Here is a 144179-nt window from a genome sequence, read left to right on the forward strand (position 1 = left end):
ACACCATTTTCTGTTACAAACATGTGTTGACTGAGGGATTTTTTTCTTTTCCATGGGTCATCAGAATAGCCTTGGGTGCGAAACTAGACAAGGAGGATAATTCTTGCTTTATTTTCGAGGAGTGTGTGCCCAAAGGCACGAAGCCCTACAGGCTCCACGCAAGCTAGGGCTGGTTCCGCCTCCTGCTCAGCCTCCTCAATCGTCCCCCCAAACACTGGAGCAAAGCGGGCTCCCTCTCTGCCCCCAGCAAATGACCCCAAACCTTCACAAGAACTGCAGAGAAAGCAGGCTAGTCTGACTTCTGGAGGGTCGAGTGGGGAATGAACACCGAGAATTTAGTCTGCTAAATACTAGTTAGTTCAGTATGTCGTAGGAACCTGTGTTTAAAATCAGCTGGGGTGGAGGGAGTCATGGAATTCTTCTAGTAAAGGATCTAATCCTCTTCTATTTTTATTTTCATGTGAAGCCAAAACAACTGCCCTTAGAACATCCTCCAATTCAACACCGCTTATAATTTTTTTTTTTTTGCCACACCCGGTGGCTTGTGGGATCTTAGTTCCCCAACCAGGGATCGAACTCCAACTGTGGCAGCGAAAGCACCGAGCCCTAACCCCTGGACTGCCGGGGAATTCCCCTGTTTAAACAACTTTTTATAACATGATGCAGAACTGTATTTTACGTTACAGTCCAGTGTACAAAACACACAACTCAGCAAAAGCTGCGTGAAACAAAGTCACCTTTGCCACAGGACACATTCCTGTATTTCCTATGGTCTCCCTTTAAACACTAGTCATCACCCACTGTTTGAAGTCACTAATTCAAACTGCTGACCAAATGTCTCCAGAGAAGCCCTACCAGGCCTGTTTCAGCAAACAGGTAAGTTACACCTGGATTTATTATAACATTTGTTTATACAGAGACTACCCAGGTATCAAGCAAAAGCAAAACCCTTACAAACTTGGCTCAAGTGAATCCTGAGATTGCCTTGATTAAGCACTGAGTGCATATCCCCTCGCCCTGCCTGCCACTCACTCTTTGGGTGACATAACCAGGAAGCCAGGAAAGAGCATCTAAGGCCACAGGGAGCCCCTACATCTCCAAGGACAAGAGAAGGTCTGGGGCCCCGCCCTCCGGAGCCACAGCTCAAGGACCAGTGGTGGGAAAAAAGGCACAGCTCCTTTTGGCACCAGGTAGAAAGGAACTCCTGGTTCCCAGAGATGAACCCCCCCCCAGCAGTGGAACCCGAACTCTTCTCAGGGAGGGGGCTGCTTCTGTCTTCCAGCTGTGTGTGGTCCTGGGGGGCCTGCTCCACCCAGCTGACCACCATGGACCAGAGGGGAACTGCACTGGAGGACTGGTGGATCCCAGGTGGCCAGTGAACATCTGAGGATGCCTCGGGTGGACAGCGGTGAAGGAATACTGTTTGCCAGACCCTTGTTTTGCCAAAGGCCCAGGAGAGCAGAAAGGGCTGTGTCTTCCACCACAATAGCCTGACCCCTAGGGGGACCAAGGGGGAAAAAATATGAGCAAGTAAAGAAAAATCACACTTGCTTAAAAGGACTAAGTAACAAAGGGGGAAAGCCCTAGGTGAACATGTAAATTAGAACTAGCAAGACAGACAGAAAAGGACTTCAAAGAAAGAAAAAAGGGTCATGGAAAGATGTAGTTGGAGCACACACAAAAAGATTCCTGCAAACTAAAAAGTATGACTTTCAAATATAACAATCCAATAGAGAGTTCATGCTGCAAATTGAGTCAGTGGTCTGAAAGACAGAGAGAAGTATCTCAGAATTCAGAGGAAAAACACAAAGAGGTGGATTAGAAGAAAAAGATAAGAGATGTGAAAAAAAAAAAAGATAAGAGATGTGGAGGCCAGGTCCAGGACAAAATGTGGTAGATGCTGCTGCTGACTAACTCAACCCTGTTCCCAACCTCCTCCCTACTCTGACTTCACTGTGGAGGATGGACATGTAAAATATACTTATTACCAGCTTCCCTTGCTTGAGACTGTTTTGGTTCATGGGCCATAGACATCCAGAAAGATTCTTTGTCTTTTCTGATACAATTAGTGTCGCTTTTTTTTCTCCTTTCTTCCTACATTGAATGCAAACATGATGCCTGGAGCTGCAACAGCCATCCTGTAATCATAAGAAAGAGGCCAAGAGAATTGAGGAGATACCAGTCGAAACCCTGATGCTGTCGAACAACAGAACCCAAGTCAACAGCTGCCCACCCAGAGCCCTGTGAAAATAAGGAAATAAGCCCTGAGGGAAATAAGCACCTATTATTCAAGTCATTCTTTACTCAATTATTCTGCTACATTCTTACATAATATGAGAAGAAATAAAGAAAATTTCCCTGTGAAGAAAAACTTGTTTTCAAATTGAAAGGGCTCAGTGAGTACCATATTTAAAAACCAATACCCTTATACACCTGATATAAATTTGTCAATTTATACCTGAATTCCACAGAAAAAAAAGAGAAAAAGCTACAGTCTTACAGCAGAGAGAGCAGCTTCCTTAAAAGAGGAAAAACATCAAACAAACATTAGAGTTTTCATTTTTAGCTCTTGAATCTGGACACCAGAGAAGCAATGTCAACAGATAATCAACAGGAAATAACAAATCAGTTTTAAATACAAGGTATTTTCTCCAGTCTCAAGTTCCCTGGGTAATTATTAGCCACAACTTGGGAATTTCAAATAGAAAACAGATAAAAAACTGGCTTGAAGAGTTCAAAGAACAGACATCTTTATATCTATGTGCTCAGTCACTCAGTCACGTCCCATTCTTTGCGACCCCATGGACTGTAGCCCACCAGGCTTTTCTGTCCATGGACTTTTTCGGGCAAGAATACTAGAGTGGGTTGCCATTTCCTACTCCAGGATATCTTCCCGACCCAGGGATCAAACCTGTGTGTCTCTTACATCTCCTGCATCAGCAGGTGGATTCTTTACCGCTGAGCCACCTAGGAAGCCCCCTTTATATCTATATCCACATTTAAAGAGAAAATGCTTTTCTTCATGCTTCAAACACTGTAAACAGATAAACGGCAAAAATAAAAATCTGGGCAACATTCAAAATCATAAGGTTAATAAAACTTGCCTCTCTTTGTGAGGATTAGTTGCATGCATGTATCCACTCAGTGGGGAAGGAGGTGGTGGTAAGTGGGGGAAGGTGGGGGAAAGACAGACATTTGAAAAAGCAATAACAACACAGTGTGGTAAGTGTCAACATCAGGAAGGAGCAGTTGCTTCGATCTGTGTGTTCAGGAAGGCAGGCAATGTTAAAGAGAGGCCTGCCAGATTAAGCAGACATTGTCCCAGTGAAAGGATGTGTAAGAGGGTCTCAGAACAAGGGGAGAGTGGTTCCCAAACTTGACTGCAAACTGGAACCACCTAGGGATCTCTAAAAAGTACTGATGCCTGGCTCCCACCCCCATGCCCTCCGTGCTGTGCTAAGTCGCTCAGTCGTGTCCGACTCTTTGCAACCCCATGGACTGCAGCCCACCAGGCTCCTCCGTCCATGGGGATTCTCAGGCAAGAATACTGGAGTACTCTGGGTTGCCATGCCCTCCTCCAGGGGATCTTCCCAACCCAGGAATTGAACCCAGGTCTCCCGCATTGTGGGCAGATTCTTTACTGTCTGAACCATCAGGGAAACCCAGGAATACTGGAGTGGGTAGCCCAGCCCTTCTCCAGGGGATCTTCCCGACCCAGGAGTTGAACTGGGGTCTCCTGCATTGTAGGCAGATTCTTTACCAGCTGAGCTACCAGGAAGGCACCCATGCCCTCTGCCTCCTGCCTTAACTCGTCTGAGCTGTGATGTGGCAGCTGCTGCTGCTGCTAAGTAGCCTCAGTCGTCTCCGACTCTGTGCAACCCCATAGACGGCAGCCCACCAGGCTCCGCAGTCCCTGGGATTCTCCAGGCAAGAACACTGGAGTGGGTTGCCACTGGAGTGGGTTGCCATTTCCTTCTCCAATGCATGAAAGTGAAAAGTGAAAGTGATGTCGCTCAGTCGTGTCCGACTCTTAGCGACCGATGTGGCAGCAAGCATTTTCAAAGCTCCCCATGTGTTTCTAATGAGCAGCAAAGTCTGGGAACCACGGGCCTACACCAAGCTTGAGGCCAGAGCCTGTGGCTCTCTGTAGATGGAACAAGGAATTGGAGGCAGAGGACAAACAGTGGGAATGGAGAGAAGTGGATGGGTTAAGATTTAGGATGTAGAGTGGACAGGAGTGAGTGATACTGGGGAGGGAGCAAGTGAAGAAGCTGCTGTCCATGATGCCTAGGCTTCAGGCTTGGGTGACTGGGGGCATGTGGTCCGTTTTCTGAGATGCAGAACACAGCAGGAGAAAGGGGGTGCACACAGGAAGATCTCCTGATTAGAGGTGATGCATGCTTATTACAAAGGGGTTTGGCTTAAAAAATCTTAGCCCTGGCCGTGGTTATCATCACCATCTTCCTCATCACCATGAGTCTGAGAGGCTGCTTGAAGCCCTGTGCTCACAAGGATTAAAGTAATGATGTCGCCCTCTGGTGTCACTATCTGTGTATTACAGGCACTCAGGCGTCGGTTGACACACACACAGATGGACCCAGGACCCAGGCCCAGGTAGGAACAGGGGCTGGAGGTGAGCGATCAGAGATGATCTCTTTTAGTGCTCAGGCTACAGTCTCCCAGGGCGCCCCATGCTTGCCCCAGCTTGAATAAGGTCTCCTTGGGATAAGCCGCTGTCCCTGCAAAGTTCCCTTACCTCATGGAAGGAGCCTTGAGCAGAGGAAAGACTACTGAATGGGGAGTTTGCTGGTGGGAGCTGCAGGCACAGCTCTGCCACTACTGGCTGTCCGACCTGCAGTGAGCACCTTACCTGGGCATCAGTGTCCTTATCATAACGAGGTGCTCCTGGAGGACTAACAGTGTATCTGTGTTGATGATCACAACAGTGGACAAGACTGACCTTCTCTGCCTCCAAGGAAGAGACAAGTGGCAGTTCTCATGTTCTCCAGAAAGGCTGCCAGTGAGGAGTAGAGAGCAAGTCTCCAGGCAGGCTTCTGGAAGGAGGTAGCATTCCATCTGGGCCCTAAAGTGTCTGTGGCCAGACACCCCACCCTTGAGACATTCAGGATAAACTTGTCATCTTAGAGAAGGCCTGTGGTCGGAGAAGAAAGGGTATGGGCTCTGGAGTCAGACAGACCAGGCTTGACTGATGGTTCCCCCAGCTGCATGACCTTGGGCAAGTTCTTTAACCTTTCTGAGCATATAACTTCATGTATAAAACTGGGCTATAATGAAATGACAACAGCAAACTCTCATTTAGCCCTGTGCACCAGGTACCATTCTAAGCACTTTGCATGTATTAACTAATTTAATCCTCACAACAATCCTACGAGATATCTAGCCCCATTTGACAAACGAGGAGGAGGCACAAAGAGGTTATTTCGCTGGTTCAGTCCCCAGGCACATGGGCACATGGTTGGTGGACAGTTACTGCTGTGACCACAGAGATGATAGTCAGTGGATTTTACTGGAACAGGTAAGCTTGTTGGCAGAGCTCAGTCTTCTGGGAAGGTCAGTGTCTAGGAAAGAATTTCAAGAGACAGAAAGTGACATTCTCCAGCAAGCATTAAGCACAGTGCATGATCCTTTTATTTGTGAACACATCATGATACCCTGTAGTCCATGGGACTTCCTGAATGGAAGGACCATTTGGCTAAGGAAAGGGATGAGCTCTTAGAACTGGCTTCTTCCTACCAGCCTCAGTGAGCCCCACAGTACCAAAACCCAGCTGGGTCTTAAAAAAGGAAAACATTTCCTCTCCCATGTAGCTAAGGGTGGTCATGTGACCTTGTTCTGGTCCCATGATATAAAGGACATCTGCTGGGAGGGTCCTGAAAAAAGATTTCCCTCCCTAACAAAGGAAAAATACCTGGAAGGGGAATTCTTTTCCTTCCTGCTCCCTTCCTGGAATAGGAATGCCGTATGTAAGAACTGCTACTTGGAGCTGTTGCAGCCATCTAACAGCCAAGAGGCAAGGGTCAAGAAAAAAAAAATTCCTAAAGAACTTTGAAACCGTTGCACTGTTTAGCATGGAATCACTGACCTCCAGACTTCTGGTTATGTGAGAAAATAAGCCCCCGTTTGTTTAAGTCACTATTGCTTATAGCAAAAAGTTTTCTACTATTACACCCAAGCTGTTTCAATATATTCATTCGTTTGCCCAGTCATTCATTCATTTAACCAACAAATAGCATCTGGCATACAATGTGTCAATCATAATGGAGGGAAAGGAAGATATGACTATAATCCAGACAGGATTCCTGGCCTCATGAATTTCTGAGCATGGGTCAGGGTATTAACAAGAAGGAAAGCACAGAAATCTACTGGAGTATAGAACAAAGATAGTCAACCTGTGCAATCATCAAGGAAATGCTTCAAGGATAGGGTATCATGAAGGGTTCAGTGCTGTAACAGAGCCTAACATGCAAGGCCTGAAATAAGAGAGAAGCTTGTTTTGCTTTGTTTTTCTTTTTCATGCAACAACCCTGGGTTTTGCCAGCCATAACACAGGGCTGCCCTCTCTGGATTCAAAATGTCAGCTCCTGTTGTTACCATTTCCCACCCAGTAGGAAGAGGGGAGTGGAAGTGGAAAGCAGCCAGCTCCTTCTCTAAAGATGAGACCTTCAGAATGGCCATCATCAAAAAGTCTACAGATAACAAATACTGGAGAGAGTATGGAGAAAAGGGAACCCTCCTTAACTGCTGGTGGGAATGTAAATGAGTGCAGTCACTATGGACGATAGTACAGAGATTCTGCTTAGAAAACTAAAAATTGAACTACCATATTATCCAGCAATCCTAGTCCTGGGCACATATCCAGACAAAACTATAATTCAAAAAGATACGTGCACTCCTATGTTCATAGCAGCACAATTCACAACAGCCAAGACATGAGAACAGCCTAAATGTCCATCAACAAATGAATGGATAAAGACGTTGTACAATATACAATAGAATACTACTCAGCCATAAAAAAGAATGAAATAATGCCATTTGCAGCGATACGGATGGACCTAGAGACGCTCATACTAAGTGAAGTAAGGAAGACAGACAAATGCCATATGACATCACTTATAAGTAGAACCTAAAATACGACACAAATGAACATATATATGAAACAGAAATAGAATCAGGGACATAGAGAATAGACCAGTGGTTGCCAAGGCAGACGGGTGGGAGAGGGTTGGATTGGGAGTTTGGGATTAGCAGATGCACACTAGTATATATAGAATGGATAAATGACAGAAGTCTTATTGTACAGCACAGGGAATTAAATTCAATATCCTGTGATAAGCCGTAATATAAAAATATGAAAAAGAACGTTCATATATGTATAATGAATCACTTTGCAGTACAGCGGTAATTAGCACAACATTGTAATTCAACTATATCTCAATAAAAAATAAATTAAAAAAAAAAGATGAGGACTTACCTGGTAGTGCTGTGGATAGGAATCTGCCTGCCACTGCAGGGGACACAGGTTCAATCACTGGTCCGGAAGATTCCACATGGAGTAACTAAGCCCACGAGTCACAACCACTGAGCCTGTAGGCCGCAACTGTTGAAGCCCACCTGCCTAGAGCCTGTGCTCTGCAACAAAAGAAGCCACGGCAGCGAGAAGCCCACATACCACAACTAGAGTGGCCTCCACTCGCCATAACTAGAGAAAGCCTGTACACAGCAATGAAGGCCCAGGACAACCAAAAATTAATTAATTAAATTTTTTAAAAACCGAGCTGTTTGTTTAAAAAAAAAACAGATGAGACTTTGAAGTTGTCTGTATACACATATAAATCGCTTCTGCCACGTCCTATTGGCCAGACCTTAATCATGTGACCACATCTGGCTTGGAAGGGAGGCCTGGAAATACAGTCCATTAGCTGGGAAGCCAGGTGACAATAGGTAACAACAGAGGAGGTTTTATTGCTAAAAGAAGCAAGGGGAAAGTGGTCCTGAGAAAGAAGCAGCAGTAAAGGAATGAGGCTATTTTTCTCAACCCAGAGAGCAATGGGGATTAAGCAGGAAGTACACGGTCAGATTTGTATTTTTAAGAGATCACTGTGGCAGAGGATGGAGTGGAGGGGACCGATAATACAGGGGGTGGTAAGTTCTCTCTGCTCTTTCAGGATTTGGCTCTCCATCTTGGCTGGAAGCTTCATGAAGGAAGAGACATGACGCTTTCTTCTAACTCCGGGATGATTGCAGGGAGTCTCTCAACTCCCAGTCCAGTTGAGAGACCCCCTGCAGGGCCCAGGACTCAGGCCTTTCAGCAGAAACCCTGACCCTCTGTCCCCTCCCTTTCCTCACGCATTCCCCTCTTCCTCACCACAGAACAATTGCCAGCACCAGGGCAGACACCAAGCCCCCTCTGTCTGCAACACCCAGGCTGCCTCTGCGATGACCCCAGTCATCTAACTAGCAACCCCCTCCTAGGCAAGCCTCGCCCACTTCCTCCTCGGCCTGCCATAGATGGGCAGATTTTGCAAAAGCCTGATGTTGGGAAATGAACCCGTTTGGTGTTAAGAGCTTCTGAGCTCTGTGTACACCAGCACCACAGCAGATGTAAACACTCACGGCCTCTCTTCTCTGGCTAGATAAACTTCAGGCTTTTAGGGGGAGGCACCGCCCCATCACACTCACAGTGTTTAAAAAAGGTGTCAGCTGTAGCGTGTGCTCTTGGCAGACTGCAACTCTCCCTCTCCCAGCTGAAGTCCCAGATTCTGGGCCACTGATGCTCAGGCCAGGAGGGTGGGGGGCCCAGAGTTCATCTTCTAAAGGGGCCAGCTTGGGACCCTCTGGTTTGTGGACAAGGCAAGGCAAACTGTGAGGAATAAATCCTGAGATGCTGTGGAAACACTCAGCATCCTCCAAACGCTCTGCCTGACCTACACAGACATGTTTTTTAGTTTAACCAAACGCTCTGCCTGACCTACACAGACATGTTTTTTAGTTTAAGCTTTAGATTCTGTGAAAATAAGAATGCTACTCCCAACACCCCTGACCGGGTGATGTCCTAAACTTTATTCATTATTTGTTATTCATGTACTCATCTGAGATTTATCGAGCACCTACTGTGTGCCAATGTGCCAGGTTTTACACTGCCCTGCCCACTCAAAGTTCCGTAAAATCCCATCACTGCCAATCCCATTAGTTTAAGGTTTTCACATCTATCTATCTGTAAAGTATCTATCTCTCTATTAGATATGTATCTACGTATTATAGATAGATGCTTCCAAGGTGGCTCAGATGGTAAAGAATCTGCCTGCGATGTGGGAGATTCCGGTTTGATCCCTGAGTTGGGAAAATCCCCTGGAGAAGGAATGGGAACTCACTCCAGTATTCTTACCTGGAAAATTCCATGGATAGAGGAGCCTGGTGGGCTACAGTCCACGGGGTCGCAGAGTCAGACACAACTGAGCCACTAGGCCACAGCATTATAGATAGATAGATGGATAAATAGATGATATATGCAATATATACAATTTACCATCCCTCACCTCTGAGTCATTTTAAATTTGATTCATCATTTTCATTCAGTCTGCGTTTAGAGGGTACCTGTGATATGCTCGCTGCTCTCCTGGAGAAAAGACATAAACTAGACACAGCCCAGGCCCTGAGGAGCTCCCCACCTGTGTGACAAGGAGGTGACCAAGAAGTGGCTTCCTGAGAGCGGAGGCAGGCAAGCCAGTGCAGATTGTGCAGGACGGGGGAAGCCATCAGGAAGCGGCCCCCTTCACAGGCCAGAGGACCCGGGGCTCCCCCTCTCTTCTCCAAAAGAGGAACTAGATCAGGGCTCCTGTGTCTTTGAATTTCATGGACCAATAAAATTTCAAAACACCTAGTTGAGGGAACCGTACAGCTCACCAGCGTGGTATTCCATTGAGTAAGAGACATACAAGGAAAAGAAGAACCAGGAGGCAACTACCATCTGCCATCACCGTTATTTCATGCGAGAGAGGATACATTAACCCCCACAGCAAGAAGGGCATAGTTTCGGAATGAAGGCTGATTTTTCAAATGGGATTCATTCACCCAAATAAACGGCTCACTGTGCTGTCCTCGTCCTCGTTCTGCACAGCCCAGGTGACCAGATGACCTGCCGCCGCATGTGACCCACTGAAGCCGTGACCAGGTGGTCCAAGCCCAGCCAGAGACATGGTTAGGCGACTGCCAAAGGCGTCTCTGGGACACTGTGTAGGGGCATCTGGGCCACAGCGCTTCCTGGAACCCTTTTCTTTCTCCCATCCCTTACCCCTGCAGCAGCTCCCACTCTCCTCCAAACTCCCTGAAATACAATTCCTCTCCCATTCTAGTCTTCAGGACTCCAGCTTCAAAACCACAATAGCACAAACCATGAGGGTAACTCTAAGGGGTCCTTCTAGCTCAGAGTGATCCGACCTGGGGCTGTCCAAGGCCACTGTCTCACCATCACTGCTCAGCCACCCCCTTTGCCCTCACCGGCTTCTCTCCCCTCCCTTCCCCAGGGGTTGATCCCATGTGCTCCTTAATAAACATCCTGCACTCTAAAGTCAGAACCAGAGTAGCCTGCCAGGGGTACCCAACCTGTACTGCTGCTCAGCCCATCCAAACAGACTGATGGGCAGCATTCTCCTCCACTTCCTGGTGGCGGGAACTTCCTATACAAATCCTCGAAGACCAAACTGGAGTCTGGACGTGTGTGCAGAGGAGCTAAAGGAATTCGGAGTGTTTTCCTGTCTTGAGAAAGACCGGCTTTCACGGCCATTGTTTAGTGATGGACTCCACAGGCCAGCTCTGTGTGCCCCTCTGTCCAGGGCGGCCCCCACCCTCTCCTTCTACGAGGCCACCAGTACATAGTTGGAAAGCTACAAGAGCACATGATTTAAGGGGGAAATAAAACTCTTAGATTTAACAGCTCCAAAACATAATCCTCACGTAAACACTGGAGGTGGTGGGATGCTGGCAGGGAGGAGAAACGGGTACTGTTTGGGGCTTCTCTGATGGGTGACACATGCTTTGGTGTCTTATCCTTGCGCTCTGCTTGTACCTGAAACTCATTCTGACAGCCTGGAGGAGGAGGCAGAACCACCAACAGAGTAGGTTGCCCCAGCTGACATCCTTATTTCTACACATTCTGCCTTCAAAACCCTGGTCAGCGGTGCATAAGACAAACAAGCCCCAAACTGGAGTGTCTGCGGCTCTCCCGCCAAAAGACATCAGAGGCAGAGGTCGTTCAGCAAAAGGCAGTTTTCCAAACAGAGGCTGATGGCCCAATCCAGACAGGGAACAGGCCTCCCTCTGCCCCGTGGCCTGGCCAGGGTGGGAGCCATTGTGTCCTAAGCTGACTCTGGGAGGGCAGGAGGCCCAGGGTCCTACAGTATACACACCCACAAGAAGAGTAGGGGTCCCCGGAAGCTGGCTGGAGTCCAAGGAGACAGCACACCCTTAGCACAGCAGGGCTGCCAGTGCTGGTGACTGAGAACCCTCCAAGCGTTAAGGAGGGACATGCCCTGCCCTTCTGAGGCTGCTGGGTCTTGATGGTCTACACCCCCACAGGTGTGCACAGGTGCACAAATGTGCATGCGCTTACACATGCCAGTCACATACACATACAGTCACTCAGACACAGCAGCCTCAGGCAGTGCCCGACACATCACACAGTCAGTGCCCAAGAGTGGAGTCTGCGGGCCGCCCCTCGGGGTTTTCTGGAGCTCACAGGTGAGGCGGTGACCCCTGTCCTTGTCCTAAGACAGTGGTTCTCAAAGTGAGGTCCCTGGGCCAGCAGCATTAACATCACCGGAGAACGTGTTGGACATGCTTTGGGTTCCGTCTTGGTCACAGAGCCCTGAGCAGGCCCGGGGGCCTCCCACAGGGCTGCGACTCCTTGTCACGCCTTTTATGTGTCAGCTCCTGTGCTAATCAGACTTAACACACACTATCTCATCTAAAACTCACCAAAACACTGTGAGATGCATGCTGTATGGTTCCTATTTTTTTCAGATGGGAACTGAAGTTCGGAAAGGTTTAGGAGTCCTTGCCTGGAGTCCCCGAGGCTCCCAAGCCCATGCCCCTAGTCACATTCTAGATGTAGCTCCGGCCCCACTGAATGTAAACACCCTACTGAGGACTGTGCCCTCCATGCCAGGCCCCACCCCTGCCACCCCCTCAACTTTCCCTGGGTCTCTCCCTGCCTCAGCAGCCAGTCCTAAATCTTTCCTCAAGAGATGAAGCCTGGCCATCCACGCAGGAGGTGGGACGAAGGGCGGAGGCAAAGCCCCAGCTCGTGAGAAGACAGCACCTCTGCCAAGGCCCTCGTCGCCCTGCACCACACGGCCCCGCCCGGAGAGCAGCGGGAAGGCCTCCCCGCCTGCACCCCAGCGCCTGGAGAGACAGCCTGCTGCACAACTGACCTGCGGGATCCAGACAGCTGCTTTGCGCACGTCTGAGCCCTAATGTCTCCTGAACCACATTAGGAGGGACCTGGGTTCGAGTTTATCACCAACTTACTACATGACCTGGGCTGGTCCCCACTTGGAATCTCTTTTTCCATTTCTGCAGTGAAGACACAGGCTGATGATTTAGAAGGATGCCTCTTACTCTGAGACCACGTCTTGGATTCTAGATATCCACGTGATGTTGGAGAAGGCTGGCCAGGACATGGGAATCTGAAGTGCCTAGGGCTCTGGACCCGGCTGTCTGCTCAGCCTAACTCATCTCTGTTTGAGACTTGGGAGTGACCCCCCCGCTCCCTGGACGCGCCTGGCTCAGCACCCACTCCTCCTGCTTCCCGCACTCAGAGAGGATTTGTGTGCTCCCACAGGGCACCAGGGCCTGGAGGGAGCCAAGGAGCCTTACCCCTTGTGCCAGACTCAGAGGCGGCCATGGGGGCCTGTGTCGTGATGACCGATATCAACATCTCGTCTGGCCTTGACAGCAATGCCACGGGCATCACAGCCTTCTCCATGCCCGGTTGGCAGCTGGCACTGTGGACCGCAGCCTACCTGGCCCTGGTGCTGGTGGCTGTGATAGGCAATGCCACAGTCATCTGGATCATTCTGGCCCATCAGAGGATGCGCACGGTGACCAACTACTTCATCGTCAACCTGGCCCTGGCCGACCTCTGCATGGCTGCCTTCAACGCTGCCTTCAACTTCGTCTACGCCAGCCACAACATCTGGTACTTTGGCCGTGCCTTCTGCTACTTCCAGAACCTCTTCCCCATCACAGCCATGTTCGTCAGTATCTACTCCATGACTGCCATTGCTGCTGACAGGCAAGTAGGGGCAGCGGGGTAGCGGGGCAGTTATGGGGAGCCGGTTCACTGTGTTGGCTTCAGACAGGGCTGATAACACACCCATAGTCACACAGCAAGTTAAATGTGGAACCCAGGGAATTAATTGCCTCCTAACCTGTTCATGATCCTAAACTATGCATCTGGAATAGTTTCACAGAGGACTGTGGAACTGAGACGAGAAAGGATAAGGTTAGACACGAGAAAGAACTTTGCCCTAGATGGGTGTTCAAGGCTATAGGGGAAGAACAACAGTGTTTTAGGGACCTTCTGGAGTGTTCTTCTCTGGAGTTGATTTTTGTTTTGGTTTCTTTATTTTACAAGGAAATTGCTTATATTGTTTCCTCTTCCTAGATAGATAATTTGAGGGGAAAATTAAACACTGCATGCAGTTACCACATAATTACGATGGGGCCAATTACCTCCCAGGTGCTGTATCTCTGGGGCTGCAGACTGAGCCTCTGCAGGCGATAGGGGACAGGAGGGTAAAAGAGTGATCAGTCAGCAGATCTGAAAGTCACCTAAGACTTTCATTCACTCAGTAAGTGTCTGAGGCACTGTTCCAGGCACTGGGAAATATACAGCAGTGGGAAAAGTGTGGTCTCATGGAACTTCCCCCTTAAAGCTCAGGTGGGGGGTGGGTAGTGTGGACTGTAGAGGGCAGAGTGGAGCCAGGAGTCCAGACAGGCAGGAGGCAGTTGACTAGGTAACTCAGGGGAGGGAAGACGGTGGCTCAGGTCAGGATGGTAATAATGGAGACGTGTCCATTCATTTCTTCATTCATTCTTAGTCATAGGAAGAAATTCCCCCCGTGCCCACTATGTACAGACACTGTTCTGCACATTCAGGTAAAAACAGATAAAGATGCCTGCCCTGGTGAAAACTTAAATAGAAATACAAGATTAAATAAATTATACATTGTATTTTGAGGTCATGAGGGCTATGGGAAAATATTAGGAAGGGGATAGGGGATTCGATGGAGAAGGCAATGGCACCCCACTCCAGTACTCTTGCCTGGAAAATCCCATGGACAGAGGAGCCTGGTAGGCTGCAGTCCATGGGGTTGCTAGGAGTTGGACACAACTGAGCGACTTTACTTTCACTTTTCACTTTCATGCATTGGAGAAGGAAATAGCAACCCACTCCAGTGTTCTTGCCTGTAGAATCACAGGGATGGGGGAGCCTGGTGGGCTGCCATCTATGGGGTCGCACAGAGTTGGATAGGACTGAAGCGACTTAGCAGCAGCAGCAGCAGGGGATTCGAAGCGCTAGGGTTTGTGTTTTGGGGTGGGGCAGGTAGTATATCAGATATCATGTCAGGATCAGCGAAAGGGTGGGCTTTGAGCTTTGTCTTATTGTCCTGGCCATGTCTCAAGGTTCAGATTAATCCCAGGGAGGAAGGCTGGGGGGGTCATCTAGGACCAAGGTCATTTCTGCATATGTAGAGCACTTCCTTCACTGCAGATTGCTGGTAGGCAGCTGCTTTGGGCTTTGTGCAGAAGAACTTCGGGATCTGTTAAAGTTTCTGAACAGAAGAGAGGCTGAGCTGCTGAGGAACTCGGCAGGGCGGAGCTGCAGGACAATGCCCCAGATGGACTTCTGGTGTGGCCACACTGCCCTCTTGTGGCCTTCTGAGAGCATGTCCAGGCTCAGAAGGAGGCGATGAGGTGGACAGAGGTTTAGGGCACTAGTGTGCCACGTGTCTACAAGACAGTCACCAGCTCGGCAGCTCTCTGCAGGTCACCAGCAGGGTGTGGGGAATAGGACGGGAGAGTGTGGGCCTGGAGTGGGAAGAGGAGGTGCAGACTGGTCTGAAGGGCGTGCACCCACCGTTCACACCGCCCTCTGCTCACAGGTACATGGCCATCGTCCACCCCTTCCAGCCCCGGCTCTCAGCTCCTGGCACCAGAGCGGTCATTGCTGGCATCTGGCTGGTGGCCCTGGCCCTCGCCTTCCCCCAGTGCTTCTACTCCACCATCACCACGGATGAGGGCGCCACCAAGTGCGTGGTGGCCTGGCCTGAAGACAGCGGTGGCAAGATGCTCCTTTTGTAAGGCCTGGGGGTGGGGTAACACGGTGTGTGCACATGTGCCTGTGTGTGCGTGCATGCACATTCATGGTGTACATGTGTGCAGTGTGTAAGTGTGAGTGCATAGGTGAACTGGGGATAATGTGAGCACAGGATCAACTAAAACTGACACTTAGCACTCAGTAAATGTCAGGTCTGGTCTAAGCACTTTACATACATGAACTCATTTAATTCTCATAACAGTATGAGTATGTATTATTATTATTTCCATTTCTCAGATGAGGAAACCAAAGCACTAAAAAAACTAAGGGCCTAGGACCACACAGCTATTAGGTGGTAAATCAAGGATTTAAATTCAGGCAGTCCTGCTTCAGAGTCCAATCTCGTCAACACTCTTGCTTAAATAAAGGGGGTAGCAGGGTACTGAGGCAGAAAGAAAGGGCAGATGATGGAGTCTGGGATGTTTTCAGGAGAAGCCTGGAGATAGCCTTGAGATGAGGCAGGCACCATGGGCTAGGGGATGGGGGCAGAAAGCAGAACTCAGACACGGTGCAGCTTCTGTGTGACCCTGGATAAGTCCTTTTCTTTTCTGGGCCTCAGTTTGCCTAGTTCTCATGTGGCTCTGTCATCCCCAAGAACCTTGGAAATTCAAAATTGAGGATAAAGAATCGGTTGAGGTTCTGGGGACAGTATTCGGGTTGGAATCCTGCTCTGTCCCCTGCTGGCTCAAGGATCCTTTGAGTCATTTAACCTCTCTGAGCCTTTGGCTCTTTCTCTCTCAAAGGAGATTCGCAAGAGAACCTTGCTCAGGGGTTGTTGTGAGGCACTGCAGCAGAACCTGTGCCCAGTATGTGGTCGTTTAAACCGGAGCAAACGAAAACAAACCCGTCAGACTTAGTCCAAGAAAAGCCTGGCTGCCGCAAGTATAAAAGGCTGTACACGCTCTGAGCCCAGAGCCGCCAGATCTCGGCAACAATTCAGGCCCCTCCTCGCCCCCTGTCTCCCAACGCCGGCCTCTACCTCTCCTCCAGTCCCGAGCACTGGCCAGAAGGCGCCGTTCCTCTGAGAAGCCTGTTTCTGGGGACTGCTGTATTTCGAGGTCAGGCCCTGCCATGGGTCTTTGCCCTCACCCTGTACCCTCACGTTCTCAGGATTCAATGCTTCGTCGGCGGTGTCCATGTAGGGACTCGCCCCTCTTCCTGGCTCAGGGAAGGGATGGGAGCAGAACATTTCTAGACTGGCCACTGGGGGGCGATGTTTTTCCACCTTCAGTTCAGTTCAATTCAGTCGCTGGGTCGTGTCCGACTCTGCGACCCCATGAATCGGAGCAGGCCCGGCCTCCCTGTCCATCACCAACTCCCCAGAGTTCACTCAAACTCACGTCCCATCGAGTCCGTGATGCCATCCAGCCATCTCATCCTCTGTCGTCCCCTTCTCCTCCTGCCCCCAATCCCTCCCAGCATCAGGGTCTTTTCCAGTGAGTCAATTCTTCACATGAGGTGGCCAAAGTATTGGAGTTTCAGCTTTAGCATCAGTCCTTCCAATGAACACGCAGGCTGATTTCCTTTAGGATGGACTGGTTGGACCTCCTTGCAGTCCAAGGGACTCTCAAGAGTCTTCTCCAACACCACAGTTCAAAAGCATCAATTCTTCAGTGCTCAGCTTTCTTCACAGTCCAACTCTCACATCCATACATGACCACTGGAAAAACCACAGCCTTGACTAGACAGACCTTTTTCCACCTTAACATGGAGTTTTTCTCCTGGAGGCACGGAATGGTGAGAATTCAAGGTACCAACCACCAGTTTTCTGGGGTCGGTGATTTGTGACCCTGATTCAGACGACGGCAGAAAGCAAGAGGGCAGAGGTGGGCTAGGAGGGTATACTTTGATGATACTTCGAATTCTGAGAGGATTTGGGCGAAAGCTTGGTTTCTTGTGTGTGAGAATTTATTATTCATTCTTGGGTTAGGGAGCTTCTGAGATTTAGACTGGGGGCTCCATCCTTACAGGCTCACATTCTGTGTGTATGGATCTGATAAAATGACAGATGCCCTCTCCAGGAAAATGCACATACACTTTCAAAATCAAAATGCAAAAAAAAAAAAAAAGGCAGTCTCAGGTGTGAGAGAAGCCATTCCTGATAATGGCAGGCCCTAGAAGATGGTCCCCAAAGCTCCTTGGCTCTCCCTTCTGGTGGGAACTTAGCCCAGAGTGAATCCCCATCCTGCACCGACCCAAAAAAGAATGAGGCACCAAAGGGGCATCACTCATATTCGGGAAGCATGGTGGAGATGATCTCCATGTTTTACAAACGGGGAAACTGAGACTGAAGGAGAGATCTGATTGCCCAAGGTCATGCTTTAAATTAGAGGCTGGACAAGAACCCAGGTCTTCTGACTCCTCAGGGCTCATTCTCAGTGAAAGGGAAATTATTTAGGTGTTAAGTCTGTAGAGCTGTTTCACATGACACAGACTTCCTGTGCCTCTCCGAGCCTCGGTTCCTCGATCTGGACACTGAGGCAGATGGCTCAGCTGATCTTCAAGGTCCATCTGTGACCTCACAATCAAAGGTGACAGGGCCTGGCACTCACTGCTCCTCCTCTCCTTACCTGCTCCACAGGAGGACAGATGGGGATCAGGGTGTCTAGGAGGCGCCAGACATGTTGTAATTAGAAAGTCAAATTCTAAACTCAGGTTTTAGGGAAGGTATTTAGGGAAGAACCCGTCTACTCTCCTCCCTCCAGGTGGCAGCACCTCTTGAAAGGGGCCCAGAAAGGCTGGCACATGCGGAGGAAAGTGGCTTGGGAACACCTCAGTTTTCCTAGAAGAAGGTCACATGACAGGGCCAGGGGGCTCGGGTCCATTCACCAAATGCTGCTGCCTGGGTCTTGTTGGAGCGTGACTGCAGCATCACTCAGAAACCAGAAGGGGCAGCAGGCATGTCCTTTACCCCACAGGAAAAAAAAGGGCCTCAACACAGCCCCGGGTGTCCTCCACGGGGACTGGATGAGCACCATCAGTGGTGTTCCAGGCCACTTGCTCACAGCAGAAATTGTGTCTGCTGATGTGAGCCGTGTTTCCAACAATGCTCACAGTCAGGAAGAGGTGATCCGATAGCTTGAACCGTGTGGCCCGTCTTCACTGCCCCATTCCCTGGTAGGGATGCTGGTGCAGGATAGAAACGTATCAACTCCAGGAAATCTATTTAGACAGACAAATGCAGATATAGACGATATACATAATCTAATACCTGTGTATATACACACATATAATGCATGATTCTGGAAGAAAATATTCCAAATCGTTAATAGTGGTGGGGGTGGGATATGTAATTTTACTTCCTCTTTTATGCTTAATGGGGCTTCCCTGATAGCTCAGCTGGTGAAGAATCTGCCTGCAGTGCAGGAGACCCCAGTTCGATTCCTGAGTTGGGAAGATCCCCTAGAGAAGGGAAAGGCTACCCACTCCAGTATTCTGGCCTAGAGAATTCCATGGACTGTATAGTCCATGAGGTCGCAAAGAGTCGGACACGACTGAGCCACTTTCATTTGTGCTTAATGTCATTATAAATTTTAAAAAAATGTATTGGTTAACTTTTTCATTCCTATTTATTTCCTCGTTTGATAACTTGTCTGCCACTTGGAAGGACTCCAAGCTTACACTGGTGTCCCTTTTGCGGCAGGGAAAGCCCTCACTGGGCACATATGCTAGTTGATTTGCCTTAAAAAAAAAAAAATTAAACCAAGGTCTTGGGAGGCGGCCCCAGGGTGGCCTGCCAGGAAAACTCAGGGGCACCGCAAGGCCTGGGGACTGAGCTCTGGCAGTCTCCAGGTGCCCAGGCCCTTGACTCTCCCTCCAGGTACCACCTCGTAGTGATCGCCCTCATTTACTTCCTGCCTCTCGTGGTGATGTTCGTCGCCTACAGTGTCATCGGACTCACGCTCTGGAGACGCTCTGTCCCGGGGCACCAGGCTCATGGTGCCAACTTGCGCCACCTGCAGGCCAAGAAGAAGGTGAGCTCCGGGGGCGGAGGGGACGGGGTCAGGGCGGGGCCGGAAGTTTGGCCCCGCCTCGGCATCGGTCATTCCGGGCCCACCCCCGAAAGGGCGCCGCGGAGTATAGACTCCGCATGTACCTTGCGTTTGTCCCAAGTCTCTGGCCAGAGCCTTCATTCCTGCTTCCCCAGGCCGGCCGACTTGCCTTTGGTCTTTGGGTTGTGACAGACACAGATTGCAGCGAGTGGGGGTCTTGCGGACCCATAGCTGGCAGGGTGTCTTCTAAGGATGGGGTTAGGAGCGAGAGCTCATCCACTCTCCAGAGGGGAGCTGCTTTGCTCAAAGAAGGATCCAAGACGCTTTTTAGAGAAGGTGGCATTGAACTGGGCTTTGAGGAGTGAGGACTAAGAAGGAAAAACAGCAGTGTGAGCCTAGAGACCAGCCTGAGCAAAAGCTGGGTAGAGGGCCCAGGAGTGCATGGGTAGTAGGTGTTCTGGGGGACTGAGGTTCCGGACGCAGAGGGGACCTGATTATTGAGGGCTTCTCAGGCTGGCATGAGGGGTGCCCCACCCTCACCCTCAGGAAGACTGGTGGGTCTTGGGGCATCCGGGCTGAGGAGTGACCGGAGTGTCTCCTGGACCAGTTCGTGAAGACCATGGTGCTGGTGGTGGTGACGTTTGCCATCTGCTGGCTGCCCTACCACCTCTACTTCATCCTGGGCACCTTCCAGGAGGACATCTACTGCCACAAGTTCATCCAGCAGGTCTACCTGGCGCTCTTCTGGCTGGCCATGAGCTCCACCATGTACAATCCCATCATTTACTGCTGTCTCAACCACAGGTGAGCCCTCATCCCAGCCCCTCTCCTCAGCCTGGTTCCATCTGGACCCCCCTGCACAGCTTCACTACCCCCATGGGATTGCCATCCTCACAGGCATCCCCGAGCATAATCCTCGCTGTCGTCTGGGCCTCCCTTGAGCCCCACCCCCTCCCCAAAGCTCTGCCCAATGCCAAGCCTACAGCTTTCATGACCGCCTGCTCCTGCTCTTTCTTCTGGGGGCTGCACCTGGACAAGGAGAAGAGAGAAGGGAGGGACAGAGAGATGGAGGGAGGGGCAGAGAGGCAGAAGGACAGCCGAGAGGGAGGAAGGAAGGAGCCAGGTAAAGGAGGGAGGGACTTGGCTACTTCCCTCGTGGTCCAGTGGTTAGGACTTTGCCTGCCAATGCAGGGGGTGTGGGTTTGATCCCTGGATGGGGAGCTAAGATCACACGTGCCTGTTGGCCAAAAAAACCAAACATAAAGAAGCAATATTGTAAGAAATTCAATAAAGACAAAAAAAAACAAGGAGGGAGGTACTGATGTTTTTAAGAGCCTTCTACATTGAGGAGGCGCTGAGGACTGTCTGTGGGGGAGGACAGTGCCAGCTGCAGCGAATGAAGCACTCAGCCTGAGGCCTGGGGCTGAGGCTGGAGGGGAAACGGGTTGCTCCCTGGAAGATCACAGGAGGGGCTTTCAGGGCCGCTAGGAAATGACCTTGGCAGAGACTGCCAGGGAGGAAGGAGCCCAATTCTCACTCCCTGCTGCTCTCATACTTCTAGAGAAGTGGAGTCTCACTGAGGGGCTGGCATTTGCTCTGGAGCACGTGCACAGGTGGGAGATGCTGGGCCAGGCAGGAGCCCCAGTGCCCAGGAGTCCTTCTTGTAGAGCAGGCCACTCAGCCTCAGAACGGTGGGGCCAGGGAAGAGTCGGTGAGAGGTGAACATTGAGTCCTGGCCTTAACAAGGCAGTGATGTGGGTGACATTGACCCTGGGCCTCTTGTATCACCTTTCTGCACTGATATCCAGGCCATTCATAAGGCCAGTAGAGCCTTTGTTGCTCAGACATCCTACCTACCTGGGGCAGGCCAGAAGGAAGTGAGAGACTGACTTTTATCTTTTGAATGTTTAATAGGCGTCAGAACCCTCCATTTTCTCCTTACAGGCAAGTATACCCCATGGACTGTAGCCCACCAAGCTCCTCTGTCCATGGAATTCTCCAGGCAAGAATACTAGAGTGGGTTGCCATTCCCTTCTCCAGGGAGAAACCTGCCTCTCCTGCATTGCAGGTGGATTCTTTACCATCTGAGCCACCAGGGCTACCCATGTAATGGGATGGAGGTGTTATCCCCATTTTACAGATAAAGAAACTGAGTCTCAGAAAGGAAGACTCTCCTAAACTCATACAACAAGAATTCCATGTGTTTCCAAGGTCTGTAATCTCATCCCCACATCACACATTTTTCTCTCATGCAGTTGTAGAAGTGAGAACTTAGAGACAGGGACTGTCACATCAGGGAGGGCCCCCAGCCTTCTGTGTCTGTGCCCTGCTACCCAGTGACAGTCCGTGGGAGTCAGCACCCCACGGCTCTATGAGTTCCTGAAACAACCTCTGATCGTTCAGTATTTGAAGACACCAGCTCTGCAGTAGGACTGTTCCTCCTGGTGCCATCTTCTTTTCTCCAGAAAATAATCCCCAGTGGCTTTGTGTGCCAGCACTGTTCCAGGCCCTTTGGGATACGCTGGTGAACAAAAACAGTGATCCCTTTCCTCAGGGAGCTGACCTTCTTGGGCAGCAGGTGGAGATAGACAATAAGCAAACCTATGAGTGAACTCTGGGAGTTGGTGATGGACAGGGAGGCCTGACGTGCTGCGATTCATGGGGTCGCAAAGAGTCGGACACGACTGAGCGACTGAACTGAACTGAATGAGTCAATGAGCCACAGTGTGTATTAGGTGATAAATCCTATAGAAAAAAAGAAGAACTGGGAGGACAGGAAGTAATGGGGGAAGTAATGGGCATAAAGGTTGCAATTTTACAGGATGGTCAGGGTAGGCCTTACTGAGGGACCTTTTGAGCACATTTGAGGACTGAGTGGGCCCTGGTAGCTGTCTGGATAGAGTTCCAGGCAGAGGGAACACCCAAGGCAAGGGGGAGAAGCAGGGAGAGGATTAGGCAATTGCAATAATCCCGGCAGGCAAGAGATGGTGGGTTTAGATGCATGAGAAGTGGTCAGAATCTGGAGATTGCTAAGGTAGAGTCAACAGAATTTGATGGAGAGGAAGTCAAGGATGACTCCAGGTTCTTGGGTGGTCAGTTATCAGGAATTGAGATGAGGACGACTGTCAGGGACATGGGGGGAAGAGGATAGGGAGCTCAGGTTGGGACATGCTGAATGTAGGTATAAGGGACAGTGGCCATGAAGCTCCCATAATAAAGGCATTTATTGGGCTGCACCATGGAATCTCTAGAGCTACAGGGGGAGGAACCAACGTCAGGTCCGCGCTTCTGCAACACAGAAGCTTGCCTCTCCTGGGAACAGATCACTCAGTTGTCTGCCTCTCTGCACCACACAGGGCCTCATTTATTTCTGCTGCTGACAGGACAGTGTCTACCTTCTGCCAGCTCTGTCTCACTTTTTCTACTCACTCTCTCCTTCCTCTGATCTCTCGTTTACATGGGGACCCTCTGTGCTGCCATGGGGAAAGCTCACTTATTTTTTAAGCAAATGTCCCCAAACTTAGTAGGTCCATGTGCATATTTCCTTTCAAAGCAGTCCTCTTGGAGAGCATCCTTATTCCAGCCAACATTGCCAAAGCCCCAATTTCTTAAGATTCCTCTTTGCATACTCCTTTAGAAGCCAATTAACAAATCAAACAAGAAAATCTGTTGTGTTATAATTGTACTTGGTTTGTTTTTGTTTGTTTGTAACAAATGGTCTTGTCCAGCTTAATCACCCACTTCAAACTTGGACTTGGCTCCAGATTACTTCTGGCTGTTTCCAAAACTCCAACCCACTAAAGAATGTGTCTCTGAGCTCTTTTTTTTAAATTCTTTATTTTTGGCTGCCCTGGGTCTTTCGCTGCGCACCGGCTTTTCTCTAGGTGCGGTGCGCAGGCGTCTCATTTCAGTGGCTTCTCTTGTGGAGCACAGGCTCTAGGGCGCTCGGGATTCAGTAGTTGTGGTCACGGGCTTAGCTGCACGGGCGTGTGAGGTCTTAGTTCCTGGACCAGGGATCGAATCCTCGTCCCCTGCATCAGCAGGAGGATTCTCAACCACTGGACCACCAGGGAAGTCCTCCAGAGACCCTGAGCTCTTATGAGTGAATTTCCGAAGCAACTTTACTCTGGAGGGGAGATCGGCTCCTGGAGGTGGGGCAGCCACAGGGCAGTTCCCATAACTGTTGGCCTCACTCCATTTCTCAAGATGACCCCTCCACCCCTCAGGTTTCGCTCTGGATTCCGGCTTGCTTTCCGTTGCTGTCCATGGGTCACGCCAACCGAGGAGGACAAGATGGAGCTGACCTACACTCCATCCCTCTCCACGAGGGTCAACAGGTGTCACACTAAAGAGATTTTTTTCATGTCTGGGGATGTGGCCCCCTCTGAGGCTGTCAACGGGCAGGCTGAAAGCCCCCAAGCTGGAGTGTCTACTGAACCCTAAAGCCTAGTGCCTGGCTGCAGGGAGAGGCTCCGCACCCTTGAGAAGTAGCCAGTCGAAAGGACCACCTCTGAAAGTTTGGCCCGTGCCTCACCCTTCAGTACATCAATGGAAAGACGAGATGGGGCCAGGAACTCTGCAGTGGGTCCTGCCTCTCCCAGCCAGCCCCTCAGACAGTGCTTCAGGGGATCCAATAATTCAAAGAAGACAGGGTGAGCTAACACTTATCTAATCCAGGAGTTGCAAGGTCGAATGCCTTCCTGGGGCATACAACATAGAGTAAATTGAACCCAGTATGAAAGAAAAATTGTAGATATATTGATAAAAGATAACTGACTTCCAGTGTCGGGCCAATAGGGAATGGTGGGGACTGGCAAACTGGAGGGCATGGGAATCCAAAGGGGAGAGTAGCTGATCAGCTCTGGGCAAATGCTGCCACGTGACTGATCCTCTACATCTTTCAAGAGAAGCCAGAAATCCAAATTTGTGAAACTTCCAGAATTGTTAAATTTGGCTCGCATTTTTATAAATGTTGTGCGAACCAAACAAAACACACCCGTGGGTAGTACTCAACCATGACACTGATTTATTATCAGGATAAAGACACAAGGAAAGAAGCTGCTTAATTCTGCAAAGCCCCTAACCTGTGAGCCAATCCAGGGCTTCTCTGCTTTAGCATCTAAGAACCCAGGTCCACCCCAGGGGAGATGGTGGTTAAGGGTCAAAAGAAGCCTCAGCTGGGTGGTCTCAAGACAATGACCTTCACATTGCCTTCCTCTTTCAGTTGCAAAACTACTTTGCAGGGAGGCTGAGGATGATGGGAGAGATGCCTATAAATTAGCAAGTCCAATACATGTTAAGTGCTTCATAAACAGCGTGTGTGCTCAGTCACTATGTCATGTCCAACTCTTTGTGACCCCATGGACTCTAGCCCACCAGGCTCCTGTCCATGGGATTCTCCAGGCAAGAATACTGGAGTGGGTTGCCATGTCTTCCTCCAGGGGATCTTCCCGACCCAGGGATCAAACCTGTGTCTCCTGCATTGACACGCAGATTCTTTACCACTGAGTCACCTGGGAAGCCCTCATAAACAGCAGCCGTGACTTTCATTACTGCCATGGCAGCCGTCTGACATGAATGCCTCTTCGAGTCAGCAACACAGCCGTCACCCTAACTTCCACTCAAGAGGCTGGCAGGCAGAGAACACCAACGGTTCCATCCCCTAGAAAGCTCCAGGCCCAGCCGGGTCCACACCTCACCCTGCTTGCTGACTCACCTTTCCTGCCTCGGGCCCTTCCAGAAGAACCACATAATGCTGTAAATGCACACCTAGAGTTTAATGTTACCTGTGTTCTCCACAAAATCACTGTGCTGTAGGCGCTGGCAGTGCCAATAAAGGGACCCTGGTCTCACAAAACAAAGTGAACACGCAGTCAGTCCTGGGGAAGACCTTGCAGAGGTGTGGCATGGCACTGCAATCACAGGGCACCAGAATGTGGACTGATGTGGGGTCCACTGACCAGCTTGGGGGAGGAATCCAAAATGGCAGCCACAGAGTGGAACAGTACCCTCGAGGCTGAGGTGGGGCAGGGATGGAAGGGTTGGGCAAGGGCCAGTTTCCCATAGAAGGGGTTAATTTTCAATGGGGGTGTGTGTGGGGTGGGGGTGGGGAGAGCACCACAACCCTGCTACCCAGGGCTGCTGCAAGGCTTCATCTACTTGGGCAGGGGGTCTCTTCATCTGTTGGCCTGGAGTTGGCGGACAGGATGATGAAGGCAGGACCTGCTCGGGAACAGCGGGAGCAGCGGGGGCCAGTGTTGCCCCGTCCTCTCGGGAAACCCAAACAGCCCCTGCAAGCCAAGCTTCTACTTTGTTCCAACTACAGGTGAGGAAGACAGGCTATTGGAAGACAGAAGCCTTTACCTTCTGAAAGGGGTCAAGGTGGGAGTGCAGGAATCCCTCCCCAAGGCAGGCCCCTGGGGCTGCAGCAGGGAGCCTGGAGGGCAGGTGCTAGAAGACACGGGGAGAGCATCCTTGAGCCAAAAGAAGGCTGAAGGCTGAAGAACACAGCCTTCATTTCAAACTGCCCCCGACCCAGAAGGCCACAAAACCCCCCAGGGTTTGGTTTTTGCCACATTCCCCAATATCCTCCCTACTCCCCAGTCATTAAGCATCACTCGGGTTTTTGAATTGGTACAAAGTTTACTAGGTCATACAACATGGCTCACAAAAGCGATGGGTAATTCCAATGAGCTTACTGTTTCTTGATTGGTTCCTTTTACCCGAATGGAGACAAGACACTTGCCCGCAGGACTGCCCACCTCCCCTCCCCAAGACAGACAGAAGGCAAGACTGTCACACTGTGGCTATGACCAGTTCCATGGACACATAATTCAGTGGCATTGCCATGCCCAGCTGGGACACCAGCCAGCAGCGGGTGCGGGGCCGGGAGGAAGTGGCGGCCACTGCACCCATGGGAGGAGAAGTCCCGGCAGTGTCTGCTGGTGATAATACATTGCACATGGGGGACGGGTCCCCAGGGACGGGCAGCGGAGGCCCTTAAGGCCTGTCAGATAGTGTGACTTTTCATCTTGGGCCAATAAATAACTGTTGGACGAATGCATAAATTAGAAACGGACGCCACTAAACTTCACACGTGGGGAACGTACGACCGGGTTGAAATCAAATCATGCAGAGTGGTAGGGCAGGTGAGGAGGGACCTGGAGGGCAGGGAGATTATCAACAGCACACACTCTATTTTGTACCCTATGTTACGCGCCGTTAGTGGGCTTCTGGTTTCCTCCCTGTGGTGGTGCAGGCGGGCTCTGGTGCCGGCGTCTCCCAGCACAGCTCGCTGGGCAAAATAAGGGGTCACTGCTTGAAGAGAGAAGTGCTGGAAGGGCAGCAGGCTGGGGGTCAGGACTCTTAGCTGCTCATTTCTTGCCGGAGCCGAACGCCCACTGCTGTGATGAGGGCGGCTCCTTTGCCGCTGCCGTCTTCAGATAAGAGGAAGGACACATTACACTTTGGTGACAGTTCCTTCACGGTTTGGTGCATGATTCTGGAGAAGCTGAAAAGGACGAAAAATAGAGATGGGTTGGTAGAGGAATAGGAGAGATGCCGGACCCACCTGAAGATGCTGAAGCAGCCAAAGGGAAGGAGGGAAGCGAGGAAGGAGGGGGGTGGGGCTGCTCTGAAGCAGCAGAGACTTATTGAGAATCGCCGGGAGGCAAGCAGGTTTACTGCCAACCTAATTACAATTTGCAGCAGGGAGACACGACGGAGAATCCCAAACGAGCTCCTCTGGACAGCTCCTGAGGGCAACGGCATGAGTAACACACCCAGACAGCTCCCATCCTCAGAGCCTGAGGATCTTAGAGGACCGAAATCCAAGAAGGGGATGTCGAGACCTGGGCGTGGACCACTGAGGCGCGCCAGGCCGGGTCAGGTGTTAGCTCAGCAGGCTTCATGGAAACAAACATCACCCATCCCTAGCTTGCAGCCCTCTGAGACCCCAGCCCATCAGCACCTGAAGCTGAGAGGGAGCCTTCCTTTCCACCCCCAAGTGAAGCATAATCTCTAAATGAGAAGCGACTCTGGATTCTTGCATTTTGTGCTGCAAATGAGATAGGGCCAGGCCGAGAATGCTCAGGGCAGCGGGGCTCCTAGAGGTAATACTGCTTGCCCTCTGCTGAGTATCTCCTAGGTGTCCCACACTTGATATACATAATGTCCAGTCTGCCAATGGTTATTATCCCGCAAAGAAGAGGAGACTTGACAGAGATGAAGGAATTGAGCACAGCTTCTAAAGGGTGCTGTCAGGATTAAATCCAAGCCTGTCCACGTTGGGCTCCAGAGACTAGCTCTAAACACAGTGACAAGGAGGACAGTGACAAAGGTGAAGAAATGGAGCCAGCCTGTCCCATCCCAAGCCACGGCGTGAGGTAGGCGGGCACTGTCCACGCTGAGTTGGGTATGCCTGCTTTAAAGTAGGGTGACATTATGGCTCGTTTACTGGGGAATGGTCCCATTGTAATTATTAGTAGCCCTCTCTCAACTGGCCAAAGTACCTCTGTTTCGACAATAATAAGGTCACTCCATTCGTAAGAGCCCAGCTTTGAGACATGCGGCGGGTCAAAGAGCAGATGGGCCCACCCATTCTCCTCCAGCATGGGATGTGGGACACCGGGGCCAAAGGAGGTTGATCCCGCCCGCCTCCGTGCTCCAAAGCCCAGGGCCACGATTGCTCCTGCCTTCCAAGGCTCTTGACAGACTGATGTAGCAGAACAAGACAGTGGGTCCTCTCCCTTTCCTTCACTCCCTCTCCTGGCTTCTAAGAAACAGCTTCTCCCCCAGGCTGATGGGTAAGCCCGCGCCCACCTGTTCCTGCTTTCCTGCTCCCCGCCCAGGATACAAGGGGCCCGGGAGGAGCAGCAAGCAGGAAATGTCAGGACCACGGGGTGAACTGGCCAAGTGAAGCCACTTCTCCGCCCTGCGCCCGCCTCCTCATGCCAAACAAGCCCCGCTCCGACCGCACAGCCTGCAGGCCGGCTGTGTTCCTGGTGAGGAATTTTACTGGAGGGCAGGAAATCACATCCTGGTGTCCCGGAACCAAAAGGGGCCTCGCCCACGCGCCCGCCACCAAAGGAAGCTCCACTCACTGCGGATGAAGCTTGTAGAGCGTCCCGTCCACGCCCACAGTCACGTTGAGGCGGTCCAGCCCCCTGTTTTCGCGGATCTTATCCACCACAGCAGCCATGCCTGCGCCACACAGCTGCGCCGCCCTCTTGGACACCACCCCACACACGGTCTTCACGAGGATACTGTCGTCGCACGTGCTGTTCAGGCCCAGCTGCTGGAGGATGGCCCGGACCTGCAGCAGCGCTAATCGGTCGCTGTGGGGGACGAAAGTCAGGAGGCCGGATGAAAAGGAACCCGCTGGAGAGCAGCAGGGGCCAGCCCCCCAAAACTGAGCTTATCCACGAAAAGGGTTATGGGGCTTTCTCTTCCCTTCAAAATAATTTTTTTTTTAAATGACCCTCCAAGTATTACAAGTTAAGTTGTAGAAAAACTGGCAACTCTAGAAAAATTAAAATTGGAAAATTAAAACTCTACAGCCCCAACACTGGGGGAAAATACTATTAAGGTTTAAATATATTTCCTTCCAATCTGTTTTTTCTGGAATATCATTAAACTGCATTTGTTCTGTATATAAATAGGCTTGTCATTTATTTATGTTTAAATTTTTATTTTTACTGGAGTATAGTTGATAAATGGGCTTCCCTTGTGGCTCAGCTGGTAAAGAATCCACCCACAATGCAGGAAACCTGGGTTCAATCCCTGGATTGGGAAGATCCCCTGGTGAAGGGAAAGGCTACCCACTCCAGCATTCTGGCCTGGAGAATTCCATGGACTGGACGGTCCATGGGGTCACAAAAAGTCAGACATGATGAGTGACTTTCACTTTCACATAGTTGATTAATAATATTGTGGGCTTGCCCTTTATATATGGTTTTCTTTCTTGCTTTTTTCTTACTTCATATATCTGAGGGAGTTCCTACCTCCTTATCCAAGACCAGGATTGAAAAAGGCTGCCATAGTAGTTCATTCTGGGAATGACCATAATTTATTTAGAGAAATTTAACTTGAAATTTTTTGCTACACTCTGATGACATTCCTGTTTATAAGTCTTTGTGTGCAACTCAGATTTTTCCTTTAGGATACATTTCTGGGTCAAAGGGCTTTTGACCCAGAAGGCAAGTGCCTTTCTGAAAGTTGATTCTTGGTCTCCTGGGATATTTGTCTCTTCATGAAATTGAAAGAGTTGACAATGAAACAGTGACGATGACGACAACAGTGACAACAGCAGTGAGCCTTTTTTGAGGACTCACTATGTGACAGGTGTTTACATACATCACTTCATTCCTCTTCCTAACAGCCAACTGATCCACATGTGACTGTTCCCATTTTAAAGATGTGGCAATTGAGGCTGGAGGAGATTGAGTAACTCACCCAGAGCTCACAGCCAGTGACGTAGAGCAGGTCTCAGGACCAGAACTACCAAAGCTCTCACCCACCATGCCATATCTTGTCATATAGAATGCAGATGTTTTCTTTCTTTGGTTTGCTGTTTTGTCTTTTAAGCTTAATGATTGATATTGTTTTTAACTTACAGAAACCATGCGGCTAAAATTTGCAATTTTCTCTTTATTATTTCTCCCTTTGATATGACACTTGAAAAGACCTTCCCCAGCACTTCACACCCATCAGGATGGCTCTTATTAAAAGAAAAATAAAAACAGAAAATAAATAGTGTTGGCGAGGATATAAAGTTGGAGCCCTTGTATATACTGTTGGTGGGATGTAAAATGGTACAGCCTCTGTGGAAGAGTATAGCAGTTCCTCCAAGTAAGTAAAATAATTATGTGATCCATCAATTCCACTTCTGAGTATATACCCAAAAGAATCGAAAGCCGGGATGTGATCATGTATTTGCACACTCATGTTCATAGCAGCATTATGCACAACAGCCAAAAAGTGGAAGCAACCCAAGTGTCCATGGATGGATGAATGGATAAGCAAAACGTGGTGTATACCATACAAGGAATTACTCATATTCAGCCTTAAAAAAGGAAATTCTGCTACAAATGGATGAACCTTAATGATACTATGCTAAGTGCGGTAAGCCAGATGTGAAAGGACAGAGGCTGTATGATTCCACTTACATGAAGTCACTAGAGAAGTCAAAGTCATAGACACAGAAGGTAGAACAGTGGTTGCCAGGGGCTGGGGGAGGGGGGATATGGAGAGTTAGTATTTAATGGGTATGGAATTTCAGTTTGGGAAGATAAAAAAGTTCTGGAGATGGATGGTGCAGATGGTCGAACAACAAAGTGAATGTATTTAATGCCGCTGAACTGTCTACTTCCAAAATGGTCACAATGATAAAGTTAACACTATGTGTATCTACCACAGTAAAAAGGGCTTCCCTTGTGGCTCAGCTGGTAAAGAATCCGCCTGCAATGCAGGAGACCTGGGTTTGATCCCTGGGTTGGGAAGATCCCCCTGGAGAAGGGAACAGCTACCCACTCCACTATTCTGGCCTGGAGAATGCCATGGACAGATGGAAGTCGTAAAGAAGTCCACGGGGTCACAAAGAGTCAGACTCGACAGTGAAAAGTCAGACTTTTTCACTTGACCATGATAAAAAAATATTAACAAGAAATATTCACTGATACTTTCTCCTTCTTTTCTGGCTGCTATTTTCCACACCCTGGCTCATGGGTGAACTGAGAACGAAGAGAGAAGGAAGTGGGAAACTTGGTTCCCTATCATGGCCCCTCCCTCCCCTGAGACTGTGAAATGCCACCACTCTGGATGCTCAAGACTTCCAAGGTCGGGGCCTCGGGGCTGCTGTCTACAGCAGCGAGCACTTTACTGCATGGGTTCTGGGGGGCAATGAGTTTCACCTGCAGGTTACAGACCCAGGCTTGGGGGACAGTGAGGAGCAGGCCCTGGCCCAGTGCCGCTATCATGACCATCCTAAAATGTAGGAGGCTTCTGCACAAGCGCTTTTGCTGAGCACTTTCCTACTTTCTCCCACAGTTCACTGTGCAAGATGTCGATGGTAGAGATGAAATGTTCACTCCATCTGAGAAAAACAGGAGGAAGACAGAAGCAGCTCGCTGGGACACTGTGGGTGGTGAGCCCTGCGTCCGCAGCTGCCTTTCGGAGAAGAGGGTGAGGTCAGACCAGTGGCGCTTGGCTCTTTTGGACTCGATGCTCCTTCAATTCAAATATCTGCGATGCACCTTTCCTATCCTGAAATGTAACCTATTACACACAGGACGATTTCAAACAAATCAATATAACGCCCTAACATATAGAATGAATAAAAGGGAATGATTTACAGTAAAATTATGGAACTTCAACATGCAACTGCTCAGGGTATACTACTCCAGAGAAGAAGAAAACCCTCACAAACGGCCAGAATGTCCCCTAGATTGCCTACCACCCCCATCACGGCCCCCTGGCCAGGCCCACCTGTGACTTGAAGGCCCTGCCCGCTCACCTCTCGATCTGAGAGAGATACTTGGTCTGAAAGAGGCCCCGGGTCTTCAGCGGCTCAGAGATCTGCCCCCGGAAGAGGAAGCCCCTCTTGGCGAAGTCGATCAAGATGTTGCGGACAATCTCACCCAGGTACATACCGCTGATCATCTTCTCATACCTGGAACGAGAGGAGGGAGGCTGGGCATCTCTAGGAGGCCTCTGGTCTCGAGTAACCATGGGCGCCTTCCTGTGGCTCACGGGCATCACCACCCCGTGTACCCAGCCCTGTGCTCCCTGGCAGAGGCAAAGTGCAAGACCAGGAAGGACTGAGGAATCCCCAACCCTCCCAGGATCAGATGCGGTATCTACCACCGGCGCTGTTTCATCGCTGGATCATCCTCTTCCTCACCCGACTCCCTGCCTCTGCCTGGTGAAATCCCACTCAAGCTCCTAGCTCTCAGTTCAACCATCACTGCTCCAAGGGGTCTGTCCTCCCCACCTGCCTGCTCAGCTTCCAGGCACCCTCCGTTCTTCCCAACACACATGGGTCCTCGCCCTCTCAGCATCCCTGCAGTGAAAGCCTCGAGGGGACAGAGTGTGAGTACCTTGCTCAGTTTTGTGTCCCAGGGCCTAGCACAACATAGGGCTGCTCTCGGTCAAGCGCTCAATACCTAACTGCAGAACTAGCAAGCAGCTTAAAGGGATAAGAACACGGGGAATGTTTCCACTAGATTTTCGGAAGGTTTTGCCACAACCCAGGGTGCTTGTCAAGCACCCACAGAGTGACAAAGCCACACGGGCTGGAGGACCCAGGCAGCCACCACACCCCTGGGGGCCACCTGTTCTTGGGGCTTTTAATTCCTGCCCTCTCCATGCTCAAGGGCCTCAAGAAATGACAAGAGATTTAACTGCTTCCATGCACACACCCCATGTCTCAGTGTCCCTAAGCTGGGAAGACTCCCCTGGAATCTGTATACACCAGAAGATCTGGGGTGCTCCACAGGAAAAAAAAACAACAAGAAATAGCACAACTATCCTCAATTCTCACCTAGTCTTTCTCATTTCACCAAGGAGACATCTCCTTGGTGTGGAACAGTTTGGTGCTGATATGGCTCTAACCCCTTCCAACCCCTACACATCTCCCTCTTAACAAAGAGGGTCTTCCTGTAGAGCGCTGGTGGGCACAGTAGGTAGGACTGAAATAATGCTCTTCTTCACTATATCCATTTTATGGTAATAATACTGGTTTTTCCTCCCTCATTAAACTCAAGAACACAAGCTGATTTAAAGAAAAACATGCAGCATAGGTGGTATTTGGAAAAGACATAAATCTTGAGGTTAGCTGGAGAATCACTTATGTTTGAGAGGTACTACCCTAGCTCTTCGTTCTGCTTCTGGGGACGTGACTTGACCACCCCATCTTGGCTGTGGCAGAGGATGGCCTGATCCCTGGGAGCCTGAGACAAGAGATCATTTGTCTCTTTGCTGGGAAGGGGGACACTGGCATCTTGGGGAGGGTCCCTGAAACCCAAGCTGCAAAGCTCCAAATAGCCACTAGGCGCTAGAGGTCTGCTATGGGAAGGCTAAAGGGAGGCGGGCCTCAGCCTCAGCCCTGACCCGGAGCCCCCCACTCCCATCCCCACCCGCCCTGGCAACATCCTAACTTCCCTTGCCCATTAACAACTGCAAGTCAAGGGTGTTCTGCTTCCACTAAACAAGGGAGCAGCCTGCTGACCAAGAGGTTTCTATTAGTCTATGGGGAGGAAACATAGAGCAACAGCAAGACCAGAATGTTCCAGAATAAACATGGTCACTGAGAGGACTGGTGTGACCACTGCCACCCTGTACCCAGAGGAGGCACCTGGACAGAACATCAACCTGGGCCATCTTGTACCACGTGCTACTGCTACCCCTAAGTTCTCTGTTCTCCTTGGGCCAAAAGAAAAGGTTAGGAGTTAACCTGAGGGACCACAGTCTCCAGGCTCTGTGCAAAGCCCTCCCACTAGAAACTTCTTTCACTGTAACAGGCAGGGGACTTCCCTGGCAGTCCAGTGGTTAGGTAGGACTCCATGCTTTCAATGCAGGGGGCCCAGGTTCAATCCCTAGTCAGAGAACTAAGATCCCACACGCTACATGACTCGGCCAAAAAATAAACAAACACAGGCAGAAACACAGCCACGTACCCTGCACCCCCGCCCCCCACCCGCCCACCACCGTCCTGTCTCCTCTACCAGGTGGAATTACCTTTGCTTCCCAGAGTTTAGAGAAAACTCATCCACCAGTTTGTCATAGATTGTTCTGATATCATCCAGACACCCGTTGTCCCCAAAGGCACCCCACTCCATGTTGATACACATTTGTCCCTGGTTTCCTTCTAGCGTCTCGACGTTTTTCATTTCCTCCATGTAGCAGGCATTGCTGCCAGTCCCTGAAATACATAAAGTGGGGAATGAATGGCCCTTAGTGGGGAGGGGGATTGCAACCAGGCTTGGCGCTCCACTGGGGCACACTTCTGAGATGAACATTCACTTTCCCAATGTCTTCCAGGAAAATCTCAAACTATAATGGGAAAGTTAGAGTGAAAACTGCCCAGAGCATTTGATTAACTCACTTTATACCAAGGCACCAATACTAAGAGCCTCATATGTTCACCTGTCCAAGCAGGGCTGCTGCTGCTGCTGCTAAGTCGCTTCAGTCGTGTCCTACCCTGTCCGACCCCAAAGACGGCACCCCACCAGGCTCCTCTGTCCATGGGATTTTCCAGGCAAGAGTACTGGAGTGGGGTGCCACTGCCTTCTCCACCAAGCAGGGCTATGCTTACTTGAATACAAGATGGTGTTAGAGCAAAGGGATGCATCTTAAAAGTGGCGGAGGTTTATGCAGCATTCAGATTGAAAGGGTATTTCTCCGTCTCTCTTCCCCCACCCCCCCCAACACACTGGCCACAGATACACACACACACACACACGTGTGTGTGTGTGTGTGTGTGTGTGTGTGTGTGGTGTGTGTGTATATATATAAATGGGCTTCCCAGTGGGTAAAAAGCCTGCGTGCCAAAGCAGGAGATCAGTCAGGAAGATCCCCTGGAGGAGGGCATGGCAATCCACTCCAACATTCTTGCCCAGAGAATTCCTTGGGCAGAGAAGCCTGGCAGGCAACAGTCCATGGGGTCGCAAAGAGTAGGACACAACTGAAGCGACTTAGCATGCATGCATATATAAAATACTATTAATACATGGAGGTGTTGTCTACTATCCAGCCACTTATGTCCATATATCTTATCAAACTTGGTCATGGACTCTGCCTGAATAAACTCTCCTGCGTGTTCTACAATGAGGCCTGTGGTTAGTTCACCGAAGGACAGCGTCCTGAGCATGTCCAGGGTACATTTCTAAAGCAATGGTTCCTCACCATTTTGGTATCACAGATCTCTTTGAAATTCTGATGATTCTCCTGAGAAAGGAACTCCCCTGGTGGTCCAGGGGCTAAGACTGTGTGCTCCCAATGCGGGGGGCCGGGGTTCGATCCCTGGCCTGGGAACTGGTAGCACTAGTGGTAAAGAACCCTCCTGTCAGTGCAGGAGACGTCAAAGATATGGGTTTGATCTCTGGGTCAGGAAGATCTCCTGGAGGAGGAAATGGCAACCCATTCCAGTATTCTTGCCTGGAGAATCCAACAGAGGAGCCTGGCAAAGAGTCGGACACAACTGAATCAACTTAGCATACACACACTCCTGAGAAAAGGGCCATTTCCCCAGGTGCACCCACACACTGTATACACATAGTCTGACAAATGGCTTCCAGGGGATCAGGAGCCTCTGATTTCCATCCGTGATCTCCCAGGACAGGGCTACTCGGAGTGTGGCCCCTTAAGGACTAGGGTTGGAACCCAAACTGTTTGCTGTTCTCATCCAGGAGGATTTAGGTACAGATGTTGGGAGGAAGTGTTCTAAAACTTTCATAACAGTTTTAATTGCCAGATATCAAACTTGTGGTTGTTGGCTTTGTCTCGGTGAATGGACGGGAAATTTAAAAACCAATCAACCAAACAAGGAGTCCCTCACACAGATATTTTTCTATATACCTGAATCCCCTGAGGAGTTGTTAAGATGGATTTCCTGATTCAGGAGGTGAAGGGTGAGTCCCAAGACCCTGCATTTCTAATACGCTCTCAGATGATGCTGATGTTGCTGGTCCATGGACCACACGTGAGATTCACAAGGCCCTAGAGCACCATGGACCCACCCTGGGTGGGATGCACAGTAGATGGATTTTCAACATCATTAAGGGACACAAAGACACCCCTACCAAGTAGACAAGTGGGCTCAGGTTGTTTTATGCCCTTTAAAGAAACTTAAGTAGAATTTGCAGATGCTTCTGACTGTATAACTATAAGCAGATAGGGTAGGGGGTCCCTGGAGAAAGATAAACAGGCATGACTTTCTTGACATTAGTGAAGCCATTTTGGCCTAATGCATTTTGTGATCTAAGTTTGGCCACAATTCTTGCTCTTCAACAAATCTCAATAATAATGATCTTAAGGGACAAAAGAATAAACTGTTATCAGGCAAGAGAAGTAATAATAGCAAAAATAATAAATCAGTTGTAAAGATTCCTAGTTCTGTTTCATGTTAAAGATTAGCCTGAAGCACTTTCCTGAGCTGTTTTGCAGACTTTAAACCCTGCTCAGGCACTCAACTGCCAGATCGTCATGTATGGATGTGAGAATTGGATCATAAAGAAAGCTGAGCGCCAAAGAATTAATGCGTTTGAACTGTGGTGTTGCAGAAGACTTTTGAGAGTCCCTGGGACTGCAGGAAGATCAAACCAGTCAATCCTAAAGGAAATCAGTCCTGAGTATTCATTGGAGGGACTGATGCTGAAGCTGAAGCTCCAGTACTTTGGCCACTTGATGCAAAGAACTGACTCATGCAAAGAACTGATCCTGATGCTGAGAAAGATTGAAGGCAGGAGGAGAAGGGGACAGCAAAGCGTGAGATGGCTGGATGGCATCCCTGACTCGATAGACATGAGTTTGAGCAATCTCCGAGAGAGATAATGAAGGACAGGGAAGCCTGGTGTGCTGCAGTCCAAGGGGTCGCAAAGAGTCGGACACGACTAAGCAACTGAACTGACTGAAGGGATGATGATGTTGACCTTTCTGACCCTTGTGACTTAAATCAAATTAAACCTGGACTGTCAACTTTTGCCCCAACTCTATACTGAATTCTCCTCCGACCAAGCCCAAGGTATTTCATGCATATGCAAGTACCCTTAGCTTAAAACTTCCCCAACACTGCTTTGGGAAAGATCCCCAATGTTCTCCTTCTGATCTTTGGTTTGGCTGTGTCTTTTGGCTCAATGCCCACCAAGAAGCCAGCCCAGTTTTGGATTAACATCACTGGATTACTTTTGCTTTCTCAGTTCTCTTTCACCTAGAGTGTAAAATTGAGAGAAGAGGCCCAGAAATGGAAGGGGTACAAAAAAAAACGAAATATGCAAACTTGCTGGGCGAGTTCTGCGCTGAGATCAACTGATGGCAAAGAGTGACTTTGAAGGCAGCAGAACCCCTCCTATACCTCCCCCACACCCCTGTCCCTACATCTGTGGGTCTTACTCAGTCAGGCCGGAAGCAGAGAAAGTGCTGAGTCACTCTAGCTTTGCATTTCACACCTAAGGCCATTCATAAGCAGAAAGGGGAGGGGACCAGGAGGAGAAAGCAAGCTTTGCAAAAGAAAGAAAGAAACAAAGCGCCCCAAAGTCAGGCCTCAACCAACCTTCCCCTGGAGCTGCTCCTCAGTCTTTTAAATCTCCACTGAAGCCAAAAGTGGATTAATAAAGGAAAAGGTCTTCCTGGCACCAGGAAGGCAGCCTGCTGGGGCCTTCTCCCAATCGCCCAGGTCTATGCAGCAGGGTGCTAACCCTCTCTGCCCAGGGAGGTCTGCAGGTGTTGACTAAGAAACCAGGCATTTTCTCAGCATTCCTGAGACTAGGAGCAGGATCAATTAAACAAATGGTTTTCTTGCAACCTAAATCAAGATGCTTCTGGAATTTTGTGCTCTCAAGGCCCAGACCCCTACTTGGATTATAAAGGAAAAGCCTGAAAAGCCAAAAGATAATCCTTCTGCCTATAACCAAGCAGGAACCTATGGGGCCTTCCCTGGACAGACCCTTCTCCCACAGTCTGCTTTAGCTCCTCTCTGAAGTGCCTAGATAATATGTCCGAAGAACATTTCCTGAGTTGTTTTACAGATGCCAAAACCCCCACCAAATGGAAATACTAGCTTCTTGCTGACCTTGGGCACACAGCCCACAGGCCTGGTGGAGCCTAAGGACTGATAATGTTAACCCCTGTGACACCACCCTGCTGTCTCACCATCAACCAGTCAGAGAATTGTGCATGAGATGATCACATTCTGGGACTCCCTCCCTCACCTGGCCTTCTTTGGGACCCCATGAACTGTAGCCCACCAGGCTCCTCTGTCCATGGGATTCTCCAGGCAAGAATCCTGGAGTGGGTTGCCATGCCCTCCTTCAGAGGATCTTCCCAACCCAGAGATCAAACCCCAGTCTCCTGAAATGCAGGTGGGTTCTTTACCATCTGAGCTACCAGGGAAGCCCTTTAAAATGACTTTGCTGAAACCAACTGGGGAGTTCAGACTTTTTGAGCACTGACTGTCCTGGATTCCTTGTATGGTGCCTTACAATAAATGCTGTACTTTTATCCTATGCTAATGAACTACCTCTTTTTCTATCCAAAAAAAAAAAAAAAGTGGTTTTCCCTTCACCATATCCCAGTGTCAGTAGATTGGCTTTACTGGGCGAGTGGACCCAGGTTGGCTCAGTAACATGCCTCTCTCTTCAGCAGCTGGTGGGCCACTGCTGCTGAAGGCCAAATGGCATCCAGACTGCCCTCTGGCCCTTCTCTACAGTCAGCAAAAGAGCAGGCTCTGCTTCCTTCCCAGCCACAGACCTGGCCCTGCAACACCTGCCCAAGTCCCTCCATACAAGCCCTCTTGAGTAGGTCAGCTCCAGGCCCTCCCACCCTGTCCACTGGGCCCATGAGAGCTACCAGGAGCCTCACTCCCGGAAAGTTCAGTTTCTGACAATCTGCTCATGGTCAGTGCACAGCCTCCTGGGGTGGGTGTTAGGAGGGGAAACCTCTGGACAGCCCTGCAGCCTCAGTCCACAACGCAACTCTGGCGGTGTAAGGGGACAGTGCTGACAGATGTACGATGTCTCCCATCGAGCACTGAGATGCTGACTCAGGGCCCCACAAAACAGGAAAACCCAGCCTTCCCTGCCACGGAAAAAGACCTTCTAGGACACCCACCTACGATGAGTCCAACCTCGCAGGTGGGCTCCTCATAAGCACAGGTCATCATGGTGCCCACCGTGTCGTTGACCACAGCCACCACATCCAGGTCAAATTCCTTTGGAAAGAAAGAGACAAGTTTAGCTTTAGGGGAAGGACACGCACTGCCCGGCTTGAGGTCTGCAGGTTCATTCCGCTGCATGCCAGTCAGAAAGCCACTGGTGAGTCATCTGAAACTGTTTCCTTACCAGCCTGTGAAAGGTAACGAGATGCTCCTTCACTAATCATCTGCTATTAAAGGTGCATCTGAAGCCTGAATTCAGAAGGATGCATTCTACCCATTTCCAAGATGCCACTGAGCACCAGAGAGGCAGCCCAGAGGGCGCTGTGGGACGGAGAAAAGCCGAGGGATCATGGCCACGCAGCTCTCCGTCTCAGCAGGTAAAAACGATAGCCTTCAGAGGGTGTGACAGAAATACCAAATCCACGTCTCAGAATCTGTCCAGGCAAGCAAGTACACAAAGGCACATACAAGCGTATTTTCTCCGTGACTCAGGAGAGCCAGGAGAAACAACTGGAATGCAGATCAAAGGGGGCTATGGAAGGCCTACGCAGGCAAACCCTGGAATCCTGTGCAGCCAAGAAAGCGAGTGAGGTTGGCCTCTATGTAGTAACGTGAAAGACTCCTGGTTTCATATTAAATGGAAAAAAAAAACCAAGCAGCTGTAATATAGTAAATATGGAATGACTCCCATTTTTAAAATGTGTGTGTATTTGTATACACATGGAAAGTACACTGGAATAACACTAAAAGTTTGTGAAATGGGCAAAATGAGTCATCAGGTTACTTTTCAATGAAACATTAACTGTTGTCTAGCATATTCTTCTAGGAACAACCAGCTCCTCTTCGTGCCTATTCATTTCAGCCTTCCTAACTGCCTGTGTATTTATCTGCTCTTCTGAACCAGAGAGACTTGAATGGATTTTTTTCTTTAACTTCTTACTGATTCTCTCATTAACTAAGGAGCTGATTTTTCACTTTACGTTTTGTCAATGTCCTCCAGCCAAAGACCACACCCATAGACACGCACCCACAGTGGATAAAGCTGGGCTTCCTGGCTGGTTGGCTGCAACACAAGCAAACACATCCCATGGGGCGACTCAGAATGTGTTAAAAAGCACAAGAATGGGATTTGAGCCTGTGCTGGTGGTTTTAGGGAGGGTGCCAAGAAGTGGGGTTTGGCTCTGGACTGGGTGCAGTCAGGAGGCAGGGCCATCTCCAAGTGTGAGCCAAGTTCTGCTGTGATGATGGAGTGCTTCTTTCTCACCTGCTTCCATCACTGTCGCAGGGGGGCTGTGATGGTGGCTGTGCCCCGTGACAGTGCCAGGCTGTGCCGCATAGACAGGAGCTGCTTTTCCCTTTTTCAAGCTAGAGGAGAGCCATGATTTTACATTCCTTAAACTATCCCTTAGTAACATGAAACTGTTCTGATATTTTATTGCCATCAGTTGCAGGGAATGTTAGTACTCTTGTCGCATACCTCTATATCGACTGAATTCTATACAAGTACAACCTTTTTTTTTTTTGGTCGTACAGAGTAGCTGGTGGGATCTTAGTTCCACAACCAGGTATCAAACCTGTGCCCCCTACAGTGGAACTGTGGAGTCCTAACCACTGGGTCACCAGAGAATTCCCAATCAAGTACAGTTTTTATAATCTGAAGAAAGGAGCAGTTCAGTGGTTAAGACTGGCAGTTCAGTGGTTAAGACTCCGAGCTTCCAATGCAAGGGCCAAGGGTTCAATTCCTGCTTGGGGAAATAAGATTCCACATGCTATGTGGTACAGCCAAAAGATCAAAACATAACCTGAAAAAAGCAGTAAAGATTTTTAAAAACATCCTTTTAATAGTTACCTCTCTCCTTTTTATCGCCTCCCTCAGTAAGGTTGCTACATCATGCCCCACGCAGTCGGTTGCCTTAAAACCTTTGGTCCAGGTGATTAAGATACCCTGCAACAAGAAGGGCACCGCAGAGTCTTGTGTCATTAATCCTTCCAGGCAGAACACAAAATGCCACTCCCTCCTTCCAGAGTAAACACCTGCTAAGACAGTACAGTGAGATGACGCTGGAACATCTGAGGCACAAACGAGTAGAATATGAAGAGTCCTCCCAGGCCTGCCCCCTCTCACCGTTCTCACAGTGGCCTGGTTTATAAGCGCCACTTCACAAACGGAGAATCTAAAGGAGATCAGCCCTGGGTGTTCTTTGGAAGGAATGATGCTAAAGCTGAAACTCCAGTACTTTGGCCACCTCATGCGAAGAGTTGACTCATTGGAAAAGACTCTGATGCTGGGAGGGATTGGGGGCAGGAGGAGAAGGGGACAACAAAGGATGAGATGGCTGGATGGCATCACTGACTCGATGGACGTGAGTTTGGGTGAACTCCGGGAGATGGTGATGGACAGGGAGGCCTGGCATGCTGCAATTCATGGGGTCACGAAGAGATGGACACGACTGAGCGACTGAACTGAACTGAAGCATAGAGAGTTAATGGTGCTGCCCGTGGTATAACCAACTAGTTCCCCTGAAGAACAGTTTGCCCAAAACAGAAGTGGAGAAATGCAAACTTTCAGTAACTCTGTTACTACCTAAAGTCAACTTTAGGCTTGACTGGAGTTTATATACTTGCTAGCTATGTACTCACTATGATGACGGTACAAGTGAACTGCTTTTAAAAACCACCAGACCTTTAAAAAATCACCCTTAAAAACTGCCCAAAACAAGTTTACGTGGATCCACCTGTTGAGATCTCAAAGCCTTTAAGAGGGAAAAAGCCCCGAGTCAGCACTGTGACTGGATTAACTGGCTTCCAGAGGCAGGTGGCCCTACCCAGCCTCTCAACTGCTGCCAATCATACGCTGCAAACCCTGGCCTAAGACCTATGTCATGTGATGCCAGCACCACAGCTTCCTCCCTGGCCATACCCCTACCTGGGAAAACACAGGCACCCGCAACAACAGGATGGGGCCTGCCTGCATGACTCTCAACAGTCAGCTCCTTCCACACGGATTGTCCCCCTGCCCCACCAGGACCCCTAAGCGTGGCGCTGGAGCTGCTGGTCTAAGGGCTGGGATGCTTCACTGACTGGGGGCTCCCTGAGGGCAGGAACTGCCTGCCCAGTGTTCTCAGTCCTCAGCAGGTGCTCAAGCCCTGACCTTGAACCCTGTGTCCTTCCATTTACTGAACAAACATTTATGAAGCATCTTTTCTGCTGGCACACTGGGCTAGGGCCTGTGGGGAACACAGATCCTTGGCTCAAGAATCAAATGACATTGAAGAAAAGAAAGATACAGAAGAGCACTAAAAACTGGGTAAAAAGTGCTACAACCAGGCAACATGAGAAGAAACAGGAGACACTAGGGAGGGCGAGATTCTTTTTGCCTGGAGGCCCAGAAGGCTCCCAGAAGAGGCACATGCTTTAAATAATAAAAGAAGAGCAGAGAAGAGTCTGAAGATGTTTCGGAGGGTGTGGCCTAAGAGCTGGGTCAACCCTCTGTGACAGCTAAATTGTCCAGAATCGAGGGGTGACACAGAGTCTGGAGGAGGCTTCAAGAGCTGACCCACACTGGCCAACAGTCGGTCAGCACTGCCCGACGTCTGAGGCCTGGAAAAAAAGAGACTCACCGCATCTAAGCTCGTCTGCTTGCAGGGAAACGAAAATGTGAAGCCCAGAGGCATTTTAGGGCCCTTGATGCCCATGTAGTCCAGGAAGTCAGAGATGCAGGAAACGATGTGGTCAAACAGCTTTAGAAGAAAAGAAGGGATTACTCATGCACCTCTGGTTTCACACCCTCAGCATGCGCGCGTGCACACACACACACACACACACACACACACAATGACACAGGCAGAGCAAGGTGCCCTCCCTCGGATCTTCAGAGGGGCCCGAGCATCCGCAGCCCAGACTGGCTGAATGCACCCGACACCTTCGGGCTGCACGGACCCAACTGCCCTGGAGAGCGTATCACATGGAGGCTCTGGGCCCAGTAACGCCAGTGGCCACGTGTGTGACGCACACGTGCCTTGGCGAGGGAAAAGCAACACTATCTTACCTCCTCCCCAGTGCCCTGCATGATTTCAATGGGAATGGCGTAGATCTTATTGTGCATTTCCACCGATCTCTTTTTCCCACTACGGATTTTCACCAGCAGGACACGGAAATTCGTTCCTCCAAGATCCAGGGCCAAGAAGTCACCGTTCTCTGTTGTAGTAAAGAACATTAAGAAGGTCAAGAAGAGTGAATTTCACCTCCTGGCAGCCAGTAAGTCCAAGACTTCAAACTTTCAAGGGAGGAAACCCTTATCAAACACAGGGGAGAAACTGTTTAGTCTTTTCTCAGCATACAGCCCAGACTCAGAGAGGTGGGCACGAACTCATGACCACCACAGTCTCCAAGTCACACGAGAAGACAAAAGGCTCCGTGAATGAACCAACTGGATCAGCAAGGTCACAGCACAGGTTGGATGTTGAGCTCCAATGTGCCTGGATGTAAAACTCCCCAGGCCTCTGCGGGCGTCTCACACTCTTCACCTAGGAAGGAGGTGCTCAGTGTTACCCTTCCTCTGCCTTACTGTGTTTAGCAAAGGACCTACAAGCAATCTCAGTGCTTCAGAATCCGCCCAGCTCTGTTCTTTAAACAATACTTTCTAATTCGGAGTCAGGGATGTGGTTTTAAAGACAGCGCCTGCGTGGGAGTCTGGACCAGGGGAGGTCAGCTGCCTGGAGTCTCACATGCAGCAAGCAAGTCAGTGGTAAAAATGGGAGAGGGACTTGGTGGTCCAGTGGTTAACACTTCACTTTCTAATGCAGGGGATATGAGTTCGATCCCTGGTTAGGGAGCTAAGATTCCACATCCCTCATGGTCAAAAACACAAAACATAAAACAGAAGCAACATTGTAACAAATTCAGTAAAGACTTTAGAAATGGTCTACATAAAAAAAAAAAAAAATCTTTGAGAGGTTTCAGTGAGTTTCTAACTCTTGCCAAAATCATGCCACCCATCCCAGTGTCAATGTGTCCCCTGGAGAAGCCAACCTCCCGGCAGCCCCAGTGACTTGGCCACTGGTATGAGAAGCAGGAGGCACGTGTGAACCCCCAGCTCAGGTCCTCACCAGTCCCATCAGGAGTGCTCCGGACGAAGGAGGGCAACATCTTGACCACAGCCTTGTCATGCGTCTGCTTGCCCAGCCCCAATTCCATCTCAGCCCGCATCCGCTTTTTCACCTCCAGCAGCATTTCCTTGGTGAGGCTGAAGTGGGCCAGGGTCTCCTCTATCTGCCGGTGCTGCTCAGCCAGGCGGTAGGCCACGGCAGTCACCATGGCGGCCCCCTTGCCACTGCCGCTCTCGGAGAGGAGGAAACGCACATCACAGTCGGGTACCAAGCGCCGCAGAGTCTTGTGGAAACGCCGAGAATACCTGGGGGGAGGGGTGCACAGTAGACAGACTGAGCCAGACTGTAGGGACCCCTAGGATCCCCTTCTTTTTCCACACTTTAATTCCATCTTCTACACTCACTTTCCTCGTTATTCAAGTCTACAACACATCCACTGTAGACAAGTTAGCAAACGCAGACAGGTAAAAAAGGAAAACTGAAATTACCCATAGTCACAGACAAAAAGAGGGGGCTCTCATTATTATACGAATATCGAGGGCCTTTTCTGGTGGTCTAATGGTTAGGACTCCATGTTTCCAGTGCAGGGGGGCACAGGTTTGATCCCTGACCAGGGAACTAGGATCCCACATACCGTGCAGCCAAAAAAAAAATTGTATCGAGTACAGAAAATTCAGGGTTCAAAAATCTGTTGTCCACCCTGACAAAGAGATAATACAGTTCACTGGTTAAGAAAGAGCCCAGTGCTTAAAAGTCAGACCGGAAGGGACTTCCTTGGAGGTCCAGTGGTTAAGACTTTGCCTTCCAGTGCAAGGGGTACAGGTTAGATCCATTGTCAGGGAGCTAAGATTCCACATGCCTCAGGGCTAAAAAACCAAAATGTAAAACAGAAGCAGTGTTGGAACAACTTCAATAAAGACTTTAAAAATGGTCCACATAAAAAAATCTTAAAAAAAAAAAAAAGTCCCCACTTCCACACCAGGGGACCTGGGCCTATTACTTAATCCTGGAGTCAATTCAGATGGCAGCATCTGGCTGACAATGATGAGGAAGGAACTCAACTGAGTTCATCAAATGCTTCAATGAATAACTGGCGCTAAGCAGGGGCTCAATAAAGACTTGCTCTTGTTTTTCATTTTCACTTGGCCCTCTCCCTCAGTCCCCAAGAGCTATTTTTTAGTGGTTAGAAGAGGACTTTAGGACAGGACTCAGTAAGACACAGAATTTTCTCCAGGTTTGTGGTCTGTTGTAAGTATGGAAGGCTGCTTGCCAAAGGAAAATGGGAATCTAGAACCCCAAAATGATAAGAATGGTCAGTTCCAGGGGATGGGATCAAAAATGACTTCCCTCTGGCATTTTTGGAACTATTTGAAGTTTCTATACCAAAAATATGTTACTTTGTATTTTAATCTGTATTTAAACAATTGTTTTTTTTAATATGATGTTGTAGATGAAGAGTTCAAGAGATGGCTGGTGGTGATGGCTGCACAACAGTATGAATGAACTTAAATTTACTGACCTGTACACTCAAAAAATGGTTGAGATGGTAAATTTTATATTATGTACATTTTATCACAACTAGAAAATTATTTTAATGTGATGTAAATGCCTAAGCTTTCTTGTCCAAAAATAAGCCAAGGAATTTTTTAATGGCTAATTGCATTATCAAAAATTTTACAAACACTCTAAGAATACAAAGAAATAAAATTGTGAACCTGGCAGATAACAACAGCTAACTAGCTCAAACCCCATCCCCTCAGTAACACTGAATTATCTGTTTAAGTCAATCTTCATTTATCTGTTTCGAGACCTAGTATGAAGGCACAGTATCTGCAAGCCATGTCACAGGCACATTATGTATACAATGGGAGAAATATCTGAGGTCATGTGTTAAAAACAAACAAACAAACAACTTATAGGCAGTCATTTAAAAAACTCAATACAGGGACTTCCCTGGCAGTCCAGGGGTTAAGACTTAACCTTCCAATGCAGGGGTGTGGGTTCAATCCCTGAAAGGGGGGCTAAGATCCTACATGCTTCATGGCCAAAAAAACAGAAGCAACAATGTAATAAATTCAATGAAGACTTTAAAATGACCCACATCAAAAAAAGCTTTAAAAAATTAATTAAAATAAACAAATAAAACTCAGTACATAAAGACTTAGAATTCACCTTTAGCTTTTAAAAAAAATACAAACCGTGTTCTTAGTGGCCAAAGAAGGCTTCTGACACTAAGGAGTCCAACAGACAAGAAGGCAGCGTCTAAGTGAGGACTACTGACAACCTTTCGGTATTTGGTTTAGTCAGGATTATCGGAGAAGGCAATGGCACCCTACTCCAGTACTCTTGCCTGGAGAATCCCACGGATGGAGGAGCCTGGTAGGCTGCAGTCCATGGGGTCACTAAGAGTCAGACAGGACTGAACTACTTCACTTTCACTTTTCATTTTCATGCATTGGAGGAGGAAATGACAACCTACTCCAGTGTTCTTGCCTGGAGAATCCCAGGGACGGGTGAGCTGGATGGGCTGCCGTCTATGGGGTCGCACAGAGCCGGACACGACTAAAGCGACTTAGCAGCAGCAGCAGCAGCAGCACTGACAACCTAATCTCTCATTGGCTTGCAGATGCAAAGCGTCGACAAGCCGCCTGTGTACTATCTGAGTGTTTGGGGAGCTTTAGAAACTCACAGGAGCTTCTAACACAGGCATGTGGGCAGCACATGTATGACCCAAACTACAGTGAGGATGATGGTCCCTGATTAAATGCAGACAAGTAAGAGAATTGAAGATACAGACACATTCCACCCAGTGCTCCCGGCAGCTAGAGACGTCTCTAACGAGACTTCTGAAATGAGGAGAGATGACAGAGCAGTGCAGAAGCAACACCAGTGGGAATCAGCTGAGAGCCAGACATTTCTCCAAGTGGGCAACTCTGACCCTTCTGTCCAAAACTAGATGTTGTCTTATCTGCCAAAAACTTTCACTGGGTGCAAAAGTCTGACCTCTGGAGACGGTCCTTAGCCAGGGCAGGTGCTGAGTGCCAATTAGAGCAAAGGGGACTCACTGTGGGTGCGTCTTGTAAAGGGACCCGTCGACACCAACCGTGGTCCGCAGCCTGGGCGTGCCCTTGTTATCTCGAAGGCGGCTCAAGATGGCACCCAGGGTCGCCGCCACCAGGTTGGCAGAGCGAAATGAGACGATGGTGCACACGTGCTGAACCGCAACACAGTCGTCATCAGACGGCTCCACTCCCAGGCGGGTCAGGATTTCTTTGGCATTGTGGAGGCCTTCCTTATTCCTGTGAAGTCAGAGGCCAAAACTCGTTAGTTAAGGACTACAGCAGGCAGTGCACTGCTGTGAGCACTGGGGCTTGAAGGTCCTGGGGAGGTGAACTGATCATTCATCATGTGTGTGTGGCAAGGGAAAAGTGCCTGAGACGGGGTCTCCTCCGTTAAGAAGTCAGAAAGCAGCAGGAGGAAAAACTGTGATGGTTAAGTTATGTCAGGCACATGGAGGAGAAGAGAGGCAGACCACATGGGCCCGGAACAGGTGGAGAAATAGCTGCTTGCATCCCAGGGCTCAGTGCTTCAGAGATGTGAGGGAATCTCCTAGTCTTTGGGTCTGTAGTATGCCCCTGGATTCTTACACATTCTTCCACGATTTTTCCAGTCAGCGTTTAATTTCCTGCATTTTTGTTATTTAGTCGCTAAGTCATGTCCACCTCTTTTGGTACCCCATGGACTGTGGCCTGCCAGGCTTCTCTGCCCATGGGATTTCCCAGGCAAGAGTACTGGAGTGGGTTGCCATTTCCTTCTCCAGGGGATCTTCCTGACCCAGGGATCGAACCCACTTCTCCTGCTTGGCAGGTGGATTCTTTACCACTGAGCCACCTGGGAAGTCCATAATTTGCTGCATATATGCTTTGTATAGCTTTTGTTGGATTTAAAGTATATCCTGGAGGATGTAGTTTTATTACTATTGTAGATGTTGTCTTAAAAAAAAGTACATATATACACGTATTTTAAATGTACCATATTAAAATGTTAACAACGGGAAACACTGGGTAAGAGATACATACTATCTTTGTAGTTTTTCTGTAATTCTAAAAATAGTCTAAAAGATTTTAAAATATGTACATATTTTAATTACTGTCAATACATAGAAATATAATTAACTTTTGTATCTTATCTCCAGACATCATTCCTAACCTCTTTTTTATTCTAATCACTTGTCTAGATATGTTGGTATTCCATACAAATATATTTGCAATTAACGACAGTTTTACTTCCTCTTTTTTAATTCTTATGCCTTTAATTTCTTTTCCTTTTTTGTTTTGTAAAAAAATATTGGAGCTAAGGCTCCAGGACAATGCTAAATAGAAACAGGTGATACTAACACAGGGCACTTAACTAGGTGCTCTGAAAACCCAGAGGGGTGGGAAGGGGTGGGAGAGAGGTTCAAGAGGGAGGGGACATATGCATACTTATGGCTGATTCATGCTGTTGTATAGCAGAAACCAATACAGCATTGTTAAAGCAATTATCCTCCAATGAAACAAACAAAAAAAAGAATCAGGTGATACTATCTTGGTCCTGAATTTAAAGAGAATGCTTCCAATATATCTTCACTGGTAAGATGTTCTTAATAAATTTTTTTTTTTTGAGATAGGCTTTATTACAACATAGATGCCTTCTTGAGCTAGTTCAAGTGGGTTTTGTTTCTTGGTAACCAAAGAGCCAACACCGTAAACAGGCCCAGAGGAAGGCAGGCATTTCCTGACTTTGTCAATGATTCTGAGATAAGCCACACGTCTCTTGCTCCCTCCCCTCCCAACAGCTGAGCAGGAGACCTGAGAAGGGAGACTGTTGGAAACTCGGGAGTGTGGCTCCCTATTGACTGTAGCACTGCAGGTCCTGAAGGAGAGGTCCTAAGAAAAGGCCAGGACTCAAAAAGAGTAGGTTCAGATAAACCCCTTTCCATTTACATCAGCATCTTCTCCCTGGAGCCAAGCTACGATGCCACCGGCTCTGAATTTCCAGGACCACACCATGGGCAGTGGGCATGAAAGGGCATCTCTAGCATCAGGCTAACCCTATCTTTAAGCAGGTGGCCTCACATGGCTATGTGGAGTCTCCTGAATCCAGAATAGAACCTGGTGGCACACGGAACCAGTCACAGGACAGGTGCCCTTCAGACATTAGGCTACATCAAGGCCTGTTATTTGCAGGCCTTGGGTGGACTTGAGACAGAGAAGTCTGGGGTTCTTATGTTGAGGTCAAAAGATAGAAGCTAGGTTGCTGGCTGGACTCTGTCCTTCTGTGTCTATCTGTCCTATCTCATCTGTTAACCAGTGCTTCTCAAACTTGTGCCAAGGAACATGTGTGGCTGTGAACAAGTGAAAGAATGGGGGTGGAGGGTGGGAGACAGAGAGGGGAGTGGGGTAGGGAGAGTGCAGAGGGTGCTTCAGGTACAAAAGGATTGTGGGAAATGACCAGTTAACCAAAGTGAACTAGGCTTTCTTTTATATGCTAATGAGTACTTATACTTCTCTAAATATTTCCCAGTCCTAGTGACCACAAAACCCATTTCTTCGGGGAACACCTAATGATCTTGAGGTCAGTAGGGTTCCCTGGAACACTGTCTGGTGAAGACCCTGATATCCCAAGGCGGGATTAACCCAGGCCTGAGCTCAATCAGTTCCTGTTCATCTCCAGGATCAGCTGTATGTGGGGTTGGGGGAGAGTGAAGGAGAAGGGGATGCTTTGGTAATCACACCATTCAAGAAGCATTTGCCCCTAGCTCGACGACTTTTTAATGTGCTGCCACCAGGTGCCCGCAGGGAGAGCAGCCCAGGGTGGGTCAGCCAAGTGAGAGGGGAGACCGGCCCAGAAAGCCCTAACACTCCTCAGGAGAAGCCCAGCAAACCAGGACTCAAGCAGGTAATGAGAGACCCGTTGTTCTTCTCTGCCCCATGCCCCCTGTAAAGCCTTGAGAGGAAGCACCTACTTTTCGATGGCCGACACGTCACTGGTGTTAAACTTCCCTCTGGTGAGCAGCTCTGGGGTGATCCGCCCTTCAAATAAGAGGCCCTCCTTGGCCATCTTGACCAGGATCAGTCGGACCAGCTCGCCCAGGTACATGCCACTGACCATCTTCTCAAACCTGCAGGAGCAAAGCACCAGGCACTCGTCAGTCCCTCCTAGGTACTCATCACTGTGGCATCTCATGAGTGGTGGGAGAGACGTGAAAGGAGAGGAAGACACGGCCTCAATTATCACAAGCGCACAGTCTCCCTGGCAGGCAAGAGCACACATGCGTGTGAGTAAACAATGAACAGATGGTGGGGGAGCAGGGTTATCCTGACCCCACACCCATTCCCAAGGAAGGAAACAGGAGGAGAACACCAGGGGCAGGGGCAGTCAGGGAAGGCTGCCTGGAAGTGGAGGGAACATCAGGATTTAGATGGAGAGTAATGAGGAGGGACCCAGACAGGAATGAGTAGGATATGATCATCTCGTGCAAAGCTTTATGCCTTACTTTTTATTTTTATTATTTTGGGGCCATGGCACCTGGCTTACAGGATCTCAGCTTGCCTGGATCTTAGCTCTTCGAACAGGGATCGAACCTATGCCCTAGCAGTATAAGCACTGAGTCCTAACCACTGGAGTGCCAGGGAATTCCAATTACTGTACTTTTTAAAGGGCTTTCATCTTTATCCTCTATCAGGAAGCTCTCCAATTCCTGATTGGTCAGGCAAGGTGGTCAGGAAGTATTCTCTCCATTTCCCAGCTCAGAAAGTGTAGACGTCTTCTCTGAGGGAAGATGACAGGGCTGAAACGCAGCCATTCCCCATGGGACCTCTGTCACTGGTCACCTTCGTGGCACCGATGTTCTCTTCTCCAGCCAAGAGAGACCAAGAAAAAAGGTCTCCAAGAAAGTGCTTTGTGCAACTCACTCCTTCCCCACTGACCTGCCCTTACACTCCAGGAGAGGGCTCCCCGAGTAGCTTAAAACCAACCAGCTCCTCCTACCACTCCAGCCACATTCAGCCACCAATCACAGTGGATCGGCCCTCCTGCCTCCCCTGGGAGGTGTGGTGGGCGGTGTGAGTGCTGTGACTGCAGCAGCCATTTTGAGCTCAACACTGCAGGGCAGAGGCAGCCAGGAACTAGGGCTCGAAGCCATATCTGAGCCAGAGCCAGGTCCTGAGTCCTGGCTGACAAGGGGCCAGGAGGAAGCCCAGGGCAGGACAGATCAGAGGCAGGTCCACATCCAGGCGGCTGGCCTCTGCTCTGAGGGAGCCCAGCTGGCACACCCAGGGCTGGCTGTGACACAGCAAAAGAATCTGCTCCATTCAGAGCCAGGCGTGGGAGCCAGGGATGCTGCTGGGACCTGAGCACGCGCCCTCCCTCCCCCCAAATCAAGGAGTGGAGAAACATGAGCTCTCATTGTTCAGACAGGACCAGACAGGACTGCCCTGGCCACGGTTGTGTTGAGGATCCCTGGCAGGAGGGCACCCTGCTGAGTCCTTGCTGCCCCACCTAGCTCCTGTCCCAGGCACCTGTGGGAACAGCTTTAGTGCCACCCAAACTGGAATCTCAGCAGACAGGAGCCAGACTGCCTGAACGGAACTCCAGCCCTACCACTTTATTATGCTACTTACCTCTTTGGGCCTCAGTTTCTTTACCTGCATAATGGGGATCACACAGGGCCCACCTATAAGGTTGTTGTATGAAAGATAGAGGTGGATATAGGTAAAATGCTCCAGTGCCTGACTAATACTGAGCCATGGTCCTTGCTGTGTCTCCTACCTAATTAAGCACTTTATGTGTATTAACTTATTTCATCCTTATTATAAACCCTATGAGATAGATATTATCATTATCCCCATTCCACAGATGAGAAAACTGAGGCACAGAAAGGTTATATAACTTGCCCACAGTTGTAGGGCTGATGAGTGGCAAATTATTTTCAATCCAGTTAAATCTAGCTCGGATTCCAAGCTCTAAGCACTGTGCTGTTCTGTCTCTCCCATGGACAGTGTCATTAAAAGTCACCTGTATTACTGTCATGCTGGCAGCCACCAGCCCCAGCCCAGCCCAGCCTCTGCTCGTCTACCTCCAGCTCACTCCTCTAGGCAGTCTGCCCCCGCTAACTGGGCAAATTTGACAACAAGAAGGTTCTTCCCCCTTACGGTGGACTAGTCGGCCTTGTACACCTCCCTACCTTGCTGCTGCTGCTTCTTTTTTATTTTTGGCTGCACCAGGTCTCCATTGCCGTGCCCAGGCTTTCTCTAGTTGCGGGGAACAGGGGCTACTCTCTAGTTGCGGAGCATGGGCTCGAATGCTATCGGGGTTCAGCAGTTGTGGGGCACAGGCTTCGATGCCCCACAGAATGTGGGATCTTCCCAGACCAGGGATCAAACCACGCCTCCTGCATTGGCAGGTGGATTCCTAAACCACTGGACCACCAGAGAAGTCCCACCCATTGCTTCTAGTTCTGCCTTCTGGAGACACTCAGAATGATCTGCTCCCTTTTCTACATGATGGTCTCTTAGACACATAGACACTGCCATCCCCCTTTTCAGATAAAGGAAGCCTGAGGCCAAGAATCTGTCCTTTCCCAGTCCCTAGAGTCCCCGCTGGAGCAGCAGAACAAGGAAACAGCACTTATCAGAAGCCTCCAGCAAAAGCCAGCAAGCCGTGATCTGCTGCTCAGCAGTCAGATACCTATGACCATAGGCCAGTGGGTGGCACCATGGTGTTGCAGCCTCGCTGCATGCTGGTGGGCACAGGCAGAGCTGTGGCCCACAGGGCCTGGGGGAGTCTGGGAAAGGTGGGCAGGGGATTGGATGCTGACAAGGAATGCCCTTGGCAGCCAGGGTCTGCTCCAACGGGCAGCTCAGGGTCAGAGAAGGAAGGTGAGGTCTGTGAGCACTTAAAGAGGATTAGAACTGCTGAGAGAGTCTATGGAGCAGGCAGAGCAACAGTAAGGAAGGTGTTTGGGGGATGATTTGAAAAGAGGTGCAATTAGTCTACCACCATCAAGGCCAAAGATTTCTCCAGGCCAGACCTCCCTGCTGTCACAATCACTGCTGCTGCTGCTGCTCTGGGGGGCGGTGTCTCCTTCACTATGAAAGATGTGGGAGGGAATCACAGGGGAATGGGATTCAGAATTCCTAACAAAGCAGAAAATAAAAGAAAATAGAAGAGCAAAAGGCCTAAGAAGACAAGAAGAGAAGAAGGAAAATTAAAAATGAAAGAAGTGGGAGCTACATCTACAGTAGGAGACAGGTGTGGAACCAGGACAGAGGGCAGCAGGGAGGAAGGAAGGCCAAGGCCAATCCCTTTTAGAGGGAGAAACCTTCTAACCTGGGAGCTAGGGGAGGGGTCCTGAAGCAGCTGTCAGCAACGGAGGCAGGAGCCATAGAGCCTCTGTGCTGATACCCTTCCTGTCTGCTGTATATGGTCAGTACTCAGTAAATGTAAACTTCAATCAAAACAAACGAGTGGATGCACAGCGGTCTAGAGCCCACCTGTGCACAGAGCCTTTAGATAGAGCTAGCTAGATACTAGCTAGCTAGCTAGCACACCTCTGTTTCCAGCCCTGGTTAAAAACTAGAATCACTTGCAGGGTCTTGAAGACAGGCCTCAGCCTAGGCCAAGTAGGATTGGGAGGGAATGTGGGTAGGGTGGGAAAATACCTAGGCAATAATATGTTTTTTAAAGGTCTCTACGTAATTCTTCTTTATTTTTTCTGGCCATGCCATGCAGCTTCTGGCATCTTAGTTCCCTGACCAGGGATTGAACCTAGACCCTTGGCAGTGAAAGCGCAGAGTCCTAACCACTGGACAACCAGGGAATTCCCCTTTAAAAAAAAAAAAAATGTTTTAATGTAATTCTAGTGAAAAACATTCCTCTAGGGGATGTCCTGGGGAATTCTTCTAAGGAATTAAGATTCCCCAAGCCGTGTAGCACAGCCAAAAAAAAGAAAAACATTCCTTTAGACCATTCATGATAATGTTTGTTCATAAATGATGAAATGCCTCTTAAGACATTCTGGAAGTTCACTATGAAAAACATGTACTTTCCAGCAGGACAGAAAACCACAAACCTAAGCCAAATTAAACCTCAATTTAAGCCAGCCGCCCTGTCACAGGGTCCTAGTGCCTTAACTTCCCCATCAGTCAAACAGAGCAAACACCTTTCCCTGGTACAAGGAAAATGAAACGCTTTGAAGAACTTGACATTGTACAGAAGACACAGGGAAGACCCCCAAAATCAGGCAGATGCCTAGGAGACCAGCTACATTAACTTTGGCAAAAAACCCTCTGACCAATAGCCTATTTCTAGCAATATATGATACAACTCAAGATCTGTCATCTCTTCGGGATTGTTCTTCCCAAGACCTGACCTATGGTTCAGTCAGCAGGGAAGGTGGAGATGGACCTTATCCCACCTGTCTCACTCTTTTATACACGCACGTATTTCCCACCCATTTCCCAGCCGCACTTCTTATTCACTACTCATCCTCCAACCCCCATCCATCCATCCATCCACCTATCTTCGCGTGTCCATCTTCTATCCATCCCCTATTCCAAATAGGTTTATTGAAAGTCAACTGGGAGGCCAGTTCACATTTCAGCCCGAGGATACAGTTCAACTCTTTAGAGAAATTCAGAACTACATCAAAACAGATGACAGAAAATCCAGGTTTCCAGCCAAGCCACGCAGGATCCCTACATTAAGGCTAAGGAAACAGCCAAGGCCCTGGGCCTTATCTGCTCAGTTATCACAGGCAACTGCCCAACCTGCTCTGCTGAGAGGGATGACTTGAGACTCAGTGATTGACAGTAACTACAGGTACATCGTTTCTTATCTGAAACCCCTGGGGTCACATATGCTTGGGAATGTGGACATTTGAGGATTTGAGAGATGGAATATGGTACACATGCCCCATAGTACAGAATAGCCCCAGGGTGTCTGAAGCAGGACTATAATCAAGCACACATCTCCAGTGACATATATAAACACACAAGTAAATAGCTTCAAGGCAGCTGGGGTCAGGTTTTAGAATTGGGGTTTAGGTCAATGGATTGAGGGGAAAAAACCTTTGGTTATCAGAGCTGGGGCTCTTTATTATCCAGCTGGTGTTTCAGCATGCAGAGCAGATGTTCAGTACTGGGACTAAGAACTCAGGATTCTCCCAGTGAGAGATCTCATTTATTCACCACCACCACTCCCAGTGGAGGGAGGCTGGCCATTTATGCAATTCCATTAACTCAGGTGGAAGGCCCAATCAGCCAGCCTGGGGGACTGAGATCTTTTGGGTGACAGATTTCAAAATGAAAAACTCCCTGACAGTGTCTCTCTGGCAAAGGATAAAGGCAATTAAGCTCACAGGGTCAATGAACATCTCCCAGCGTGCTGACAGCACCCAACTTCAGAATAAGGCTGCTGGGAGGTCAAAGAGGGCAGCATGCTAGCATCACAGAGAAATATGAATATGCAGGAAACAAGGAGCTCACAGGAAGCAATGTCCACGCCAGCCTAAATAATATCACTCATACTTCTGTGGCCAGAGCTCTCCAAGACCAAGACCAACTTGCCAGAGAAGTCTGATGCTATGACATCAGACTGTGTCTGTTATCAGCTGTGACCCATCTGGCTTAAACATGACACGGAAGAAGGTCTCCCCACAGTCTGCATGACTCACATGGCTCCCAACCACTCCCCTGCATGACAGGTATTTGTATATGTGACTTCCCTCCCCAACGGGACTTTAAGTTCTGGAATGGAAGGTGCTACTCTGTATGCCTGGAGCCAAGCACTGAGCTGGCACATCTCAGGTGCTCAAGAAGTGTGTGCAGAATGAATGGACACTTGCTCACTCTCCCTGCTTGCCAGACACCCCACATGCTGAGTGGCCTCTCCCACCCTCAGCAGCAAACCCTACTGAGGACAGCATATGGAAATGTTGTTAAACCTTAGCTTCAGGCTAATGCTTGTGTGCTTTTAATTTTTAAAATGTTTACAAGAATACAATCACAGTGTAATTAAACAGAAATTTGGGGGTGAAGTGGGGGGTGGTAAATTGGGAGATTGGGATTGATGCATACATATTATTACTGTATATAAAACAGATAACTAATAAGAACCTACTGTATAGCACAGGGAACTTTACTCAATACACTGACCTATATGAGAATAGAAATTAAAAAAGAGTGGATAAATGTATCAATATAAGCGATTTGCTTTGTTGTATAGCAGAAACCAACACAACATTGTAAATCAACTATACTTCAATAAAAATTAATAAGGAGAAAATAATTTAAAATACACTTTCAATGTTGCAGACACCACAGCTGTGTGTGTCTCAAAAAAAGTGAGATAATATACACTTGATGGGTGATCCTTTTGTGATCACCTGGCTTCCTGCCCCTCTCGTCATCCACCCCAAATCTCCCCTTAAGCGTCCCGTAGGTCCTCTCTCTGACTAGTAAGAAAGGGTGGGACTCACAGCTGCTTCCCGGGGTTGAGCGACCCCCGGTCTATCTCCCGGTCGAACTCGGTGCGGATGTCCTCCAGGGCCCCGTCGTCCCCAAAGGCCCCCCACTCGGTGTTGACGCACATCCTCCCCTCGTCGCCCTCCACCAGGTCGATGTGTCTCAGCTCCTCCATGTAGCACGCGTTGGTGCCGGTACCTGGACGAGGGAGACGAGATCAGCAGCTGTGACCACACCACGTCACGAGAGAGATGGCAGCGCCAGCTGGAAACACCAGCCTCAGGAAGGGACAAGGACAGGGTGGGCGTTACCAATGATGAGGCCGACTTCACACTGCTGGTCGTCGTAGCCACAGGTCATCATGGTCCCCACCGTGTCGTTCACCACAGCCACAATGTTGGCATCATAGTCCTGGAGGGAGAGAAGAGGGGGTCACTGCCCACTCACATGTGGAGCAGAGATCACCAGCCTTTGAGATAGCCTGGCTGGAGGGCTCCCATTTCATAGTCTCCGCTGCTGCTTTCATCACTGCAGGCACTCAAATTCACCACATTCAAGCCCAGTGATCACGGTATGGAGACAAAAAGGTGCCCTTCGTTATTTGGCTTACAATTCTTTTCAATGTGCAGTTGACTCACAGGGCCACAGACCTGTGTAAACATCCCAATGCATCCGTGTGCCTTCTGCATTTGCTGCAACCCTGGCATGCTGCACTCGATCACACCAGCTCCCTGCACAGCTGCCCTCATGTCAAAAGGAGGCCAACCCCTGCCCAAGAGCTTGGCTCTTTGGTAGCACCTCGGACGGCTCTGCTTTGAACCAGCCCCAATCTTCCAGACTGTGAGCTCTCACTGCTCACCTGCCTCAGTCTTCAAGGACCCACACCCACCACACCGCCCCCAAAAGAACCTTAGTCACACAGCCTTCTCCCCACACTCCCCAGCTCTAGGTGGTCAAGGCAAGTGGCTAGTGAGAAGTTACCCCACGCTTTTTGATGGCTTTGTCAAGCAGCTTCACCACATCAGTTCCCTCCACGCCGCTCGCTTTAAATCTCTTTGTCCAGGTGATCAGGATGGCCTGCATAGGAGAGCACAGAGGGGTTGGAAGAGGGCTAGGAGGCCTCCGCAATCTCCAGGTCCCTGGGGAGTCTGCTCAAAGACAGTGACTCAAGGGAGTCTGCTCAAGGCCCAGGGGGCTGGCGGGGGACACATCACATCGGGTAACAGACCCAGACTCTTATCTCCTGTTTATCCATCCACACAATGGAATTCTCTGGGGGCTGCCACAGGAAAAAAAACCCTGCTGCTCACACTCAAACACAGTCAGTGGCTGGCTAGTGCGGTGGTGTCGCACAGCATGCAGATCTAACTGGTGTCAACTGCACAGCCAGACTTCATTTAGAAAGAGAAATGCTGTTATTACCTGATCACCTTTCTGTATCTTCAAACCAGACCTTGGTTTCCATGGCCCCAAGGAACTTTCTTTCGTCAGAGCCAAATTTCGAAGAGAAACAAAATGCTAAGATAATTCTGGGCTACTGTGCTTCTAAGAGCCAAGTCCTGAGCTTAAAGGATAACACTAACAGTGATTCATGCCTCTTCCACAAGTTTGGAATGTAACTCCCATTTGTAAGCGATGACTCTATGTATACAGTATAATCCATTTCCGTGTGTATATTTCTAGAGAAACACTAAGGACAGATACCCAGTGGTTATTCACTTGAGACTATAGAAGCATAGGAATTTTACGTTGTGCTTTATACCTTTATATTATTTCAATAGTTTTACATGTTGCTTCTGTATCTTTTTCTTTAAATCAAGGATCCAAGAAAAGAATATTGTTCTATGTGACTATTCCCCGAGTGCAGGAAGTCATTATAAATGAGGCTTGTTTGGGAAGAGCTGCTATTTAGGCCCTGTCGTCTCCAGGGTGACACAGGGATGGGGAAATGTCCACATTGAGTCGCCCTGTGCTCCAAAAGCCGGGTAGCCTCCATGAAGGTTGCATCTGGAAGGGCAGGCAGCAGCCTGCAGCTGACCAGGCATTCCAAAAGCCCCCAGACACTGTTATCACCCCTTCAATGCTCAGGCCCCCCAAAGCCTTGGAAAACACAGTGCTGTGGAAAGAACGTGAACTGGAAATCAGGACATCGATCTTATCCCCACCACTTCTGTCCATTTCCTCGTGGGCAGTCTTCCCAACTCCTCTGAGGGTGACTCTGTTCATCTGTCAAAAAAGGCAGCTGGTCTAGACACTCTTGAAGGTCCCAGGCAGCCTTGAGGAGCGGGCACAGGCCTCCAGATGGGTAATAAGACCCTGGGATCCACTGGCTTCCCAGCAGGCAGCATGCCCGGCTGAGCAAGCCCTCCCCAGAGAAGGGTCAAGGCTGGCAGGTGGCGGCCACACTTTGGCTCTTTCTCCGCCAGGCACCATCTGCTCTGCTCTGCCCTGTGGGGCTCTTGTGCCCCCGAGGACGTTCCCTATCCACTTCGGCAATGCCTTCTTTCTTGGAAGACAGCACCTCTGCCAGGCAGGCCACATCTGTGTGCAGCTTTCTCCCAGGGCCTAGCCCAACCCACAACCCACAAGGACCGTACTCGGTCCACGGCCACTGATGAACAAGCAAACAGCCAGCAGCCGCTTCATTCCCGGCCCATCTCCTGCCTCTTCCGGCGGGAGCAGGGAAGTCTCACCCTGTCTTCTGCCCAGGAGCGTGGCTGTCAAGCCTCAGCTCTCAAAAGCCAAGGGAAACCAGTACTGACAATGGTCCTCGTGAAAGGCCACTAACCCTGCTTTGTTTTCCTCCACATGCTTGAGTTTAAGAAATGGTTTTCTCTACCAAATGGCCACGAATACCGTGATTTGTCACGAAAAATACACATATAACTGAAGCAACTGAAAAATAAACATGGTTATCATGACCTTACATTCATTCTACAAATGCTTCTGAAAAAAAAAAAAAAATACAAGACATGCAGACCATCCAGTAAGAGAAAGGAAAAGGGTTCCTTAGCATTTCCCCTCTGGGGTGTCTGGGAAGCCTGATAATCCCAGAACGTCTTACCTCGTCTATTCTGGATTGCCGACAAGGGAAAGAAAATGTGAATCCCACAGGTAATTTCTTGTCCTTGATTTTTTTTTTCTCCATGAAGTCTCCCAGGCACTCAGCGACGTGATCAAAAAGCTGAAGGAAGCACAAGAGAGCAGTTGGGAAGGAAAAAGAGGACTTAGCACTTCAGGAAAAATGTGAGGGATTCTCTGCCCAACACAGAAAGGAGCCTGGCTACCTTGCTGCCCATCCCAAGGCACCTGGCGGCCAGGTGGGGCTTTCCCTGGAGGTTCAGCGTTAAGACTCCCCATGCTTCCACTGCAGGGGATGTGGGTTCGATCCCTTGTTAAGGAACTAAGATCATGTATGATGTGCAGCACAGTCAAAAAAAAAAAGGAAAAGAGAAGCCAAGAAGTGCATGACTGGCAAAGAAGAGTCCCTTGAAAACAGCCTGCCTCGTGGGCCAGCACGGCTTAGGAGGCCTTTTTAAGCCTTCACGTGGCCTCTTGTGTATCACCTGGGTACTAAGATGTATCATCTGGGTATTTAGGAAATGTGAAAATAAGAGAAAAACAGTTCATCCTCCACTACACACAGGCCATGGACCGCCAGCAGCCACCCAGGCAGAGTGGCCATCTGGCCCCTTCTCTCTAACTCCATCTCTCTCTCCCTCACTGTCAGTTACAGAAGCTCTGTGAGTCAATTCCCTAGCCTCCAGGCCACTTGAGTGATCTCACAATCTTTGAGGTATCCAATTTTTACTTTTAACTCAAGTTCAATATGCATGCAAAAAAGTGCACGTATCCTAGGTGAAGGGCTCACTGGATTCTCACAAGGTGCACCCACCTGTGTCAGCACGGACACCCTCCCGTGCAGTCACTGCTACTGCCACCCACGCTCACAAGGCCTCGCAAGCCACTCTGACTTCCAACGCCCTTTGCATGGTTGTCTACCACGGATAAAAGGAACAGCAGTGTGCGCTCCGTGGCGTCTGCCTTCCTTTCCTCTACATTATGTGTGTGGGCCATCCACGTAGTTGTGTACTGCTTCTCACTGCTGCACAGTATTCTATGGTGTGAATCGACTACGATTTATTTAGTGAACTGAAATTTAAGTTCTATGACATGTTGTAGAACTTGCTGGCTCTACAACATGCTGCCAGGATATGCATATGTATCTTAGAATCCACTAGAAAGAAGTCAGAACACTGTTCCCCTAGCCTCTGTGTGAATACTGTCAATGACGGCAAGCTCATCACCTCTAAGGCAACTTCTTGGATTTATCCAATACCTCCCTCTTTCTCTAAAGTATATCCAGAACTGAATATAATATTTCATATGTGCTCTGATCAAAAAAAAAAAAAAAAAGCTTAGTTAAACTAAGAACCTCCCTTTCTCTTAGCTCTCTACCTCCATTAATATAACCAAACCATATATATGCTCTTTTGGCAACCATGCCACAGTCTAGGTAACCCCTCTTTTTTTTTTCACGTGGCTGTCATCTAACACTAGGCCTCCCGTGTACATGGGATTGACACAGCTAATGGAGCTTCTTGAAGCCCAGAGAATGCAGCGTTTGCAGGGCTGAACCACAGTCACAGGAAGAAAGCTCAGCCAAGGCAAGGCCAATTGCCTGAAGGCTTTCTCTGCAGGGTCCTTCCCCTCCCCCCCACCATATTAAACTTATAGTTCTATTCAGGTTTGATTTTAACAAATGTGTCCAGGAGAGAGCCCACGGGAAAGGGTGGAGTCCATGGGGGTAGATCCCCCCCAAATGCCTGAGGAGGGGGCAGGTCCCCTCCCCTCTCCTTCTCTTCCCTCCTCATCTAAAGGGATTTGGGGGGAGACCTATACAGGGGAGGAGGCTGGTCCCCAGGCTGTGGGGGTGGTGCCTGGGATAAAGGGCTATGGAGGAACAAGAACCCAGACCAGAGAGGAGTCGGGGAATGGCACAAGGACCATTTGCCAGAATCCACAGCTTTCTGATTCCAGATTGAATTTGCAGATAAAACACAACTAGACCATAAGCAGCACCCACTTCCTCTCCCCGCTAGGGCTCTGGTTCGAGGGGAGAAGAGACAGTTTCACCAAAACCATGGTCTACTCACTCCAGGCCACTCTGTCGGAGCTCCCTGACAGATTGAGGGGACAGAGGAAACCAAAATTAAACGTCGGATAAATTGTGTAGGAGGAACCCAGGAAGGACCCAGCCAGAGCTGGGCCAGGCACCACGGCTGCCCCTACAGCCACTCTGTAGAGTCTCCTTGAGAGGAGGCCGGAAGTCAATATTCCCATCCCCATCTTTCCCCAGATGTCTCTGACCCAGCTCTGCAGTCTGATCTTCCTGCCAAAGGAAAGGAAACCTTGTCAGTTCTGACTTGGGAGCCTCTGTCCCTGAGTCACTATTACTGAGGCCATGGTGACAGCGGCAACTCTGACCAAGGAGACACATGACCACCTTCCCTGGCAGAACCCAGCTAAGCTTCCTGCGACCTACATTTCTGAGCAACGTAAACCCGTTACTAAGCCCGACAGCTCGCCCCACGTCATCTGCCGGAAGAAGCTCCAGGCTCCCCGTGGCCCTCAGGGGAGCCAGCTGGGCGGAAGGCAGGCAGGCTGCGGGCAGGAAGAGGCAGGGAAGTGAGTTACACAGGGCTGGGGCGCTGGAAGCAGCCTCTGGATTGAAGTCAAACACACCCACCCCTTTGCACTCTGCTAAAAAGGAAATGCCATTTGTGGGATACCCCAACGCAGGGGTGACAAGCCTGCTCAGAATAGACAGGAAGCTTCCCCCAGGCTAACTCGTGTCTGGCCAACCAAAAAGGGAAGTTATCCAGCCTCTCTGCACTCAAAATTTTAGTGACTAAAAAACATTTTTTTTTCTTTCCTGACAGCATGCACATTTATTTAATTTAAATAAATTTAAGTTATTTATTTAGTATTCAAAATTCCCCAAGCTAAATAAGTGATGTTTTAAGAAGGACGCAATTATATTTCTGAAATTATTAACGCTTAAAACTGTGCTGACACTTTCAAGATACTTTATTTCTGTGTGTGTTATGTGTGTGTGTGTAGAGCAAGAGAGAAAAAAGGGTAAAACAAATAGTTAATTGGGAAATCTGGATAAAGGACATAAAAAGCTCTTTGTGCTTATCTTAAAGTTTTTTTGAAAGTTTAAAATTATTTAGAGTAAAAGGTTTTAAAATCTGTTAAAAATTCCTGCCTATGTTTAAACATGAGATCATAGCCCCAAGAATTCAGCACAATTCACAGGCTGTGAGTTTGAACTGCTTCATGGGCAAAATGGGGCCCTTTGTGGACTAGAGTATTCTATAGGTCAACAAGACATATCAGAAAAATGGGCCACCGATATTTATTGCTAACCTCACACCAAACTTCTAGACGAGAGGTTGCCTCTTCATCCCTATTTTTCAACTGCCAACCCTCTCCTCCCTCCATCTCTTGAGCCTTCCTCCTTGCCCACACATTTCTACACTCTCAAAAATTTTTAGTAAAAACACTAATTAATTTATTAATTAATTAAAGAGTGCCCCACATTGCTAAAACTGTCACATCTGGAGCCAGACTGCCCAGGTTCAAATCCCAGCTTTATCGCTTATGTGCTGTGTGACCCAAGGGGCTGATCACTTAACATCTGAACCTCAATCTTCTCATCTGTGAAACAGGAATAATAATAATATCTACCCACAGAGTTGTAATGATGATTAAATGAGTTAATCTGTATAAAGGGCTTATATCAGTGACATACATAACAAGTTCTATGCAAGTATTTGCTCTAATAATATTATCATTATCCTCATCAACATCAACATCTTTTCTCTGCAAACTGCTTGAAAGGGGCAGCTACAGAAACAGCTGCAAACAAAGTAATCTTGGAGCTGGGAAGAAGGGGACAGAGGCTGGGACAGACAAGGTCCTGGGGGCAGCAATTAGAAGAGTCATTAGCTTCGGAACTCTGAAACAATAAATATTCACGATGTGTGAGAAAGCATGATACACAACTGTATGATCTTAATTACATAAAAATGGACACTTAGTTGTGTAAATACACAAACGAGACCTAAAAGGACACATCAAATGGTAAACTGCTCACGAGTTTGGATGACTGTGTCTTCTGCTTCTTGTGTTTTTTGGTTTCCTAGTATGCACATGTTAACTTTTAAGAAATAAATGTTTTTCTAAAAATCTTAAAAAAAAAAAAAAGTCACTGCAGAAGTGATGCAGCATGCATGCACCTGAAGGAGGGCATCCCCTTAATTTACAAACCCTGCTCCTAAAAAGCCAAGACTCACAGGAATGTCCATGGCATGGGGGGCAAGTCCCAGAGGTGAAGGCAGGAGGCAGAGGTGGCTCCTCCCAAGGGCCATGGGAAGAGTGACTAATCAGTATTTGTTGGCAAATAGAAAGAGCAAGATGCCAACCGGAGGCTGCTGGCCACCTGCAGAAAGGAGCAGTGTGGCGAGCACTGGGCAGGGTGAGGAGACCCACTCGCTGGAAGCCTTCATGCACACACCTTCATGCACACACTGAATGAATGAGCCAATCTCTGCAGCCCTGTTATGGAGGGATAGCGGAGAGACCTCTGGGCAGGGGCATCTGATGAACGATGCACCCGTTTCAGTGACTGATAAAAAGTGGCCTAAGGACAGTGTCCCCATCAGTGCTCACAGTCTGAAAAGCTCTGAACACAACCCCCGCCCCTCCTCGGCAGCAGGTGAAAGACCAGGATTAGCCCTTTTTTCTGGTAGAAGGAAAAGGTGGGATTTGCATTAGGTCCCATCCATGGGAATTTAGGAACAAGGAGGAGTCAAGGAAGGCGCTGGGCTTCATCCCAAAGTCCAGCCCAGAGCCATTAGGTTTTCTGCAGAACTTAGTCATGAACCTTGCTGTGAACACACCCTCCCTAAAACAAATATTTGGCAAGCTCTGAATAATACATATCCTGACAACAGCCATGACCTAGGAGGCGAGCTCTAAATGGGAGGGGAGGGGTCAGAACATCTGCAGGAGACGGGGAGGAGCAGAACAGGACCAGAAATGACTGCAAGCCTGTCAAGGGCTGTCCACAACCTGATCACAGGGTCCTCAGTGAGCCTGCGACCTACCACCCACCACAACCAGATGGGGAAGCAGGAGGGTGGACAGGCCCTTCTGAGCACGCGCATGGCCTCGGCCAGCAAAGGAAGGCAGCCCTTCCGCTGGCAGGGGTTACAAGTGTGAGAGGAAGGGATGGTGACTTTCCAGGCAAGGCCCTGCCCTCACTGCTTTCCATGCCAAGGTCTCGAGGAGACTATTCAGTTGGGAAGCCAGGAGCCCTTTAGAATAGTCCTGGGGCTCTGAACTCAGATTCCTGCTGTCCCACAAGGTGACAGCCACAACTGACGAGGCCGAGGTCTTGGGGGACTGGGTGAGGAGGACAATGACTTGGAAGAAGGGTTTTCACCCAAGGGCTCTGCTGTCCCTCTTCTGGGGAACCACCCCAGGATCCTTAGGGAATGAATGCATTTACCCGCTGGGCCTCCTCTTTACACCCCTCACCTGACAGGCCCCGCAGCTGAAAGGACCAGTAGCCCCCTCCCACCCTCCAGCTCATTCACACAGTGGGGATCTCTTCAGGCAGTCACACCCTTCCACCCGGGAGTCCTTCTCTATGTATGCCTATGATGGACTCGCCCCAGGGCTCGGCCCACCACTGCTCTGGGGCTGGTTCCTGGGGGTACCCTGGAGCCTGATGCTTAGGCCACAGGGGCTAGTCAGAAGGGAAGTAGAGACCCACCTGGCTTCCACTGCCATGCATGATGTTCTCCGGGGTGTCGTAAACCTCAGACTCCATATGAACAGCCTGGTTCTGCTCGTGATTCACCTGCACCCGCAGAATTCGAAAGGAAGATCCGCCAAGATCCAGGGCGATGAAATCTCCCTTTTCTGTTAGGGAGACAATAACATCACATCAGATTCAAGTCCCCTGGGAAGGCCGCACGCTTCACCCACTTCTCAACAGGGTCTGGCCCCACTTCACCGTGCTTTCGGCCACAAAATAGGAGTCATGTAGACCCCATCACAGTACAGCCCCACCTGGAAGAGTGGGCAAGAGAAGCCCTCTCCCAGCCAGGCGTCCCTAGGCAGACAGCTTCACACAGTCCCGCTCAGTCCCAACTGCAGGAGAATGGAAGTATGAACTTCATTCAAGTACGAACCATTGTTCTCCAACCCTTTACCCCTTCTCACAAATGGCTATGTTATCCATAAGGTAAAAATAAAAACAGCACTTCAACTCAGAGAAAACCCTACATCCGAGGTCTATTCCATGCCTTGAGTTCCTTTCCCATCAGCTGAGACACCAATTCCAGCTAGTTCATAGCTCCACTGATTCCCCAGGGGATTTTTTTTAGATTGTAGTAAAATATACATAACATAAAATTTTCCACTGCGACCATTTCTCAGTGTACAACCCCTTGACATTAAATATGTCCACAGTGTTACACAACTACCACCACCATTCTCAAAAATTTTCATCATCCCAAACAGAACCTCTTAACCATTAGGCAGTAATCCCCCATTTCCCCTGTCCCCAGCCCCAGGCAAACACTATTCTACTTTTTATTTCTATGAATTTGCCTGTTCTAGATATTTCACATTGTATCAAGTCTCCAGGGTTGATCCCTGTTTTAGCTTTTATCAGTAGTTTACTCCTTTTTTCAGGCTGGGTGATATTTCATTGTATGTGTATCCATTCATCAGATACTGGACATGCATGCTGTTTCTGCCCAGGGGATGTTTTTAACAGAAGTCCCTCCTGGTCAAGAGTAAACCGGTTTACAAGAGTCAACCGGCTTGAACCGGCGTTATTCCTCACGACCAGTGTGAGCAGTGATTGGGGTGGACCTCAGTGGGTTAGAGAAAGACAACAGGCCTGTGTGCCAAGACTGCCACAGAGCACCAGTGGAGGTGGCGCGATGAGAAACCAAGCCACTAAGCCTCCACCCAGCATTCTTTATCCCAGGTCCCCTCCAAAATCAACGAAAATCTGTTAATTTTACTTCTGATGCTACATTATCACTGTCTCACCATCATCTTACTTTCTTGATGATGACTTTTGAAGCATAAGAGTTTATAATTTTGATGAAGTGCGACTTATCTTTTTTCTTCTGTGGCTGATGCTTTTGGTGTCATATCTAAAAATCCATTGCCAAATTCAAGGCCACAAAGATTCGTACCTATGTTTCCTTCTAAGAGTTTTATAGTTTTAGTTCTTACATTGAGGTATTTGATCCATTTTGAGTTAATTTGTGTACATGGTCTGAAGTAGAGGTTCAGCTTCCTTCTTCGGCACATGGATTGTTGCTGCTTGGTTGCTGAGTCATGTTTTTTGTGATCCAACAGACTATAACCCACCAGGTTCCTCTGTCCATGGATTTCCCGGGCAAGAATACTGGAGTAGGTTGCCATTTCCTTCTCCAGAGGATCTTCCCAACCCAGGGATCGAACCCATGTCTCCTCTGAATCTCCTGCGCTGGCAGGCAGATTCTTCACCACTGAGCTACCAGGCAGGCACTGTCAAATAGCAATACCATTTGCTAAACAGACTATTCTTGCCCTCACTGAACAGTCTTGACACCCTTGTGAAAAATCAAGTGACCATAAATGTATGGATTTATTTCTGAACTCTCAATTCTTTTTTTCCCCCTGTTTTGAGATGTAATTGACACAGTGAACACTCAATTCTGATTCATTGATCTGTATATCTATCCTAACAGCAGTACCACACTGACCTGACTGCTTATGAAAATTTGAAACCGGGAAGTGAAAGTCCTCCAACTCTGCTCTTCTTTTGCAACATTGTTTTCACTATTTTGAGCCCCTTGAAGTTTTTTTTTTTTTTTTTAAGTAATGGATTGTTGGGTTTTTTAAACTTCTGTTTTATAAACTGACACCCTCTTTGTATTTGATTCCAACAAACTTTAGGCTCTGACACACTGCTCTATTTCTGGAACTTAGAATGGTTGTTTGGCATATAGTATGAACACAACCAATATTAATACTTGAATTAATGAGGGTGGCAAAGGAATCGAGGAATAAACCAAAGACATTTACAACTGAATTTCTCTTCTTATCCTCACAAGCTCTTTGAGGGAAAAATCACAAGTTAGGATTCTTTACATCTGCCCTTGGTACCCAGGGTAGTTCAATAAGTGCTTGGTAGCTGCTTGATCACAAGGGTTGGTGGCCCATTCATTCATTCAAGGAAGTTTGGCTTCTTGTTCATTAAACAGGAAGCAGTCATACCACTGACTGGTTGGTTGTTTTCTTAGTAACAGCTTTACTGAGAAATAATTAAAATATCACATTTGATTTTATTTTTATTATTTGGCCATGCCACATGGCTCAAGGGGGCATGGGCATCAAACCCATGCCCCCTGCAATAAAAGAGTAAAGTCCTAACTGCAACAGTGGCCTACCAAGGAAGTCTCCATCTATCACATTTTAAAGTGTACGGTTTGGTGAGTTTTAGTATATTTACATCACCACTACTATACAGAAATTTTTCATTATCCACAAAAGAAACTCTATACCCATTAGCAGTCACTCCCCATTTCCTCCCAAACTGCCTCATCCACTACCAGCCACTAATCCACTGTCTGTCTCTGAGATTTCCCTATTCTGGACATTTCATTACAATGGACACGTACAATATGTGGTCCCCTGCGGCTGACTTCTCTCATGTTCCATAATGCTTTCAAGGTTCACCTGCACTGAAGCATATACCAGTACCTCATTCCTTTCTGTGACAAGTTATATTCCACACTATGGATATACCACATGATGTTGCTGATTCTTAAAGAGATTGGAATATCAGACCATCTTATCTGCCTCCTGAAAAACCTGTATGCAAGTCAAGAAGCAACAGTTAGAACCAGGCATGGAACAATGGACTGGTTCAAAATTGGGAAAGGAGTATGTCAAGGTTACTTGTCACCCTGCTTATTTAACTTGAATGCAGAGTACATCAAGCAAAATGCCAGGCTGGATGAATCACAAGCTGGAAACAAGATTGCCAGGAGAAATGTTAATAACCTCAGATATGCAGATGATACCACCCTAAATGACACAAAGCAAAGAAGAAACAAAAAGCCTCTTGATGAAGGTGAAGAGAGGAGAGTGAAAAAGTTGGCTTAAAACCCAACATTCAAAAAACTAAGATCACAGCATCCAGCCCCAACACTTCATGGCAAATAGATACAGAAAAAATGGAAACCACGACAGACTTTATTTTCTTGGGTTTCAAAATCACTGCAGATGGTGACTGCACCCAGGAAATTAAGAGGCTAGCTCCTTGGAAGAAAAGCTATGACAAACCTAGACAGTATATTAAAAAGCAGAGACATCGCTTTGCCAGCAAAGGTCTGTATAATTCAAGCTATGGTTTTTACAGTAGTCATGTACAAGATGTGAGAGCTGGACCATAAAGAAGGCTGAGCACTGAAGAAATGTTGCTTTCGAACTGTGGTGCTGGAGAAGACTCTTTGATCCCTTGGACATCACGGAGATCAAGCCAGTCAGTCAGTCCTAAAGGAAACCAACCCCGAATGTTCAGGAAGGACTGATGCTGAAGCTGAAGCGCCAACATTTTGGCCACTTGATGTGAAGAGCCAACTCATTGGAAAAGACCCTGATGCTGGGGAAGACTGAGGGCAGGAGGAGAAGGGGCGACAGAGGACGAGATGGTTGGATGGCATCAGCGACTCAATGACATGAGTTTGAGCAATCTCTGGGAGACGGTGAAGGACAGGGAAGTCTGGCGTGCTGCAGTCCATCAGTCTCAGAGTTGGACACAACTTAGCATCTGAGCCGATAGTCCAAAGGAAAGAGACCAAGTGAGGCTGCTAGGAAGAAGGTGTCTCAGCTTTGTGAGAAATTCTGACCCTGATGTCACAGGTCATTCAAATGAGTTTTGGGTTTTCCCTGAGTTCCCATCAGAATCCTAATCCCTATAGTGCTTACACTACTACTGGGTAAAAAAGTAAATGGGATATGAGAGGGTCCCTTCCCAGGAGAATGAATTACTAGAACATCAGAAACACTTAACTTACTATCATTCATTAAGCCCTTCTGTTCTCCAATTGCTAAGTACTTCTTCTGTCTCATTTTACTTTTAACCCCTCTCCATTCTGTGAAGTAGGTACTATTATGATCCCCACTCTGCAGATGAGCAAGTAAAGTCTAAGAGGGGTTAGGGAACTTGCCCAAGCACATAGCCAGTAATTGCCAGAGCCAGAATTTGAATCCAAAGCCCAAATACATAGCCATCGGATACAACTGCCTCTTGGACAGACCTCAGGAACAAGGATCCCCAGGGACAGCATTAGCGTGAGATGTCAGCATGTCAGGAATGGCTATATCTCTCTATAAACCACTTGTATACAGGGAAACAACACACGGAAAAGCGGACACTGTGCTAGGATGAAAATATGGGTGCTTTTCCTTCCTAACATTTTTATTTAATTAATTTATTTACTGTTTTAATTTAAAAAATAAAAACAGTTATTTATTTCACGTTTTGCACTGGCTTTCATCATAACTTAAAAAAATAGCTTGAGAAATCTTGATAAATCAGTCAGGTCAAAAGTCTCATCTTCAGTTGAATCAAGGGACTAGGTAAAAGCAGGTTCTTGTGCTCAAGTTCCACGTGATGGGGGATCTCTTGCTTATTGGTGTCATTGTCAACACACAACAGGTAAGAGTTTTTAGCCCTTTGTGCAGGAAGGAATCAGGTTTCAGGCAGCACCTCTGAAGTCCCAGGTCTCAAGTTTTCAAGCAGGATAAGTTTAAATGATCTCATCTGTCTCTAGGTCAGGGAAGAACCTGGCCTTAGGGTGCATGGGGCCGGCCCACACTTCTGCAGCTCTGTAAGACCCCTGCCCCGTCCCAGCCTCCCACCACAGTCTGTCCATCTCACTTCTTTTTTTTTTTTCAACAAACACAGGTCAATAGGGTTTCAGGGAGTTAGGGGCAGAGAAGGAGACCAGAAAAGTTAGTCTTGAGATGATTTGTGAAGGGGCCTTTCCCTGAAGGCATTTTACAAGCAGTCACTGTTAAGCCCAATGCAGCCCCTGATCCCTTCCTGAGCAGTGACCCTGATTCCAGGGTGTGTTTGTGCTTGCTGAAAGAAATGGCAGTTGGCATCTCTTCTGTAAATCACATTTGCAGCACAGGAAATATGGGACAAATATTAACTCACCTACTCAATCTATGGATAAGGTAGCTCCAACCAAACCTGCTGAATGACTTGCTCATGGTCACACCTGCGGTAAGGCCAGGGCCCTTCCCTTTCCTTAGTCACTCATATACTTGCAAATACTGGGATGCTCATTAATACATACACACACACACACACACATACACATAAAATTTTTATCTTCCTCATCTGGGTGATGAGCAATTTGAAGGCAAGGGTAATTTAGCAGGCTTACTTCCTTTTTCCCAGTACTGAGTCCCATATACAGTAGACAAATCAGAAAGTGTTTGCAGCTAGTTCAGTTAGAACACCTGGGTTAAATGCATGGTCTGTTCAGCCCTATCCTCTGCCAGGCAACGGGCATCAAGGAATGACTTCTGGCAAGGACAGCAAGGTGTCTGGAAAAAAGCTTTGTTTGCTGTCTGGCGTCTCTTTAGATAATCACCCTTCCCGTTTTGTCATCTGAATTGGGGTTGGGGTTGATCGCCTGTTCCATGTGACCCAAGAGCATCCAGAGTCCCCAACTTTGGCCAACGTGATTGGTTCAGGGTGGGCACGTGACCCACATCAGCCAATCACCACCTTCTTCAAGACAACCTTGGGACCTCTAGTTTGGAGATGTGTCAGCTATGGCCGCTGGGGCTCTCTCTGCCCCCATAAGGGACAGGCAGCCTACAAATGCAGAGAAGGCGATGGCACCCCACTCTCGTACTCTTGCCTGGAAAATCCCATGGACGGAGGAGCCTGGTAGGCTGCAGTCCATGGGGTCGCAAAGAGTCAGACACGACTGAGCGACTTCACTTTCACTTTTCATTTTCATGCGTTGGAGAAGGAAATGGCAACCCACTCCAGTATTCTTGCCTGGAGAATCCCAGCGACAGAGGAGCCTAGTGGGCTGCCATCTATGGGGTCTCACACAGTCGGACATGACTGAAGCGACTTAGCAGCAGCAGCAGTAGCCTACGAATGAAGCCTTGGTTAAGAGACAGATGAGGCCTTGGTTACAGGAGCCAACTTACAACTACATTTTCCATTATGTGAACCTAGAATTCCCTTTCTTGCTTATACAACTTTGAGTTAGATTTCTTTCAGTTACAAGCAGAGGCTGCTGGGTTCAACATTCTTTATAGGCAATGGGCGCTCCAAATACCAACTTGCCCTCCATAAAGGAGGTATCCTCCCCTTTATCTCAGTTGGTCCCCCCATTCAGAGTCGTGGTGTTCAATCACCCAGCTGCAGAGGAACCAGAGCTGTAGTCTGTAGGCTCATCCACATTATGAGGGGTTTTGGGGTGGCGGGGAGACAGCCTGCCTTTGCTTCCCCCCTTTTTTTGTCTCCTCCCTCCCATAACATCACAGGGATGCTGGTGAATTCTGAAAAGCTCTGACATTTTCCTCCAGGGCTAGACCTCTACATTTAGGTCTGATGGGTAGGGGTCCTTTGGCCGCATCAGATGAGAAGGGCCTTCCAAAGTTGGGAAATTCTTCCAAAGAATTCTTCATTGTTGTTTAGTTGCTAAGCTGTGCCTGACTCTTTGTGACCCCATGGACTATAGCCCGCCAGGCTCCTCCTTCCATGGGATTTCCCAGGCAAGAATACTGGAATGGGTTGCCATTTCCTTCTCCAGGGGATCTTCCCAACCCTCAGAACGAACCCACATCTCCTGCATTGGCAGGCAGATTCTTTACCACTGAGCCACCAGGGAAGCTCATTAAGAATTCTTAGAAAGTCATTTATTAAGTTATACTGATGACCAGCAGAACAATGACTCTCTGTGACTCTCATGGTGGTTTGCAGTTTCCAAAGCACTTTGATCCTTTTGACAGCTTTGTGAGGCAGGCACAGCAGGACTGCCACGCCCATTTTACAGATGAGGAAATGGAGGCTTACAGCAGTTGAGGGACTTCTCCAAGATCACACAGATAATACGCAGCAGAGCCAGAGATTAATCCAGTGGTCTGAAACTCTATTTTCCCCTTCAGTTTCAAGTTCAGTCTCCTTGCAGCAGTCGGCTTCCTTCTTACTTCCTCTTCAAATCTTTGGCTTCAACCTTCCTGCCTGCCACTGCCGAGACTTCATCCTACATTTCCCATTTCCACTGAAGCCAAGAAGAACTGCTCTTCTATAGAAGCCTCATTAAACAAAGCATCTGAAGGGCCCCTGGCAACTCTCCACTTTCTAATGACAGTCATTATTACCAGCAAATAATGGAAAACAAACACCGAAACAGATGTCTCTCTCGAGTCCAGACCTGTGCTGGAATACAGTGCAAACAGAACTCAGCGTTCATGAAATGCCTCCCGTTGCCTGCTCCATGAATTAATCCTGTACACAAGACACAAAGCCTCCTGTCTGCAATCCTGCTAGCCAATGAGAGTTTACACCTTCATCAGAAACCCAACTGGAATGCTAGGCATTTAGGAGATTTCATCAAATGAGAGAATTTGTGAGATAATCCAACCATCTTCCCACATAAGGACAGAGAAAGGTAAGTAAACAGCCCAAATGCAGTGAGAAAAGGAAATGTTTTCCTTCCTTTGGCTGGAAAGCAGTATATCTTAAGCCCCACCAATTTAACTGTGAGTGTGCTAAGGTGCTCAGTCATGTCTGACTCTGCGACCCTACGGACTGTAGCCCGCCAGACTCCTCTGTCCATGAGGATTCTCTAGGCAAGATTACTGGAGTGGGTTGCCATGCCCTCCCTCCAGGGGATCTTTCTGACCCAGGGATCTTACATCTCCTGCAGTGGAAGGTGTGTTCTTTACCACTAGCGCCACCTGGGAAGTCCAGGAAGAAGCGTGTTAGTCATCCAGTCGTGTCTGACCCTGCGACCCCATGGACTGTAGCCTTCCAGGCTCCTCTATCCATGGGATTTCCCAGGCAAGAATACTGGAGTGGGTTACCATTCCCTTCTCCAGGGGTTCTTCCTGACCCAGGGATCAAAGCCAGGTCTCCCGTATTGCCACCAGGGAAGCCCAGGACCACATCGCAAATCAAACATTCTAAACTTATCCTCTGGGTGAAGAGCACACTAAGGAACCACAAAGCAGAAACAAGGAAATCTTCAACTCAATTTACCCTCAAGAAGCTTACAGTCTAATTGATATTTACAATATCCTGAGTGATAAATGACAAGATGAGAAAAAAAGGGGAAGTTTCCCAAGTGAGAACCAAAGTCGGGCAGGCCTTCTGACAGAAGCTGGATCCAGGTGGGCAGCTATCCCCAGAAACTGGGCACCTTTGAACAAGGGTTTCTGTTTAGCCAAGTCACCAGCATAAAAAGGCTTCAGTATCTTCCTCCTTTATGTATTATTCATATCTTTCCCATTGCAAAAAGGATATGTAGCAGCTAAAAGCCACTTTAGGGTTTTGCATCTTTTTTTAACCTAATGTATAGATTACTTGAGAACAATTAAAGAAAAAGCACTGCCCATTAAAATTGTCAAAAGGGGGGAAATTAACAAAAATGGGCTGATGACATTTTCAAAAAAATCAATACAGTTTCAAAAGCCAACAGTTTCCAGTAATCCAGTCATCAGGGTCGAGGTCAGCAGGAAAGGAAAGGTTTGTTTCTCCCTCTGACTTGGAAGTCACATCACCGCTTGACAGGCAGGGGCACCTCTCCACTGCAGTGACTCCAATTTATCCTTTGGTGGTTTGGGATTACCACTAATTTTGTCACTGACTAATTATACAGGTGAAGCAGTAATTAACATCTCGAAAAGAGACTAGCACCATGGTTTACTATGAAGGAGACCCACATTCTGGCTCCTCCAAGGGACCTTGTGGTTGGAGGCACTTCCATCAAAAAGTGGCAGGGACTGGACTGGTGTCCAGGGCCTTGGCATCAATGTCAGTGTCTATGTGGGGCTGGAGGGACCATTCCTGGAGGAGTGTGGGCCCCTGGACACCTGACTTGAACCCACCCGTGAATATTAGGAACAGTCATAGAGAGAAGAGCTATACAGTATATTATGGTTGCACAGTATCCCCCGCAAAAGGTATTTCTGTAGAAGTCCTAACCCTGGGTACCTGTAAATGTGGTCTTATTTGGAAAAGGGTCTTTTTAGATGATGTAATCGGATGAAGATGAGGTCGTGAGTGTGGGTTCTAATCTGACTGGTATACTTATTAGAGGAAAATGCCACACGACATCAGAAGCTGAGAGTGGAGAGATGCAGCTACACGCCAAGGAATGTCAGGGACTGACAGCCTCCACCAGAAGCCAGGAAAAGGCAAGGAAAGAGTTAGTCCAGTGTCTCAGAAGGAGCAGGGCCCCACTGACACCATGACTTTGGACTTCAAGCTTCCAGAACTGTGAGACAATCACTCTCATTTAAAGCCACCCAGTTCATGGTACTTCATTACAGCAGCCTTGGAAACTAACACAGAGCAGAAGAAACAGTCCCCAGGGAGGGCAGAGGGAGGCGGAGCTGGGGAAGGGCTAGCCGTGCAGGCCAGGGGCTCAGGGCTTTGGCGTCTCCCCTTCCTCCTCTCCTGCTCTCAGCACTGCTCTGTGTTCCTGAGGGGCCCTGAACATTCGGGCCCATTCACTTCCCTTCACACTGGACATGAGAGAGGCTCAGAAGGAGGCACGGGGCCCAGGCTGCTGGCTCCAGTTCCACAAACCCTAGGACAGCATTTCCCAACATGGGCGTGATCACCACCTACATCATCACATTTAAGACAGCACTGAATGTGGACACATCGTTATTTTATGTAATGCGAAGAGAGAAAAAAAATTCTGCTCACAGTAATTTAAAGAGGCAACTGCTGCACAATGCACTGCTGATTTCAGAGGACTCAACAACGAAGACAAAAATAGGGTCTCAAAATAGATGAAATATAGTAGTAAATATTGGGGGAAAGAGCAAACAGGTTTGGGGAAAAGGCAGGTAGCCGAGTTTAACAGGTTTCTCTCCTGTAGGACTGCTCAGGGCCTTTAGCACCCTGGTATCTGCTTCCAATTTCTTTTGTTTTCGTTTTGATTTGTCCATGCCACGTAACATATGGGATCTTCGTTCCGATCAGGGATCAAATCCATGCCCCCTGCACTGGAAGTGCAGGGTCCTAACCTCGGGACTACCAAGTCCCTGCTTTGGAAATGTTGTTTTTCCCAAATAAGAATGCATTTGGAGCCCTGTTTTCAAATGGCTAGATTACTAGTGTATCTGGATCACACTTTGAGTCCCTCAGCCCTAAAAATGGTGTGTGAAGGTATGAGGTAGGGCATCCCCTGCTGACACACGGGCCACGGAAGGGAAGCTGGCTTGCAGGCAGCATTTAGGAGGAAAGGGAAGAAACGTCTCATGGGACAGGCCAGCCCGGGGCCAGTCACACAGGATCGGGGGTCCCCCAAGCATCAGGCATCCTTCTGAGTTATCTAAGCAAAGCCAGAGGGGGGTCCTGGGGGGGCGCACCTCTATCTTATCTCCCTTTCCCCTGTCTCTCAGCTGACAGCATGCAGAGCCACATCTCTCCTACAGAATTCAATGAACCTGGTAAAGACACAAATGCTTCTGGACATGGGTGCCATTCGGGGTTGGGAAAAGTAGGAGCAAACTACAAAGCCAGAGACATGAGAAAAAAAACCCAGGGGACACTGTGGTCTGGTCACTCTGATGGCCAGAGTCTCTTCGGTAGTCATAAAAGAGCCTAAACTGCTGGTGAGCAAGACCTCAAGGAAAACAAAAGGATAAAAGTGGAGATTTTAAAAAGTCAGGAAACATGAGAGATACAAGTACCAGTGCGTGTGCGTGAAGTAAACCCCACCTGTGGCCACAGCGCACACAAGAGCACCCGCCCTTCCACGGTGTCCCAATCTCGTTTAGGACTTTAAAGGCCGGCTGCTGGCACAAGAGGACCTTCCCACTGCAGCCAGTCACTCCAACACACGGTGCACCTGCCCATCTTTCATAAACATCAGCTGAAACAGCTGCAGTTTTCCCGATGGCCATTTTGAAGGCTGCATATCAGATGCCTCAAATCCCAGCTTTAAATGAGTCCCAAGAGCAGAGGGGAAATAGGAAGAGAGTGTAAGGGCCACACTCTCGGAGTGCGTACTCACAACCCCAAGAGAAATCTGACTTTCATAATCTTTCTCCCTCCCTTGCACATGGCAGGTGAACCCCAGCCTAGAGTACAGAACCCAGCTCAAGGCGGGATTCCTGGGCATGTGCTAAGCTGGGGTAGGCACAACACCCACCACTGGGTCAGCCAGACAGAACGACCTCCACTGAGCAGGCCAAGGCCAGGCTATGCCCTCTCAGCTTCCACTCTGCCAAGTGGAGGGACTGAGGCCACTCCCCTAGGGCGGGGGCAATGACAATTCTCAGGAAGCCCCCAAATGCCCACTGCGGGACATGAGCCACACGATGCAGACCAAGAGGGTAATTTCCCTTTTCCAATCCTACTCCCCTCACCATTGCTCTGCTTGAGGGGCTACCCTGACTTAGCATCTATGAAATTTGTTCAAATGGGGACCTGAATCTCCCCTCTGGGTCTGAGATCCACCTGGCCATTAGGATTGCTGCTTATCTGGGATAGTACAGGGAGGCCCTGGTGCCCTGATGGAGAGATTCTCCTAACATGAACTCTTGGCTTGTTCTGGAACCTTTCCTGTCCTGGAGATGTAAGAGTTATTCACACAGCATCTGGAAGATCCGTGAACACTATGCTCTCTTTCCACAAGTCACTGGACAGTCAGGACGATCAGGGGAGGTCAGCCTGGTCCAAACATGGTGTCCCCTATCACAAGACAGAATCTCAACAAACATAAATTGGATGGATGGATGGATAGGTGAATGGATGGATGGGAGAACAGACGGATGGAACAGTGAATGGATGAATAACTGGATGAGTGGGTAAGTAAATGAATAAATGAACAAATGATGGAAGTTGGAAAGATGGTTTCACAGAGCATTCAGCCCTGAGAGCCCAGTCTCTGGGTGTGAGACTCACCTGAGCCATCGGGAATAGACCTTACAAACGTTGGCAACATCTTTACTGTGGCTGTCGGATTAAAATCCCGGGAGAGGCCATTCTTCATCTCCTTTTTGAAACGATTCATGATATCTAACAGAGTTTCATCAGAGAGCCGCATGGCATAGAGATACTTGTCAATCTGGAGGAAGGATGAAAAGAAAAAAAAGTGAGGCCAAGGCTGAGGAAGGTCGTTTCAGCTCCAGTCTGGTTGGAGGAGGACAGGGACGGCAGGGTGAGGCACCCATCTGTCTAAGACCATACAGATCCATGGGCTCTGGAGCACCCATGCTGATCCATCATTGAGCTGCCATCAACCATGTTGCTCAGAGCACGTTTGCAAATGCTCTGAGCCCTGGTTCCTCTCCTGTAAAATGAACGAGACACCTCCAAGGTCCCTACCAACCCTTGAATATTACATGGAAACTGTCCTTTGATCCCCAAGTACAAGCCAGAGACACATTAAGCCTCCACGTGACTCCTTCCCTCTGGCTCATCCTCACATGGATGGCAGTGCCCCAGAACAAGGGCTCCAAAGCCATCACCTGGGGCTCAAATCCCAGCTTCATCACTTAACAGCTGTGTGAATTTCAGTTTCCTCAACTGAAAAACTGAGATGATAAATAGAACCTACTTCGCAGAATGTTACAAGATCAAAGGAGACAGAGAAGCCCTTAGAACACAGAAAAGTGCTCAATAAACATCAGCTATTGCTAGGATCGTGAGGCAGTGGTGCTGGTGGGTTTCCTTGGGCATGACTTCTAGGTGAATGGAAATGGCGAGTGAAGGGTTGGAGCCCTTCAGAACATGGTGCTTCAGGCCCAGGGCACAGAGACCTTAACCTCACTATCCCCAAAAGGTCTGGAAGAGCCCAAGTTCCCATGCCTGTGTGCCAGGGCCCATGTGCCCACTCTTCCAGATCAGACCACCCCTGACTCAACCAGGACTGAACCAACCTGCCCATCTTCCTGGGCTACCCGCTCTCCTCAAGGATCCCAGGCTCCCAACCTCAGGCCTCCTTGTCGTCATTTGTTTTTCTTTCTTCATAGTACCTTCCCAATGACTCTCCCAAAAGGTATTGACTGGGCGCCCACTACATGTTTGGCTCTGGGTTAGACACCTGTCCTCATGGAGTTCACTGGAAGTCTCTCTGTCTCCTGGCTCATTCTTTCTGCCACGTCCTGCTTTAGGAAGTCCTGATAACCATGTGCCTGGATTCCTGACTCCTGACCCATTCACTGCAATGGTTTTCAGTCTTCAATTTCTCTCCCTTTTTAATCTATCTTCTATACCATGACCACATTTTGCCTTTGGGGGGGCGGGGAAGGGAGGGCGGGAGGCAGGGGGCTTGTCCAGGATATTTCGCTTTCTTAAACTGGGACCCTGATCACTTCACTCCCCTGCTCAAAACCTTGCAATGCCTCCCATGTCCAAGGCCCCTACGCCCTGCAGGTGCAGCTCTGGGCTCTCTGAACTCCAGCCAAACCTCTCCTACCATTCCTGGGCTCTCCTGTCAAACCACCCTTCCTTCTCTTCCCAGTTACTCAAATCTCACCTCCCCTTCAAGGTTCAAATCAAATGTCACCTCCTCCAGCAGATGTCTGAGACCCTCAGGGTACAGATAATGACTCCCTCAGCACTTCTCTCTCCGCATGGTCCAGCCTGGCTCACTGCCCGCTAGACCCGTCATGGGGACAGTGTTTGCTCCATTCACCTTGACCTCCCAGTGCCTCACAAGGAGCCTCACACATAGCAAGCTCCCGGTCGATGAAGAGGCTGATTTATGACTCCATGAGGCTGCTACAAAGGCCTTTGATGCTGACTGGCTTCTGAGAATGGGATCTCATGCTTACATTTCAGGGTGGCTGGAAACATTCAACTCAAGGACACAGAGTAATTTCTGCATATCTTGCTCTCGGGCAGCCTTCTTGCTCTGGATTCCTGCCTCCTGCTGCTCCCAGTCCTGCCTGTCTCCTGTCTCACAGACAAGGCAGGAGTTCTCCAGCGTCCTCTGCGGCCTGTGCCCTGTCCCCACCCCCAACTCTTCTACTGCAACCACCTTTTTCCTTTCCCCTTCGTAATAAGAGAAGGGCAATCAGAAACCGCCGAGAGCTGGAATAGAAATGGCCAGGACACAGCCCCAGGAGACGTGCTCTGTTCTACCCCCAAGGCTGGCAGCGCCCATCGGCAGTTCTTGCTGCAAGTCATGGCGACCATGTGCTGGTTGGAAGAGGCAGTCGCTCATGCGTGAGCCACAGAAGCACACGGCGGTGGGGGCAGCGACTGAGTGCAAGAGCGCATCAGGGCACAAGCAAGAGCAAAGGCCAAAGACGAGGGAGGTAGGGCGGTCTGTGTGATGACGGAGCACAGGTGCAAGAATGAAGCAACTGGAAAGGTGTCAGGAGCTAAGCCGTGCAGGGCCTGGTAAGACAGGTGGACACATTTAGACTCTAAATGTGACTCTACGGAGTATTTGACAGTGAGATGTGGCTCAGAAAGATCACGCTGTGTGCTGGGGGGGACGGTTGAGCAGGAGCAGAGAAGAGACAGTCACGGCGCTGCTCTGGCATCTGGACGTGTTTTCCCTACCACACTCCTCACCCTCTTACATCATCTGTCTACTGACATGCTTGTCTCCTCTGATAACTCATGAGTTTCCCAGGGAAAGGAAACATGTCGAGTAGACCTTTGGAACTACCTGGTTGCCTGGAACAAAGGAGGAATTCAACGAATGCTGGGTGCAAGAATACTTTATATCAGGGTTTGCAGTATATCAAGTGCTTTCGTATCCAATACGTCATTTTACCTTCAAAATAACCCTGTCAGGGGGACATTCTTAAGCCCCATTTTCCAGTTGTAGAAACTGAGGCTTCAAGAAGCTAAGTGGAGCCTACAACCACTCCCACCCCTTGGGGAAGGCCAGTCCCCTCTACGGTGCAGGCATCAGGCCCAGGCAAAGCTGCTGAGACTTTCTAGCTGGACAAGGAGAAACTTCTAGAAAGAGCAGGGCTCCACAGCCAGCCTGCCTCCTGACTCAAGGTGCAGCTCAGCACAGAGACAAACCCAAATAGAGCCAAGAAGCTCATACAGGAAAGCAGGCTAGGGACACAGATGCCAGACAACCTGGCCCCCAAGTGTTGAAGGAAGAAGGGCTTTCCCTCTCTGGTTCATGTTCATGAATCATCACATGGTACAACTCCTCTCAGCAGAGATGTGGAAATCAGGGCCAGACAAAGGGTAGAGCACAGGGCAGAGCTGGAACTGACTCTGAAGCCTCTAGGATCTCAGGTGGTACCTTCCGGTCCTCAGAAGCTCAGGAGGGGCCTTTGAACAATAGCACAGATCCCGAGGCTGGGCTGCAGTACCCCCCACCCTGCCCGGCCAGGCAGGCACCTGGTGCAGGGCTCAGCAGACTCGCATCATACGGACTGTGGCCCTTTAAGCAGCCCAGGAAGCACTGGAGCCACGTCAAGAGACACTTGCAGGATACTCCGTGGGAAGTGCCCAGAACCTCACCAAACAAGGGGCCTCTTTCCTCTTGTTCATCAGATGAGCCCTGCCTGGCAGCTGGCTGGGCCGCCCTCTGTTCCACCTGGGAAAGAAGCTGGGAATGGGCAGTGGGTGGAGGGAGGTAGAAAGGAAGGGGGTTCTCCTGTCTGTTTGCTCCAGAGCTCTGCAAGAACCCCAGTGCAAGAGCTGTTTTTCTTATAGAAGGTGGGCCCAGAAGCCCAGGGGGGGAAATTGAGGGAAGCAGGGCCGGAGAAGGACAACTTCTGGCTTTGGGAGACTTGGCCGAAGCCGCGGTCCTCTCAGTTTTCCATTTCTGTCCCCTCTCCAAACAACTCCAGATCTTTCCCTCCCCACTCTCTCTCCCTACCTCTCACATTTCCAGTCCTTCCTCTTCCCTTGGGATACTGCCTCCAAACTCTGCTGCTCTGGCCAAACGCTGGTGTCCAACGCATCCCACATGTGCCTTCAACTCCTAGCCCTACATTTTGGTGACAGGAGGGCACGGCACCTCTTCTGGTGGCTTCAAGCTGCAAGCCATCTATCATAGGATGTCTATCACAGACACAGACAGAGGCTCCCAGGAGTCTATGATAGGAACTCCTTGGGCTCTGGGGAGCTCACGTTCACACTTGGTGTCTGACATGAGCATGCAGGACTCGGGTCAGGCTGGGAAGGAGATGGGGGCAGGGATGCCAGGGTCCCAGACACCACACGCTGCACCGGATCCTGCAGACTCAGCTTAGAGGAAGGGGGAGATGTCGGAAGAGAACACAGCCTTACCAAGCCCCGCAGAGCCACCCAGCCAGCAGAAGTACCCAGTCGCCCCACACTGGTCTAAACTCAAAAGTATCTGTGCCCGACGCCACCTCCTGCTCCCAACAGACATGCATAAAAAAACAATTCAAGACTGGACATGCCCAAGTGAATAGGCCAGTTGTGGCAGGAGGCACCGTAGCTACTGGTGATTTGGGCACTCTGACCCCTCATGGGAAGGGGCACAGCCATGGAAAATTTTTCACTGCCTCTCTCAGCAGAGTAACAGATGTGCCTGAAGTGGTTCAGCACAGGCCTGTGAAGTGAACGTCCCAAGTGAGATGTTTTACTCACAGAGGAAACTGGGGAACAGGCAGTGAAGGGTTAAGAAGGACTCTTGCTTAAGGGCAGAGCAGAGATTTCAACATCAGATGCACTTCTCTTTCTTAAGGGGACTGACTCAGGAAAGAATGGGTCCAAGGTGATGAATATTATTTTAATGAGCGCTCATGTTTGCAGAGGACTCTGCCACTTACACACATGACTTTCACATAAATTTCCCATCTGGATGTCATAGAAAGGAAAGAAACGAGCTCGTGGATGTCAGGTGCCTGGCATGAAGTGGGGGCTCAGTGTGTTAGTTTCCTTTCTCCCAGCACAATACGTCAGTGAAGCAGGCAGGAAAGATATCATTATCTTCATTTTATAGCTGAGGAAATGGAGACCCATGACTCACACACAGTCACGTGGTTTATAAGTGGCAGCTGGATCTAGACGCCAGGTTCCAACCCCTCTTTTGGGGCTCCTCCTTATGGATTTCTATTCTTTCTCACATGTGGGAAGAACCCAGGGCTGTGGATGAAGAGAACCGAGTTCAATACCTGCCATTTATTAGCTGTGTGACTTTGGACAAATTACTCAATCTCTCTGATTCTTGATTTCCTCTTTCAAATGGGAATAATAATATTTTTGCATCCCAGGTGGCACGGTGGTAAAGAATCCGCCCGCCAAGGCAGGAGACATAAGAGACACAGCTTCTATCCCTGGGTCTGGAAGATCCCCTGGATTAGGAAATGGCAACCCACTCTGGTATTTTTGCCTGGAAAATTCCATGGACAGAGGAACATGGCAGGCTACAGTCCATGGGATTGCAGAGTCGGACACGACTGAGCATGCACGCAATACTTTCACCTCAGAAAGCTACTGGGAGAATTTTAATAATGTGTCAAAAACTCTTCCCATCCTTCCACTGAAATTACCAAAAGGGAATCCATCTCTCTCACTCACCTGTCTAGCTCATAATCACATGTCCCTAATTCCTTTTACCTAAATATCTAGAGAAATGCATTGATTACCAGATATTACTAACCCATCTTGTAAAAAAGAAAATGAAAGGCAGGTGGTCATTTGCATGAAATCATAGCAAGTGAAAGATGCTCACAAAAGTCCTCTGAAACGTTTGGATTGTTTTATTCTTTTCTTTTAAACTAACAGCAAGTTATATATACTTATTATTAAAGAACACAAACAACGCATAAAAGTACTAATAAAAAGTCTGAGTTCTTCCCTCAATCTTCCCAGAGAAGTCCTTGCTAATACAGCTTTATGTTCTAGGGCAGATTTCCTACTTAAACGCCCATGCATACAGAGCTTGGTTTGTTTATATTTTGTTACAAAAATGGAATGATACTATAAACAGTTTCTCCCTTGAAACCTTAACTCCATCTCTGTTTCTTCTGGGCACTTTCTCTAAGGCACTAACAGCCAACTTAGATTTTAGGACCCTGCCTGGTTCAAGGATAAGGCGTGGACTGAACAGTGCAGACACCGATGTTGGACTCCAACTTGGCCATTTTGTAGGCACCTCAGTCTTTCCATCTGTAATGTGGCTGTATTCACCTGACTTTGACCTACGAAGACCTTCTACTTTGCACGGCGATTTCATGTGATGATCCTTAAGCTATCCTATCCAGAGAAGCAGGGCAGGTGCCATCACATCTTTTGCCCTTAGGAAACATCAGAGTCTAGAGAGGTTATTCAATTGGCCACAGTGACCACCTGGTGACTCAGACGGTAAAGAATCTGCCTGTAATGCAGGACATCTGCGTTCGAACCCTGGGTCGGGAAGATCCCCTGGAGAAGGGAATGGCTACCCACTCAGTATTCTTGCCTGGAGAATTCCATGGACAGAGGAGCCTGGAAGGCTACAGTCCATGGGGTCACAAAGAATCGGACACGACTGAGCGATGAACACTTTCGAGGTGATCACTGGTCAGTGAGAGAGCTGGAGTGGACACCAAGTTCCTGGTTCTGTGCTCCTTCCTCAGTACGCTTCTTGCTCAGCCCAGGGCGAACCCAGCCTCAGGGTCAGAGAGCAGGGAGATGTGGGAAAACGGTGGCATTAATGCCACCACTCCATCCACTACAGAAGCAGTGTACAGGCTCCCTTGCCTCATCAAAAGCACACCCTGCAGCCTGATTATTCTGGAGGCCTCATTCACCCCCCAGCAGCCACCAGCGATCTGAATTGCTCATTTCATTTTCTCTTTCACACCATCCTGGGAAGGATGCTCAAAGGCCATAGCAAACCCAAAGGTCCTGGCCTAACGGCACCCTCCACCATGGTGGGTACCATCCCAAGCCCCGCTCTGACAGGTCCAACCCCCTTCCTGCCTGCCCAGCCCCACCTCACCATTGAGGGTGGTGGCCCAGGAAACCTACCTTTCTATCCTACTTTTGGCAGCTAGTCCCTGAGCAGGCAGGGCACTGGCCACAAAGAGAGACATTTTGGATGCCCTGGGTTCCCTACCAGAATCATCCGTCCCGGGCACCCTCCTGCCTTCTGCCCCACCGATGGTCCTTCCTGACAGATCCACTTCCATTTGACTGCGTTGGCCCGTCTATGCCACTCAACACCCCGCTCCTTTCTTGACGAACACCTCCTCCAAAGGGCGAGGTGACCCGCCTGCCCAGCACCAGCTGCCGCTCTTCTCAGCATCCCCTTGGCCCTTGTGCTCAGTGTGGAGGAAGCAACCTGCCTGGGGACAGTGGCAGTGAGTCCTCCCCGGCCACCACGGTGACATGTGCATGGTGTGTGCCTCCCGCCAGACCAGGAGCGCCAGGGGTGCAGGGACCACACTTCCAGGCCACTGGTGTCCCCACCCCCTCAGGTGGCTGCTCAGCTGGGCTGAATGGCTGCTCTCCTGGGTGAACAGAAGCCTCCAGTGATGCCTAACCCAGAAGGTCATCTCAGAAGGGTTTGCTAGCTCAGATAATGCAGCAGAGTCCTCTTCCCTGAATGACACAGCCCTTCTCCAGTACCAGCCCCTTACTTCAGCCTCACAGTGACTTGTGTGGAGCCAACAGCCCCTCTGTGAGGGAGGGACTGCTCCAGGCACTCTCCGATCCCCCCACCCCTCACGACATCTGCACCCTGGGGTCCAGGGGGACACAAAAGTTCTACAGATAATCAGGAGTCTCCACTATTCAAGGTGGCCAGAGGCTGCTGAATACCTGAGAGAGGAAACATGTTTGGGAACATAATTTCCATTTTAGAGGCTTCTGAGAGAGAACTGTGTGTGCAAACATCCCCAAGGCATCAGGGTCCCTTTGGCAGGTTCAAACACTGTCCTCAGAGGCTCCCTTTCCCAGGCCCTTTCCAAGGTTCAGATACAGCTCTCGGTCCTTTGTGCTCCTGAACAGTTAGTTCCATTTCAGTGGGCATGGACTGAGCACGTATTAAGCACCAAGTACTGTTCATACAACACTTCTGTTTAATCACAACAAATCCGGAGGAAAATGGGATCCCCATCCTTGATGAGGAAACTGAGGTTCTGGGAACCGAGATAACAGAAGCGGCCTGGAGCCCCTGCTGGACACTTCAACCTGCCCTGATCTAAGCAGCACACCTGCAGGGTGGGCGTTGTCAGCCCCGTTTTTCATGGGAGGAACCTGGGGTCAAGCAGCCAAGGGAAAGGCATCCAGCCTCTAGGATGTAGGGCGGCTCTGGGTTCAGACCCCAACCCAGTGCTCCCCTGACTCCTCTTGCTAGGAGGACCGCAGGAGGCCAAAGGTCACACCCAACGTCCTCCTGGTGACCTGGGCTCCTGCTATGAGGCACTTTCTGCTGGTGAGAGACCAAGCCCTTGCCCAGGATGAGAACACAGCTGTCATACTGAACTAGCTAAAAATAAAGGAGGTACCCAGTCTCTGAAGGTGAACAGAACAGCCCTGGAATGTGGCAGGACAAGAACAACAGGCTTCATTCTGGGCCTCGTGGTCAATGGCTTGGGCTAGAGCCAGGCTCCAGACTCACAGTTTCCAACGTCTCAGGTGCCTCCAGGTAGGGGAAGAGAAAATCTGAAGTACAAAGAGCTTTGCTTCCACCATGAGACATCGAGACCCCGGAGTCATGGTTCCAAAGTACTGCATTGGTGGGGGCAGAACAGTCTGGAAAGCAAAGGACCTCAGGCCTCCTCCGGCTGCACGGATTCCTCCTATAACCTTGGGCACATCACTTCCATCTGTGTTTTTCCTATCAGTAAAAGAGCATCATTGAAAACTACCCTCTCGTCGTCACATACGGTGGGCACCGGAGCTCCATGACACCATGGATCCTCAGAATACAAGCTTTTCAGAATCCTATGGTGGCCAAGCAGAATGGGACCCAGGATTCCTGCCCAGCTTGGGGGTCCGGCCACCTACCTCTGTTATCCAGGAAGCTGCACTCCTTCTGCAGGTGCCTACAGGTGTGCTCTGGATGAACAATGCTAACATCTGGCATTTATGTAATTCAGTACACTTTCCAAGGGTTTCCATACCCATTCTCTGATTTAATAAATGGGCAGCGAGACACAAATCACCTCATCTGACAGATAAGGGAACTGAGACCCAAAGAGCTTGATGCCCACCTAACAAAACTGCTTCAGCTACAGGGATCCTTGCGAGATAAAGGATTCCAGCCTCCTGCTTTTACAGATGAGGAAATCGAGGCCCAAGGACCCCAGGAACCTACTGCTTTAAATGCAGAGTGCCTCTGTCCAAACCTTTGAGCCATAAAATTCACTTCTAACAGAGTGCTTCCAGCAGGAATATAATGCAAGGCACATATGTAATTTAAAATTTTCTAGTACCTACATTTTTTGAAAAGGTGACATTAATTCTAATAACATTTTATTTAACCCAATATATCCAAACTATTATTCCCACATGTAATTAATATCTTTTAAATTATCAATGAGCTATTTTATATATCTTCTTTGTCATACAAAGTCTTCAAAACCCTGTATTTTAGTTCAACAGCACATCTCAAACCAGACTTGCCACATTTTAAGTGCTCAATAGCCACACATGTGGAGAAGGCAATGGCAACCCACTCCAGTACTCTTGCCTGGAAAATCCCATGGGCAGAGGAGCCTGGTGGGCTGCCGTCTATGGGGTCGCACAGAGTCAGACACGACTAATGCAACTTAGCAGCAGCAGCAGCCACACGTGGCTAGAGGCTCTTGTTCTGGACAGCAGGGCTCTAACACTCCAGTCACATCCCCATCATGGGAGCCCTGAGTGACAATTTCTGCTAGGAGGCCACTGCCATGCACTGCTGTGGAAGCCTAAGGCCCTGGACCAAAGTCATGGATCTGTATGCACAGTGACAGCCACCCACTGGTGTCAGGTAGACCTGTGCCCCATCCCAGCTCTTCTGTTCTCTGGCCAACAAAGATCATGTCAATTCCACTTCCTGAGGCTTCCCTGCCCCGCATATAAGAGGTAGGAAGAAATACCTACATTTAAGCTTGCCAGAAGGACTCCACTAAATCAAGCACGTAAAAGTATTTTGAAAATGAAACAGAACTTTACAAATGTGAGCCAGTGTCTCTGTTACAATGGTGGCCTGGAGTCTCCTACTTGATTCATCACACCCACCCAGGCAGGGTCCTGGAAGGCACTGGGGGACATCAGAGAAATGAGGTCAGATTGAGTAACAAGGCTGCAGGCGAACCCCATGCATCAATCAATCAAGGAAAACAGCTGCTTACAGAAGGGCCAGGCAGACGTTGGGAGAGAAAGCTAGACTGATAATGCATTACAGGGAGCATAGGGAGGTCTTGCAAGGTGAGCACTGGCCTCCCCAAAAGTCCTCTTTTAAATGCAAACAGGATGGAGGGAGGGGGACAAATGGAGAAATGGGACAGAAAGAAATTTGAAAACCAGAGAAAATCCCCGACATTCACTGTAAAAGACTTTATTGGGTCCATTTCCTTCACAGGTGGAAGGAGTTGGCCAACACTGAGCAGCCTGGGCGTGGAGGGGTGGGGGTGGAGGGGTGGGGCGTGGAGAGGTAGAGGGCAGAGGGTGGGGATGGGCAGGCACAAACCAGGGTGCTGGTGCTGGGGAGGAAGGGGAGATGGGAATCGGGGATTTTGAGGATTCTGCGCCCAGCTCTGCCTTGTCCCCAGCTCTTTCCTCCTTTGAATCTGTTTCCCTCAACAGCAAAACGAGAGCTGGATGTATTATGGTAGAAAGAACATGGGTTTCTGAGTTAGGGGACCTGACGGTGTTTCTGTCTCTATCACTCACAAGCCATGTGGTCAGCAAGTCCCTCCACCACTTGGGGCCTCAGTTTCCTCATTTCCTCATTCCTTCCAGAAATGAGGAAAGCAGAAGAAGGATCTCTTCCAGCAATTCCACTTCTACACACATACCCAAGAGAAATATAAGTATGTCCACACAGGGAAAACTGCTCACAGCAGCATTATCATAACAGCCTCAAAGTGGAAACAACAGAAACATCCTGAACTAACAAATGTGTAAACAAAACGTGGTAGATAAGCACAAATGAGCACTATTCAGCAATAAAAAGAACTGGAGTACACGTACTTATGAGTACGTACATATGAATGAACCATGAAAAGATGCTAAGCGAAAGAAACCACACACAAAGGTCACATTATTATACAATTCTGTTCATATGAAATGTTCAGAAGAAGTAAATTCATTTAAAAAAGAAATAGATTAGTAGATACCAAGGTGTAGGGAGCAATGGGGAGTGACTGCTTAACGGGTACAGAGTTTCTCCTGGGGTTGAGGAAAATGTTCTGCAATGAGATGGTGGTAACAGTTACACAAGCTCGTGAATGTATTAGACACCACAGACTTGCACTCTACAATGTTAAGTTTTGTAGTATGTGAATTATATCTCAATGTAGAAAAAAGCAGGGGCTCTGCCAGCAGACTTGATGGGTCTGCATGCTGACTCTTCTGTTTATACCTGAGCCTCAGGGTTCTCATCCAAAAGCAGTGATCATAAGAGATCCCCACTAACAGGGAAGCTGGGGGGATGCAATGCCTTCAGTGCAGTAAACAGGACAGGCATCACATGTTGGCTTCGGTTAGTATTGTTACTACTGACGGTTAAATAAGAACCATTTTAGGAAAGACAGGCCCCTAGAAGGCATTCAGTGCAACCTTCCCTCCAAGGTCCCCTCAACGCCTCAGCGCCTGCAAGCCGGTAACTAAGCGTGGAATTGGATGAACATGATCCGACATTTTCTGCCTCTCACAGGGCTCACAAGATCTGCTTCTATTTGCAAAGGGCTGGGCTGCAGACTTCACATTTCAGTTTCCCTGCTGCGGGGGACACAGCCACCCTCTCCTTTTAGGGAAGATAGTCTGAGAGAGGCTGCCGGCTTTGAGCGTTCTCTAACAGAAATGTTTACGGGGCTGATAAGCCAGCCCTGCCCACCCAGATCCACCCAGGAAGAGAGAGGACGCACGGGCAAAAGCACACTTGTGTGTTTCAACTCCCAGGAAAGTTTAGAGGATTCACACTAGAGCACAAGGGGACACAGAGAGCCCTCACAAGCTTGTCTCTGTACCCCCCACCCCAATCCCCTCCGCATGCACTGAGAAAACAGCCAAGGAGGCGGGCACTGCTCACAATGAGTTTTCGGCCGCAGTCAGTAATACTCTGGCAGCAAGGGCTCCCTTCGTAAGGCAAACTAGGAAATGGCTATTTTTAAACCAAGCTCAAATGCTGTCATGTGCGTGGAAATGTCTGGGAAGAAACAGTCTGTTTAAAAATTGTCTATGAAAAATGTTAAAGGTTTTACTGCACCAAGGGTTGGCTGTGGAACCACAGGAACCTGTACAAAACTTTTGTTTTTTCTACTTTTTTTAACTTTTTATTTTTATAGGGGGATAGCCAATTAACAATGTTGTGATGGTTTCAGGTGCTCAGCTATACATATACATGTTCTCCCACAAACTCCCCTCCCATCCAGGCTGCCAATAACATTGAACGGAGCTCCTTGTGCTATACATAGTAGGTCCTTGTTGCTTAGCCATTTTAAACATAGCAGTGTGTACATGTCCAACCCAAAGTCCCTAGCTATCCCTTCCCCACTTCCTCCCCCTGGCCACCGTAAGTTCAGAACCTGTACAAAACTTCTAACTGGAAGCCTGATCACGAAAGCAATCTAGCAAACGTTAACAATGGGAAGATATACACACTCTTCCGCCAAGCAATTTCAGCCCTAGAATCACAGCCTAGAGCAACTTCTTTATGGACAGAAGATCCCTATGGCACTGCAAGTTAAAAAATCAGAAATGCAAAAGCACACCAAAAGAACTGATAAATTAGTTTAGTGTGTTCACACAATGTGAGAGCATACCGCAGTTGAAATTGATGAAACACAGGTACATGGATCAACATGGAAGAGTCTTAAATATACAATATTGAGCTTTTAAAGAAAGCCAGTTGCAGAAGGATACAGACCAGAATACCACCATTTACAAAAGGTTCAAGCCATATAAAGTAACAGTACACACTGCTTAATAGATACATGATATGTAATAAAAAAATATTAAACATGCAGGAAATGATAAACACCAAATTCAGGACAGAGGTCACCTCTGGGAGGAGAAATGAATGGGACTGAAGACAGGCATAGAAACGGATTCAGTTGTGTCTGTAATAAAATTGCAATCGTGTCTGTTACTTTTCAAGCTATGCAGTGGATACACAAGTGTTTGTTATATTAGCTTCAATATTTTTTGTGCACCTTGAATATTTCACAATAAAAAATTAACTCTTATGTACTGATTTGGTGGGGGGAGAGAATTAAAATACAGATTCCAAGTTAAATCACTAAAAACAATAGCCCTCTGGATCCCATTCCAGGTTTTCTAAGACCTTGAGAAAGTTACTTATCTCCTCTGGGCCTCCAGCCAGTCCCTGTTTCTAAAAGGGGAATAAAATCTCTGCCTTCTGTCCATACACACGAGGCAGCAGAATGTGCAGGGAAGGAGCAGTGAGGGGGACGGATAACACTTCCTGCCGTGACAACCTCACTGAGGTTTCTGAAAGATCAGATGAAAGCACACACATACCCATGTGGGTGTCAGTACGTCTGTGTGTATTGTTGGATATAGACAGACATATATACCTACACACCCAACTGGTATCTGATAGGACTTCCCAGGTGGTGCTAGTGGTAAAGAACCTGCCAGTCAATGCAGGAGACGTTAAGAGACAGGTTTGATCCTGGGTTGGGAAGATCTCCTGGAGGAGGGCATGGCAACACACTCTAGTACTCTTGACTGGAGAATCCCAGACAGAGGAGCCTGGAGGCCTATGGTTCACAGCGTCACAGAGTCGGACACAACTGAAGGCAACTTACCACCCATGCACATGGCACCCGGAAGGTGTTTTAAAAAGAGAACCATTTAAAAAAAGGCAAAACTACATTTTGGTAACTATCCATTTGACTCACCCTTACAAAGTTTCTAAGTATAACGTTCCCATTTGTACATTTGGAGTCTAGCTTTCCCCCCAGGTCCCCACAGCCCACGTGTAATCTTAGTTCCCTGACCAGGGATCAAACCAGGGCCCTTGGCAGTCAAAGTATGGAGTACTAATCACAGGACTGCCAGGGAATTCCCTAGAGCCTGACTTTAAGCAACTCCTAGGCTAGTGACTTCCCACCTAAAGATCTGACCATGGCCCCAAGAGCTCTCATAGCATTCTATGCTTTGCACTTATCATAAGACAGCAGATAATTATTTATACTCCATGAGAAAACAGGGACTATTTTGTCCAGGTTTATAGTCAGCACTCCAGCCTAGTATATACTCTGCACCAAATAAAGGACTCAAACAGTTTCTGAAGAAATGACTGCACTCCCATGATTGGATTTGATTCTAAATGTCCTCAAATCAATTAAGCAGGTGTCGGCGGTCTAGCCAGGACTACTTCCTGGGGGCAGAGGTGTATGTTGGCCTCTCCAGCATCTCCCCCAGAGCCTCCTCAGGCATGTTCAGAGCTGACTCCAGTGGCTAATTCTACCAGGCAGGAACCCCTGACTGCAGGCGCACAGTCCTTCTAGGAGAAAGCTGCCCATGCTTTCTCCAGAAAACAGGAGGAGTGTGGGAGGACTGCACGGCATGGCCAGATGTCAAAGTCCCTCATACCTACCAGCACTCCCAGTTTATTCCCTCAAGACAATCCCAAACTGTGAAGCCAAAGGAAGTGTTGGGGATTTTCTGGGTGGAGAACTCCAAGGAACTTCCAAAGGGTAGAGGGGACAGGGGCTGTGTAATGAAGATTCCCCAGGGAGTGAGGCTCTTTCTGAGTATTTGCATAACACCAGATCAAAAGGTGCCTGTGACGGTTTTCTATCATTTCTCTCTCATTCCCCCCACCCTACCCCCAATCAATAAGGAAACAAGCATTTTTTAAACGCTTGCTTTTGCCACTGGGACACATGGGCCCCAGGGAACTAGAACTCGGTAGCCCTGTAACTGCTAAGCATACTCTTCTCTGTCTTCACAAAACAAGCACTGGAGGACTTTGGACAAATCACAGTTGTTGCTCACCTGCTTGTGGGGTTTCTGTCAGATCGTGGGGATCCCTCCCAGGGAAAATCCACTGGCATTTGTTCACCATTATGACAACTCTGGAGGAAAGGAAGTCTAGCCTTTCTTTAGAAGCCAAGTTCTAACCTTGCGGGGCCAATCTTCCTTTCCTGAAGGAATGCAGCTCTATGAAATCCTTCACCATTCTTCAGGCTCTTAATGGCTAACCCAAGTGGAGGAAGCAGGTGAGAGGAGAGGCATGTTAAAAGCTGCTTGGAGGTCAAAAGACACAGGCTGTAGCTGCAAAATTAACAGGTGGCTAGAATTCTGATGAATGGAATGCACACGAGCATCCTTTTCCTCCCAAAAGCAATAGAAGAGTAAAAGGGATATCTATGTTTTATACTTTTGTACTTCAGTCTAATGCCAGGGCACCCTTTTCACTGCACCCCATCATCTAACACTATGCATACGCAGTCTGGAAAACAGCGATCCATGCTGGGAAGCCAGATGCTTGGCGCATTTCAACACAGGATGTATTTATGAGGTTGAATTACTGATGTCCCATAAGCAATGGGGAGAGAAAAGATACCCTTTCATGATCACTTTTGTATCCCAAGCAATCCCATAAACCTTCGCTGGCACCATCCCCATCTTCCCCTTTTCCACCCCGAGGATAGAGGGCAAGGAGATGGATGAAGATTAGTTGGGGGTGCCAGAGCTGTCTTAGTACTCCAGAGGCCACCCAGGGCTGGAGGGCTGAATCATCATGGCTTGTCTTCACTGGCTCCTCATCGGGTTGCAAGTAGGGCCCAGTTCCGCAGGAAGAACAGGGTTTGGAGTCCTGCAGGTGGAGGACTTACCTTGGATCCCTACGGTAAGTGGTCTCTAATAATCCAGAGTCCCAGGAGAACAGATGCAGTCTCTCAGGATCTGCACAAGTAGGGGCTGGGAAAACTGACTAGGCTATCAGAACAAGTGCCCACTATGTGTTCAGGGGGCCCAGGAAGCTTCCTGAGGATCACACACACAATGGAAGAGCCACACAGCCCATCATGAAGGCCAAGGCGACCCTCTGGCAGGAATCCACATCCTCTCCCCATAGAAAGCAGCCTGAGAACTCCTCCATGAGATGCAAGAATGCCAGCTTGTTTTTAAGACTCTCCTTGACCAATAATATTATTTGGTGGAAGCTTTGGCCTCAAGACCCTCCTCCAGCAAGGTTCTGAGGTCAGAGGAAGGCAGAGAAGGAATTTCAGAAAGCCAGTCTCAGAGGAGGAGGGATTTGAGGATCAAGTGATTCAGAAATCACACAGTCAGATGTGTACAGGAGCCTGGTGGATAGACTGTGAGTCAGGCTACCACGAGGAGTGGAGGGCTCTGGCCACACTAGAAACTGCCCACATGATAAAATGGGTCCCACCAAGGGCAGTCCAAACCTCAACTCAACTTGGCCCCTGGCAGCCACAGATGATAGTGGGTGTGGATGCTGGAGGCTTACAAGGTTATCTGGATCCCCACCTTGGTGATCGGCCGTCTTGAGCTACAGAGGGCACCACGTGCAAGGAGAGGACAGTGAACCCATCTATGTCTTCAACTCCCCACTGTGAAATGGGAAGAGCATTAGTGATACGCAACACCACTGCAGACAACTGTGAAATGCACACGTTGGCATGCACAGCTCCCAGAGCTCAGTGGGCAGGAGGCTCCAGGGTGTTCCTCAGGAGTGGAGTCCCATGGTTTGACAACTCCAGACACTGCCACTTGTAGCCATGAAGGACTCTGGCTGGTTCCCAGGCCTGTCTCCTAACTACCCAACTCTGGTTCCCACCGAGCACAGGATCCAAGATCCAAGCAGCATCCTCTGTCTCAGCACCTCCCCCTCAGCTGACTTCAAGGAGGAGCCTTGGTCAAGTTCCCAGTGGAGGGAGGCAAAAACTCGGGTCACACCCTGGCTTTCCCCCTAACTCCTCGGGTGACCTTGGTGAGGTGATCTCACTACCCTCAGCAGGCCTGTTTCCTCTTGTGCCAGAGGCGGGGGCTGTCCTGGGTGATTATGAAGAGCACTGAACTCCCGGTGGCTGCAGGTCTGTGGCTCCTGCCTCTCACCTGTAGGTAGCGCTCCCTTGTTGGAACTCCAAAGTCACGTTGACTTTGCTCTCCAGCCCACCTTATCCCAGCAATAATGTCACTCACTTTGGGTGTGGGTCAGGAGCATATGCCAGGCTTGGCAATGATAAAATGGGCGTCCTTCCCTACAGTTTAGGCTGTTTCTTAAATACTTGGTGCCAAAGCTGGTAGAAGGGAGAGATACACCTTTCACACCTGCCAGCTGACAGTTTTTTATGTTTGAAGTCAAGGGAGGGAGATGTGTCCTTGTTCAAGAACACACATGCCATAAGCATGCAAGTCAAGACCTCCATCCGACTCAAAAGAGCAGTCTCTTATTTGAGCTCCCTTGGGCTGGCTGGAAATTACAGCGTAAGAGAGCGGTCACATAAAGGGATGATTAAAAAAAAAAAAATTCCATTCAGACGTACCGCTCCAGACCTGAGGCCTATGAGCAAAGTTTCCGGTGGCCTCCGCGCCCCTCCCTGTTTCAGGAAGCCATGCGGGTCGCTCGGTCCTCAGATTAAGGGAGCAGCCGCAATAGCTGGGAGAGCTGGGGTGCCAGTTTTCCCGGACCCCTGACGCCCTCCACCAGGAACCCCAAATATGGGATGCCTGGCCTCCAGCCAGCACCCCCGCCTGCCGCGCACTCACCTCCCCAGCATCTCTGTGATCACTCCGCCCACGGCGCTAGGACCGTACCAAACAGGCCCTACGGACCAGCCCACCAGTCCCCACATGGCCACCTCCCCGCATGGCCCGGGGGCCCATTTGACTTCCACAGCCCGTTTCAAGGACACTGCAGCAGGCAGCCCAGTCTCGAGGGTCTTTCCCCAACACATACACAGACGGCCCCAGGAAGAATCGAAGGGCGAAGACTTCCCCACCGCCCGCCAATCCAACCAATGCTGGCCTGAGGGAGGCTGGGCGCGGGAGGATGGAGGCGGCTGCGGCGGCGAGCGGATGCCGGAATGCAAGGCTGCGGGCAGAGCGCCGGGCGGCGGCAGCGGCCCCGGCTCACCTTTTTGACTTGGTCATCCTTCAGTTCGGTGAAGTAATAAGCTAGGAGCTGCGCGGCGATCATGCTGGCGGTTGAGGGCTCGGGGCGACAGGCGGGCGGCCGGCGTCTGTCCTCCGCAGCCCGGGCTAACAGTGGTCCTCTGGCGGCTGCTCCGCGGCTCCTCCTCCTCCTCCTCCGGCGGCTCCTCCCCCACCACCCGGAGCGCGGCGCCGGCTCTCGCGCTCCCCGTCTGCGCGCTCCCGTCCGCGCGAGGGTGACTGTCGCCAGCCGGCCCACCTCCTCGGCGCCCATTGGCTGCCGCGCGCCTCGGCTGTGCCGGGCGGCGGCGGGCGGGCCAGGACCTGGGGGGCGCGGTGGCCGCTCCTCCCAGCGTCTGAAAGAGGGCGGGCGACGCTGCGAAATCCCCCACGGCCAGGCATCTCCCGGCACGTCCCCCACGTAGGGAGCCGGTGCAGGGGCGGGAGGTTTTGTCGCGCGCGCACCGCCACGCGTGGCGGCGCCCTGCTTGGGCGGGGCGCAGGCGGGGAGGCGGCACCGCCCGGCCCGGCCGGCTGGGGAACTGGGCAGCCTTAGGGGGAGGGGAGAGAGGGACGGGGACGCAGTCCCCTTCCTCGGAAATTAGGGTTAGCCCCTGTTAGTTCCAAGGAACGGGAGACGCCCTAAGGGGACTCGAAGAAGTGGGCTTGAAAAGCGAGCGGGGCCTGTGGCGGCGAATGCGAGAGACCTGGAGGCTTGGGAGGCTTGGCGGTCCTCGCACCGGGGCCCCACGCCTGCCAGCCTTCGCGGGCCCAAGGGGCCGAGCGCAGAGCCCCACCTGGGTCCTCACCGACCGGGCATCACCCCACTCCACCCTGGCCCGCCCGTGCTGCAGCGCCTCTAGGCCTGATCCTCCAGCTGGCGGATTTGTATTGCTAAACCAAGAGCGACGCCCCACAGCGTCCGTCCCTGAGTCACAGGTTCTTTCAGCCGTCTTCCCCAAGGGCGCACGCCGCACGCCGTTGGGCGGGACTTGAGCTGCAGGCGCTAGCCCCAACCCCTGGGCTCCTGAGCACCCAGACTCGGTGGAGTGTGGAGGACAGTTTGGGCGCCCCTCTTAGATGCCGCCTTTCTCACTTCCTGAAGGAAGTCAGCTAGGTTGGGAGGAATCCCCAGAAAACCATTCAATTCTAAAATAGGGAAGGGAGTTGCGGAATCAGAGGTGTTTATGCTGCTACTAGGACTGATGGCAGCCATAGGATTCTTAGATTAATTGCTTCTGTGTGCCAGACACCACCAGGCGCTTTACTGCCTTACGAGAGGACGTGAACTGAACTCAAAATACAAAGAAGTGGTTACTGATTCAGCAGGTAAGCAAGTAAGTAGGGGCTCACTGAGGCCATGTGTCTTACTGTACAACCAGAAAGCTGTAGATCTAGGATTAGACTTTGAGTCAGTGTGTTTTCAAACCCGTGCTCACCCCTGGGTTTTATGTCCTCCCAGTGGTAGGTAGCCTCTCTGCCTAAACAGGCCATGGGACTGGAACCAAGGCAGGAGAGATGGCCACTGTCCAGCCCCATAACCTCTACACAAGCCCTGGATCCTGGGAGCCCCTGGCCAGGCCTAAGAAAGGTACAGTGGAGTCAGGAGGGGATGGTTTAGGACCAGAACATTTCTCAGGAACCTCAGGAGCATGATTTTTGCCATCATCAATTGAAGAAGATCTCAGTTGTGGCCCTGGAGCCCAGAGCTGTCAGTCCAGAGCATAGCCCTCACCGCCCCCCACCTTGCTTTATGGCTGAGGCATCCAAAGTCACTTCTCTGAGCCTGCTTTCTCATCTTATAACATGGAGATACTAATGGCACCTACCTCCCTTGGTTGCTGTGAAATAGTCAAATAAAACACTTGCTTATAATATGCAAATAATAAATGGTGGGTATTATAAGATTGACTTGGAAGCTGATGAGGTTTACACTTTGAGACTTCATGCTCACATTTCCCTGAGTCTAGGCCCTGAGAGGACCCATCAACTTTATTTTGCAATTTTGAATTATTTTCCAAAGACGCTCCCCCAAATTGTTTAAGCTACCAGCCTCACAAAACCTGGCTCTGCCTCCTAGATGTGTGCTCAGTTGCTCAGTCCTTTTTGACTCTTTGCAACTCTTTGGACTGTAATCCTCTGTACATGGTATTCTCCAGGCAAGAATACTGGAGTAGATTGCCATTTCCTCCTCCAGGGGATCTTCCTGACCCAGGGATCAAACCCGCATCTCCTGTGTCTCCTGCATTGCAGGCAGATTCTTTACCTGCTGAGCCATCAGGAAAGCCTCACCCCCTGGATAGTATCCTTATAAGCCAGGAACAGAGAGATTCTCTTGGCAGCCATCAAACATTTACACCACCTGCAATTCCATAAAGCAAAATTGGGAGGATGATAACAATTTGGTTGTTCTCAAGTGCCATTCAAGTCTTGCTAATGTAATTCTGCCAGACTCACAAGGACCAAGAATTGTGCTTTGTTAATTGCTCTGTCTCACACTCAGCCCAGGGCCTGGCACTCAAAGATGGAATGAGTCCAGGGCAGTGATCAGGAGTACACATACCCTTTTACCCAGGCCCGGCCAGCATCATCACTGAGCCCCCATTACAACTGAGATGTTTATCTGAGCCAGAGCCAGGGGAAAACTAACACTTCCACTGGCTACCCTGAGATGTTCTGTTTGCAGGCAGGGAGGCTGCCAGTACTTTCTCTTCGCTGCCTTTGAGAGAGAATCTGCTTCTTAAGAGGACTCACTCCTCCCCATCCCCAGAATGCAGCCAGGTCCCAAGGCCTATCAAGGTTTCCTGAGAAATATCTCTAGGCCTGCCCCACTGCTTTTTCCCAACCCTCAGTCCTCATCAGCCCATGCCAGAAATATTACAAGTCTTCTAGCTGCCCTTCCTGGCTCCTGGCTTCCCGCCATCCAAGTCATTCTGAGGTCTGAGCCACATTATTCCTGCTAAAAAGCAGCCTAATCACATCATAACCGTGCCCTAAATCCCTTGATGGCCCCCTCCTTCCTGATGGAGCCAATTCAAACATCTCTGCCTTGTGTCTGAGGCCTTATGTAATCTGACTCCACTCTTCCCCACTTATCTTTTCTCCACCCCAAGGAGGCTGCTTCCCCCTGTCCTTGACCCACACCAGGTCCATCCTGTTTGAGTCCCTGCACTATTTCCTTGCTTGCTCAGCCTTCTCCACTCACCTCCACCTGACCAGTGTCCCTCTCACCGGAAACCCAGCTCTCCCACCCTCCCCATAAAGCCTTCCCTGACCATGGCTACTCACTGCAGTTTCCCAGGCCTCAGCACTTCCACAGGGCAAACTCGGACTGTGGTCAGAGTCCATCTAGATCTAGACCAAGGCTCTTCCTTACAGAGTAAGAATGTGAGGAGCAGTAGGTGGACCATCTTGCCCAGCATCAGGTTGTGGTAGAGTTTGGAGCTGGGACTCAAACCCAGTCTTGATGCCCAGCCAGTGTCCTGTTCATCCTTTCCCACCACCTTACTGTAAGCCTGGTCCACAGATAAGTAACACTGAGTCATGACAGCCTGCCTGATATTGCTGGCTGTCTTCTGGGGGAGGGTGGCCTTATCTGCCCCAATCAGACAGCTTCCTGAGGCCGGGGCCCATGCTGCACTGCTGTGTCCCATACTAGGCTCAGAATTGCTCATTTATGTCATGCCATTTATCACCCCTTGTACTTCTTTATTATTCTGCTTCTTTTTTGTTGCTATCACGGATCTCTTGGACCCCAGTGAAGTCCCTTTGCTAATTACTTTACAGACTCTGAGGAAGAGCAGCAAAGATCTGGACCATAGGAAACCTACTTCCACAGGTCTCCCCTCTAGATGCCCCCTCCTCCTGAACGTCTGCTGGGTTTCTCTGTTCAAGTTGGGGTGGGGGTAGAGGATCAGACTGCTGGGCTACCAAGCCACGAAACACCCCTGCTGGTAAGAAAGTGAGGGCTGCAGCCAAGTCAGAATGAAATCATTTGCGTCAGCCCCATGGGCACTAGGAACTTTATTCCAGAAGTTCTCTGCCGAGGAACAAGGCTGTACCCCAGCATCTGGCAGCACACTTGTAACAGCAATGCTTGGATTATGTTGACAGTTTACAGAGTAGTTTCTCATTTATTGCCTCGTTTCTCCTGATAACAGGCTGGTGAGGTTAGAAGGGCAAATATCATTATCCACCCTTAATCAATGAGGGTTATGGGGTTTATAGAACTTGTTTAAGGTCCCAAAGAGAAAGAGAAAGAGAAGAAAGAAAACCCACACTAGGGCAGCATCTTGGAATACTGACAGTGGGGGGCCTGTCATGCATGCAGAACACATTCTGAAAAGCACCACCAGGAGGGGAGACTGACCCAGTGTTTCTGTTAGTTAGATCTGCGGTGTTCAACCTGGGTGCATAGAAGAATCACCTGGAGGGAATTCCCTGGTGGTGAAAGCGGTTAGGACTCAACACTTTCACTACTGTGGGCCCTGGTTCGATCCCTGGTTGGGGTACGTAAGATCCCTCAGCCAGGCAGTGCAGCAAAAAATAATAATAATCACCTGGAGAGCTTTTATAAATGCTAATGTCCCGGCTCTAATCCCGGAGATGATGGCTGAATTGATCTGGGGTGCACGCCAAACAGCCTTTTAAAGGTTCCCTAGGTGAATGCCAGGGACTGTCAGGAATGAGAATGACCGATTTAGACCCTAACTTTCTAAAGGGACATCTGGGGGAAATGTCTGAAATGAACTGACCGGTAATACTTTTAGTAGGCTCCCTCAGACACTGCCGGCCGTGGTTCCTCCAGGGTCCTAGAGATCCTGTCAATCTGGAGAACACTGGGATGAAAGTTCATTGTGACTTTCTCATCAACTTTCCACAGTTCTGCTTCTTGCGTGAGAAGGATAAGGAGTGGCTGGGGTCGTAAAATCACCTCAGCCTGCTCCCTTCCTCCTTCATTTGCCTAGAGTGCTGCCTTCCAACAGCCTCAAAACAGAAGTTACAAATTGGCAACTGCCAGGTGGAAACATGGTATTGGACCCACCTCATGTTTTATGTGCTTCCCTGGTGGCTCAGTGGTAAAGAGTCCGCCTGCCAATGCAGGAGACATGGGTTCAATCCCTGGGTCAACAAGATTCCCTGGAGAAGGGTATGGCAACCCATTCTGGTATTCTTGCTTGGGAAATCCTATGGACAGAGGAGCCTGGTGGGCTGCAGTCCAAGGGGTGCAAAGAGTCGGACATGACTGAGCACACATGCACAATGTTTTAAATGTATGGGTCAACCCTTGAAAATTAGGAGATGTCACCTTATTTTTAAAAAAATTTTAGGCTGTACTGCCTGGCTTGCAGGATCTTAATTCTCCCACCGGGGATTGAACCCACATGCCCTATGTTGAAAGCATGGTCTGCCCACTGGACCACCAGGGAAGTCCCAGATGTCACTTTAAAATCCAGATTTCTGGCATCTAAAGTCTAGCCTCACAGAGCCCATGTTATTACTGACAACAATCAGCTGGCATTGAGCACTACTGCCCCCTTCAGACAAGGCGAGGTACTGCGGCTTGCCCCAGACCCCACCCAGTCCACCTGCTTCACTGGTACACACAGTTGACTGGCCCCGGTAGGCATTTCAACTTTCAACTGATAACTGGAATTTACAGACCCAAGGCCTCAGGTATCAGAGCGGTACTGAGATGAAGTAAGAGAGGCCTTGCGCCCTGCATGTGTGCATGCATGCTCAGTCGCTCTGTCATCTCCAACTCTTTACTCTTAGCACTTCTTTTGCTTCACTCAAGTCCCAGCCCTCTCAGGTATCATCAAGGTCCCACATGCGTGCTTTTTGTTCACCTCTGACTTGTTTACCTGGTTCAGAAAGGGCCTGAAACCACCACCACCACCACCACCCCCCACCTCCAAGACACCTTGTTCCGCTTCTGTCCCCAAAAGTCTTCTATTCTCCTTTAAGGATGACTCCCTCAGGGATGCCAAGGGAAGCCCAATCCAGTCTTGTCAATCCCTGAACACCCCATCCTCCTCCCATTACCTCTGAACCTGACGAGCCTCCTGTGCTTAAAGAATAATGGCCTGGAGGAAGAAGGGTTAACCAGACTGCTAGGCCTGCCTGGCCTCAGGCCTGCTTCTTATCTGAGGCCAGCTCCTTCCCCAAAGGACACCCATATCGTGTTGGAACAGAGCAATCTTAAATCACCCTGCTGGCTGCCCTGAGTTTCCTGGGCTATTTCTCCCCAGTGCCTCCACACAAACCACCCTCATGTGTCCAAAAAAAGGTTTCTCGATCCTGCCTCTTGGAATTAGCTCCAAAATATAGAGGGAAATGCTCACATAGGAGAATCCACGTCAACACCTAGGCGGGGTCCCCAGCCTGTGGGATTGCACAGGCCAGCAAATTAAACACAAACAAAACCTAGGCACTGGCTTTTTGTTTTGCTGAAAGATTTTTTTTTTTCATTGTAATTTCCATCTCCTCTTACCATAATATCCTAAAGGAAAATATATTTTAGCCCAGAGAAGTAAAAATAAGGGCTGCTTTTTAAATCAAATACTTTGGTTTCATAATAATGTTTACTGCTGGTTAGTCATGAAATTGAGGCTTCCCCAGTGGCTCAGATGGTAAAGAATCTACCTGCAATGTGGGAGACCTGGGTTCAAACCCTGGGTCAGGAAGATCTCTGGAGAAGGGAATGGCAACCCACCCCAGTATTATTGCCTGGAAAATCTGATGGGCAGAGGAGCCTGCTGGGCTGCAGTCCATGGGGTCACAAAGAGCTGGACACAACTGAACGACTGACACACACACAGTTGCTAAGTCATGTCGGACTCTTTACAAACTGTGGACTGTAGCCTAGCAGGCTCCTCTGTACATGGCAAGAATACTGGAATGGGTTACCATTTCCTTCTCCAGGGGATCTTCCCAACCCAGGAATCAAACCTGTATCTCCTGCTTGGCAGGCAGATTCTTTACCACTAAACCACCTGGGAAGTCCCCTTTATAATAATAGTGTTTAGGTAGGATTTACTACATACCAGGTATTGTTCTAAAATCTTTACATATGTTAACATGCTTGATCCACAGAACAATCCAATGAGGTAAAAACCAATTTTATCCCCATCTTATAGGTGTAAACACCAAGTCACAGGGAGATTAAGTGACTTCTCCAAGGTTACAGGGCTACTGATTGGAAGAGCTGGGATCTAAGCCCAGGCAGTCTGACTCAAGACCACCCTGCTGCTCTAAGAAGGCAAAATATTCATTTCACCCAAGCCCAGTGATGGCTCAGTCACAGCTGGGTCCAAGCACTGAGTTGGGGAGCCTGTCTCCCCTAGTGTACTGAGCCATTTTTGGTTAGATGTATAAAACATAGCACGTGGAGCCTGGCTCTGCAGAGCCATCTTATAAAGGGCATTTTCGGACCAAGTGCTGAGGCTGATCCAGTGAGAGGGGCCTGTAAGGGGGGCAGGAAAGCAGCGGCCCCTCCCAGTGCGGTGGGGGTGGGGCATCTAGTTTGGTCAAAGGAGCTGAGTGTTCCCTGCTCTCTGAGTCTCCTGTGGGTGCATCCCAGCCTGCCCTACCCAAAGAATCACTCTTGTTTGTCAAGAACTGCAGCCCCCACCTCTCCTGAGCTCCAGATTCATATTTCCAACTGCCTGTAAATATCCAGTCCTAGCTCCCACAGGCACCTGAAACTCAATTTGTCTCCCATCACAGTCATTTCTTCTTAAATTTATTTTCTTCTTGGTTGCTCTCCTTGTCATTTATTCACTCAACAAGTACTTGTGAAGCACTTAAGGTGCCCTGTACTTCCTAGTTCACTAGAAATGTGTAGGTGAGAAAGACAGAGTCTCTGCCTACATTCTGTGGGGAGAGACAGTAAACAAATCACAAATTAAAGGTACCTTATGTCAGGTGGTAGGAGGAAAAATAAAGCAAAGTGTTGGCCACACAACTACCTCTTACAATTTCTATTTCCCCTTGTCCCCCAAAACTGAGTTCCCCTGCCAAGTTTATGATTAACCTCTCTTTGCAAAACTTTATTCCCTTTCTTCTCCCAACCCTGTTCCCCTCAGGCTTGAGGAATATCCAAGAAAAGGGGGTCTGAAACTGAGCGGGACCCTGTAGGGTCTTCCCAGCCAGAAATCCCTCCATGCTGCCCGCTCCCCATCTGCCTTCTTGTTTGGCCTTCCCTGAGCCCCCAAAAGTATTTCAGTTCAGTTCAGTCGCTCAGTTGTGTCTGACTCTGTGACCCCATGGACTGCAGCACACCAGGCCTCCCTGTCCATCACCAACTCCTGGAGTTAATGATTAGAACAATGGTCCTGGGCCTCCTGAAGGGACCAAGATAACATCTGAAGCGTGTGTGTATCTTTGAGTAGTTCTGCAGAAAGTAAGACCCCCACTCAGAGGAGGATGGTAACTTGCTGACCCCAAGCATGTAGAACCCAGACTGATTGGAACTAAAAGACTGATGAATAGGACTCCTGAAAACATCTCTTAATTCACCACCAACCAATCAGAAGAATGTCTGCTAACCTATCACACACCCTGCGACCCTTACCCCTAATGCTCCCTTTAAAAAGCCCTTTCCTGGAAAAAAAAAAAACCCTTGCCTGAAAGTCTGTTGTGCATGAGCTGCCCCTTGGGGCCCCACAGTAAACATTGAACAGACGGTACTTCGGGACTTTGTTCTCTACCACCCACCCGGTGTCTGTAGATTGATTTTGCTGCACATCAGACGGTAGGACCCAAGTTCCATCAGTAACAGAAAAAAAAGTGAGAGCATCTCATGGAAGCTTCCCAGAGCCATTCCTGCGCAGCTTCCCCTCTGCCATCCCACCTCCTTTCCTCTTGCTGGCTGAACTACAGACAGACTGGCTGGAGATCCAGGAACTGTCTTGGATTAAGAGATAACCTTGAGAATGGCAGCCATACAAAACAAAGCAACAAAATAAAATAGAAAGAGCCTGTTTCCCTCTCACCCAGGGACCCCATATCAGCCCTACACTGACAACCTCCAGATTTCCAGAGCTTGAGAGAGAAAAACTAAATTATAATATAAAACCACAGAGAATCTGACTATCATTTTAGATAGGATGGCTAAGGGAAGCCTCTCTGAGTATGTGACATATGAGCAGAGACCAGAATAAAAGGAGGGAGTATGCCATGCCTGTGCTTTCTCTTCTCTCTTAGGAAAAGAATGTTCCAGACAGAACCAACTCCCTGCCACCCAAGCTGGAAACCTGAACACCATCCTTGAGCTCTTTCCCCGCCCAAATGCCCCACATCTAATCTGTCACCAAAACCCATCAAGTCTACTTATACTTGGGTCTTGAGAACAAACACAACACAAATCAAACCTACGGACTCTCTTGAATCCATCTTCTCCTTCTGATTCATTCTGCTGGAGCAGGACTGGAGTGGGTTGAATGGCACCCCCTCCCCCCAAGGCATGGCCTGATCCCCACAACCTGTGAATGTGACCTTATTTGGAAGAAAGGTCTTTGCATGTGTAATTAAATTAAAGATCTCAAGATTAGCCTGGATTACTGATGGGCCCTAAATCCCATGACTGTCCTCATTAAGAGGCAGAAGACAAGACATACTGAGGAGAAAGGAAAGTGCCGTGTGAGGGCAGAGGCAGATGCCATGTGAAAACCAGCCAAAGGATGCTGAGAGCCCCCCGCAGTGCAAGAAGTTCCCTAGAGCCTGTGGTAGGAACCTGGCCCTGCTGACACCTTGATTTTGGTCTTCTGGCCCCCTAGAAGTGTGAGACAATGTATTCCTGTTTGTTTAAGCCACCAAGATTGTGGCAATTTGTTCTTGTGGCCCTAGGAAATGAATACATTTCTTTTAGCACAGTATCTACTCTCTCTTAGCTCCTGGCTACAGAGCTTATCTGTTTAGAAATCCCTATAGTAAAAAAGTTTTGATCATGTATCTCAATGTAGTAAAAACGTTTTACAACTATTAATGCAGGTGGCTCAGAGGTTAAAGCGCCTGCCTGCAACGCCGGTTTGATCCCTGGGTCGGGAAGATCCCCTGGAGAAGGAAATGGCAACCCACTCCAGTACTCTTGCCTGGAGAATCCCATGGACGAGGAGCCTGGTGGGCTACGGTCCATGGGGTTGCAAAGAGTCGGACACGACTGAGTGACTTCACTTACTTAGTTTCACTTACTATACTAATAAGTATGTTGTAAAACACACCTAAATGTCTATGCTACACATGAAAATGGATGAGACAGATGGGAGTTTAAATGATACAGCTACTTTAGAACTGTTTGGTTGTTTCTAATAAAGTCTCATAGGCACCGACCCCATGACCCAGCAATACCTTTCCTGGGTATTTAGCCAAGAGAAATTAGGGTATATGTCCCTACAAAGATTTGTATACAAAAATTCACAACACGTTATCAGTAATAGCCAAAACTAGAAGCCACCCAAATGTCCATGAGCAAGACAGGGGATAAACAAATTGTAGTATATCCATACATACTTTATACTTCTCAGGTATAAAAAACGAAAAACAATTTAGGGGTACCAATATTATTGAGATATAATTGACTACCATATATGCACATTTAAAGTATAAGATTCAATGATTTTTAATATAGTTGCAGAGTTGCGAGATCCTCACCACAATCAATTTTAGAACATTTTCGTCATCCCCTAAAGAAACCCCATATCCATTACCTGTCCCTTCCCATCCAAAGTCCACACTCCCCAGCCCCGAGCAACCTCTAATCTGCTTTTTGTCTCTACAGATTTGCCTATTCTGGACATTTCGTAAAAGTGGAATCATACAATCTTTGGTGACTGGCTTCTTTTATTTACCATATTTTCTCATCATTCTTAAGTTTTTTGGAGTATAGTTGCTTTACAATGTTGTGTTAGTTTCTGCTGTACCGCAAAGTGAATCAGCTCTGTCTATACATATATCCCCTCTTGTTTGGATTTCCTTCCCATTTAGGTCCCCACAGAGCGCTGAGTAGAGTTCTCTGTGCTATACGGTGGGTTCTCATTAGTTACCTATTTTATACACAGTAGTGTGTATAGTGGAGAAGGCAACGGCACCCCACTCCAGTACTCTTGCCTGGAAAATCCCATGGACGGAGGAACCTGGTGCGCTGCAGTCCATGGGGTCGTGAAGAGTCGGACATGACTGAGTGACTTCACTTTCACTTTTCACTTTCATGCATTGGAGAAGGAAATGGCAACCCACTGCAGTGTTCTTGACTGGAGAATCCCAGGGATGGCAGAGCCTGGTGGGCTGCCATCTATGGGGTCGCACAGAGTCGGACACGACTGAAGCAACTTAGCGGGAGCAATGAGTATAGTCCCATTCTCCCACTTCATCCCAACCGCCTTCCAACCCTGGTATCTGTGTGTCCATTCTCTATGTCTGTGTCTCTATTTCTGTTTTGAAAATAGGTTCTTCTGTACTAGCATATGTTTTTAAGTTTCATTCATGTTGTAGTACATATCTGAACTTCAGTCTTTTAAATATCTGAATAATATTCTGTTGTGCAGCTGTATCACAGTTTGTTTATCCACTCATCGTTAATATACAGCTGGTTGTCTCCACTTCAGGGATTCTTTTGGTATTGTATTCGTTAGCTAGGGCTGCCATAACAAAATATCACTGACTGGATGTTAAGCTTAAACAACAGAAATTTACCCTCTCACAATTTTAGAAGCTTTCCAAATTTTAGAATTTTCCAAGACCACAGTGTTAGTAGGTTTGGTTTCTTCCGGGGCCTCTCTCCTTGGCTTGTAGACGGCTGCTTCCTGATATGATCTTCTCTCTCGTGCACAGACCCCTGATATCTCTTTGTGTATCCAGACTTCATTGTTGTAGAAATACCAGTCAGGGTGGATGAGAGTCTACCCCGAAGAGCTCATTTTAGCTTACTGAAGACCCTATCTCCAAATATGGTTATATTCTGAGGTACTGGGGGCTAAGACTTCGATACATAAATTTTGTGGAGACATAATTCAGTCTTGCCTGGAGAATCCCAGGGACGGGGGAGCCTGGTGGGCTGCCGTCTATGGGGTCGCACAGTCAGACACGACTGAAGCGACTTAGCAGCAGCAGCAGCAGTGGCAATTCAGTCCATAACAGGTATCACATTAAGAAAACACTGCCAAACCAAGGTCACCAAGATTCATACCTATGTTTTCTTCTAAGAGTTTTATAATTTTAGCTATTGCATTTAGGTCTTTTGAATTAAGTTTTTCATATTTCTTGCTGGACATGAGTTTGAGCAAGCTCCGGGAGTTGGTGATGGACAGGGAAGCCTGGTGTGCTGCAGTCCATGGGGTTGCAAAGAGTCAGACACTACTGAGTGACTGAACTGAACTGAACTGCTTATGGAATGAGGTAGGGATTCAGCCTCATGCTTTCACATGTGGATATCCAATAGTCCCAGCACCATTTGTTGAAGAGACTATTCTTAACCCCCATTGAATTGTTCTGATATCCCTGTCAAAAATCAAATGATTGTAAGGTGTTGGGGTTTATTTCTGGACTTTTAATTCTATTCCATTGGTTTATATGTCCATCCTTACACCAGTACCACACTATCTTTATAAGCTTTGAAAATAGGAAATATGAATCCTTCAACTTCCTTCTTTTTATGAAGATGTTTTGGCTATTCTGAGTTCCTTCCATTTCCATATGAATTTTAGGATTCACTTGTCAATTTCTGCAGAGAAGCCAGCTGGGATTTTCATAGGGATTGTGTTGAATCTATACATCAATTTGAAGAATATTGCTATCTGAACAGTATTAAGGCTTTCAATATACATGAACATGGCATGTCTTTCCATTTATTTAGATCTTCTTTAATTTCTTTCAACATGTTTTGTAGTTTTCATAGTATAAGTCTTACACGTCTTTTAAGTTCACTCCTAAATGTTTTGTTCTTTTTGGTGCTATTATAAATGAAATTGTTTTCTTAATTTAATTTTGGATTTTCTTTGTAAATGTATAGAAATCCACTGATTTTTGTGTATGGATTTTCTATCCTTGCTGGATGTGTGTATTAATTCTAACAGTTTTGGGGGGGGGTGTGTGTATCTTAGGACCTTCTATATACAAAATCATGTAGGAATGAATATATGCAGCAATATAAAAACATTAAAGCCAGATAACAAAGAGCACATGTGTATGATTATATTTACATGAGGTTCAAGAACAAGAAACCCAACCTATGGTGCTAGAGATCAAAACAAGGAAAACTTCAGGACAGGGGATGGGGAAGCAGTGACTGGAAAGGGGCATGAGGAGATTTTGGGGAGTGATGGAAATGTTCTATATTTTGAACTGCATGATGGTTATATAGGTGCATATGAGTGTGAGTAATAGTTGCTCAGTCATGTCCAACTCTTTGGACTGTAGCCCGCCAGACTCCTGTGTCCCTAGGATTTCCCAGGCGAGAATACTGGAGTGAGTTGCCATTCCCTTCTCCAGGGGATCTTCCCTCCCTGGGGATCGAACCCAGGTCTCCTGCATTGCAGGCAGATTCTTTACCAGCTGAGCCACGTGGAAGCCTATACAGGTGCATGAGTGAGTGAGTGAGAGTTGCTCAGTCATGTCAGACTCTTTGCGACCCCCATGGACTACACACTCCATGAAATTCTCCAGGCCAGAATACTGGACTGGGTAGCCTTTCCCTTCTCCAGGGGATCTTCCCAACCCAGGGATCAAACCGGGGTCTCCTGCATTGCAGGCAGATTCTTCACAAACTGAGCTGTGAGGGAAGCCCATACAGGTGCATACGTGTGTTCAAAATTATTGATCTAACACTTAGGATTTATGCATTTGACTGCTAGTCAATTATACTTTAATAAAAATAAAGAGATAAAGATGAAATAAACCATTTTAAAAGGCTGTGGCCTAATGTATCACTAGCTAATTATTTCAAGGCCTTCTATGTAAATAGGGACTAGCTCATCATTAGTGATATATGAAGTAGAGACAGAATTCAAATAGCCTTGCTCACTTTAATTTTTTTGACTGATTACTTATTATATTTGATCAGACCTTTTGTTTCTTTTAATCCCAAGGTGTGACTGATGAGTAGCTTGTATTAGAGATAGGAAAGTAATCAGCACTCTTATTTCTCACTGTTCATTAGCTTTAATCCAGTTTCTATGTAGAAATCTTTCTCAGCCACTTGCGTGTTTTGTAAGGGTCAGTCTAGTTAAAGCCAGATAATATCATGCATAAAACTTCAACTAGTTTAATTTTGGAATTATATAAAAATAAAACATTACCCAGAAAACTGAAAAACAAAACATATGAAAAAACAAAAATAAAGAACAAAAAATCTTCAACCAAGCAGTTTGAAGATATAAAGCCTCATAATACGCTTAAAATGGTTCAGGAAACAAAGCGGCCGCTAACAACCACTTCTCATTGTGAGACCCTAGGTGCAAGATGATACTACTAACCATCTGAGAGTCTAACCAAGCAAGGTTACCATCAAGAAATCGGTTACAATGGAACTTGTAACAGTGGAACTTGTACTATTTTCTTCCCACTCTGAGTGGATTATCTTGCACACACACCTCTGGGGATCTCTCTAGACGTATCCCCACATCCCCATGTCTGAGTTTCCTGGATGCCCAAGGCTCATGCTCCTTGCCACTGCCAGACAGAATGCAATGTAGTCACATGATGCCTCAGCCTAAAGATCTTTTGGACCCAGCCGCTAGAGTTCCTTAACCAGACACCCGGTGCCCGCCCCGCCCAACTTCATCAGCCTCCCCTTGTGTCTTCCTCATCAGTATCACACCAGACAGCCTCTGCAGGCTCCTTTCCATCTGTTCCAGGCTCTACTCTCTCTGCTGAGCATGTGTATCTTGCCCTTACAAATTCCTTCCTCAATCAAGACCCTCTGCAGATCTCACCTCTTCTATCCAACCTTCCTTCTCTTCCCAAGACATGGCTGAGTCCTCCTTCATCTGGCTCTTAAGTCACATGTCACCCTATGTTGTAACTTTTTTCTGTTGAGCTTCACTTCTCAACCATAAATCCTCAAACAATGGAGACTCTTATTTATTTTGGAAAGGAGAAAAATAGAGCTATACAATCAGTGGAATAAGGGTCAGGGCAGAGGTGGCTATGAATGCCAACCCAGCCTTGAGCCTCACCTAGGACCAGATAGTGGGCCCAGATGTAGGAGAAATCAAGAGTTATTCTGCTTTTCTGCCAGCAAATTGGCCTTAAGGGCTCTAATTTACCAGCTTTGCATGAAGCAATCCACCTCAGATCTACTTGTTGCAAAATATATTTTTTTTTTTTTTTGGCTGCACCAGCATGACTTGCAGCATCTCAGTTCCCCAACCAGGGATTGAACCCAGGTCATGACAGTGAAAGCCCAGAATCATAACTACTAGGCCACCAGGGAACTCCCTGTTGCAATTTTAAAGACACTGTAAAGTGCCAGCTTGGGGAATGAGAGGGGGGTGCCCACCTCAAATGGCACAGAACATTCTGTTTTGGGAGCACATGGGTGATGCCAGTAGGGAAGATCTGAGACCTGTCCATCCTCTGGGGTGGAGGAGTGGGCATCAGTTTCCTGACAAGCCTGCTCCAGCACACTGGAAGAGACAAGAGAGGCGAGAGACCCTTCCATTCCATCTCCCAGAGTCTCCCACAGTCAGGATGCCACACAGCTCCAAGACTGCAGAGCGCTGTGTTTTGCTCTGATGCTTAGCATTTTGCTTCTAAGAAAGGGCTCAGATGTTGTATATTAACACATATATGTGGAATCTATAAAAATAGTATAGATGGTCTTATTTGCAAAATGATAATAGAGACACAGACATAGAGAACAAATGTATGGACACCAAGAGGGGAAGGCAGTGGGTGGAATGAATTAGAAGATTGGGATTGACACATATATCCTATTGATACTATGTATAAAATAGATAACAAATGAGAACCTATGGTACAGTTCAGGGAGCCCCAATTCAGTGCTTTGTGGTGACCTAAATGGGAAGGAAATCCAAAAAAGAGTGGATATATGTATATGCATGGATGATTAACACAACACTGTAAAGCAGCTATACTCCAGTAAAACTTAATAATATTCAAAAAAAAAAAAAAGGGTTAAGAAGGGAGCCTAGGAACAAAGTCCTCTCCAAAAGCCTCTGCCCTGGAGGGTGGTCTGGGCCCTCACCCCAGAATCCACTGCAGGGCTTCTCAGTAAAACCATGATCAGAATTTCCAAAGGGAATTGCCCTACACTAGGTCTCTTCTACAAAAACATTACAGAAGGAAATGGAAATAACACTGAGGTCTCTTACCTTACTTTCAGTAAGTGGGGGCTGGATTGAATTTTCAGTTTCTGTACCCTTAAAGACAGGACAAGATAAGGTGTTATAGAGGCATGCAAGTTGCATTCACGGCACATTGGTGCTTATAATTAACCAACAATGCTCAGAAAGTGAAAGTAATTACATGTAACCTTGAAATACCTAAGCATATCCTATAGCGGCAAATGAGCCTCTGGATGAAATGCAGCCGAGCTCAGAAATCTTCGATTCAGGAATTGATTCACATCAGCCTTCATTAGGTATTTACAAATGTGCTGGGCCCTGTGCTAGAAGGCGGAGCTTCAAGGATGAAAACAACAGTGGCTCTGCCCTCAGGGAGCCACAGTCCACGAGCGAAGGCAGACATGCTCATCAATAATGAAAGCACAGCTGGCTGAGCTAGCTGCTAGAAAGGTGGGTAGGGAAGCCATGGGAACACAGGAATCTGTCTCTGCTGAACCACTGGCCCCACTGCATCCCCAAGACTGCAGGGTGAGATGCTTCCCAGATGAGTGTGGAGGAACTGTGGGCATTAAGCAGTGACCACTTGCTGAGTTAACACCCCGTCCTTCCATAACCCTCTAACAATTTCCCCTGCCAAACAGATTTGGAGAGCTGCTGCCAATCAAGTCCTTCATTGGAAGGACTGATGTTGAAGCTAAAACTCCAATACTTTGGCCACCTGATGCAAAGAGCTGACTCATTGGAAAAGACCCTGATGCTGGAAAAGATTGAGGGAAGGAGGAGAAGGGGACGACAGAGGATGAGATGGTTGGATGGCATCACTTACTCAATGGACATGAGTTTGGGTTAACTCTGGGAGTTGGTGATGGACAGGGAGGCCTGGTGTGCTGCGGTCCATGGGGTCGCAGAGTCAGACATGACTGAGTGACTGAACTGAACTGCCAAACAAGAGACAGGCTCATGTGGATTTTTTCATCATGGCAGCTGAGGTGATAAGGAGGATATAAATAGTACATTGTTTGCAAAAAAAACCCAAACAAAACCGCCACAACAGTTCGCCTCTCTGTATCTATGCTCTAGTGTTGTCTCCTCCCACAGGGACTCTGGGACTGCCTGTGTGACTTGCTTGGGCCAGTAGCACAGTAGCAACAGGATGCAAGCACTTGAACAATGGCTTGTGCTGGGGCCTGCTCTCTCTTGCTGCTGTTGGGACTCTTGCAAACACCACTCTCAGTGGGTGAGAGGGAATGGAATCCAGAGTGACAGAGCACAAGAGGAAATCCTCCTTTCAAGGAAGGAGACCGAGGTTTCTAGAAGGTTGCATGGCAGCCAGCAGACATGCAGCCAGTCCCTGTGAGAACCAGCAGGAAAATCTGCATCCCCCTGAAAGGCAACCCCTATCTTTTCAGCATTTCTTGTCCTGCCTCAAGTAGAGAGTAGGTGCTCAATTAATGTTTGCAGTTATAAATTGAGAAGCCACGCCCTCTTCTAAGCAGACTCCAAACCAAAGAAGCCCTTATATAATGGTCCCTGGGACTTCCCTGGTGGTCCAGTGGCTAAGACTCCATGGTCCCCATGCACGGGCCTGGGTTCGATCGCAAAAGAAAGAGAGAAATCACGGTCCTAGGGAAGCTAGGAAAACAAGAAAAGGCATCAAATGACCAAGACAATCCAGGGATGTCTTCCGCATGCCCAAGACCCAAACAGTCTAGGTTTTACATTGATACTTCATGACAGCAAGCTCCCCTGAAAGGGCTCTCATGAAATCTTGCAGATATCTGTAGGCCTAGAAAGAAGAGTGAGCGGTCAGTAAAAAATATTGTCTGGGGCTTGGGATAGCCAGGGAACCAAAGAAAAAGAAACTGAATGAACCATATAATTTTTGGCCCTTTGTTAGATGAAGAGTAGGAATTCAATATTCAAAGCACAACATTCCTAAGCTTGAAACAACTGGAAATAGAACTGTCCTGAGGAAGTTATGGTTTGAGTGGCATGCCTTGCCCTGAGCCTTAAGTTTGATGTGAAGGTAGAAAGAGCGAGGTTTTGGGTCAGAGAGACCTGAATTTATATCCTAGATCTGCCACTGACTAGCTGTGCAAAATTAGGCAAGTAATTTAACCTCTTCAAGCCTCAGTTTCTCCATCTGTAAAATGGGAATAATACCTGCTTTATTGAGCCTTTGTGAAAATTAAAGGAATGTAAACTGAAGAGGCCGGCATGGGGTACTGCTCCTGAAATGGCAGCAGCTGCAGAAAAGATCATGTATTTATACAGAAGCACAGGGCAACAACACCAACTTATCCCAACTCACCCCGGGCTACTTGAGAGCTCAAAGCAGCCTCCAAATCGGCAGTTTTCAGCTTGTGTCTGAGACCCCAGAGCCCATGTTCCTCTCTCTGGGCCCCTAAGTACCATGGAGGACCAGTCCTAGACCCACAGATTGACCTCAAATTCCAAGTGCCAGTGGCCAAGCCTGCTGACTGCCACCTGGCGCCTCTGACACTGGCTGCTTTGTGCCCCCAGTCCAAGGCTGGCCTGGCCTGTTTTAAACACTCAGTGGCATTCTGCCTGGAGCTGGCAAAAGCAGGCAGGGGCACAGGAAAGGGGCAGTGGGGACCAGGAGAGGTGGCAACGACACCCCAGATAAACCTTCTAGTTGGGAGGTCCTCCTCCTCCTCTGGGCAGGCAAAACTTGTCTCGTTCTGATTGTGGAGTAAAGGAGATAAGGGAAGGAAAAGAAGTTGAAGATCAGGGACCCACAGTCTCCGACTGTAACCAAACAGGCGCCTCAGATTCCACAGAAGAGACAAAGACTGAGCTTCCACGTGGGAGTTAGAAAAGAGATTAAATCCAATTCTCTCAACACCCTGCGAGGTAGGAAGGATGTGTTTGGGCTACACTTTGCAAAGTCCATCTCAGAAATGATGAAAGGCGCATTTTAAACCAGTCTTGCAGGACTGAGGGAAAGAGCCCCCACCTCACCCCACTCCTGTGTGCCCAAGCCCCTCACCTGGAGGCTAAAGCAGCTCACAAGCTCATATTTGGGAATTAATTTGACATCCAGGAGTGCTTTGGGCCACAGGAGTGTTTAAGATGTAAGATGCTGGTGTGAGAGAGTTCTGTCCCCAAGACTTTAGTTCTGCGATTGTCCGACTGTCTGTTGGGCTTAAAACCCCTCAGTGACTCTATTTCCATAACTTTAAAAAGGAGCAAGTGCGTCCTTGCCCAGAGGGGCCAGCTGCAGCACAAGTTAATTTAAAATGAGCCAGCCCACTCAGAACACTGTCCTGTAAACATCTTCCAGGATGTGTTTCAACATCCAAAGGAGGAGCAAAGCTGTCTGTAAGAGGCAAGAATGGGCTTCAGCTTTTACATGGCAACATAGAAAACAGCCCTGGAAGTCTTCTCTTAGATAGAAAAAGTCACAGTCTTGTTTTCATCACACATCTGTGAATTTGCAAATGACTATCTAGGAAGCAATTAAACAGAGAGGTTACATGAATAATCCTCTGGGCTCACCTTAGTCAGGACATTTCTGGCTCAGGTGAAAATTCAACTGCACAGAGAAAGGCTGGATCTGAGGGGCTCCTGACTTGTTCCATAACAAGTCCCTGCAGGGCTCTTGGTCTGGGGCTTCCATTGTAAAATGGATCCTAATGTAACTCCTGCCAGAGAGAGTGGGCTGAGCAGGAAGGGGCACATGTGACCTTGTGAAGTCAGAGAAAAGCTAGAGGAGCTCTTACCCATCCTCGCTGGCAGGTCTGCCCCATGGTGGGGAGGACACTTGCTGTCTGGAGGTCCTTTCCTCTCTTCCACTCTCAGCAGCAGGGGCGCTGACACCTGGAGAAAAGCAAAGTCCAGAGGATGCAGCGTCAGGGGCTTGTCACCTCGTTCCTGTCCTCACCAGCTGGGATGCTAAAGAGGCAGATACGCAGGACTGGGGGCTGAGTGTAGGCCCATGTCTCCAAAAGTAAACTGTCATGAGGTTTCTGGCAGCTTATCATTCCAGAAGAAATTCCCAGGAACCTAGTCTGCAGGTGGTGCTTCATCCCAGCCTCAGCTGCCTCTGCTTAGAAAGAGGTCTGGTATTGGGTGCTCCTTTGGGGAAGGAACCAAGTAGGAACGGAAATTAGCCAAGACAACTCCAATGTTTCAGAAGCGTGATCTTCATCACAGTATCATTCTTCTCCCATGTGTAAAACAGGGTAGGGACTTCCCTGGTGGTCTGGTGGTTAAGACTTCATCTTCCAATGCAAGGGGTGCAGATTCAATCCCTGGCTGGAGAGCTAAGATCCCACATGCCCAGCGGCCAAAAAACCAAAATATAAAACAGGAGCAGTATTGTAAAAAATTTAATAAAGACTTTAAAAATAGTCCATATTAAGAAAAAAATCTTAAAAAAATAAACAAAGAGGGTAGGGAGTATCTCTGGGCTTCCCTGGTTGCTCAGCTGGTAAAGAATCCACCTGCAATGCGGGAGACCTGGGTTTGGGAAGATCTCCCAGACAAGGGAGCGGTTACCCATTCCAGTGTTCTGGCCTGGAGAATTCTATGGATTGTACAGTCCATGGGGTCGCAAAGAGTCAGAAACAACTGAGCGACTTTCACAGGGAGTATCTCTGTGTAAAAAAATAATTTTCTAATTACAAAAGCAATGTACACTCATCACAACAAAAGTCAGAAAATACAGACAAGTAGTTTAAAATTTTAGATCAGCTTCATTCCTAGAGAAACCAGCTCTATTAACATTGTGGTACCTGCCCCTTCCTTATATTTTTCTCCAGATAACTACATACCAATATGAATACAAAGATGGAATCATGCTATAATATACTTTTAAAATCTACTTTTTTCCATGGAATACCATATTATGAAAATCTTCTCATGTCAATTAATCAAGATCTCAGTGGCTTCTCTGGTGACTCAGTGGTAAAGAATCTGCCTGCCAGTGCAGGAGATGTGGGTTGGATTCCTGGGTCAGGAAGATTCCCCTGGAGAAGGAAATGGCAACACACTCCAATATTCTTGCCTGGGAAATTCCATAGACAGAGGAGCTTGCTGGACTATAGTCCTTGGGGTTGCAAAAGAGCAGGACATGATTGAGCGACTACACAACAACAACAATAATCAAGATCTCATCGTTTTTTGTTGGTTACACTGAGTAGAGATTTAGAATTTGTATACAGAAAGGCTAATTCAAGAATCCTTATTCAATAGCCTAAAGTCAAAATTCATAGCAATATTATTGTCTCTACATATCATGAACAGCTTACAAACATAATGTGATTTGCCTAACAATTAGGGTGCTGCAGCAAATCCAAAGCCTCCCTACAATTTGGGGCCTTTTCAGTTCTCAGAGGGTAAGCCAAGAGTCCAAGCTTCTAAACACTGGCGTAAGCTGGGCATGCAGCCACTGAATCCCAACAGTTCAGGGTGTGTGAATTCTGCCAGACTTGGTCTTGGCAGGATATCTGGAGCACCCCTGACACCCCAAAGCCTCCCTGGCCCAGCTCAGAGGCATAAACAAAACTTGTGGGGTTGCTTTGTTATTTGTTTACCTAAACAAAATTTCATTTAAAGTTCACACTTAATTCCTTTATCCCGAGAATTTCTGGAAGAGAAAAGACACAAACTTGGCTATCAAATATTCTTCAGAGAATTTAGAAATATCAGTGCTTTGACATTTACTTGCTAACTGCCCCCCAACTCTTCCATCAGAGGATAAGCTCCCAAGATATGGGGACTTGGCGCATTCCCTGGTTCTAGGCACATGGTGGGTGTCGAACATAGTCTACAGGTTGGGCTACTTGGTTTGGAGCCCTATTCAGCCACATAATAGCCTTGACTCTGGAAAAGTTACTTGGCCTATCTGAGTCTCAGTTTCCTCAACTGTAAAATGGGGAGAATAATAATAGAGCCACACAGGAATGAGGTACATACACTTAGAAGCTTGGCATCTAGTGCGTATTCAGGATATGTTCATCAACCATCATTCCTGTTGATTGATAAGCAAATTTACTGAAATCCAAAACAGCTGTGAAAGAAGAAAGCGCATTTACTGAGAGCCAGAAAAGGCTAATAATTAGGGGGCACAGCCTGTTCAGAGATGGTTTAAAAAAGTGAGTCCACAGGGAACACAAGACAGTCTGTTGGGGTGACTGAAGATGCGATCAGGACTTTTATTTACAACTTTTTAAAATCGAAACCTGTAACTTTTTTAGGCTAGTCTTTATAATGCGTACATTATTTTAGTACCTTACTAAATGTATATAATTTTTAAAAAATTGAGATATAATTCACATACCAAAAGATTCACATTTCAAAGTACGTGTATACTTTGGTGGTTTTAGTGTATGCAGAAGGTTGTGCAAACATCACCACTATCTAATTCCAGGATATTTTCATCACCCTCAAAGAAACCCTATAGGTAATTCCCTGGCTGTCCAGTAGTTAGGACTCCATGATTTCACTGCTGACGGCACAGGTTCCACGTCTGGTCAGGGAACTAAGATCCCAAGAGAAGAGTGGCATGGCCAAAAAGAAAGAAAGAAAGAAAGAAAGAAACCTTGTACCCATCAGCAGATACTCCCCACTTACTCTCCCCACCCTAGTCCCTGGCAACCACTAAGCTACTTTCTTCTCTGTGGATTTGCCTATTTTGAACATTCCACATATGTGGAATCATATGTGTATAAAATCTCAAAATAATTAAAATACATGCATTTGGGAATGTGCCTGCAAAAGTATCTTACCAATAGAGTGCATGACCAAAAAAAGTTTGGAGACATCCGGCTGGGAGTGTAAAGCCAGCTTACTTTTATCCCTGGTTCCTCTTAGTTTGCTCCACAGGCACTAACAAAAGGTAATAAGCTCTATCAATCTAGTGCTAATGAAATTCCAGTCATTGGCACAGTCCAAAGAAAAGTATGACCTATGGGCAACAAACATTTTTCTTTGCAATTTATGATTTAATTCAATTTTTATAAAAAGAATGTTAGATAGAATAACAAAATAGCAATGCAGCCTAGGACCTGGGCTCAATCCTTGCTCTGCTACTTACTGAACTTCTCTATGTTTCCTTGTATCTAAAGTGGAGGTCATAATAGGTGACAACGAATGACCCTTCTCCACTTTCTTTTTTGGCTGCACCACACGGCTTGCAGAATCTCAGTTCTCTCATGCTTGCGTGTGTGCATGCTCAGTTGTGTCTGACTCTGCAGCCGCATGAACTGTAGCTTGCCAGGTTCCTCTGTCCATGGAATTGTCCAGACAAGAATACTGTAGTGGGCTGCCATTTCCTCCTCCAGGGGATCTTCCCAACCCAGGAATCAAACCCAAGTCTCCTGTGTCTCCTGCATTGGCAGATGGATTATTTACCTGGGAAGACCCTGAGCTCTCTCACCAGGGATTGAATTCAGGACATGGCAGTGAATGCCTGAAATCCCAACCACTAAACCACCAGGGTACACCCCTATTTGCACTAGAACATGGCCTTAGTTAGTGCTCCAGCTCTGTTCCCCTACTTACCTGGTAAGGGTAGTATGTCAAATTTATTTCTAAGCAACATCTCCTAGGATAAAGATCATCCCTGATTGGTAGATTGCTCTTGGTTGGACTAACTATAAACACTAGATAGAATACCATAGTTTTGGGTTTCCCTCAGAGTGGTGATTCTTGTCCTGTCCCCACAGGGACCCTGGAAGATGTCCCCATGGAATTGTTACAAGAAAATTTGTCTCCTGTGGGGAAGGGAGATTTTAAGCTAAAAGGAATTCTGCACCTGCCTGATGAGATTTTGTCTCCTCCTATCTGTGAACTGCTACACAGACTCCTTCAGAAAAGAAACACTTGGACTTGTCCTGCAGGCAAGCTATGGTTCCTGTCTTATAGTCTTGCATGCAGAATGGGGCCAAGTGTGGACTGTGGCAATTTTTGATTCTGGAGGTTTAGTAGAGTCTAGGAACTCTCCTGATGTGCTTTGCAGATTAAGTAATGTGGAAAGCCTGGCATACATAAGTACTTAATAAGTGACAACTATTAGTACTAAATAAATATGGCCATTATTATTATTAATGTTATATCTACACTTACCAACTCAGAGCGGGCAACAGATTATTCTAACTCAGAGAAGCCCAGGTGTGGGTATCAAGCTGCCAGATATAGCCTCATTATGAAGCATGAGAAAATACCTCTCTGTAATTCTCAAAGGTGAAATTATAAAGATGTCCATTCACCGAGTATTTATTTATACTAGATGTTAGGAGCACTGTAGTGAAAAAGATTGACACATTCCCTGCCCTTGCAGAGTTTATAGCAATTAAAGAGCAATGATAGTGTTAGGTAGTTAGAATAGGAAAAAGGAGTCCAGAATGGCAATGGCTAAAAGACAAAGAAGGGAAAAGTCGGTGAAAATAGAACAAAAGAAGGTCTGAGGACCGGATTGAAGACCTCAGGTAAAACAAACAGCCCTCCTGGCTAGCCCAATTTGCATAGGGCAGGCTCAGGGGAAGGAGAGCAAACATAAAAACAAGAGCCAAAATTGGGCTTCTCTTCTCTTCACATCGTTTGGGTCGGCCCACCCTCATGCCTTGAGGTTGTATTTTCCTTTGCTTGCCAAATAAAACTGAGCTGTAACACTGATCCGTCCGTCACTTCAAATTTTTGCTGTGGTGAAACAGAACCGAGGAAATTACAAACTCCTCGGACATCTATGGTGCCGTTTCTCGGATTTAACCTGGCTGAAACAAGCTCAGCTTGGTCCCTGAAAGGCAGAGGTCAAACACAGCAGAAGCCCAAATCAGCAAAAGCTCCTGCGGTGGAAGCTGAATGCAAAGAAACCTCAGTGCAGTGGAAGTGACAAGAAGCCCAGCATGCTGGAAACTGCAACAACAAAAACAAACTCAGCAGGAAGCTCATGCAGCTCAGTCCCAGATTCTAGAAGACCTCTGGTTGGGGTAGGAAGTCCTCGCCCATATGGCTTGAAGGACATATGGCTAACAAAATCTTAATTCCTTTACAATCTCCTGTTGCTTGTCTCCTTGAACACCCTGCAAACAGGCGAGTGGAAGTAGGTGCAACTGAGGGACTCTGGAGAGGCTACTCCCCAGTGTGTTACAAAGGCTCCACTGTCCTCTGTGCCCTTGTAGCTGTTGCCCAAGCAGGTGGGGGTTCTTCTGTCCTTAATCTTCTTTGTGCCAAGGATCAGGCCAATGAAAACTGTGAGCACAGGTCAGGTATTTAGTAGATTTTCCAGCAGGTTATGAAGGGGATTCCTTGGCACGTTTTTCCCACTGCTTTTTCCTCCCATCCTTCAGGTCCTCTCTCCTGAGACTTGAGCCTGGCCAAAACCCATGGTGCCTGGTTTTAAGACCTAATGAAGCTCAGGGTCTTGATGTCTCATTGCAAAAAAATTCAGTGAGAGACACAGCAATAGGTAAGAGGTGGGTTTGTTTGGATTTATAGAGAAGTACAGTCCACAGGGTGTGGGCTATCAAAGAGGGTGAATGTGGTGGCCATGGAATGTGGTATGGTTAGTTTTTCCAAGCTGGGTGATTTCGTATGCTAATGAGTGGGAGGACCATCCCAACAATTGGGGAACCACCAACTCCTTGGTCTTTAGACAGTGCCCTGGAACTGTCTTGGCACCTCTGGGTGTGTCAATTAGCTTGCAGATTGAGGATCAAGGTTTAGTTGAATTTGACTTGTCATCTTGAACCCATTTGATTTTAGTCAGTTTATGTTATGTCCTTGGGCCATGTCGTTCTTTCAAAAGTTGTGCCCTGCCCCCTTCCCTCCTGTTACATGCTCTTTTCCTGAGCCCACAATGTTGTCTAGGCTCACAATGTTGCTGCTACAATCTTCTGGATGGACAAACAGAAGATAGCTAGCCCTTGCAAGAGAAATACTGTGTAATATCCAATCTTTCTAGATATTCAGGCCTTCATCTTCCATGTTTCCTATAACATGTGCAACAACAGCATCTCTCAGTGAACCCGCTAGGGTGGGTGACAGGCACACAATGCCTGTTAGAAGTCCATCTGTTGGTGGCATCCCTCCAAGGGCAATTGGGCTTCAAGGGATAATGTTTGCCACTTTGGGAGTTAGCCCTGCAGGCTGTTTGGACCCAGACCCTTACCATCCTTCTCCTAAAGTTACAAACATACCCCCAGATCAAATCTCCACTCCATTTTTATGGAACATCTGGTTTGTTGCCCCTTGTCAATTTGTTTTTAAGCCACTTACTAACTCCTACAACCAGGACCCTCCCCCCTTGTAGGTAACTTTGCTCCATCCTGCTTAGAATTAAAATACTCTTAATGCCTCTAACAGGACCAGATAACCCACTCCTTTGTCACTACTTCTGTTATTACCTAGAGTGGGTCTATAACAATGAAATGTTTACCACTGAAAACACCCTAAACTGCTCTTATGGAAGACTAGGAGAGGAAATCAGTGATTTACATTCCCTTAGAGCAATAAGAAAATCACATGGATGGAGGAGCCTGGTAGGCTACAGTCCATGAGGTCGCAAAGAGTCAGACACGACTGAGCGACTTCACTTTCACAGAGCAATAAGAGGATAAGGCTTATGGTTGTTTCACCAGGTTCTCAGTCTCAGGGCACAGACTTGGATTGCTTTACATCATGGTATCTATTCCCATCCACAGTGGACAAACCAGCAATGAGTTAAGATTCAGTTCAGTTCAGTTCAGTTGCTCAATCGTGTCCCCTTAATTCTACCCAGCACTGGTCACACTGGAGACCTTGGGGATGCCCAACTCCAGTCTGAGGTCCCCAGGAAATCGACCTGCCTCGACCTGCCTAGGGATCTGGTCCTCGGAAGGTTGTCATGCCTCAACCTGCTTGGGGATCCGCCTGTCCAGGGATCCCAGGAGGTCGACATGCCTCGACTGCCCAGAGACCCAATTCTCGGAAGGCCGACCTGCCTCAACCTGCTCGGGGATTCAATCTCCAGGAGGCTGTCAGGCCTAAGCCTACCTGGGGATCTGCACCCTGACCCAGGGATGCCTGGCTCTCAGGTTGCAACAGTACTGGGTAGGATAAGCTTTAGAAAGACTCACCCCTAATGAAGTTCACCCATAAAAATAGAAGGAGGCCTATTAGTTTTTTTTTTTTTTTTTCCCTGCCTGTCATGACTGTCTTTCTGATGGGAAATAACCAATCCACTTCCCAACAGACACCCTTGAGATGCAGCCTTGATAACTGGAAGCTGTTCGATCCTCTAACCCCAAGGAGAAGTCTCTTAAAATTCTTTTGTGCTACTGCATGGCCACAGTATCCTCTGGGGGACAAGGAACACTGGCCTGAGGATGAGAGCTTAAATTACAATACCATCCTGCAGCTAGACTTATTCTGCAAAAGACAAAGGAAATGGACAGAGATCCCCTATGTGCAAATTTTTTTCCAACTAAGAGATACAAAGGAACTCTGTCTTAAGTATGGGGTTGTTGTATGCCCTAAAAGTGAGCCTACTAGGCAAATGGTGTGAGGAACAATCAAGAAAGAAGCTCCTCGTGAAGGCTCATCTCCCATGGCTCCTGAGTTGCCTAGCACTCCTTCCTTGTATCCAAATGTGCCCCCATATCCAGGAGCACCCCCTCCATGAAAACCAACTCGAGTGTGTCCCTTAGTTGAAACTGGAGGAGAATTCAGACCAACCAGGGTCACAAGCCCTTCTCCCTCTTAGAACTAAGACAGATCAAACAAGACCTGGAAAGCTATACAGATGACCCAGGCAAATATATAGATACATTCCAACACATTACCTTAGCCTTTGACTTGACATGGAAGGGTATCATGGTCATATTTAGTAAAACTTTATCTGACCCTGAGCATGCTAGTTTTCTCTAAGTATGGTTTCATTGTGTCTGCCCTCTGATGCCCTCTTGCAACACCTACCGTCTTACTTGGGTTTCTCTTACCTTGGGCGTGGGGTATCTCTTCACGGCTGCTCCTTACCTTGGACGAGGGTTATCTCCTCACTGCCGCCCTTCCTGACCTTCAACATGGGATAGCTCCTCTAGGCCCTCCTGCGCCCGCACAGTCATGGCTTCTTGGAAGTAGGGTTGGTCCTCCCGGCCGCCACCCCTGGCCTCGGGCGTGGGGTTGCTCCTCCCGGCCGCCGCCCCTGGCCTCAGGCGTGGGAGTGTGGAGTAGCTCCTCCCGGCCGCCGCCCCTGACCTTGGACGCAGGGTAACTCCTCTCGTCGCCGCCCTTGACCTCGGACACGGGTAGCTCCTCTCGGCCGTTCCTGCGCCATCGCAGCCTGGCACTCTCGGCCACTGCCCCTGACCTCGGACGTGGGGTAACTCCTCTTGGCCGCCACCCTTCGGGCATAGGGTCCTCCCGGCTTCGCCCCTGACCTCAGACATGGGGTAGCTCCTCACAGCGGCGCTTAGCGCGCGGGTGGCAGCCGCCTGCGCTTAGCGCGCGGGTGGCAGCCGCCTGCGCTTAGCGCGCGGGTGGCAGCCGCCTGCGCTTAGCGCGCGGGTGGCAGCCGCCTGCGCTTAGCGCGCGGGTGGCAGCCGCCTGCGCTTAGCGCGCCGGTGGCAGCCGCCTGCGCTTAGCGCGCCGGTGGCAGCCGCCTGCCCAAGGTAAGAGAAACCCAAGTAAGACGGTAGGTGTTGCAAGAAGGCATCAGAGGGCAGACACATTGAAACCATACTCACAGGAAACTAGTCAATCTAATCACACTAGGACCACAGCCTTGTCTAACTCAATGAAACTAAGCCATGGCTGTGGGGCAACCCAAGATGGGCGGGTCATGGTGGAGAGGTCTGACAGAATGTGGTCCACTGGAGAAGGGAATGGCAAACCACTTCAGTATTCTTGCCTTGAGAACCCCATGAACAGTATGAAAAGGCAAAATGGTAGGATACTGAAAGAGGAACTCCCCAAGTCAGTAGGTGCCCAATACCCTACTGGAGATCAGTGGAGAAATAACTCCAAAAAGAATGAAGGGATGGAGCCAAAGCAAAAAGAATACCCAGCCGTGGATGTGATTGGTGATAGAAGCAAGGTCCGATGCTGTAAACAGCAATATTGCATAGGAACCTGGAATGTCAGGTCCATGAATCAAGGCAAATTGGAAGTGGTCAAACAAGAGATGGCAAGAGTGAATGTCGACATTCTAGGAATCAGCAAACTGAAATGGACTGGAATGGGTGAATTTAACTCAGATGACCATTATATCTACTACTGCGGGCAGGAATCCCTCAGAAGAAATGGAGTAGCCATCATGGTCAACAAAAGAGTCCGAAATGCAGTACTTGATGCAATCTCAAAAACGACAGAATGATCTCTGTTCATTTCCAAGGCAAACCATTCAATATCTCAGTAATCCAAGTCTATGCCCCAACCAGTAACGCTGAAGAAGCTAAAGTTGAACCGTTCTATGAAGACCTACAAGACCTTTTAGAACTAACACCCAAAAAGATGTCCTTTTCATTATAGGGGACTGGAATGCAAAAGTAGGAAGTCAAGAAACACCTGGAGTAACAGCCAAATTTGGCCTTGGAATACGGAATGAAGCAGGGCAAAGACTATTAGAGTTTTGCCAAGAAAATGCACTGGTTATAACAAACACCCTCTTCCAACAACACAAGAGAAGACTCTATACATGGACATCACCAGATGGTCAACACCAAAATCAGATTGATTATATTCTTTGCAGCCAAAGATGGAGAAGCTCTATACAGTCAGCAAAAACAAGACCAGGAGCTGACTGTGGCTCAGATCATGAGCTCCTTATTACTAAATTCAGACTTAAATTGAAGAAAGTAGGGAAAACCACTAGACCATTCAGGTATGACCTAAATCAAATCCCTTATGATTATACAGTGGAAGTGAGAAATATTTTTAAGGGCCTAGATCTGATAGATAGAGTGCCTGATGAACTATGGACAGAGGTTTGTGACATTGTACAGAAGACAGGGATTAAAACCATCCCCATGGAAAAGAAATGCAAAAAAAGCAAAATGGCTGTCTGGGGAGGCCTTACAAATAGCTGTGAAAAGAAGAGAAGCGAAAAGCAAAGGAGAAAAGGAAAGATATAAGCATCTGAATGCAGAGTCCCAAAGAATAGCAAGAAGAGATAAGAAAGCAGCGATCAATGCAAAGAAATAGAGGAAAACACCAGAATGGGAAAGACTAGAGATCTCTTCAAGAAAATCAGAGATACCAAGGGAACATTTCATGCAAAGATGGGCTCGATAAAGGACAGAAATGATATGGACCTAACAGAAGCAGAAGATATTAAGAAGAGGTGGCAAGAATACACAGAAGAACTGTACAAAAAAGATCTTCACGACCCAGATAATTACGATGGTGTGATCACTGACCTAGAGCCAGACATCCTGGAATGTGAAGTCAAGTGGGCCTTAGAAAGCATCACTACGAACAAAGCTAGTGGAGGTGATGGAATTCCAGTTGAGCTATTTCAAATCCTGAAAGATGATGCTGTGGAAGTGCTGCACTCAATAAGCCAGCAAAGGTGGAAAACTCAGCAGTGGCCACAGGACTGGAAAAGGTCAGTTTTCATTCCAATCTTAAAGAAAGGCAATGCCAAAGAATGCTCAAACTACTGCACAATTGCACTCATCTCACACGGTAGTAAAGTAATGCTCAAAATTCTCCAAGCCAGGCTTCAGCAATATGTGAACCGTGGACTTCCTGATGTTCAAGCTGGTTTTAGAAAAGGCAGAGGAACCAGAGATCAAATTGCCAACATCCACTGGGTCATGGAAAAAGCAAGAGAGTTCCAGAAAAACATCTATTTCTGCTTTATTGACTATGCCAAAACCTTTGACTGTGTGGATCACAATAAACTGTGGAAAATTCTGAAAGAGATGGGAATACCAGACCACCTGATCTGCATCTTGAGAAATTTGTATGCAGGTCAGGAAGCAACAGTTAGAACTGGACATGGAACAACAGACTGGTTCCAAATAGGAAAAGGAGTACGTCAAGGCTGTATATTGTCACCCTGCTTATTTAACTTATTTGCAGAGTACATCATGAGAAACGCTGGGCTGGAGGAAACACAAGCTGGAATCAAGATTGCTGGGAGAAATATCAATAACCTCAGATATGCAGATGACACCACCCTTATGGCAGAAAGTGAAGAGGAACTCAAAAGCCTCTTGATGAAGGTGAAAGTGGAGAGTGAAAAAGTTGGCTTGAAGCTCAACATTCAGAAAATGAAGATCATGGCATCTGGTCCCACCACTTCACGGGAAATAGATGGGGAAACAGTGGAAACAGTGTCAGACTTTTTTGGGGGCTCCAAAATAACTGCAGATGGTGACTGCAGCCATGAAATTTAAAGACGTTTACTCCTTGAAAGGACAGTTATGACCAACCTAGATAGCATATTCAAAACCAGAGACATTACTTTGCCAACAAAGGTTCGTCTAGTCAAGGCTATGGTTTTTCCTGTGGTCATGTATGGATGTGAGAGTTGGACTGTGAAGAAGGCTGAGCGCCAAAGAATTGATGCTTTTGAATTGTGGTGTTGGAGAAGACTCTTGAGAGTCCCTTGGACTGCAAGGAGATCCAACCAGTCCATTCTGAAGGAGATCAGCCCTGGGATTTCTTTGGAAGGAATGATACTGAAGCTGAAACTCCAGTACTTTGGCCACTTCATGCGAAGAGTTGACTCATTGGAAAAGACCCTGATGCTGGGAGGGATTGGGGGCAAGAGGAGAAGGGGTCGTCAGAGGATGAGATGGCTGGATGGCATCACTGACTCGATGGGCGTGAGTCTGGGTGAACTCTGGGAGTTGGTGATGGACAGAGAGGCCTAGCCTGCTGCGATTCATGGGGTCGCGAAGAGTCGGACACGACTGAGCAACTGAACTGAACTGAGCATGCTAGGGTCTTAAAGGAAGCCCAAAGGTATGATATGGGGCTTCACATGTCAAGAGATAAATACCCAGTGGGGGGAACTGCAGCACCCTTCTCAGATCCTAATTGGAATTATAATGACCCTGAACACATCTGGGAAAGGGATCATTCTCTAATCTGTGTAAAGGCAGGACTAAAAGCAGCCCAGCACAAAGTAATCAGCTATGCCTGGGGCTCAGCAATAACTCAGGAGCCCAATGAGAACCCCATTGCCTTTCTGGAATGGCTAAAAGAGACCCTCCAGAAGTTTATCAATCTGGACTTAGACTCTTACGAAGACAGGTGATTTTAAAGGACAAATTCCTGTCCCAGTGTTCGTCAGACATCAGAATAAAGTTACAACAGCTACAGTAGCAGGACTGTGCTACCTCTTTAGATGAGATCATCCAGACAGCCACCGATACCTTTTATAACAGAAAACAGGAGAGGGAGGTCAAGGCCCAGGAAAGGGAGAAAAGGAAAGAGACAAGCATGCTGGACACCCTCCAGGGAAGCCTTATGGTAAACCCTGAGTCCTTAAAGGACAAAGCACAAGGCAAATGCCTAATCTGTACACAGGCAGGACATTGGGCCTAAGAGTGTCCAAACTGTAACTAGTCTCCTAAAATGTGCTACAAATGCCATCAGTTGGGACATTGGGTGGCACTCTACCCTCAGGACCCAAGAGCCTCAAGGTCAAGTGCCAAGCCTTCCCTCATGATGGTTCAACAGGGCTGAAGTGATCTGCTCCAGCCAGCCTGCATCACGGGGCTGGAGCCAAGGGTGCAACTGGATGTGGCAGGTAGGTCCAAGAATTTCTTAATTGACACAGGGTCTACCTACTCTGTCCTGACCTCCTACTCTGGAGACTTCTCCTCCCAAAGCTGTACCATTTTGGGTGCTACAGGAAAAACAGTTACAAAAAAATTCACCGAAGCACTTCTTCATTGCTGGGATGGACAAATATTTTCCCACCAGTTTCTGGTGGTCCCTGAGTGTCCTATTCCCTTATTGGGAAAAGATCTTTCTCTGCTTCAAAATCTTGCAGCTATTGCAGTCCTGATAGAAGATGCTTTAAAACTCTCTCTTGCAGGCAAACTATTTTTATCAGCCACCAAGTGAAATAACTCCTGAATGGGAGAGGCCATTTATGGATGTCTGATCAAAGAATCCTCAGATATCAAGTAGTTCTGATGGAAAGTCCAGGCCTGACAATATCCCTTTGTAAGGTTCTTAACCCAGCTACCCTCTTGCCTATCCCTGAGGGCTCTCTCCCCTTTCACTCTTGCCTAGAAACCTTGGACCACTGGACAAAACCCCAAGAGGAATTGTCAGAAGATCCTCTGATCCTGAGGAAATCTGGTACACTGATGGAAACAGCTTTGTCTTGGATGGAAAAAGAAGACCAGATATGCAGTAGTCTCCAATTTTGAGACCATAGAGGCTAAAACTTTGCCACCAGGTACTTCAGCCCAATTAGCCCTGACTTGAGCTTTAGATCTGGGAAAAGGAAAAAGAGTAGCCATTTACACTGACTTCAAATGTGCCTTACCGGTGCTACATACAAATGCTGCTATTTTGAAAGAAAGAGGCCACTTGACCACCTGAGGGTCCCCAATAAAATATGGTGATCAAATCCTTAGGCTCTTGGAGGCAGTTCATCTGCCCACTGAAGTTCCAGTCTTCCATTGTAAAGGACACAAAAAAGGGAGCATGGAAGTGGCACAAGGGAACCAAACAGCTGATCAGGCAGCTAAGAGAGCAGCATTACAGAACAAGGACCTAATAGGGGTTGTCACCTCAGTTCCACAGACTAAATTTGCCAGAAACTCCTTCATAGACTGAACGTGAGACTCTTAAAGCTAAGAGTGAGGGCTTTCAAGAAGATCATATGGGGTGGTTCCAAAAGGAGGGACTTCTTTTTCTGCCTGGGTACCTCCAATGGAGGTTGGTTAACTCCTTACATGCCACCACTGATTTAGGGGAAAAGGTCCTCCAAAGACTACTAGAAAGGTCCTTCAGAGGAACAGGTCTCCAAACAACTATAAAGCAGGTTGTCTCCTCTTGTCCCACTTGCCAATTAAACAACCCCAAGGAGCTCGAAGACCCCAGCTGGCCCAGTCTGTCCAATGACATGGGACCTACCCAGGAGAGGACTGGCAGATGGACTTCACACAGATGCCAGTTTTTCAAGGTTATAAACCCCTACTAGTCATGATAGATACATTCACAAGATAGATAAGGCTTTCCCACCTGGACTGAGAAGGCTGAGGAGGGGCAAAAAACCTGCTCCATGAAATCATTCCAAGATTTGGTCTGCCCAGGTCATTACAAAGTGACAATGGGACATCATTTACTTCTAAGGTCACCCAAGGGGTCTCTAAAGCATTGGGCATTACTTATTATCTCAATTGTGCCTGGAGGCCTCAGTCTTCAGGAAAAGTAGAGAGAGTCAACAAATTCTTAAAATCAGCAATAAAAAAGAAAACCCAGGAGACCTCCTTGGGATGGAAGGAGGCTTACCAATAGCTCTCCTCCACACCCATATTGACCCAAAGGAACAGATTGGTCTTAGTCTTTATGAGATGCTTTATGGGAGACCTTTTGTTTATGTCAATGACCTCTTCCTAGATGCAGAGGCTCAAGCCCTCTGGTCTTTACCATGGCTACTGGGCAATTCCAACAAGATATACACTTGTGGGATGTCAACCAGGACCCAAAAAATTCTAAAGAGTCACCACTAATTAAAATCCTAATTAAAGTCTGGAAAGATGGGTCCCCAAAGGCTCAAACTCCAGCTCACATGGAAGGGCCCCTACCCTGTAATACTTTCTACCCCACAGCAGTTAAGATATCAGGACACAACTCCTGGATTCACTACTCATGAGTCAAACCATGGAAGAAAACAGAAGAGGTCACTCAATATACCTGTGAACTCCTGGGAGCTCTCAGATACCTATTCAGGACTACAAATGAGTGCCATTCTAATGAACAACCCCAAAATTAAGCTTCTAGGGATAAGATTTCTCAGGGCAGCTCTAAAGAGCCAACACAGCTTGGCAGGGGTTGTACTCCAAAATAGACAGGAGATGCATCACCAACGCGATGGACATGAGTTTGAGTAGGCTCTGGGACTTGGTGATGGACAGGGAAGCATGGCGTGCTGCAGTCCATGGTGTCACAAAGAGTTTGACATGACTGAGCGACTGAACTGAGATCTCTTGCTCCCTGAACAAGGAGGGACTTGAGACATCTTGAATGAGACATGTTGTTTCTGGGTAAATACCTCCAACTAAGTTAAAGAAAGCCTCACAGTCCTCAAGAAAAACCTTTAGATCCTACAGGATCTCAAAGAACGAGTTGGAGAATTCTTGGGGTGACTACAATCTCTCTTTGGGAGATCTTTCTCATGGCGAGGGGGAATTTGGAGTTGGCTAATGCGAGTTCAGAAAAACATCTATTTCTGCTTTATTGACTATGTCAAAGCCTTTGACTGTGTGGATCACAATAAACTGGGAAATTCTGAAAGAGATGGGAATATCAGACCACCTGACCTGCCTCTTGAGAAGTTTGTATGCAGGTCAGGAAGCAACAGTTAGAACTGGACATGGAACAACAAACTGGTTCCAAATAGGAAAAGGAGTACATCAAGGCTGTATATTGTCACCCTGCTTATTTAACTTATTTGCAGAGTACATCCTGAGAAATGCTGGGTTGGAAGAAGCACAAGCTAGAATCAAGATTGCCAGGAGAAATATCAATAACCTCAGATATGCAGATGACACCACCCTTATGGCAGAAAGTGAAGAGGAACTAAAGATCCTCTTGATGAAAGTGAAAGAGGAGAGTGAAAAAGTTGGCTTGAAGCTCAACATTCAGAAAACGAAGATCATGGCATCTGGTCCCATCAGTGGGACTATTCTGCCACTTCATGGCAAATAGATGGGGAAACAGTGTTAGACTTTATTTTTTGGGCTCCAAAATCACTGCAAATGGTGATTGCAGCCATGAAAGTAAAAGACACTTACTCCTTGGAAGGAAAGCTATGACCAACCTAGATAGCATATTCAAAAGCAGAGACATTACTTTGCCAACAAAGGTTCGTCTAGTCAAGGCTATGGTTTTTCCAGTGGTCATGTATGGATGTGATAGTTGGACTGTGAAGAAAGCTGAGTGCTGAAGAATTGATGCTTTTGAACTGTGGTGTTAGAGAAGACTCTTGAGAGTCCCTTGGACTGCAAGGAGATCCAACCAGTCCATCCCAAAGGAGATCAGTCCTGGGTGTTCATTGGAAGGACTGATGCTAAAGCTGAAACTGCAATACTTTGGCCACCTCATGCAAAGAGTTGACTCATTGGAAAAGACCCTGATGCTGGGAGGGATTGGGGGCAGGAGGAGAAGGGGATGACAGAGGATGAGATGGCTGGATGGCATCACCGACTTAATGGACATGAGTTTGGGTAAACTCCAGGAGTTGGTGATGGACAGGGAGGCCTGGCATGGTGCGAACATGGGGTCGCAAAGAGTCAGACACGACTGAGCAACTGAACTGAACTGAACTGAATGCCCCTACTAATCCTTATTATCACCATATTGATGCTGCTTATGATTGCCTCATATATTATCAATTGTTTAACCCATTTGTCTCTGCCCAGGTCAACAAGCTAAAACATGCAGTGCCAGTTCAACAAGGATTTAGAAAACTACACCCAACCACAGAAAATATCACTCATCCTTAGATGGACACCATTATAAAGACTCTGAGGCTTGAGACTAGCAAGAGGGGGAGGCCCATTGCCCCTCACCATCCCAGCTCTGCAGGAAGTAGCCAGAGAGACCTCGATGTCTCAATTCCCAAAGAATTGGGGCTCCCATCTCTTGAGGGGGGAATGTTAGGTAGACAGAATAGGAAAAAGGAGTCCAGAATGGTGATAGCCAAAAGACAAAGAAGGGAAAAGCCCCCCAAAATAGAACAAAGTAAGGTCGGAGGACCGACCTCAGGGAAACAAACAGTCCTCCTAGCTAGCCCAATTTACATAGGGCAGGCTCAGGGGGAGGAGGAAAAAACATAAAAAGAGGAGCCAAAATTGGGCTTCTCTTCTCCTCACGTCTTTTGGGTCGGCCCACCCTCACGCTTTGAGGATGTATTTTCCTTTGCATGCCGAGTAAAATTGAGCTGTAACACCGATCTGTCTGTCGATTTAAATTTTTGCTGGGGCGAGACAGAACTGAAGAAATTACAAACTCCCCCAAGAGTAGTGCACTGTGATGGGGAAGAACAAGGAACTGTATTTTAGGAATCCAAGGAGACTTCTCAGAGTAAGAACACCAACCTCTGGCCCATGACACAGAATCCTAGGTTGAATAAAAACTGGAGCCCTGGTACTCATCTTCTCCCTTTCATCACTGTACACATGGCAGATTGTTGCAACTGTGGATAGGTTTCTTTGTATCCATGCCCTTGGTAGTTCCCATATACAAAGACCCAGGTTTCACCAATGACTTGCCTTGGGCAATTGGCCAATAGCAACTGTGCCACAGGAAAAGACTTGAAGGGCTTTCTCTTGCTGCTCTTGGCAGCCCTGCCACTGCTGTCATGGGAAGAAGCCCCTGCTGGCCTACTGGCTAATAAGGAGCAACAGTGGGGCAGAAATTAGCCATCCCAGTTGAGTATCTGTGGCTGGCTAGCCCCCAGCCAACCAGGGAGTTGACAGAAATGCAGGAGTGAGTCTGACCAAGACCAGCCACGTGTGCCTCAGATCTGCAGTAGCACTGTGATACTGTGATTTACAATAAGAAATATACATTTGGTCTTTGTCTCTGTTCCTGGCACATAGTTCCTAAAACCCTTGTAATTTCCTAAGTGATAAAAATAATGGGAGACTCTTTTGTTACAATATTTGGTCTTTTGTCCGCAAATAGCTTCAATTCCAGAAACAACTCAAGTGATCAAGGGGGGTGCCTTATTATTCACAAGCCCCTTTCAAGTTTATGTTAATGAGGATGGGGCTAGTTGCCAGGGGGAAACAACCCTGTGATTTGAGGGTTGGAATTTCAGGCCCCTCCCCACCCCACTGCCACACCACCCATGGGGAAGGGACAGGGGCTAGAAGATGAATTAATATCAGTGATTTAATCTGTCTTGTCTGTGTATTGAAGACTCCTTGAAAACCTAAAAGGATGGGGTTCAGAGAGCTTCCAGGTTGATGAACACATGGAGGTTCTGTGAGGAAGGTGCCCCCTGAGAGGGCATGGAGGCTGGATGTCCCTTCCCACCTACCCTGCCCTATGGATCTTTTCCATTTTGTTGTTTCTGAGTAATACTCTTATAAATTTTTTTCTTTTGGCCATGCCACACAGCTTGAGGGATCTTAGTTTCCTGACCAGGGATTGAACGTGCACCCTCAGCAGTGAAAGCACAGATTTCTAACCGCTGGACCACCAGGATATTCCCAAGTTACATCCTTTTATAATAAACTGGCCATCTAATAAGTAAATTGTTTCCCTGAGTTCTGTGAGCTGTTCTAGCAACTTAAACTTGAAGAGAAGATTGTGGGAAATTCTGATCCACAGAGTCAATTGGTCGGAAGCACAGATGACAACCTGGATTTGTGACTGGCATTGAAGTGGCCTTGTGGGATTGAGCCCTTAACAACCCATGGAGTTGGTAGATGGTGTCAGAATAAAGTTATAGAGTGGTCTATAATTCTGGTGTCATGGAATTGTTTGGTTTGGGAGAGCACAGATGACAACCTGGATTTGTGACTGGCATTGAAGAGGTGGCCTTGTGGGATTGAGCCCTTAACCCATGGAGTTGGTAGATGGTGTCAGAATAAAGTTATAGAATGGTCTATAATTCTGGTGTCATGGAATTGTTTGGTTTGGGAGAGAAACCCCGTCCACCTGGTGACCAGAAGAGTTTGGAGTGAGTAGAAGATACACAAATGAAATGGATCTTCCTTTACAGCCATTCAGTTCAGCCCAGCCTACATTGCTGTAACACAGAATCTCAAGCTTATTGTTGTAAACCACAAAGTATGTTTGTTTGTTTGTTTTTTAATTTCTTGGCCATGCCACATAACATGCAGGATCTTAGTTCCTGGACCAGAGATTGAACCTGTGCCCCCTTCAGTGGAAGCATGGAGTCGTAACCACAGGACCTCCAGGGAAGTCCCTGGGGGTGTTTTTTTTTTAACATCGCAATAAATAACTGAGCCCTCCAGGAGCATCTATAATAGGAGAGTGCTGAGCCAGGAGTCAGAGAGCTGCCTCCCTCTAGCCTTGTTCCACCAGCTGCTACCTAAATGGTCTCGGGGAAGACGCTCAACCCCTCCAAGCCTCAGAGTGTCGCCTGATCACAACTGCTCTCCTGTCTACTTCAGTAGGTCTTTGTGAAGATCTCATCCAATTACTTGTATCCCTCAAGGAAGCTATTAGCATGGCCTGAATGGCAGCTGGCCATAAAGAAACTTTGCCTTCCAATTATTAATAATGCTATAAGAAGAAAGAGTTGCATTTGCAGTTCTTATACATTTTTTCCTTTGATCCTGGTAACACCTTTGCAAGGGGGATAATACGACTGACACTCAGTTGTAAGAAGATGCAGACATTCAGAGAGGTGCTGTAACTTGTTCAAGGTCACACAGCAGGACACAGGGAAACAAGCACAGGGGACGATCTCACAGACTCCCGAGACCTTGTCCCCCTCCACAAGCTGCCTGTCCTCCAGAGTCTCTGTCATGTCATCCACGCCTCCTCGCGCCTCATCCTCCTGAAGGCTGGAGTGGAGTGAATCACACACTCCCCAGGTCCAGCCCCTCTCCAAAGAGAGTCTGCAGGAGCTGAGTTGCCCACTAGCATTCAAAGCAGTTCGTCAACACATTCTACATGCACTCTTTCTGATACCCAGGCAGCTTCCCAAGTCTAGTTCAAACACTACCCTGAATCACCAAAGCAACCTAACAGAGAATAAATGTCCATCTTTCCCATTGGTATTTGTTTCTTAAAAACACCACGGGTCTGTCACATGGCCGAGAAGATTATGCTCTCATCCTCTTCTTTGCTGGCTTCCTATCTGCTGTTACCCAGGAGATGGGAATGAGGGGAGAAAGAAACCCTCGGGACTGGCCCAGGGCACTCAGTGTGAAGGTCATTCAAAGCAGTGTTTCTTTTTGTTAAGAAACTGCTTTGGCCCAGAGCTCATGTGGAAAGTGGTGGTATTTCCACTGGCCCACTGTGGTTCTATCAGCATACATATCCTCCTTCCTTCTAGGAGCTGGCATTACCCTGTAAGCCCATGAGTCCTCTTTCTGGGACTCAGACAGTCTCTCTTCAACTCCCTTCTCAGAATTTAGAGCATCTGTGTAAATTGAGAGTTGCCCTTCCCAAAAAACCTGGCACAGCCAACATCTTAACACAACTTCCAAACAGATGCTTCATTTCTTGAGTCATTTACCTGAATTTAAGTCATTAAATTTAAGTCAATTTAAGTTATTTACCTGAATTTAATAACAACAACAACAAAAAATCCACAATTCATTTGCACATATCAGTGATCAAATTCCTTGTTGGTTTCCAGATATGCTTTCTTGGTATCATCTGAGACTTTATGAGAGAGCATGAATCTTCTAATCAATTGACTTCAAATATTTCCCTAAAACAACTCACTTGGAGGTGATTGTAACTAGCAGTTATTGAGAGCATATTATTTCTCAGGCACTGCTACAAATAAGTCAAGACACTAATTCACAAGAACATATCATAAGTAATATTACCCCATTTTACAGATGAAGAAACTGAGGCTCAAAGAGGTCAAGTAACTTCCCAAGGTCACACAGCAAGTAAGTAGCAGAGCTGAGATTGGAGATCAGATTGGGTCCAGCTCCTGCACTTTTCACTTCTGTACTACACTCTCCCTCAACAGCAGAGCATCAGCTCAAACACTGACATTAGTAAGAAGGGCAAATGTTACTCAGGGGAGAGAGACCCTTTACAGTTTATTAAGCTATGATGAATACCAGTACAGCTTTTACCTTAAAAAAAAAAACAAAATCACACTGTTAGCCCAGTTCTTTAAAACCAAAAGACTTAAGTGAGTTTGGGTCCAGTTGAAAAATCACTGTGTAGGGCTTCCCTGGTGGTTCAGGAATTAAGAATCTGCCTACCAATGCAGGGGACATGGGTTCGATCCCTGGTCCAGCAAGATTCCACATGCTGTGGAACAGTAAGCCCTTGTGGCACAACTACGGAGCCCACGCACTAGAGCCCATGCTCTGCAACAAGAGAAGCCACTGCAGTGAGAAGCCCATGCACTGCAACGAAGAGCAGCCCCTACTTGCTGCAACTAGAGAAAAGCCTGTGCAAAGCAATCAAGACCCAGTCAGTGCCGTCAAAAATAAATAAATATATCACTGGGTAAACTTAGGAAAGTATTTGTCCCTCTCTGGGCTTCTTTAGTCAAGTAAGTAAGTGTTAGTCTCTCAGTCGTGTCCGACTCTTTGCAACCCCATGGATTGTAGCCTGCCAGGCTCCTCTGTCCATGGAATTCTCCTGGCAAGAATACTGGAGTGGGTTGCCGTTCTCTTCTCCAGGGGATCTTTCTGACCCAGGGATTGAACCTGCGGCTCCTGCATTGCTGGCAAATTCTTCACTGTCTGAGCCACCAGGGAAGCCATTAGTCAAGTACGTGGGTTTGAACTCCAGGATCTACCCTTTGAGATCATAGTATCTCTTTATTCGTCCTGTTTTACACAGGACAGGAAGCTGTCTAATGCAAGGGTCAGGGAAGGCGTGGCTCCGGGTAGAGTCAGACCACCAGGTTTTGGCCACCCACTCACTTGCCTTGGGATGACTTGAGACACCTCTGCTGGCTCTTCACTTGGTCTCACTTTCATTTTTCCAAAAGGACAACATATGCTGTGTTGCAAACCAAGCTGTAGATTCTTGGCACAAAGCAAGTGTGGGTGGGTGTTTGGCTCTTTTCTTCCTTGGGAACAATGCACTGGGTAACAGTTCTTCGGTTGGTTAGTTGGAGTCCTGAGAACAGAAAGGGACAAAAGATGCATTTGTCACTGTATCAAGGGTCACCAAAGGACTGGAAGGTGTAGAGGCTGCTCCAGCATCCTGAGGATGGAAGGACACAGGCCTTGTTTTCAACAAAGGGGATGTTACTATGGCCTTATGGGCAGGGGCTGGGGACCTTGGTGCCCTTGACATTCAGAGGTCAGGGTTATGGTTGTGCTTTATGGTTATGCTTTATGGTTATAAAGTTCTTTGTCCCACTGGGATCTCACAGAAGCCTTGGGTGGGGAGGACAGGAATGGTGACCGTGGTGAAGAGGATGGTGAAGACGGTAATGGCAGTGGAAGCCCATGTGCACTGAGCCCTCACTGTGCCAGGTACTGTGCTAAAGATTTCCTGTGTATGGACTCCAGAGGCTTCCCAACAGCCTTAGGAAATAGAAACCTTTTCCTTATACCTAGGGAAGCTGAAGCTTAGGGAAGCTGAAGCTTAGAGAAGCTGAGTCAGAGGCTCATGGAAACAGCAGAAAAAGCAGAGCTGGCTTTTGAACGCAGATCTCTCCCATCCTGGGGCTTGACTTCTGCATTTTATGGGTGCAGCAGCTGAGGCTTAGAGTTAGCAAGTAGTTCAGAATTAGTAAAACCAACTCAGGTTTTTAAATCTGGGAAGAAATGAAATGCTCAGGTTGGTGGAAAAAATAAAGAAGATAAACCTCATCCGGGCTTTCCTGGTGGCTCAGCGGTAAAGAATCTGCCTGCAATGCAAGAGCCACAGGAGATGCGGGTTCGATCTCTGGGTTGGGAAGACTTCCTGGAGAAGGGAATGACAACCCACTCCAGGATTTTTGCCTGGAGAATCCCATAGCCAGAAGAGCCTAGGGGGCTACATGTCCATAAGGTTGCAAAGAGTCAGACACTACTGAAGTGATTTAGCAGGCACACACACAAACCTCATCTGTTGGTGCCAGACTGAGCTGAGGTAGACTTGAGCCAAAAGTCCTAGTTACTGTCCCAGGTCACCTCCTCCTTTCCTCCTTCCATCAATAGGCCCTTCTTTCAGGACAAAAACCCCTGCTCTTCCACCTTCTTTCACAATCCTGGAAGTAACCTACTACTGTCCCTTCACCTCTTTCTTGCTTAAATCCTGCCCTCATGGAGCGTAGAGTCTCTGGGAGAGAGAGAGATTAGTTAAGAAATCACATGAAGGAATTCCCTGGCTCCAGTGGTTAGAACTCTGCACTTTCACTGCTGAGGGCAAGGGTTCAATCCCCGGTTGGGGAACTAAGATCCCGCATGCCACACCGTGGGGCCAAAAGCAAAAGAAAATTTTAAAAAGTTTTAAATGCCTTTCTCTGAATGGAGTATAGCCTTTCAAAATTGTACATTGCTATTTTGTACACTGTAACATACAATATTGTACATCAATAATATTTCAATAGTATAATTGTAAAGAATAAATAATAAAGCAACTTAGAAAAGAAGTCAGAAATTCTCTGGCAATCCAGTGGTTAGAACTTGGCACTTTCAGTGCTGGGGCATGGATTCAGTCCCTGGTCAGAGAAATCCCACAAACCAAGCAGCATGGCCAAAAATAAAAATAGAAAGTTTTTTGAAAGTCACACATTACAAACTTGGATCTGAGACACATTGGTCTGGGTCAGAATTTTCTTTAAAAAAAAAAAAAGATTTTTTTTGTTGTGGACCATTTTAAAACTCTTTATTGAATTTGATACAATATTGCTTCTGTTTAACATTTTTGTTTTTTGGCATATGGGGTCCTAGCTCTCTGACCAAGTATTGAACTTGAATCCCCTGCATTGGAGGGTGAAGTCTTAACCACCAGACCACAAGGGAAGTCCTCAGAGTTTTCTCTGAGGCCTCTGAGCCAGGGAGAAGTGAGTCTTGATGAAAGAAAAGGAGAGAAAGATGAAGGAGGAGGGTGTGCCCTAAAACTGATTATTAATCTATCCCTCCAGATTTGGGTCTTACTGAGAGTGGACTGGCTTGGGCCTCTAGGGTTCTCAGGTGGTTCTCAAATTCTTCTCCCTGGACCAGTGGGAGCAGCATTATCTGGGAACTTGTTTAAAATGTGCATTCTCAGGCCCTGTTGCAGAACTATTGAACTGAAAACTTTGAGGACAGTCGAGTGGATTCACCCACTAAAAGTATGATAGGTTCTGGTTCTCTCTCACTTTCTCATGTGTTCCCTATGGAAGAGGAATTCACAGATGATCTTCTGTGAGTAAGCCTGATAGGGATCTGCAGCTGTAGAGAGAAATGGGACAAGTGATTTGATGTTGTTGAGAATGGGGGATAAAACACAAACATTTTAGCAAGTCTGAGATCCGTTGCCCCAGACATGAGACTCCAGGAGGTAAAATCAGATTCTTTGAAAACTGGAAATAACTTGGCATATCATATCCTATTCTTAACCCCATTCAAGACAAGATCTGGGTAGGTGATACCCTACCCTTTAAAGTAGCCTTTTCCATTGATGGTTAATCATGTCTGGGATGAAATCTGCCTCCTTTTCTTTTTTCTTAAAAAAAAAAGATTTATTTTTATTTTTGGCTGTGTTGGATCTTTGTTGCTGTCTGCAGGTTTTCTCTAGTTGTGGCAAGTGGAAGCTGCTCTTCACTGTGATGCACAGGCTTCTCATTGTGGTGGCTTCTCTTATTGCAGAGCTTGGGCTCCAGGCCACACATGAGCTTCGGTAGTTGCAGCCCTCGAACTCTAGAGCCTGGGCTCAGAAGTTGCACTGCACAGGCTTAGCTGCCTCACGGCATGTGGGAACTTCCTAGAGCAGGGGTCAAACCCATGTCCCCTGCATTGGCAGGTAGATTCTTAACCACTGGACCAGCAGGGAAGCCCCCAAATCTGCCTCCTTTTGACTTCCTTTCATCAACCTTAGTTCTCTGGATTCTTGCAAAAAGTCTTCTTTCCTATGACCTCCCAAGGATGATAATCTTGTTTATCTAAGGTTCTTAGTGAAGACACAATAATTGACCATCTGAAATATAAGAGAAGATCCCATACTTATAAATGCTTTTATTAAAGCAAGAGAAAACACGATAGAGACAACTACAAGTACACGTGCTTTCAGCTGGGCTGATTGACATGAAGTTGGCTTTGCAGACTGACTCACATTCTGGAGAATGTTCAACAAAGGTTACAAGGATCTGATTCCTAACTTTGGCCCAAGCTTCCCATGACACCTAGCATGTGGTTTATTTCAAGTCCTGCGTTCATGACTTGGCTGGCTAGGAAGAAGTTTTTGGACTGCATATGTAAACTATCAGTGCTTATGGGTATTAACTACATAACAGCCAGGATCTACTTAGTTTCTGGAATAAACATCCCTCATAACATGTTTCTCGTGTCAATCTGAGGTTCTCAATCACATTCTACCAATTGTATATTCATTCACACATTCACTTAACCATTCTGCACATCCAGTCCAGTCTAGCCTCCTCAATCAACTTGCAGTTGGGCACTACCCAATTTCTTCTCCAAGCTGAAAAACCTAAGAGAACTCTAGGCAAGTCCTACTCCAAAGTTGATGCTAACAAAGAGCTCGAGAAACAGAAATGTGACACTGTGTGGAAGAGTAACTTAAATTCGCTTTTGAACCCGCATTCTCATGCTCTCCCAACTTCCTTCGGAACATGAGGAAGAGGGTCGAAAGATGATCAGCCCAGGGAGAGCCAGACGAAACCTAGAATGCAACACAGGGATCAGCCTTCCAGCCTGGTCATCCCACCACCACTCAGCACTTCCCAGGCCTGGGAAGGCTCTCCAAACACCACTATCTGAAGATGATGTCAGTCCTTGAGTGATTATATGAAATTTATCTTCAACCAAAATAAAGCACCAAAGAAACTTACTATGAAATGGGGCTCTGATATTTCTTGCATAAAGATGGTCTTTGGAGAATCATATCGAGATAAAAGCTCCCTCCTCTGAGGCTGGAATCACAGCTTCTCCGTGCTCTTGATGATGCCGGACAAAAATGTGACCACATGCTCTTACACTGGCTTTCCACCGAACGCCACAGAGTCGGCTCATTTGCCCACCACCTCATAATAATTGGAGCCAAATCTCTGTTTCATTTTCCCGAAAGAAAAAGACTACATCCCACCACAACAGTTCATTGAATTCAAGCCTCTACCCAGAGGAAGCAAAAGGCTTCGTAATCTCAAGCAAAAAATGCCAGCTATGTGCTCCCACAGGCTGCCAGTCCCCTGGAGGCGCAGGGCACCAGGGCTATCACAATAACCTCCCAGCCCATTCACAATTCAATTCTCCTTTGTACAAAACTCCAGACATTCTCCAACCATTCAGATCCAAGCTTCAGTCCCAGGACAGTCCACCCTGTGTTCCCCCAAAAGCATTCCCCGACTTCACTAACAGACTCAGAAATCTAGATGGACTAGAATCTGGGGCCCAGAGACTGACCACGTTGCTCCAGCCTTCTCTGAGAGGATACATGGATCTCCAATTTCAGCCAGTATGTGCTGCCTTCTGGGTACCAGACACAAGAGGGAAAGGGCATGGGTGAGTGGTGGGGAGTGGGAGGGCAGAACAGACTCTGAGGCACTTGAAGAGATGGTAGAACAGTTCAGTTCAGTCGCTCAGTCATGTCCGACACTTTGCGACCCCATGAATCTCAGCATGCCAGGCCTCCCTGTCCATCACCAACTCCTGGAGTTCACCCAAACTGATGTGCATCGAGTCAGTGATGCCATCTAGCCATCTCATCCTCTGTTGTCCCCTTCTCCTCCTGCCCCCAATCCCTCCCAGCATCAGGGTCTTTTCCAATGAGTCAACTCTTCACATGAGGTGGCCAAAGTATTGCAGTTTCAGCCTCAGCATCAGTCCTTCCAATGAACACCCAGGACTGGTCTCTTTTAGGATGGACTGGTTGGATCTCCTTGCAGTCCAAGGGACTCTCAAGAGTCTTCTCTAACACCACAGTTCAAAAGCATCAATTCTTCAGCGCTCAGCTTTCTTCACAGTCCAACTCTCACATCCATACATGACCACTGGACAAACCATAGCCTTGACTGGAAGGACCTTTGCTGGCAAAGTAATATCTCTGCTTTTGAATATGCTATCTAAGTTGGTCATAACTTTCCTTCCAAGGAGTAAGCATCTTTTACTTTCATGGCTGCAATCACCATTTGCAGTGATTTTGGAGCCCCAAAAAATAAAGTCTGACACTGTTTCCACGGTTTCCCCATCTATTTCCCATGAAGTGGTGGGACCAGATGCCATGATCTTTGTTTTCTGAATGTTGAGCTTCAAGCCAACTTTTTCACTCTCCTCTTTCACTTTCATCAAGAGGCTTTTTAGTTCTTCATTTTCTGCCATAAGGGTGGTGTCATCTGCATATCTGAGGTTATTGATATTTCTCCCAGCAATCTTGATTCCAGCTTGTGCTTAAGCATTTCTCATGATGTACTCTGCATACAAGTTAAATAAGCAGGGTGACAATATACAGCCTTGACGTACTCCTTTTCCTATTTGGAACCAG

At 48.0% G+C, this 144179-nt stretch overlaps 2 protein-coding genes across 2 annotated transcripts; one reads left to right on the forward strand and one right to left on the reverse strand.

Annotated features, from left to right (window-relative positions):
• The first annotated feature begins 12920 nt into the window (after window positions 1–12920).
• Window positions 12921–25919, forward strand: TACR2 (tachykinin receptor 2). The gene is made up of 5 exons (XM_005904222.2): window positions 12921–13312; window positions 15186–15380; window positions 19221–19374; window positions 20000–20196; window positions 23619–25919. Exons 1-5 carry the CDS (start codon window positions 12921–12923, stop codon window positions 23833–23835), a joined length of 1155 nt encoding a protein of 384 aa, XP_005904284.1. The 3' UTR covers window positions 23836–25919.
• Window positions 25920–26046: 127 nt separating this feature from the next.
• On the reverse strand, window positions 26047–96618 carry HK1 (hexokinase 1). Its single transcript, XM_070364935.1, has 18 exons — window positions 96404–96618; window positions 78139–78301; window positions 65719–65867; window positions 59938–60057; window positions 57855–57950; window positions 57185–57284; window positions 56888–57071; window positions 50375–50530; window positions 47433–47666; window positions 44368–44672; window positions 43308–43456; window positions 42880–42999; window positions 41109–41204; window positions 39214–39313; window positions 34126–34309; window positions 31904–32059; window positions 28494–28727; window positions 26047–26902 (listed from the first exon to the last, which is right to left on the reverse strand). The coding sequence occupies exons 1-18, from the start codon at window positions 96464–96466 to the stop codon at window positions 26758–26760; spliced, it is 2754 nt and encodes a 917-aa protein (XP_070221036.1). The 5' UTR covers window positions 96467–96618; the 3' UTR covers window positions 26047–26757.
• Window positions 96619–144179: the final 47561 nt, after the last annotated feature.

Source organism: Bos mutus, chromosome 28 (genome assembly GCF_027580195.1).
Source record: "Bos mutus isolate GX-2022 chromosome 28, NWIPB_WYAK_1.1, whole genome shotgun sequence".
NCBI lineage: Eukaryota > Metazoa > Chordata > Mammalia > Artiodactyla > Bovidae > Bos > Bos mutus.

Bases quoted from the DNA above. Each gene is read 5' to 3' on its own strand.
- TACR2 (XM_005904222.2), top strand. From the start codon at position 12,921: ATGGGGGCCTGTGTCGTGATGACCGATATCAACATCTCGTCTGGCCTT. The intron at 15,381-19,220 runs GTAAGGCCTGGG...CTCTCCCTCCAG, and splicing joins GGTGGCAAGATGCTCCTTTT to GTACCACCTCGTAGTGATCG. The intron at 20,197-23,618 runs GTGAGCCCTCAT...TCCACCCCTCAG, and splicing joins TACTGCTGTCTCAACCACAG to GTTTCGCTCTGGATTCCGGC.
- HK1 (XM_070364935.1), bottom strand. From the start codon at position 96,466: ATGATCGCCGCGCAGCTCCTAGCTTATTACTTCACCGAACTGAAGGAT. The intron at 41,205-42,879 runs GTGAGTCTCTTT...TTCTTGTTGCAG, and splicing joins AGCAGACGAGCTTAGATGCG to GGTATCTTAATCACCTGGAC. The intron at 26,903-28,493 runs GTGAGTGGAGCT...CGTCCTTTTCAG, and splicing joins CTCTACAAGCTTCATCCGCA to CTTCTCCAGAATCATGCACC.